At 33.1% G+C, this 144,179-nt stretch overlaps 2 protein-coding genes and 1 long non-coding RNA gene across 5 annotated transcripts; 2 read left to right on the top strand and 1 right to left on the bottom strand.

Moving 5' to 3' along the window:
• Positions 1 to 35,051: 35,051 nt before the first annotated feature.
• On the bottom strand, positions 35,052 to 53,418 carry LOC120354632. Its single transcript, XM_039441999.1, has 3 exons — positions 53,378 to 53,418; positions 50,970 to 52,591; positions 35,052 to 35,065 (listed from the first exon to the last, which is right to left on the bottom strand). The coding sequence occupies exons 2-3, from the start codon at positions 52,570 to 52,572 to the stop codon at positions 35,052 to 35,054; spliced, it is 1,617 nt and encodes a 538-aa protein (XP_039297933.1). The 5' UTR covers positions 52,573 to 52,591; positions 53,378 to 53,418.
• A 9,170-nt stretch (positions 53,419 to 62,588) lies between these two features.
• On the top strand, positions 62,589 to 125,101 carry LOC120355083. Of its 3 annotated transcripts, XM_039443382.1 has the most exons (5): positions 62,589 to 62,666; positions 68,983 to 69,120; positions 100,844 to 100,975; positions 118,198 to 118,356; positions 121,351 to 125,100. In XM_039443382.1, exons 2-5 carry the CDS (start codon positions 69,054 to 69,056, stop codon positions 122,802 to 122,804), a joined length of 1,812 nt encoding a protein of 603 aa, XP_039299316.1. In that variant the 5' UTR covers positions 62,589 to 62,666; positions 68,983 to 69,053; the 3' UTR covers positions 122,805 to 125,100. The 3 variants fall into 3 exon arrangements, with proteins under 3 accessions (XP_039299316.1, XP_039299318.1, XP_039299317.1); XM_039443384.1 differs by lacking the exon at positions 118,198 to 118,356 and having other exon boundaries at positions 121,351 to 125,101; XM_039443383.1 differs by lacking the exon at positions 68,983 to 69,120 and having other exon boundaries at positions 62,595 to 62,666.
• A 2,259-nt stretch (positions 125,102 to 127,360) lies between these two features.
• LOC120355082 lies at positions 127,361 to 131,102 on the top strand. Its single transcript, XR_005573423.1, has 3 exons — positions 127,361 to 127,457; positions 128,552 to 128,656; positions 130,917 to 131,102. It is a non-coding gene; the product is annotated as an uncharacterized LOC120355082 (long non-coding RNA).
• Positions 131,103 to 144,179: the final 13,077 nt, after the last annotated feature.

The following is a 144,179-nucleotide window of genomic DNA, read 5'->3' as shown; positions in this document are numbered from 1 at the left end:
GGTGTAGCGTTGCTGTGGTTTAGTTCGTTTTTAAAGGATAGAACCCAATGTACGATAGTAAATAATACACATAGCCCTTTTCTAACAGTTAACACAGGATTACCACAGGGCTCAGTGCTCTCAGCCTTACTATTTATTATCTTTGTGAATGATGCTAAATTGAATGGAAAAATTTTTTGCTATGCAGATGATACAGTACTAGTTAGTTCGGGCAATTCATGGGAGGATTTGTTCAGCAAAATAAATGAGGATTGTAAGCTCCTCCAGAACTGGTATCTCAGAAACAGATTGGCAATAAATGTTGAAAAAACTAAATTCATCAATTTCTCTCTACATACACCTAAAATTCCACCTCAACCAATAATTTTTCATTTAAATAGTTGTAGATATGATTTTCCATGCCAATGTCCCCTAATAGAGCAAGTAGATGTCATTAAATATCTTGGAATCTTTATCAATTCATCTCTTAAATGGAACACCCACATAGCAACCTTGCAGAAAAATATTAATAGAGACCTATGTAAATTTTATCACTTAAGAGACCTGTGTAACACAAAAATCCTCCGCACCGTATATTTTGCTCTAATAAATTCTAAATTAGAATATGGCAGTGTATGCTGGGGTGGAGCAGCGAAAGTACATTTCAGTCCACTACAAAAATTACAGAAGCACTTTATTAGGATAATACTTTTCAAAAATCGAAGAGAGCCTTCGTTTCCTTTGTTCCAATCACTGGGTATTTTCCTACTCCGGCATTCATTTGCTTTTAAAGTATTAAGAACTCTCTTTTTGCGTAGTGGTAATGATGGGTTTTTTAGACCCTGCTTTTCTGAAAGACGAAGAGAGGATTCCATCTCACGACTACCTAGAATAAACTTCAGTTTTTTTGCGAAATCATTTGTTTATCTAGGTCCGAAACTGTATAACATTATACCCAATGATGGCAGGAGGAAAACCTCCCTTACAAATTTCACGAAAATTATAAAACCTTGGTTGTTTCAACAACATGATTTAGACTGTTTACTTCAAGTTTTATCTTAACATGTCATATTGTAGTTTTAACACCATTGTAATCTCTTCATGAATATATTAGTGCTTTATAAAACTTCTGAATTGTATTTTGAACTGTTTCTATGTTTCTGAATTTTTTAGTTTTGTTATTCGACATTAAATTTTTAACTCTAAATTTTGACTCTAAGTTTCGTTCTCTGTAAACAGTATTTTTCTTATAAAATTATTATCATTATACCGCAATGGCCGCAGATAATAATTGTTATTTATTTTATTTAGCAACTCTTACCTCTATATTATGAAATTTATATATAGAATGAATGTAAACTGGCAGCGTCTATAAAAAATTGCTGCTAGTATAATTCTGAAACTATTAGTGTTTTAAATGTTGTATTACTTGAATGCAGAATAAAGTTCATTTTCATTTTCATTTTCATTTCATTCATTTTATGTACATGCATAATCCATCACATTTATTCTGTTTAGTGTACTTATTTATTGCCGTATATCCAGGAATGTTGAAAATTAACGGCATATCTGCAGTCAACCAGGTCTCCGCTAATATTATAATGTGAATATCAGTTTTCAATTCATTGAGGCAGCAAATAAACTGATCGAAATTAGCATTCAAACTACGTATATTCATAGACATAATATTGAAACACTCAGCATCTTTATTTCTGTCCTCGAGAAAGTATAGTTCAAATAATCGTCGATTACATCTGTTTCATTTTCTGTTTCTAAAATATTCAGAACTTCTTCAGTGTCACCCATAACTTATATCATGAGGTCCACTTCTCTTTTCCTTGTTCCATTTAACAAGCCCCTCACTATCTATGAATCTAAGTTTCTTAATCAGTTTGTCCACAGCATCATCTACTAGACTGGTTGTTAAATACCTGAAAGTTTCAGTGTGTCTAGACAAAGCGACAATCGCATGGGGCATGCTGTTATAGATTTCATTCTCCTTGTACTTAATTCTGATTAGAATGACATTTTTATGAGTTAGCCCTTGAGCTTCATGGATTGTGTGAAGTGCAACATCCTCTCTCCACTTTATAGTATAAGTTTTTCCTCCTGGGTGAATGTTAATATCAAAGTGTCGGGTTGTATCAGATGGTATTCCCCATTTCTGTAAGTAGGCAGAATTGAGATAGCTCTTTCATTAAGCGTCGCAATATTTTCATAGATAGTGGAAAGGACAAAACAAACATCGATAGGACATCTACGAGTTACCGTTTGCCTTGTAAAAGGTTCGCAGAATTCTGAAATTTTATGCCATCTTGGGGCATAATTACTTCTCTCAATATAGGGTATTTGGTTTGCGTCACCAACTACAATTATTTCTGAGGCCTTACTCAAGTTAGCAATAAAACCGCATGCATAAGTAGAGCTTATTATATATATGATATATATAATATATATGAGCCAACTGTCCTGTAATCAAGCTTAAGACAATTACAATGTTTTCGACCATACCTTTCAAAGACAGTTTCACGGATTGCTTTAATACCTGCCCGTGTTTGAGTGAGTACTAGATCCTTGCCAGGCTCATGATGCGAGACTATAAAGTAAGATTTACCACAGCCGGGAACACCGTCATACCACTTTATTTTAGGAAGTTTACACTCATGAAGAGTTATTCTATTCATAGTTTTTATTAATTCGCTATTCAGCATAAGTGTAGTATTACGTGTGACTAAAACATATCGTTCTTTAGTAGAGAATTTTAAAGTATCCTCTTGAAATTCTACGTAACTTCCACCCTGCTCCAAGCAAAATCCCATTCGGTATTTAGAGTTTGTTTTGAATAGGAATCTTTTCAAATTATTATCATAGATGTTCATATTGTTATTCAGGACGCTTATTAGTTCATCACCTGATATTGACATGTTTCTATGCGTGATCCTAAGAAGAATATTTTTATATATTATAACATTTCGTTATCAGTGTTTTGAAGTGGGGTCCGTAATTCAATCATAGAGTTCATGAATGCTTCACGTTTATTATTACCTTCAAAGAATCCTACAGGGTACTCAACTCCCGGACTATCAGATTGCTCAGGTATATTAAGAAAATTAATTTCACAATAGCCTCGATAATAAAAAATAAACTTCAAATCTCTAGCTCCTATGACAGTACTCAAGAGTTCAGTGGCAGGAATATCAAAATAAGTTTCACCAAGATTGTTAAAAGAATCAATTCCTATAATCAAAGGGTAATTGAATTTACTCCAATCATTTATTCTATTCAAAAGATCAATTTCTGGTACCCCATTTTCACCATCATTTAATATGAAAATAGGAATGTTTTTATCAGAAAACAAAACTCTTATACAATTAGAATCTCGTAACACATTCAGGTGATTCCATTCTTCAAGAGAGAAATATTTTTTATTTCTAAGCAGAGAGAGTCCTTTGGATGTTTTAATACTATTTCCTATTTTTTTAAAAGATATCATAACATCAACCCTCTCACCAAAATTATAAACCAGACTTATCTTACTTTCATCAGTATTACTTGTTACGTAGAAACTATCAATTTTGTTAAGGATGGAATTTAAAGTAATCATTTTGTGTTGGGTTGATTGCTTGATTTTACTATCACTATTATTTTTATTTATCCTCAATATATTGGATATTTTTCTTTCAGATTCCATAATCAGTTCTATCAATTATTTGTTGTAACGCTTTTTGATAGGAAGGGCACTCTCTGTCACCTACTTTGTGATCGAAAGCTTTTTTATCATTGCAGCAATTTAGACATGAGTTCTCTATTTGGGCACTCTTTAACATCATGTCCTGTAGTGGAACAGTGAGCACAGGTGTTTTGGGCGACAGCTTCTTGGTCCGAGGCGGAGACTCCCTGGCTGCAGCAGTGGAGGCGGCACTCGATAATGTAGAAGATGCGGTCCTCTTCTTTGGCAGTTGCACGGCCTCAGCAAATTAGATCGGCTTGTTGTGGCTTTTTGCAACTTCACTTGCTAGTTTATTCACACTCTGCTCCAGAGTGTGAATTTTTCCAAACATTTCCGCGTTGTTATCTTGTATATTTTGCTTAACGTCTATTCTTTCGATACTTATGTTAAGTTCATTGCACACATTTAAAAACGAATCATAGTCCTCTCTGGATACTTTTTTCATGATATTTTCACTCCTCCATTTTTGAAATTTCTCTTGTATATTTCTAAGAGAACGTACCTCGTAACGTATTCCGCTATCGTTTTTACTTTTCGGTGGCAATTCGGGAGGCATATTCATTTTATCCTTCTCTTCCTCGTATAATAGCTGCGCGGATGGTGGTAGTTTTATTGGCGAATGGATCATCTTAAGGCTGATAGATCCAAAACACCATAATCTATTGATAGTTTGATAATTGTTTTTAAAGAAACAGAACCTAATTTTTAAAGAGAGCAATGTTCAAACGAAAAATTTGGTGACACACTTTTCACTCAGAAAAAAAACATTGAGTAGTTTTCACTGTGAAAAACTGCTGAGTAGACTGCTGGTTGTTGGTGTTGACACAACTTGTTCCACTTTCACTACTAATACTACTCTACACTAATTATTCGCTACGATCTGCACTCTACGGAGGTCTGATTACGACTGAGATAATATACTAAAGTGAAGAACGTTTTTAATACTTCATTGTTGTAATCGCATAACAATGAATTTGAACCTTTCTGATTATCAAGAATATAGTAAGCCTGCTAAGCTATCCGTAATATTTCGGCATGATGCAGATGAACAATAATATTAGCGACCTCGCCTTTTGAAATGGGCTCCTTTTAGTCTTTTATATGGCCCTCAGAAAAATTTTAAAACTATTGTTGATTTTTTTGGACATTCATACTTATGCAAGTCTATTTTATTAATTCTTGATTATTGTTTATTGTTTTGAAGGGACGGATTCAAGGATCCGAAGGTTCAAAGAACTCCACACGTCAACCAAAGCTTATTGTGTTTCCAAGTAGTATGTTAGTTAGGCAAACCAATACCTGTGTTCCTTACAAGAACAACGAGTTTTTCCCTATACTAACATCCCATTCATCACCCGGTTGCTTGTTGCAATCCAGTGTGATATGCTTGGCAGTCTCTTCAGACTGATTAGTCCTCGTGACCTACGTGAGTTCCACTCCTGGCCTTCTTTGAAGGTTCTACCGCTGAGGAAGGGATGGCCAAGTGGCCTCCAGGGCGCCCGGCTACCCTTGACTCAGCCTCTTGACCCACATTTGTGCCTTGAGTTTCACCAATCTCTGGTCTCTTGGGGTTTTTTCTTTTTGCCCCTCCGAAACTTCGCAGGGTCAGAAGCCTCACCTCTCCCAAGAAGTTTTGCCTAAATGGCCATCCTTTTTTGAGCAGTAGTGAGGTTTGGTCACTCCACCCAAAACTCGTGACCTACGTGAGTTCCACTCTTGGCTTCTTTGTAGGTCCTTCTGCTGAAGGAGGGGTCGCCAAATTGCCTCTAGGGCACCTGGCCACCCTCGACTTAGCCTCTTGACCTACATTTGTGCCTGGAGTTTTGCCCATCTCTGGTCTCTTGGGTTTTTCTTTTTGCCCCTCCGAAACTGCCCTGATGGGGCAGATCCCGTGGGTTTGAAGGCAAGGCAACTTCTGGAGTTGCCTTAAGGTCCATTTTAGTCGCCTCCCACGACAAGCATGGGTACTGTGGGTGAATTCTGGTTTTCAACACATTCTTGAGTACGATGATCGACTCAAAGCTCCCCCAACCCACAGGGGGCAATTCCTAATTAAGTTGGAATATGAAAATTTGTTCATCCGATTTTTTGAATTTGTCATGAAATGTTCACAAATCACAGCGAAGGAAAAACGGGCCAATAGGGCCCTCAACCTTCGGAAATTTTTTTGATTTACAGATACCTCGAAATTGAAAAGACATTTTTTTTCAAATAAATAATTGAAAAGTTATAAACTGATGAATCAACAAAGATCAAGGAGACTGCCTTTTTTGGAGATTTGACTAGACTTCTTTTTTAGTTAGACTAGACTTTTTTTTAGTTAGACTAGGCTTTTTTTTAGTTATAGACTATTGTTCACAGTGTCATTCAAATCAATAAATACAAGCTTCAGCGTAGCAAAATTAATCCATTTTTTCTCATATTTTGTCATGGAAATGAAGTTTCAAGTCAATGAAAGTCTACAGTAGGCTCACTTTCAGCTCTGTGCTTTCATAAAAAATATGATACTGAAAATAGGAATAGTTGGTCACAGTTTTGTAGGTACCATTCCACGAATGAAATATTACGATGTTGTTTGAATTAATGTTTGCCATTAATTGCCATGATATAAAGTATAGATGAGATAAAGACCGCACAAGATGATTTATCTTGATACTGAGGCACTTGCATCAGTATTAATTATTCTTCATAGTTTTTCTATGTAATCCACTGCAGAGCTTCCAAGAATGAAAAAATGAAACCTATGGCTTTGATCGGGGCCCATCAGTGCCCCGGGTCGGAGGGATAGTGGTTCCCTCCCCATATTCCCTCTCCCCATTCATGTGGAGTCCATGCCTTTTCACATCTTCAAAATAATGATTTTTCACCAGAAAGATCACGTTGCTATCAATGTAACAAAGCATTCCCTCGATGCATGTTATGCATATTTTTTCTGTATTATTTTCATCAGTACAGCATGAAGTAGGCCTATTAACTCTAACCCTAACTCCATATGCAACACACTCTATATTAAAAAATATATAAAATTATAGTTTTTACTGTTTGCTGAATATGATAGATGTAATAAGGTTGTAGGCTGAATCGTGATCTGGAGATCATTTCCTAGTTATATACAAACAATTATAGTTTTGGTTATATTGATTATTCACTCCTTTTCCAGATTTCAGCTCATACTGAGCTAGCTTTTGAGACGTTAATGTACGCTACCTGAAAAATGGCTTATCATGGTGGAAAGCAGATGCCGCTTATATCTTGTGTGGTAAGCTCTAAATTTCAGTCTCTATTAATAAAAGAAAGTTGGCTCATGCATGCACGTGGTGGGAAATACAAGTTTGACACTTCATCACTTTTGAACTCGAAATTATGAATAAGTAAGTGATGGGCCAAGAAGGCTTTAACGAATTTATTTCTGGTTCTAATATGATCTGATTAGTGGACTGATCTTCCAATGGACGTTTTGGGCCAGAACATAATAGAACCAGCCCCCTGGAACAGGCCCGGCCCCAGGGGTGGGCGGACCGGGCGGCCGCACAGGGCGGCAGATTTTTAGGGGCGGCAAATTTTAAGGAACGGAACATTTTTTAATGCAAATAAATAATAAATTTCATGTGAATAGTAAAATTTTATAAGAAGCTTTTCCAAACTCAAGCTAATAAAGACATAAATATCTAAGACCAACAATGTCCCAGGAACGTCTGAGTGGTCTAGCGAACATAAAATATCTCAGTCCCTAGATCTTGAAGAACTAGAGAAGGAAATTTTCTATGCAAAGGTCAGACGAGTTCTACTTTATTAAACAAGTGTGATGAACAAACTCGTGTTGTAGCAATTGTAGTTTTGATTACTTAGCAAGTTAAATCGGCCCAACACTCTGTTGCAGTCTCTTGATTTAGAACAACCGTCTTAATTATGTTTTCTTATTGTGTACCATATCTGTTCCTAACATAAAAATCTGGTGTGGTACACTCACACAACTTTCCTTGCTCATTGAACTGTAAGCCTCATTCTTAAACGAGAATAGTTTAGGGGAATAACATAATGACGATTGGCGGCAACATATTTGAAACTACGATCAGACTACTGTATATGTGTGTATATATAATTGTTTTCAGAGTACTTTTTCTTTGTGTAAATTATGAAATTCGATGATTTTTTAGAAGTCGTCAAAACAGCTGTTCTACAGATGAAATATCTCGACTATGTGTTATTTTAATAAACTGCTCTAACTTTACCTACCTCATGCACGAGAGGGAGTTTACAAAGTCCATTTCTCAAGGATGGGGTGGACCCTATCAAATTCTCAGGAAAAAGACTCATGCCAGTTGATAGAGCTGATAAATAAGTATATAGGGTATGAATTAAATCAGTCAAGTCATTTTTGATAAAATCGTGAAAAACATGGTTTTTTAGTAACTATCCGCCATTTTTCTCAAGAATATTACGGAGCTCCTACAATTTTCCCAGAAATGAGACTCATGTCAGTTGATTGGGCTTATAAATAGCTATCCATGGTATAAATTTGAAGAAAATTGTTAGAGCAGTTTTCGAGAAAACCGTGAAAAACATGTTTTTTTTTAGAAATCATCCGCCATTTTTTCCGCCATCCTGAATTGAATTTTATTGAATTTCTTACTGTCGGGTCCTCATGGTATAAGGACCTTAAGTTTAAAATTTCAAGTCAATCGGTTAATTAAGAATGGAGTTATCGTGTTCACAAACATACACACATACACACACACAGACCAACACCCAAACATCATGTTTTTGGACTCAGGGGACCTTGAAACGTATAGAAAACTTGAAATTGGGGTACATTAATTTTTTTTTGTAAAGCAATACTTTCCTTACCTATGGTAGTAGGGCAAGGAAAGTAAAAATAGTTTAATCAGATATTTTGTGTTACTGTTCTAGTCCAGTCAATTTAAGATTATAGAGTGAAATGTTTGGAACACAATTTTCAACTCAAGAGCTCTTTTAAGGATAGTAAGAGGATAACATATTAAAAGTCCTCACCCCTACCTCATGTGCTAAAGGAGTGGAGGTGGTTTGAAAGTACCATTTTTTAATTTTTTAAAATGAAAAAAATGTAGAGAACAAAACTTGTTGGTAATTTTGTGAGCTTCAATTTTGTACAGTGTACAAATGTTCATAAGATGCATAGTTTTCGAGATATATGAGAAAAATGAAAAAATGGTACTTTCAAACTACCCCCACCCCTTTAGTACATGGGGTAAGGGTGAGGATTTTTGATATATTAATCCTCTTAACATCCTTAAAAGAGCTGTAGAGTTGAAAATTGTGTTCCAAAATTTTCCCTCCATACCTTTATTTGAGCATTCGTTGCCTGCACTTATTCCTCAATATTTATATTTGTCAAATATTTGTTTAAATGTCATTTTTAACTTGAACAGCTGATAACCTTCCGGCAAATTTTTAAGTAAACAATTATTGGACGGGATACCTGCCGTTTGGGGGGGGGGCGGCGTTTGCTGATTTCGCCCAGGGCGGCAAAGTCCCTAGGGAGCCTGCTTTGGAATATGCTGTTTGCGGACAACATAGTCCTGATTGAGGTATAAAGGAAACTAGATGCATGGAGGAAGGAAATGGAGGACAGGGGGTAATGGGGGCTAAAGATCAGCCGTAAGAAAACGGTGAACATGGTTTTCAATTGAGATATACATAGATATTGATATAATATGTATTGATAATTGTTACAAGGCTGTTGCCTATGGCAATCAGTATTAAGTATGGCAATCTAGCATTACTTTCGACACTGCATTGAAGTCCAGTTGATTGTACAGTCTGCCATTAGCAACAATAATACTTTTGCATTTCCTGGAATTGAGACTCAAGCAATGCGCCTTTGCCCATACAATCAAAGATGCTATATCATCATTCATGACAGCCACAGCATCATCAGCATGAGAAGAGTAACCAGAAGGAAAGCGACTGTAGCAAACAAGATCATCAGCATAAATATGATAAGACAAATCACGAAAAATCAGAGGAAGGTTATTTACATAGATAGAGATTAAAAGAGGACCAAGGATTGTGCCCTGTGGGTCCCCTGCAACAACTGGCAGCCACCTGGACATTTTCTCCTCAGCCACTCTGACACACTGTTACCCATCAGTAAAGTAGGACTTGAACCAGGAAACACAAGAAGATGATAGACCACACTGGAAAAAGAGTTTATGCAGTAAGATTGAATGACAGACACTATCGAAAGCTTTTGTGAAATCAAATGACACAAGAAGAGTGAAAGAACGATGATTCATTGAATTTCGAATGTCATTTTCAATAGTGCTGTAGTTGTGCTGTGAAAAGGGCGGTAACCAGACTGATTTTTATCAAAGAAGTTGAATGATTTCAGGTACAGTGACAACTGTTCATGTACTATTCTCTTCAGTGCCTTGGAAATACTACAAACTATGTTTATAGGTCGGAAGTCTTGTGGAGTAGTAGGATTATTATTTTTTGGAACTGGACATATCAATGATTGCTTCCACAGAGAGGGGATAACTCCCATTTGAAGAGAGAAATTGAATATATGTGTGATAGCAGGAATGATATTTGGTAAAAGAATCTTACAAGATAAAATAAGTATATTATCAATACCTTTATTATACTTTTTAATTGAGAGTATAGCGGAGGAGACTGTCTCAGGAAAGACATATGAGAAGAAAAAATTATCCTGCGGAAGTGTGTGAGTGAATTGATTAATCATGATTGAGTTCAGTGAATGGTGAGCAAATGAAGAAGGTGGAGATGGAGTAGAAAAGAATTTATTAAGCTGTCCAAGAGGAACATAACCAGCAGTGGACTTGGACTTGGGTGGTATCACCTCGACTTTTCGAATGTTCCTCCACAGCTCTGAAGTGGACTGCCTTCCCTCAAAAAGTTGACCATGGTATTCTATCTTAGCTCTACGACAGACAGACCTCAACCTGTTTCTCAAACTGATGTCTAGTGCTTTCGATTATCTTCGTGCACGAGAGCCTTTCTCGATAGTGGTGGTGATGAAGGGGAAGTTGTTGTAGTAGAGAGGGGATGCTTCGTGCATGAGAGCCTTTCTCGATAGTGGTGATGATGAAGGGGAAGTTGTTGTAGTGGAGAGGGGAAACTGCAAAAGTGGATCAACGACAAACTGGGTTGAAACACATTCCACTCCAACAACAAACTGGGTAGAAACACATTTCACCCCAACAACTAACTGGGCTAACGACAAACAGCTGTCGTAATGTTCAATGTTTTGTCCAGAAAATATGTACCTCACGTATAGCCCTTAAACAAAACTTATAGGGGCTATATTACTGTAGCTATCTACTGGGCTATATTACTGTGCCCTTAATCAGTTTTCTACTGTGTGTGACGTCTATAAGGAGTCCAAAGGGTGGACTATGCAGACTATCAATGCCAATTATAAATAATTATTATTAATAAAGGAAACAGAAAAAAACGATATTGTGAATGTTGATCTCATCACATGAGTTGTACAAGAAAAAATGTGACTCAACCACTAATATCAAGTGTTGAATATTTATTTTTCCATAACGAGCTTCGAGATATTATCAATGTTTCAACACTATAACCGACTGCAGAACATTGTTTTTAAGTTAAATATATGAATATTCAACTCACCGACTGTAGCATGCTTTCAGATCACATGCTCTCATTATCAACATGACTTGAATTTCACCTAAAAACTATTAAATTATTAAGGATGATGATGAGAAATTACTACATTTTAGGTAGTCGGGACTGACGGTTTATCATCTCCTCCGAAAGATGGGGTGACGGATATTTTTTATTTTGCTGTGGTCAAAAACTTTTGCCCCGGTCAAGATTCCAACTCAGGTTCTCTTGATTATTCTATTTATTCATATTTTTTACAAAGAAACACTGATTGGGAAAGAAAAACTAAGGATACTCCTTGTACTATTTCTCTCGCAATTTTAGATAGGTAACATTTTAAAAGTCCAAAATGAGGAATGAATTAAGATGGGTTCTGAGCATACTATTGAGTAGTTTCTATTATATTTATATATTTTTGGGGAGAAAATACTACTTGTAATAATTACTGTAGTTGAAAGTATGAAAGCCAATGAAATTCATAATGCATTGCATTAACTATGCATTCATTCATAACTCTACCTTCATTGTATTATCATTTATCCCATCATCATCTCATAGGCTTAAAATACTTCTAGAAAGTCGCCTTTGTAAAATAATAAATAAATAATTTCTTAGTTGTAATCTAGACACAGTGTTTCCGGTCAAGATTCCAACTCAGGTCCTCTTGATTATTCTATTTATTTTTATTTTTTACAAAGAAGCACTGATTGGGAGAAAAAAACTAAGGATACTCCTTGTACTATTTCTCTCGCAAATTTAGATAGGTAACATTTTAAAAGTCCAAAATAGGGTTATGATTTCACTTTACTAAAATTTAGTCCATTTTCACTCAAAAACAACGGAAACTAAGATTTTTAAATTTTGACGGTTGAAAACAGAATAAAAAACAAAAATATCACACTCAAATCACCATTAATTGGAAAATTTTTGAGTAATTTTTGAATTAAATTTATTGGATCGGCTTGTTATCACTTACTCCAATTAGCCACCCAATTTTGTTCCCCAATTATGATAATTACTATAATTATGAACAGTATTGTAATCAAAAACTTCTTGAAATATATACCCGGTTAAAAGGATAATATGGCCCTTGGAAGAGGTTTTTAGAAAGCACAACACAGAAGTCTAGAATGTTCTATTTAATTCAATGACAATCATTGTAATTATCATAATGAATGGTTATTGAACAAGAAGAATATTGAGACAACAATGGTGAATCTGTAACCTATTGCTGATGTTGTGAGGTAAATGGGGTGAGACGCATTGCACAATACGAATAGCTGAGTAGAGTAATGAAAACAAAAATATAAATATAGGACTACATACTGGTATTATATAAAATAAGATTATGACTGTCTTGTTTGTACATTTATTATAATCTAATTTCTGTGAAGAACAATCGGCCTAGCTCTGATAAAAATTCCAATGTACATTCTTATAATACTAGACATAAAGATAATACAACGAAGCCTAGTGTTAGCTGTCTGAATCCTTGAAAGGATTGAAGGAAGGACTGCACATTTATTATAATCTGATTTCTGTGAAAAAAAAAATCTGCCTTACTTTGATAAAAATTCCAATGGAGGTACATTCCTAATACTAGATAATACAAATAAGCCTACTGTTAGTTATCTGAATCCTAAAAAACGGTTGAAGGAAGGACTGAACATTTATTATAATTTAATTTCTGTGAAAAACAATCTGCCTAACTCTGATGAGAATTCCAATGTACATTCCTAATACTAGACATAAAGATAATACAACTAAGCCTACTGTTAGTTATCTAAATCCTAAAAAAACGATTGAAGGGAGGACTGCAGATTTATTATAATTTAATTTCTGTGAAGAACAATCGGCCTAACTCTGATGAGAATTCCAATGTACAATCTTATAATACCAGACATAAAGATAATACAACGAAGCCTACTGTTAGTTGTCTAAATCCTTGAAAGAATTGAAGGAAGGACTGCTTTATTCTAACCTCAGAGACAAACTCTATCTTTATTTAACCTATTATTTATTTAGTCTATTATTCAACCTATAGAGACAGACTCTAGCTTTATTTTAACCTCACTTTATTAAAACACAATCCTACACTGACCACATGACAAATCGATATAGACCGATCGATATATATATATCGATAAGTTCGACTTATCGACTATCATACAGTTCCAACGCCATCCCCACCACTATCGGGAAAGGCTCTCGTGCACGAGGATAATCGAAAGCACTAGACATCAGTGTTTCACAAAGCTTTGTAACGCACAAAGTCTGCATTGCAACCAGTCCTGAGATAGTTACGCTTAGCTTTATCTCTCTCTCATCTGGATACCTACTGGATACCTACTTGCTATAGCCTATCTCCACTTGGACTTGATCTCCCACTACCAGTTTTTCCTCAATCTTCATTTTATTCACCATTAGGATTATTCATCACCGGAACTCCACAGATCACAACATCTACATCTTATTGTGTTTAGTGAATTTTTCAAACTAGTGTTTTTAAATAGTGATGGGAGCCGAACTGTCAAGGCATATAGAATGCACTCGAATCAATAGACTTTTTCATTTAGGTTAAGTTTTATCAGTTTCATCCCTATTTTCCCCGTCATGTGTCATTCTGAGGTCGGTTCACTGTTGGTCTGCTGCTTCCATGATGCCTCTCACTGACACGTCAGCTTGCTCGCCTTCAAGTAGGTATGATTATTTCAATAATAGTAATAATGACGCAGGTATGTTTCTAGCAAATAAGCTCCACTCTTTCAAAAAACTTTCAAGGCTGCTCACCTAAACGTCCAATCCCTCAGCTGCCACATTGATGAACTCAGAGCAATCTTCCATTTTCAGGACTTCAGGACGACCAGAAAAAGTAATTGATTTCGAAAATGCCTTGCTTTCTCTTATGCCTTGTTATAACCGTATACTAGTTATGGGGGATATGAACACCGACTTGAACATGACAAATCGTAACTTTGACTACTTTCAACTGACTACTATTTTCCAATGCATGAACATGACTATTTTACTTCTCAATCAAACTCATCATACTAATGAATCAGACACATTCATTGACCTTCTCATTGTTAGTGATCCCAACGAGGTTGTTCAAGCAGGCCAAATCCCAGTCCCAGCTATTTCTGGACATGATTTGATCTACTGTGTACTTTACCATAAGAAACCTAAGCCAGAACAGAAAATTATCACTTATAGAGACTTCAAAAACTTTGATGAAGCCGCCTTCCTGACTGATGTGGCTCAGACTCCATGGCATCAAATAGAAGCGTTACCCTCAGTTGATGACATGGTCAAGACTTTCGAGAATTTGACTTTGACTTTGTATGACAAACATGCACCTTATGTGACAAATAGGATTAATAGGAAACGACGAGTACTGTGGATGACTGAAGACATACTTAAGATGATGGGACGTAGAGACAAAGCACATAGAAAATATAAAAAACAAATGACTTGGACAGTTTGATAGAGTATAGGAGCCTTAGAAATAGAGTTAAACAGGAATTACGGAACTCCAAGATTAGGTACTTGAATTCGTTCATGACAAACAATAGACAAGACTCTAAATCTCTTTAGGCAGGGAATAAAGAATTCGGGCTTGACAAACAAAAATTGAATCACCAAATTGACTCACCATTGAACAATATAAATGACCATTTCGTTTCACACTCTAGCCAACGCGACGAAGCTGTCATTGCCAATCATATCAATGATCTTGAAGAGCAGGTTACAAACTTAGATTTATCAATTACTGATCAATTTCATTTCCATCCAATCTCAGAAGAAGAGACTTTCAAAGCAATTCAATGTATTCATAGTAATGCTATGGGTGTAGACAAAATTCCTATTAAATTTATCAAGAAGATGTTATTTGCTGTTTTACCAACCATCACATACATTTTCAACAAGTCACTTGAAGAAGGCAATTTCACTGAAAACTGGAAGTTTGCTCTGGTTCGCCCTCTAAATAAAGTTCCATCACCCAATAAAGTTGAGGATTTTAGACGAATCAGTATTCCACCTGCATTGTCCAAAGTGCTAGAAAGACTCATTCATGCTCAAGTTGTAAAATTTCTAGACAACAATAGTAAGCTTCATAACTTTCAGGCTTTAGGAAATTCCATTCAACTGAGACAGCTCTGCTTCGTGTCACTGATGATATAAAGTTAGCTATGGACCAAAGAAAATGCACCATCCTCACCCTTTTTGATTTTTCTAAAGCATTCGATACTGTTGATCATACAGTCCTTTTGAATTAGTTGGCTATTTCTGGTTCCAGTCACAACTCGTTAGTTTGGTTCAAATCCTTTCTATTAGGTAGGAAACAATGTGTATCTGTCGATTTTAATTTTAAATGTTCAATTTTAGGCCCTCTCCTCTTCACGTTGTATGCTAATGACCTTTCTTTCATTATCAAATTCTCCAGTTACCATACTTATGCAGATGACCTTCAAATCTATTCAAGCTGTCCGATAACATAAATTAATGAAACAGTTGGAATAATAAATCAGGATATCAATTCGATAGTGGAATGGACAAAGAAAAATGGCCTTAAGCTTAATCCCATCAAAACACAACCCATTATAATTGGATATTTTCGTCTTTTAAACAATATTGACCTTGAATCGATTCACAAAATTAGTGTAGACGGTGATGACATCCCTTACTGTAGCTCAGTGAAAAATGTATGCATTATTATGAATAATACTCTTGACTGGTCAGAAAAAGTGAACAAAACTTGTAAAAAGGTATTCTCAGCCAAGCATGCATTGAAGAAAATGCATGACATACTCCCTAGAAACATAAAATTATTATTGGTTCAATCTCTCATCTTCCCACATTTAATGTATTGTAATTCTGTTCTTAACGATATGCAAGTCACTCTGAATGATAAACTACAGCATTGTCAAAATTATTGTTTACGTTTTGTCTACTCTCTCCAACGCCATGATCATATCACCCCAGCCCACTTTGCTAAAGTGCAAGATAAATTACTTTTAACACACCTCACGGAGAGGAGAGGTCTGATGCTCTATCCTCCACTAATCACTCCCACTACCTAGCAGCATTCTCCTTCTTTTGTGTCTGAGTGAGAGAGCTTTGTAACACGACGCGGCAACACTCCCCTCCATCTATTGCTGGCAATGTTTCAAGTAGTGTACTGGTCAGCAGGTATATTGGTTTGTGTATGTTACCAAGATGTTTCAATCACAAGAACATGAAGCAAAATGACACAGCGCATCCAATTGTGTGCAGGATGTCCATCTGTGTCTATGCTACAAACTGTGAAGGGGGAAATGGTTTTCTCCTCTTCATGTTAAAAGTAATTTATCTCACACTTTAGTTCAACATTAAAGCTTCCCGATCAAAGGCTTTTTTGAATAGTCAAGCTTGTTAGAGATATCTTGGAATACGGTAATCCGAACTATTTCAAAGATGATTTCAAATTTGTCTCTGAAGGTAGGAGGATAGATGCTTCACATACTAGAACCGGAAAAGTAATTTAAGGATACCCAATCATCAAACTACTATTTCCACAAAATCCTTCTTAGTCAGTGCCTGTGGAATACACTTCCTGTTTCTATCGGGCTCATCGAGAGCCAAACAAACTTCATCCTGACTTTGGAAAAACATCTTTTGGAACAAATGAGTTAAACTGTCCGGCCCTAGAACGATCACACAAAAACCATCCCTCACCCATCCCACAAATATAAACCTTTAAACCTGTTATAGGATGAATTATATATATATATATATATATATATATATATATATATATATATATATATATATATATATATATATATATATAGAATATTATATAGAATATTATATAAACTCATGTTATTTCAATCATCCACTGCATACTGATGTATATTACTGAAAGTTGATAACCCTGATCTACTTTTAGCCTACTTCATTTTATTAATCAATAATTTGATGTTATCTACCTATATAATTATTTTACTTTATCAATTTTCTGTTTTTTTTCTCTAGAATATTCATATTAATTGAAACTTTTACAATATCCATTAATAAATAAATCCTTAGTTTAATTAATGAAATTAACGTTTTGGTGGAGACTTAGTGGGGAGGATATTTTTAATATTCTCTCCGAAGAATGGACATTGATATGTCCAAAGCTCCGCCAATTTATGTAGATGCATAACAATAGAATTATTTATAGTTATATTACAAATTGCTTTTTCATATCATATACAGTTCAATGATTATTTTCTCAGTCTATATTATGTAAATTCATCTTTAATTTTGCTGTATTGTAAGCTATTGTGTATTAGCGTATAAGCCAGTATATATTGTAATCTACATAAATAAAGTACTCAATCAATCAATCAATCGTCTCAGAAGAGATATTTCACTGTTAAACCAGGGACATGGCCTGCGGTGAACCTTCACATCCTGTACTGGTGCATGTTCGTCAAAGATTGAAAAATCATTGAATTAAAGGCCTCTACCTTGTCATGAATATTATCCATATTCACAATATCATGCCAAGGCTTCTCCACAGCATCAGCCAGACAGTGATCTAAATCAATGGTTTTTAGGTTCCTGCCCCTAATTTTTGGTGTGTATCTTACTTCATGCTTAAGACTAAATATAACATAAATCAGATCATGACCCGACATACAGAATGGTATTTGTCCATCAGCCATAACAAAATCTGGATCACTCACAATAGTAAGATCGAGTAGGGAATGATAAGTGTCATTGTGAAAAGTGGGTGAAGTTCTATTGAGTATTTCCATATTCAACGACTCAAAGAGTGTTCTTACTTGTCTGCTCTCAAAGGTATTCTTCATCTGGTCAGCATTGAAATCACCAATAGCAATTATATGCTGATACTGGTGCATTACATCTAGTAGCGCATCCTCTAGAATAGACAATCTACCAGCCTTGGGTGGACGATATATAGGAGCAATTAGCAAAGTATCTTGTCCAATATTGACCTCAATAATGAGAAATTCGGGTGAACATGAGTAGATAGTAACATGAGGATTCTACCCCACTTATGGATCAATCATATTTCAACAAAATTATATGTTATTTTCAATCAAATTTCATCAAATTTAGTCTAATTTTAATGAAATTTAATAAAATAATTGATAAATTAATAAAATTCAAGTATAAAATTAATAAATTTTTCAATCATAAAAAATACTGTTAAGTATCAGAAAAATTTTTTGGAGTGACTTATTTTTCAACAAAAATTGGAAAATATCATTCAATTTAATTTATTAAATAAATCAAGAAAATTGAATTTTACTTAGAGATCAAAAGTCTTCATTTTATTGAATTATTTTGTTTTTTTTTAATAAAAAAAACAAAATATGATCATATTTTCCTTTCATCTCCTATCCTTACTTCATCATCTGTATGCATGGCCTTTTACGTGATCACTATGATAATCACACGATGATTTCATCAATGATGAAATTTTTGCATACAGATCATGAAGTAAGGATATAGGAGATGAAAGGAATTTTGGGGGTTATTTTTTTTTTAACCCCCATGAGGAACGACTCCTAGGTAGTCTCATAGATTTTTAGTGAAAATACCTACTTAAGATATCAGTTGGGCCCATTGGATAACAGTTCAGTAATTTCACAACATTTACTATGTCCTCAATAATTAATGGGAGACATCTGGATTTGAACCAGAGTCTCCCATTTATTAGTCAAGCATTCTAACCACTAGACCACTTGATCATTTTATAAATTTGAATTTAATTCTTAATGTTAAGTTTCAAATAATTTTCATTGATCAGAAAAATTTGGTCCATTCCGAGATTTGAACCCAGAGTCTTATGCGTGACAAGCAGACATGCTACCCACTACACCACAGAGACTTATAGTAACAATGCTATTTGATTCTTGATCTTAGCTTACTTTATTATGAATTAATTAAGATTTATGAATAAGGTTGATCTTATTAAATCTAATTTAAATAAATCTAATTTATTTAACTTAAAATATATTTATATTAAAATATTTTAATAATATAATTCTTTCATTAATTAAGATTCATGAATAAATTATTATTAATTAATTAATTAAGATTCATGAAAAAGGTTGATCTTATTAAATCTAATTTAAATAAATCTAATTTATTTAACTTAAAAATAGGATCTAATTCATGAACTCAATTAATCTAATAATATTCTTAAGATTTATCATTTTTAAAGAATATTTATCAAGAAATTATAACAGAATAATTTTTTCAAATACCTTGAATTTTTCTCTTATAAATAGTAATTGAAAATCATGAGTGATCAAAATAAAACCTATTGTAAAATTTGTGATGCTAATTTTACAAATAATTCTAATTTTAATAGACATTTAAAATCTAAAAAGCATCAAGTTAATTCATCTATAAAATATAAAAAAGTCTTAGAATTAAAGAAATGGGCTGAAATGAATCATATTCATCATTATGATAGATTAAATGAAAAAGCATTATTAAAAATTAAAGAGGATTTTAAAATCAATGAAGATAATGATCAAATATTAAATTTTGAAAAACTTAAAGATATTGGAAAGAAATATGATGTTAATAATTTGAATAATTTAAGTAGAGAACAACTAATTAATAGATTGGAAAAAATTAAAAAATATCCAAAAATTTTAAGGTTAAGAAATATAAATTATATTAAATAATTAGCTGAAGAAAATAATATTGAAACAAATAATAAATCAAAGAAATATTTAATAAAAGAATTAGCTAAAAATATAAATGAATCATCAAATAATTATATAGTGGATATTAAAAATATAAATTCTAAGAATGATTTATTCAATAAATATATACTTAAAGTTTCTCCTGAAAGTAATAATATTAAAAATTATTTAGAAATTTGTAGAAAAGATTCAACATCAATAATTGAAGAAAAACTTAAAATTCATAAAAGTATGAAAGGTCAATTGAATCTAGGTTGCACTTATGAAAGAAATTCTCCAACAGATAATACAATTCAAAAAACCATAAAATTTTTTCCAGTAATAACAGATCATATTTTAGATATAAATGAATTTATTGATAAACAATTTGAAAAACTATTTTAAGAGAATCACAACATCAACCTAATGCAGGATCTGGATGGTCATTAGTTAGTTGTGATAGTTTAATTTTAAAATTAAATAAAAACAATTCATTAAATGCAGGATCATATATTGATTTACCAGAAAAAATAAAAAATAAAAAAGCATGTATTAATTTTATAAATAAGGATAATTATTGTTTTATTTATTCAATTAGATGTGCAATTGATATTTTTAATGAAAATAAATCACATCATCCAGATAGAACTACACAGTATATGAAATACATTCATGATGATATTTTTAAAGGATTAGAAGTTCTAATATCATTAAAAGATATTAGAGTTTTTGAAAAAAGAACTTTTAATAATTATCAAAATTATCCAAAAATGTCAATTAATGTTCATACTATTGATACAGATAATGAAAAAATTATACCATTACAAATTTCTGAAATTTATAAATATGAATTGGAAATTAATTTATTATATTTTAAAAAAGATGAGAATTCTCATTATTGTTGATAACTGATATGAGTAGATTAATAAGTAAACAAATATCAAATCATAAAAATAAAAAAATTATTTGTAGAAGATGTTTAACACATTTTCATTCAAAAATTAGATTAGATGAACATTTAGAAATTTGTAAAAACTTTGAAGCAGTTAAACCTATAATGCCAAAAATAGGATTTACTGTTTATTTTAAAAATTATAATGAAAAAATTGAACATCCATTTGTAATTTATTTAGATTTTGAAAGTATATTACAAAAAATTGATCATTGTAAAAATAATCCAAATAATTCTTCTACAACTAAAATTCAAAAACATATTCCATATTGTTTTACAATTTATTTAGTTAATAGAGCAAAAAATATATTTTATAAACCAATTTGTTATAGAGCTAAAAATGAAGATGAATTAGAAAAAATTCCAGAATATTTATTTGAAAATTTAGAAAAAATTGCTAAAAAAATAGCATACAAATATAATTCTGAAAATCAAATTCCAATGGAATTAACTAAATATGAAGAAATAGAATTTCAAAAACCTAAAATTTGTCATATTTGTGAAAAACCTTTTAATGATAATATAAATTATGAAAAAGTAAGAGATCATTGTCATTTAAGTGGAAAATATATAGGTGCAGCTCATTCAATTTGTAATTTGAATTTTAAACTTCCACAAACTATACCTATTTATTGTCATAATATGAGTGGATATGATACTCATTTATATATAAGAGAGTTATCTAAAAAATACAAAAAGGTAGATCTTATAGCTAATACTGATGAAAAATATATTAATTATTCAGTCAAATCAGGATATTGTTATGAATTTGGTGAAGATAATAAACCAAGGAAAAATATAAAATTTTCATTTGTTGATACATTCAGATTTATGACTTCATCAATTGAAAAATTAGCAAAATCACTAAAAAAAGAAGATTGTAAGCATATAAATAATTTTATAAAAAATGGAAAAGTTTTAAATGAGATTATTAAAAGAGAAGATAATGATGAAGATCAAATTTTTAATATTTTAAGTGGTAAAGGAATATTTCCATATGAGTTTATTGATGATTTTGGAAAATTAGAATATAATAAAATTTTGGAACAAGATAAGTTTTATAGTTGTTTAAATCATGAAGGTATAAATACAAAAGATTATTTACATTATAAAATGGTATGGAATAAATTAAAAAATAAAAATTTAGGAAATTATTCTGATTTATATAATATACAAGATGTATTATTATAAGCTGATATATTTGAAAATTTTAGAGATTGTTGTATAAATAATTATAAATTAGATCCTGCTCATTATCTAACAGCTCCATCATTAGCATGGGATGCAATGTTAAAACTTACAAAAATAGAACTAGATTTAATACATGATTATAACATGTATTCAATGATTGAAAAAGGAATTAGAGGTGGTATCTCACAATGTATAACTAGATATTCTAAAGCAAATAATAAATATATAAAAAATTATAATCCAAATAAAAAACAAAATTATTTATTTTATATCGATGCGAACAATTTATATGGTTGGGCCTTATCACAAAAATTACCATATAAAGATTCACAATTTATAAATTCAGATATTAGAAATTTGGATGGATGGGAAGATATAATTAAAAATTATGATGAAAATGATGATGTTGGATATATTTTTGAAGTAGATTTAAAATATCCAGAAGAATTGCATGATAATCATAAAGATTTACCTTTAGCTCCTGAATATTATAATAAAAGATTATGTACAACTCTTTATGATAAAAATAATTATGTTGTTCACATTAGAAATTTAAAATATTATTTAGAGAAAGGTATGATTTTAGAAAATATTAATAGAGTTATAGAATTTAAACAAAGTAATTTTATGGAAGAATATATAAATTTTAATACAAATATGAGAGCTAAAAGTAAAAGTGATTTTGAAAAGGACTTTTATAAACTTATGTGTAACAGTGTATTTGGAAAGACGATGGAGAATGTAAGAAATAGATTAGAAATAAAATTAGGTGATGAAGAATCGTCATACAAATTTTCTAAAAAATCTAATTTTAAAGGATTCAAAATATTTGATGATGATTGTATTGCTACACATTTCCATAAACAAAAGGTTAAATTTGATAAACCAATTTATATTGGATTTTCAGTTTTAGATTCATCTAAATTATTAAAGTATCAAATTTATTATGATAAAATTAAAAAATATGATCCAGATGCTAATTTATTATACATGGATACAGATAGTTTCTTTTCAGAAATGAGTAAAGATCCTTATGAAATAATAAAAAATAATCAAAAAGAATTTGATACAAGTGATTATGATAAGAATCATGAATGTTATAATGATAAAAATAAGAAAGTAATTGGAAAATTTAAAGATGAATTGAATGGTATACCTTTAGAAGAGTTCTGTGGATTAAGATCTAAATGCTATAGTTATATGTTTTCAAATAATAAAAATGAAGTAAAATGTAAAGGTATTAAAAAATGTTTATTAATGAACAAAAATATAAAATTAGATGAATTAGATGAAAATACTAAAAATAGATACATAAAATGGAAAATTTTAAGAAATGTTTATTTGAAGATAAAGAAGAGTATAGAGAAATTAATTGTATTAGAAGTTATAAACATGAATTATACACAATAAGTTTGAATAAATTAGCTTAAAGTTCAAAAGATGAAACAAGATACATATCAAAAGATAAAATAAATACTTTACCATGGGGTCATAAAAATATAAAATAATAAATAATTTTAAAAAAAAATTTGGAGAAATAAATTTTAAAAAAATAATTTTTTAATAAAATGATTTTTTTCAAAAAATTTAATATTTCATTCATTAGAATATATTAATGGAGAGCTATTTAAACCAAATCCTAATTTTTTTTTAGCCCACATTGTAGGAGCAATAACTAAATCCATAGCTCTTTCATTTAAAGTAGCATCTTTTGAAAAAAAAACGATTTAAAGCTTGATCTTCTAATTTTTTATCAGCTATCCATCTTTGTTCTGGAGTTCTTTTATTTGAATAAAATATATCATGTTCCTTACAAAATTCATCAGTTGGATTAATTCCTTTATCACCTCTTTCTAATCTTTCTTTAAGTTTTGTTCCTGGACCACAGAAATTTGCACCTCGATAATATAACTCTAAAGGTAAATTATTTATAATATCATTAACTAAACCAGATCCTATAACATTCTCAGGTAATAAAGACATACATCTAATTAAATATTTAGTACTATTTGGTGTATCAATTATTTCTGTAAGTCTATCATTCATAAATTTAACAAGAGACATTTTTTCATTATGAAAACTATTATTACCAGCATTTTCTTGAGCTGAAATATAATTAAGTCTTTTTACTAATTCATTTAAATTATTTACATATCTATATTCAATTGGTTGATGATTAAATTCTAATACTCCAGATCCTTTCTGATTAATAAGTTCTTCCCAAATAGTTTTAACTAATTTCCATTTTCTACCTTTACTTGATTTTGGTTTTCTACTTTTTGGATCATTATTTTGAAATAGAGAATAAGTTTTTATCATGATGTTCTTATAATTATTCCAATCATCATTTGTAAACATTTCATGTTCTAAATAATCATTTCTAGTTAAAAGTCTCCATAAACCTTCTGTACCTTTATATTTTTCTTCATTTTCATTATATTTTATTATAATATCATCTATATCAACAGTCATAGGATAATTACCAATTTTCCATTCTTCAATATCTTCATCATACCAAATACCAAATTGTTTATCATGTGCTCTTGGTAAAAATTTTGAAGCAATTGATCCAATATTAATAATAGATGATTCCATAATTTTTTTCAAAGATTTATTAGTTTTAAAAGTTTCTTTTTCAGGTGTTATTGGATCTTCAATTGTAGATGTAGATTTATTATAACAAAAATCATTTTCATCTTCATCTTCAAATTGAATTTTTCGAAATGGAGTACTAACTATGTTTGGATTAAAAATTTGAATATCTTTTGAATTTTCAACTTTTCTATCATCATCATTAATTCTATTTTCTTTTAAAGCATTAATAATAGGTTCATATTTCTTTTCTCTTTCTTTTAATTCTAGTCCTTCACGAATATGATTAGATTTAAACTCATCTTTAAGTTTTTTTTCTAAATCATAAACATATTCAGCTTTAAATAATGATATTTCATCATTTTTTGGATTTAATAATAATTCATCAAATTCTGGTCCATTATATAGATCTTTTTTAATAAGCTTACTCTTCTGTTCAATTTTATCTCTTTCTTTTATTTGTTCTTTTTCACCTTCTTTGAATCTTTGTAATAAATCTTTTTCAATTTGATTTAACTTTTTCAAATCTTCATTTTTCAGATCCTTCATTTATAAATAAAAAAATTTATTATTATTATTTGAAAAAAGTTAAATAAACATTTTTAAACTTTTTTAAACATTGATTTTTTATAACGTTAAATGTATGTTTTTGAATGTTAATTTTTTAAACGTTAAATGTATGTTTTTGAACGTTGAATGTATGTTTTTGAACGTTAATTTTTTAAACATTAAATGTATGTTTTTGAACGTTAATTTTTTAAACGTTAAATGTATGTTTTTGAACGTTAATTTTTTATAATGTTAAATGTACGTTTTCTATTTAATATATCATTTTTCAACATTAGTTTATACTTTCCATCATTTGATTTTCTAGTCATATCTATTGTAATAAATCCATAAGGTTCATCCCAACATTTTTTACATAAAATTTGAAATTCATTAAAACTCATTTCTGATCCTACATGATCATCATAAATTCGTTTAGTATAATATTTATTTTGTCCAAAAATAAATAATAAATTAACATTATTTCTAATTACTCTTAAATCTAGATGACAATAACTTTGACTTAGATAGATATATGAAATATTTTTATGTCTTCCTCTTATAAAATATTCTATAATTTTTGTTTGTTCTTCCATTAAACAATCATCAAATACAACTGATGAATTTTCATAACATTCATCTATTGAAATTAAATCATCACAAGAATTATAGAAAAAAGCTATTTTATTATTAATTTTATTTTCAATTTTTTGATAATGTTTTTGTAAATCTATATATGATCTTTGTTCTAGTGATTTACTAAAAACATAAAGATATAAAAATTTTAAACCACTTTCTTTTTTATAAATTAAATTTAATAATAAATTAGTTTTTCCACTACCAGAACTACCAATAATAATAGCTCTCAATGGATGTGGTAATAATGAATTATTAATTTTTCCTTCATAAAAATTTGTTATATCCATTATTTATTTAAAATTATTTTATTATAAATGAAATTATTAAAAATAAGTGGTTCAAATTCTAAATTGAGATTGCATCTAGAGCATCCAATATATATCAATGAAGAAGATAATTATAAATTAACATTATTAGGATTTTATTCTGATAACAATATTTATAATTTAAGAGAAGATGGTCAAATATATTATAAAGAAAAGAAAGAAAAAAATTATAAAACTATTAATTTTCCAAAAAATTACTATACTTTAGAAAGAGTACAAACACTCATAAATATTCATATGGAAAATGAAGATTATAATGTTATTATTAGTAGAGATGATAATAAAATTCAATTTATTACATCTCATTATCTATTTGGATTTTCAGAATCAATGAAAAATTTATTAGGATTAACAAAAAATGATATAATTTATCGTGATACATTCTATAATGAAAAAATTCAAAATTTAAGATCAGTTGATGTAATTGAAATACATTGTAATTTAGTAGAAAAGAGTCTTAGTTATCATGAAAATCATTCACATAAACATAATAAGAAAGAGTTACTATATCAATTTTTTCATAATACGATTCGTGGATCTAAAATTTCAATTCAACCAAATCATAAAATATTTGTTCCATTGAAAAAAAATTTACATAGAATTCAATAAATAGTAATTTCAATTACTGATCAAAATAATAATTTAATAGTAAATCCTGATGTAAATAATATTATTTATTCAGGTCTTAAAAAATAAAATATATAAATTTTTTTATAATAAATGAATAAGATATTTGATGAGTTTTTTGGTGATATAATTAAAAGTGAATACAGGACTATAAATCCTGTTGGTGAATTAAATTTTTATTCACCAAATAATTATACAATTTTTAAAATAGATCATGGAGACTCATTTTATAATTCTAAATTTCAAATTCATGTAACTGGTAAATTAATTAAAAAAGTTGGAGGAGGTGATTATGAAGATAATTCAACAATTAAATTGATTGATAATTTTTCACCATATCTATTTTCAAGAATTGAATTGAAAAAACATAATACATTAATTGATTTTGTTGATTTTCCAGGAATTACAAGTACTGTTAAAGGATTAGTAAGTTATCATAATTCTCAAAAACAAACAATTAGTAATACAGGATTTGTTTCTAAATTTACTAGTGGAAAATTTGAAATATTATGTACATTAAGTCAATTAGGTTTAGGATTTTTTGATCATCTTAGATATCCAATGTTCAAAGGAGGATTTGAAATAATATTTACCAGATCTGAAGATAATGATGCTATCTTTAGATGGAAAGATACAACACAAGGAGCAATTGAACCACAAGAAGGAAAGATAGTTATTGAAACTTTTACATTGAGAGTCTCGATTGTAGAATTCTCAAGCACAGCTAAAATCCAATTGATTAATAATTTTAAATCATTGAGTGATGAAAAAAAATTAAAATATGATTATTTTCAATGGCAAACCATTGATAAAAAAGGAGTTTTTGAATCTTCTCTTAATTTTGAAATAACTAATTCTTTTAGAAATGTTTACAATCCTAAATTTATATTCATATGTCTACAAACTGATAAATTGAATGATCAAAAAAAGAATCCTTCAACATTTGATCAAGTTAAATTGAAAAATGCTATAGTTAAAATAAATGGTGAAAGATATCCAAATGAATTAGAAAATATAGATTTTCAAAATAAAAATACATCTATTCTCTATGACATCTACCAAAACTTTAGAAGAGTCATGTTTAGAGATGATTATGTATATCTTGGATATGAAGAATTTATAAATACATATCCAATAGTTGTAATTGATACACATTTACATCCAACAATAATGTAGGAAATACTAAAAATGATATATTGATTGAACTTGATTTTGCATCTCCTGTAACTGCTCCAAGTAATAATAATGGAACAATAGCTTATGTAATTGTATTTTCAGAAATGCATTTTATATATGATATTAATAGAAATACTGTTAATATGATTTTAATTTTTTTATAATAAATGGATTTAATAAAACATAAAGTCAATTTATCAGAAAGACAAAAAAATAATTTTAGAATAGCACAAAAGAAACATAAAACTATAACAATAGGATTAAAATATGATCAATTATCATCAGGTGAAAATGAAATTTTATTAACTAATGTACAATATAAAGAATTAAATAAAGCTTTAAAAAATAGAAAAGGTATAAGATTATCCTTATTATATAATCAAATTGGTAATGGTCTATTAAATGATTTAATAACAAAAGCTGAAAATAATATTCCTCTAGTTAAAACTGTAACACCTTATTTAAGAAATGATTTAGCTCCTCTAATTAAAGAAAAACTTGTTCCTTGGTTACATAATCTCATAGATAGAGAACTTGATGATATTATTAAAAATGATCAAACAGGTAAAGGACTTAAATCTTTTATAAACAAAAAAATTGATTCAATTTGTTCTAATTTACTTAAAAAAAACAAAAAATAACTCCATTATCTATTAGTGATTTAGAAAATTATTCAAGAAAATTAAAATATTTTAAAGGAATTTTTATGAGAGATAATCTCCCAATTGATAACCATATGATATTGAATGTGGAATTATTAATTTAGATAGTATGTTTTCTACAGGAACACATTGGACTTGTTATATGAAAAAAAATAATAATGTACTTTATTTTGATAGTTATGGAAATGCTAATCCACCATTAGAATTACAAAAATATTTATTGAATAATAAAATTTTTATTTCAACAGATGAAATACAAAACGATTATGATCCACCAATATGTGGACATCTTTGTTTATATGCTTTGAAATTATTTTCAGAAGGATGTAATTTAAAAATAATTTCACAAAAAATTTTTAATAATAAATATGGTTTCTTATCATTCATTGATATTTAATCAATTTGGTGATGATATAAAATCAGAACAAAAATTTGAAATTGATGAATTACAAAATATTATAAAAAAATGTAAACATAAAATTGATAATATAATGAAAGAGTCTATAACATTGGATTATTTTGAAAATTCTATAAAAAATTTAGATGAAAAACTTAATGAAGAGTTTATAACAATGGATTATTTTAAAACTTTTATGAAAAATTTAGATGAAAAACTTAATAAAGCTATTCATATCTTATTTGAAAAACTTGATAAAAGTAGTATAGATAGAAATCAGGATACATATAATAATCTTAAAAATGAAATAAATGATAAATTAAAAGATTTTGAATCTAAAATTGAACATATAAATTCACTTTGAAATAAAACTTAAAATATTTTTTTTAGATTTGAAATATGACTTTCCATTTCTTGATGTTTTTTCATATATGTTTTAGTAATGAATTTATCACATACATCACATCTAACTTTTTCTAAAATTTTATCTTTATTTTTATAATAGTAATTTCTAACTTTCTTAATATCACATTCTTTATACCAACTTGATATATTATTTTTACAAGTTTTACTTTTATAAAAGTTATCATGAGTTTTATCTATTGCACATTTTGAACATGTTTTCATGTATTCATTATTTATTTTACATCTTGAACATATATGATTTTTATTTTCCATTTATATATAAAAAATTATATATCTTATAATAATGTTTTCCTCAATTCATCTTCATAAAAACTACCAATTATATCTTCATTATTTGAATCTTTCAATTTATATGTTATAGGATCTGTATAGATAATTTTAGTGATAATAAAAATTTCTCTAGTCCAATTATTTCTATATTTATTCTCAAATGATTTTTTAAATGATGGAATTCTAACTCTATCATCTATTTCAAATTTTGGTTTAATAATATTATTCGAAGTTTTGAAATTATAAACTGTATTCAATAATATATTTTCTTATTCTCATCAACATCTATAGGATTCATTTTTATAGTACTATGTTTAGTATTATTATATTTTTCAATAATGTTTTGTAATTCATCAATCCATCTAAAATTTTTATTTATTTCAAAAATAATTTTCAATTTAGTATTAAATGTTCTATTAAATCTTTCAATTATTGCACTTTTTTCTTCATTTTCAGTATGATATAATTTTATTTTATATTTTTTTAATAATTGATTAAATTCTTTATTTCTAAATTCAAGACCTTTATCAGAATGTATAAGATTTGGAGACTTATGATTGACTTTTTTGGTATATTTGAGATTTTTTTCAAATGCTTTAGTTACTTCTAATCCATTCTTCTTTTTTAATGGTTGAACCCATACAAATTTTGAAAATGTATCAATAACATTCAAAATATATTTATATCCATAATTTTGTTCATGATACTTATCAAATATCATAAGATCTATAGCCCATAAATCATCAATTCCTAATGTTAAAATTTTTCTTCTTTTAAATTTTTTTATAACTGGTTTATGTATTTCAATAGCTTCAATTTTTCCTTCTTCCTTAGTTAAATTATTTTCAATAATTTCTTTAGTTACTGATGATTTTATGAATTTACTTTTATTAGTTTTACATACCAAACATTTAGCTGCTATTCTATATAATCCATTACTAGTTTGAACTATTTCTGAATTCTTATTTTTAGTTTTCTTTTTACATTTTTGACAATGAATAAGCTTATCCATTTATTTAATAAGAAAAATACATCCATCATCTTGAAAAATTACTTCATAATTTTTAAGATAATGGATGTATGTTTTTTATTAAATAAATTTTTTAATAAATGGAACAAATTAAAACATTCAATTTAACAGAATCATTTCAAGTATTTATAAAAGGAGTTAGAGAAAAAACTGAAATAGTTTTACAAAATGGAAATGATAAAATTATTCTTGATACAGATAGATGGACTGAACTTTTCAAACATATATCTTCAATAAATAATGAATATTATAATAGATTCAAGTATCAATATAATGATTTATAAAAATATAAAATATCTTGAAATTTTTTCCATATAAATAGAAATATAAAAATGTCTTCATTAATAAAACAATTCAATAATTATGGAAAATTAAGATAACTAAAAAAATAAAAGAGTTAGAAATTAATAAAGAATATGAAATTTTAAATATTAGAAAAATCAAAACAAAAAATAATGTATGTTTCATATCAGTTGAATTAGAAGAATTTATAACATATTTACCAAAAAAGTATTAGAAATGTTTGATGAAAAATCTATTAAAGAATTTAATAAACTTAAAATAAAATTAGTTTTATTAGGTTTAGAAGATGATGATAAATATCCTATATTGGAAATGAGAGAATTTTCATAATTTTTTGAAATTTAAAATTCTAATGAAAAATTAAAAAATTAAAAATTAAATTCCAAATCAAATTAAAATGGAGACTTTTGATCTCCAAGTAAAATTCAATTTTCTTGATTTATTTAATAAATTAAATTGAATGATATTTTCCAATTTTTCTTGAAAAATAAGTCCAAAAAATTTTTCTGATACTTAACAGTATTTTTTATGATTGAAAAATTTATTAATTTTATACTTGAATTTTATTAATTTTATACTTGAATTTTATCAATTATTTTATTAAATTTCATTAAAATTAGACTAAATTTGATGAAATTTGATTGAAAATAACATATAATTTTGTTGAAATATGATTGATCCATAAGTGGGGTAGAATCCTCATGTTACTATCTACTAACATGTGTACAATTGAGGAGATGATGCAATTACCTTGGCAGCAAATTGAGACCGAATATATACGGCAACACCTCCTCCACCCTTGCCGATCCTGTCATTTCTAAATAAGGTATAGCCAGGAACATTGAAGTATTCCGTAGAGAGGCTTGGTTTCAAGAATGTCTCACTAATAGCAATAATATCCACCGAGACCGTAGAGAACATTAACCTGAACTCGTCAAAATGAGCTGGCAGGGATTGGGCGGCGTTGATATGACATAATTTAAGTAGGTTTGAATGATCATCAAAAACTGATTCCAGCTCATTAATGAAGTCGGACATCTGTTGGAATTTATATCTTCAAGAAAATAATATTGAATGGAAATAGAAACTGGGATAGAAGAATTAAGAGATAGTTGAATGATATGGAATTAATTATATTATTAAAATAATATGGAATTAATTAATTATTGATATGGAGTTAAGAGATAGTTGAGTGAAATTTGGATACTGGTGATCAGTCTACTGAAATTAAGATGGATAGGATTGAAAAGTCTCACAGCAAGTTATATATTGGCTACTCTCTATGTACTTCAACAAACATATTCTAATAATATATAATAAAAACAGCAACCACTGAATGCAAAAGTTTATTTCTGAAATAAATAATTTTATATTATTGAGGGGGGTCACGTTTAACAACCACGAAATGCAGAAAGCTCTATAAGGCTATTATGGAGTACAGTTGTGAGGTCATTTCTACCGGAAAGCCAACCTACTGGCCCTCAGATATGCAAAAAATTCCAGACCTAATAGATTTCTTCTCAATTAAAAATTTGAGTTTCAACTACTTGAGTATTGAGGAAAGTTTCGACCTTGATTCTGACCATTCTCCAATTCTTCTACAGCTGAGTGAAACTATAATACAAAAACAAAATGAACGGCCAGGGCTTGTTAATACCCGTACAGACTGGGAAGGATTTCAACAGATGCTGGAAGAAAAAATAATCCTTGATGTACCATTGAGAAGCATGGAACAGCTTGATGGAGAACTGGAAAAATTTGTCATTGATGTGCAACAGGCAGCCTGGTGGAACACCCCACAAGTAAGAAGAAGAACTGCAGGAAATAGCTACTCAACAGAAGTAAGGGAAATGATTGCTGAAAAAATGAGAGCAAGGAAAAAATGGCAACAAACAAGAACTTCACAAGATAAAAGGCAACTTAATCATTCAACTTAACAGCTCAGAAGAGAAATCCAACAAATTAAGAATGAATCAATGAATCATTATCTGAGAAATCTTACAGGAGATGAAAGCACCGACTACTCTCTCTGGAAGGCAGCCAGGAAATTTAAAAAACTCATTCAGCATGCAGCAGCAATTAGGGAACGGGATGGCTCATGGACTAGAAGCAATACAGAAAAAGCTCAAGCATTTGCTGATCATCTGGTAAACACATTTCAACCACACAATCATGATGAGCTAGAAATTGAAGAGGATTTTATTCAGGAGAGCGAAGAGTTTAGACATGTTACACTGGATGAAGTAGAGAAAGAAATAAAAAAATTAAATACAAAAAAGCACCAGGATTTGATTTAATAACAGGAGTAGTATTGAAGAATCTACCAAGGAAAGCTATAGTGAAATTAACTAATATTATAAATGCCGTTTTTATACTCAAATATGTTCCTTGCATGTGGAAGGTAGCTGAGGTGGTAATGATCCCAAAACCTGGAAAAGAGCCTCACAACATCTCATCATACCGGCCAATATCTCTGCTTCCAGTTATGTCAAAACTTTTTGAAAGAATATTGTTGAAAAGGCTGACTCCCATTATTGAAAGGGAAAAATTGATACCAGATCATCAATTCGGCTTCAGGAAAAAACATTCAACAATTGATCAGGTACACAGGATTGTAAATATAATAGAAAGGTCGTTGGAAGAGAAAAAAGTTTGTTCTGCAGCATTTCTGGATGTGAGTCAAGCTTTTGATAGAATCTGGCATGAAGGACTAATCAATAAGTTGAAAAAGTTACTTCCAAAGCAATTCACAGACATCTTACATTCTTATTTAACTGGACGATACTTCAGAGTGAACCATGAAGATGCTTATTCTGGACTAGAAGAAATAAAAGCAGGAGTACCACAAGAGAGTGTTCTGGGGCCGATTCTCTATCAACATTTGCCGACAACACAGCAATATTAGCTATAGACGACAAGATTGAAAGTGCCACAGCAAAACTTCAAAGATCTCTCAGAAAAATTGGAGACTGGACAACAAAATGGAAGATTGTACTCAATGAAGCAAAATCAGTTCATATCAATTTCACCAACAAGAGGGCTCAACCCATACCAATAATCATCAACAATCAAATAGTACCATTTTCCAATGATGCCAGGTACCTAGGTATGACTTTAGATGCAAAGCTTCGCTGGAAGGTCCATGTTAAGAAGAAGAGAGAAGAGCTGGGAATAAAATACAAGAGACTCTGGTGGCTGATTGGAAGGAACTCCATCCTGTCGATTCCAAACAAAATACTCCTGTATAAGCAGATTCTAAAGCCAGTATGGATGTATGGTATACAACTTTGGGGGTGTACCAAAGACAGTAACATCAAAGTCATACAACGCTCCCAAAACAAGGTGATGAGAAACATTGCTGATGCTCCTTGGTACGTCAGAAACAGCGACCTTCACAGAGACCTGCAAGTCGACCTGGTATGCAGCGAAATCCTGAGGCATGCAGAGAAACACGAGGCTCGACTCCACCAACACCACAACATCGAAGCCTTCCAGCTGCTGGAAAATGAAGGATTGGTGAGGAGGCTAAAAAGGAAGTAGCCATTTGAACTGGTCTAGTGCTGATTCAAGTGTCTTGTGTCCAGTGAAAAGCAGAGCAGTGGAAATGAGTGAAACCCACCTGTGTAGTACAGTCATAAGCAGTGTATTAATAATATTAGAATTTGAATAGGAGACCCTATGGAGGATTCTCTTGTATGGAGCATTAATTAGTATTATAGGACAGAAAAATGATTGCTCATTAGTCCCTAGACTAGATAGCAATGTATCGTTGAATAAAAAAAAAATTATTGAGAGCTCAATATAATTGATCCGATTATTTATTGGTTGATCAATAGTGATAGAAGAATAGAATTGGATAGGCTGGTTAAATGAGTGACTATTTTAAAGTCACTGAAAAAAAAGTTAAATAAAGTAAAAAAACAAAACAAAAAAATGGAGGGTAGGACATTGGAGAAATTGCTTTATTAGATGAAGGAGTAAAAAAGGTGAATAGCTTCAAATATCTTGGTTCACATTTAACATCTGACGGAAATCTCGATGTCAAAATAGACTATAGAATAAAATCTGGGTGGAAAATTTGAAGAGACGTTCAGGAGTGTTATCTGACAGGAAAATCAGCATAAGAGTGAAGGGTGTGGCGAATCATCTGCTATTTTCAACACGTGTGGAACATGTGTTCAGCAACTAGTAATCAACTTGTGTTAGTTTGTTATCAATATTTCAGTTTATAATTTGTCATTATTTCAAGCCAACTTATTCATCTCATACTCATGTATTTTGTATTATTGGAAATATGCAATGAAATGCCTATATTGGTGACCCCCGTGATCAACAGCAAGCATTTTTACAGGTATTTCATGTGAGTAAGAATTACCTAGATAATTACCTAATTACTCAAGTTATCCACAACGATGGATGAAGAACAAATTTCTGTTCAATGTGAACAGTTCACATTATTACAGCATCAATTGGATAACTTTTGCCGAGAATTTAAAATTCTAAAAAAAATGTATTTCTAAAACTCTTTTCAACCTATAAAAAGATTAAATTTTGCATTGAACACTTTCAAGTTTCAATTTTCACAAAAATGAAAATTACACTTCTGAAGAATGAATCTAGTAGTAAACATAATAAAAAAAAACACTTTTTGAATACCGCTAAACATGTGGACTGGGAGAGAGCAATATTTCGTGATGAAGCATGCATAAATGACAGTACTATGTAATTCAGGAATGGGAAAGAAGAGTGAAAATTCATGGATGAAACACTCGGTTAAACCGAGTGTTTCATCCATGAATTTTATTTATTGATGCTTCTAAGCATCACTCAGTTAGAGAATGCTTACAACAACTGGTTGAAGGTACATGCAACCTCTTGCTTTCTTTTCAAAAATATTATCTTTGAAAGGAAGTTGCTGGCCAGTATACTATGAGAACCTCTTGCTTCCTTAAAAAAAATTACCATATGGCAGATTAGGAAGGGAGGAAAACACAGACTATGCTTCAACTCGGCTTGGCCCTTCTACTTCCACCAGCTCACCGCAAGTCAGAGGGAGCAAACAACTTTTGGGTACCTCCACTCTAAACCTAGCGCCGTAGTGCAGGATGGTTTCTTACAGCTTGGCTTTGTTGTCATTCGTAATGGGTGTCTGGCTTGGAAGTGTTTCGGCCGCATTGCAGGATGACTGCTAACGGTTGCCGGAAGGTCAACAGCTGGATTTTTTTCGTTATTTTTCGTGATAGAGAAATTCTAATTGCAGATTCGTTCTCAGCGACCCCAAGTTTAGCCTAAAGGCTCAGAATGTCAACAATGTTTTTAAATAATTAAAAATCATCATGAAAAGTCATTAATATGGTAGTACACCACGTTTCTGGAAACTTTTTACTGGTGACTGGAGTTTATAGGCAACACAAAAATAAAAATAATCGTGAGAAAGAAAACTGCTGATGAACGCGAATAAGACCGCCACTCCATTGTTCTATTGTCTCGGCTGCTTGGCTGAGCCTGGCTGGAGGGATCAAATAACCGACTGGTTTGATCTTTCGTCTGTCCGCTAGGCGGAAATACGCCGACCATTGCTGGGTGGAAGATGTTACTGCGGCCGCTCACATTCCCACCAACGCTGCTATTACTTGCTGTCTCAGCGCCTAGACCGATTCAGCCAAGCAATCAGCCTGCACTGCGGAGCTAGGTTAAGGTCCAACTGGTTTACCAGCAGGGGAAGAACTAATTTGTCTCACTGGAGGAGCCTGCTTATAATAGCAGGGTAGTCCCTTCCAGTGGGCAAGAGTTAGCTACCAGTGTAAGTGTTGCGCGCTGGGGATGCGTGCCAGCAGTAACGGGACTCTTAACAGCCTAGGCGAATGTTCTGTGCTCAGGTAGTGAGCGGTTGGCGTGATCTAGTGGTTTCGCGATGAAGCGAGGGTATCAACACAGACCACAAGCCTCTAGTCTATGCTTTCCAACTAATCCACTCCACAAACTCAACCAAATCAACAATCAAAAATCAACCAATAAACTTCCATCAATTCAACTCTATCAATTATCATTCATCTCGGAGTATTTGACAGATATACAATATGTCAAAGGTACTCAACTTCAAAAGACAAGACCAGAGAATTCTCCTCTTTCATTGGAGCTTGTACCCATTCCTGGATCACTACTTACTGTGCTCTGTGATGTATCTACAGGGACACCTTGACCGTTTATTACACAATCTATTAGATGACAAGTATCTGACAGCCTCCACAATCTGAGTTATCCTGGCCCCAATGCTTCACTCAAGTTGGTCAGCAATTGATTAAAGTTGGCCAAATCGTCTGCCCGGTGGTGTGATGTGGCGATCCATCTGCTATTCCTCACACGTGTAGAACATGTGTTTAGCAACTTGCATTCAACTTGTATTAGTTATTTTATTAGTTGTTATCAATATTTCAGTTCAAAATTTGTCATCATTCCATTAAAGCCAACTTATTCATCTTGTCCAATGTAGCCTATTTTGTATTATAGGAAATATGCAACGAAATTCCCGTGAGGTAAGGTCCATAAAACAGCAATGATTCATGGTGCAGAGGGATGGCCTATTGAAAAGCCATGGGAAAGGAAACTGGATGTGGCCAATAAACAATAACAACTGACTAGACCAATTAAGTAATGGATTGCAAATAAGATATCAGTACGATATATAAGATATCAGATATCAGTACCATAGAGAAACAATAGCATTACACTATTGCTTCTCTATGCTTTTACTTAGATACTTGTGTGGAGTGACTAGACTGGATAGGATTGGGAAGGAAAGGATTAAAGGGATAACTAGAGCTAGATTATAACTTTCTATATACTCAGTTCAATGATTAATCATCATATAAAGCTAAATTGGTCTAATGAGTTGTTATTGTTTATTGTGTAATGTCTAATCTAGCTTTCCCCAATATTATCTTTCTATGTACTTAGTCCAATCCATTACTGATATCTTATTTGCAATCCATTACTAAATTGGTCTAATCAGTTGGTATTGTTTATTGTGTAATGTCTAATCTAGCTTTCCCTAATATTATCTTTCTATGTACTTAGTCCAATCCATTACTGATATCTTATTTACAATCCATTACTAAATTGGTCTAATCAGTTGTTATTGTTTATTGTGTAATTTCTAATCTAGCTTCCCTCAATGTTATCAATGTAACTGTTTCATATAAATACGGTATTAGAATCAATGTAAAGTAGTCTTAAGCAATATTCTGTATTATGTAGTTGTAGTGTACAGGCTCGGCCTGAATAAAGTCTTTTTAAAAACGCACAGTGTGTTCCTGCACCCTTAACTGGCGCCCGAACTTCTGTAGATCTTCCTTGTGAAATTGTTCGTGTTCTTTGAACTCTCCCAGGCCGATTTTTTTTTCTCAGCACTCCGCCGAATTTTCATAAGAGAACTATGAAACCCTACAGCAGGACACCGTGCAAAGAATCAGTAGCCAGCCACGAAAAGCAACAACCAGAACTGCAAGACTCCAATACTCACACAGATTGTAACCCGCAGACGTTATCATCTCAATCATCTGCTATCCACCATTGTGGGCCAACACCTGAATAGATTTTCACCAATTCCTACACGAGTTCCATCCAGCAAGGAGATTCCTGGACGAACCTCTCGAAAAAATCTCAAGTGGCCTCAAACCACAACAGTCGACATCTGATGTGCCGAACCAACTAGTTCCAGTGACCCACAATATCAGTGCTCCACGTCCGGACCCTCCACATCACCTGCAACCTCAACTTCAAGAACTTCACGGATCTCACCAACTTGGAAAAGGTACAATGGCTTCAAAAATCCTTTCAGCCAGCACTACTAATTTAGTACCATCATTTAATGGCGACCTTCTAGAACTACTCTATTTTTTAAGAATTTGTCAAGAAATATATGATGAATTCTGTAGCCAAAATGTGCAAGCACGAGAGACTAACCACTGGCTTTTATTCCACCACACTTACAGTCATCTCTCAGGGAAAGCCCGTACGGCTGCCCGAGGTTGAAGAACTATTCCTGACTTATTGACTGCAATTAAAAATAATTTTTGCGAAAAAAGACCTATAGCTGACTTAGTAACACAAGCCATGATGCTCAAACCATTCAGTAACGAGTCAACCAATGATTTTCTTGATAGGTTTAAGTACAAAAAGAGTGTTATAATCGATCGCTATAGCATGGAGAAACTCTCTGATGACACAATCACTTACTTGACTAGTCAACTTGATCGCACATTGATGACCACTCTCATTCGAAATGTACCAGCAGACTCTGCTGCTTTCCTTAGGGTACACAAAATTCTATCAATTGAAGATGCTCAAAACAGCTCATTGCATGATTTCGATGAGTCATTTGATTCCAAACCCTCAATTCGTAACTCCCGTAACAATAACTATCGTAACTTTGAAGACAATCGTGATAATCGCTTCAATCACTTTAATGACAGTTGTAATAGTCCCAACAGAAACAATCACTACAATAATCAGCAACGAAACGTTCATCCTGGCTTCACCAGACACAACACCCCAAATTTTGAAAATCCTCCTAAATTCCAAAATGGCAGACAATTCAGCAACAATCACAATGGTAGTGCTTTTGCAAATCGGCATCATTCTGATTCCAACACCGTGTCAATGTGCACTGTTTCAAACAGAGCATATCAAAATCATCACATTGTAGAAGAGTCTGATGAAAACTCTTCAGTTGAAGATCAGCTCTCCACATTAACCAAACATATGAACCTTTTGACTGAAAAAATTACCTCACTTACTGATCATTTTTTCAGAAACAGGCAAGGACTCGAAGAATTTAACTTAAATAATTGTACAAACCTTCCGAGTCTACCCTATTTTATTGACCACAAAAACCGCAAATGGCTAATAGATATTGGCTCCGAAAAAAACTATATTCATCCGAGCATTCTTACCAAAGATGACCAACTAATTGAGAAAGATTTTATAGTTAAGACCGCCACATGGGCAAAAATGGGTCACAATTTTATAAAATTTGACACTTTCGAAACATTTGCACTCGACTCATAGTTCCTTTGCAAGTATTTCCTTTTTCCAATGGCTATGATGCATTATTGGGTTGCGAAACATTGGAACAACTTAAAGCCTCCGTTAATTTGTCAAAAATGCAACTTGAATTCGAAAATGGTATCTTTATTCCCCTAAAACGTGAAAAAACTAAAGTTGACCTGAAACGAGGATTGCATAAATTCAAACTTCCCGTAAAAGGTAACCTCAAATATGGAGTCGTTCAAAAAATCGAAAATAATGATTTAACAATTGAAGATTCCCTCGTGCAATTCGATGAACAATTTACATATTGTCTGATTCATGCCAACCAGGACAAGACTGTTCATCTTGATCCCCTTGACATTGAAGAAGTGCATCGTGTAGTCAATCATGGAATAATACCTGATACAAAAAATATCTCAGTCTCTAGCCTCGATATGCAGGAATTGTTCCACTCTTTTAGTGAAAATACATTGGATGAAATACGCAATGAAATACCCTCTCTAATTTGTACATCTCACATGAACGAAGAAGAAAGAGAATTTATCATGGAATTGTTATCAGAGTTCCCTGAAATGATTAAGTGTGAACACAACTCTCTAACAAGCACTAATCTTCTCCAAAATAGAATTAAAACCAAGATTGACGATTATATCTATACCAAGAACCATCGCTAGCCCGAATGCTATAGAGAAGATGTTAAAATTGAAATTGAAAAACTCTTGAAGAACAAGGTCATTCAACATAGTAATTCCCCGTACAATTCCCCAATTTGGGTTGTCCCAAAGAAAAAAGATGTGTCCGGTAAGCGTAAAATCCACATAGTAATTGACTATCGTAAGCTTAATGACATCACTGTAAGTGATAGGTTCCCACTCCCTAACATAGAAGATTTATTCGGAAAAATCAGAAAAGCTACATACTTTTCAGCGATAGATTTGTCATCAGGTTTTCACCAAATTGAAATGGATCCTGAATCTATCCCAAAAACCGCTTTCTCCACAGGAAATGGTCATTTTGAATTTCTGCGCATGCCTTTCGGTTTAAAAAATGCCCCTCTGACTTTTCAAAGAGCAATGAATCTGATTTTCTCAGACACACCCAACGTCCTTGTCTACTTGGACGACATAATTATTTTTTCAGACAGCCTTTCCGAACACAAAAAGCATCTTCGGACGGTATTATAAAAATTGAAAAATCACAACCTTCAAATTCAATTGGATAAAACCGAATTCTTCAAACGAGAACTATTGTATTTAGGGCACATAATTTCGAGTGATGGCCTACACTCGAAATACATACATACATGACTACATACATACCACATACATACTACATACATACTACGTACATACAATACTACATACAATACTACATACATACTCGAAAAACTCATACATGGGGATGGAATCCAGAAAAATTAAACGCTGTAAAGAACTTTCCAATACCTAAAACACCTAAAGCAATTAATCAATTCTTAGGTCTCACTGGCTACTACCGTAAAATTATCTATAACTACGCGAAAATTGCTAAACCTCTTACGCATTGTCTTCACAAAGATGCAAAAGTCGATCCCACAAACAAGGAATTTTTAAATGCTTTCGAAACTTAAAAAATCTGCATTGCAAAACGAACCAATTCTCAGACTTCCAGAATTCTCAAAAAGCTTCACACTCACCACAGATGCAAGCTAATTTGCGATTGGAGCAGTCCTGTCGCAAAATTTTGAGAAAAACGATCTCCCTATTGCCTATGTCTCTCGCACTTTAAATAGGTCAGAAGAAAATCTCTACAATTGAAAAAGAACTTCTTGTAATCGTATGGGCATGTAAACATTTCAGACCATACCTATACGGCCAACGTTTTGTATTGAAAACTGATCACAAACCTCTTGTTTGGTTGAAGAGTCTGAAAGAACCCAATTCAAAACTATTACGATGGCGACTCCTATTAGAGGAATTTGATTTCGAAATTCAATTTTTAAAGGGTGAAACCAATTTTGTGGCCGAAAGTTTGTCTAGAATAAAACTTGACACGCACGATCTTTTAAATACTCTGTCAACCTTGCCTCAGTTCTTCAGGATTTCATTGATGACTACTGCCCACCTGCAATTCCCAATAATGACAATGTAAGTACTCAAACGGTACACAGTCAACTTAGTTCAGATAATAATCATATTGCAATCATGGATGAGGACAAGATCATTAATGTTGAACACAATCAAATAATCATCAAACGAGGTACAGACGATCCCACATTCCAAAAAATATTTAATAAGAATCGGCTAACCATTTATTTCGACGCCTTTTTCGATCTAGATTGTATGCTTGCTATTTGCCGTGAATATCTAAGACCGAACACAACTTATGGACTTTTTTGTAAAGGAACAGGTATACTAGAACGCTCATTTACAGACTTTCAAAGACGGTTCACTTCCTTGATTCGCGAACACTTTGTGACCATTACCATTAAAATATATTCTAAGTTTGTTATTGATGTAACTAAAACTGATGAGCAACAAGAGATTATTGCACAACACCATGTAGGAAAAACATGCCATCGAGGTATTAATGAAAATCTCGCAAAACTTAAACAGAAATACTACTGGCCATGTATGATTGATGATGTTAAACTTTTCATAAACCAATGTACTACCTGTGCACAAACTGAATACGAACGCCACCCAATTAAAGAGAAGTATCAAATAACACCTACACCATCTAAACCATTTGAAAAGCTTCAAGTCGATACGTATACCTTCAAACAAATGAAAATCTTAACTATAGTCGATTGCTTTTCAAAGAAACTAACGACATTCCCCCTAGAAACTCTCAACTCACATGAAATAAATGAGACCTTCATTCAATATCTCTCCTTTTTCCCATGCCCCTCCGAGGTTCAATCAGACAATGGACGAGAATTTGATAATCACAGTTTCAAACAGCTTCTTCATCTTTATGATATTGAACTCCATCTTACAACACCCGGTCACCCAGACTCTCAAGGCCTAATTGAACGCACTCATTCTACCCTAGGAGAAATACTCAACACAGTACTCCTTGAGAAACCTAATATTAAAACAGACGAAGCGTTAATGATTACAGTGACAGCCTATAATAATTCTCTCAATTCCACCCATAGTATGACACCTTTCGAAATGACGTTTGGTCACGTAAAACCAGCGCCAACCCCTATTGCAAATGACATACTCGAAGAACAAGTCTACTCTCATTTTGACAAATTGAAAACACTCCACAAATTGACTAGAGATAAAGTAGTTTCGGGAAAAAACAAATAGAACTAATAGATTAAATGAATCCAGAGAAGAAACAACCGATTTGCCAACCACTGTCTTCATCAAGTCAATTCATAATAGAAAAGAAAAACCGAAATATTTCGAAGCTAAGGTGACAGGCCCAAGACAGGCGACATCTCAGAATAAACGCGAACCTTTCAGAATCCACCCTAAACGTCTTAAAAGACCTCGAAAGATCATTAAGAAATCTACTGTTACAGATGCTGACCAGAATGATGCTGATAGGCCTACTGCTGGCCCTAGTAATCAAACTCAGAGTCCACGGATATGAGCTCACGGACTCAACAAATACAGCCGGAGCAATCCCAATTAAAACAAGTAGCGATGTTTTTTCTAACACATCTCATGCACATATTCACACTATAAATATACCAGCTCTAGGTTACGAAATTGACATAAGTAGATGCATAACCCGGATTCAAACGCTTTTTTTTATTACTTTTCCCCCCCCTCCCCCCTCCCCCCGCACCCATCCTACCTTCCCCGCACCTCCCCCGCTCCTGCCGCACCTCTCCCGCCCCCGCCCCCCTTAGAAGAACCTCTCTCTCTCTCTCTAGAAGAAGAGGAAGAAGAAGGAGAAGAAGAAGAGAAGAAGAAGGAGAAGAAGAAGAGAAGAAGAAGGAGAAGAAGAAGAGAAGAAGAAGGAGAAGAAGAAGGAGAGGAAGATGATACTCTCTCTCTCTCTTGTCATGCTCTAGTTAGAAGGAGAGAGAGAGTATCATCTTCCTCTCCTTCTTCTTCTCCTTCTTCTTCCTCTTCTTCTTCTCCTTCTTCTTCCTCTTCTTCTTCTCCTTCTTCTTCCTCTTCTTCTTCTCCTTCTTCTTCCTCTTCTTCTAGAGAGAGAGAGAGAGGTTCTTCTAAGGGGGGCGGGGGCGGGAGAGGTGCGGCAGGAGCGGGGGAGGTGCGGGGAAGGTAGGATGGGTGCGGGGGGAGGGGGGAGGGGGGGAAAAGTAATAAAAAAAAGCGTTTGAATCCGGGTTATGCATCTACTTACGTCAATTTCGTAACCTAGAGCTGGTATATTTATAGTGTGAATATGTGCATGAGATGTGTTAGAAAAAACATCGCTACTTGTTTTAATTGGGATTGCTCCGGCTGTATTTGTTGAGTCCGTGAGCTCATATCCGTGGACTCTGAGTTTGATTACTAGGGCCAGCAGTAGGCCTATCAGCATCATTCTGGTCAGCATCTGTAACAGTAGATTTCTTAATGATCTTTCGAGGTCTTTTAAGACGTTTAGGGTGGATTCTGAAAGGTTCGCGTTTATTCTGAGATGTCGCCTGTCTTGGGCCTGTCACCTTAGCTTCGAAATATTTCGGTTTTTCTTTTCTATTATGAATTGACTTGATGAAGACAGTGGTTGGCAAATCGGTTGTTTCTTCTCTGGATTCATTTAATCTATTAGTTCTATTTGTTTTTTCCCGAAACTACTTTATCTCTAGTCAATTTGTGGAGTGTTTTCAATTTGTCAAAATGAGAGTAGACTTGTTCTTCGAGTATGTCATTTGCAATAGGGGTTGGCGCTGGTTTTACGTGACCAAACATCATTTCGAAAGGTGTCATACTATGGGTGGAATTGAGAGAATTATTATAGGCTGTCACTGCAATCAGTAACGCTTCGTCTGTTTTAATATTAGGTTTCTCAAGGAGTACTGTGTTGAGTATTTCTCCTAGGGTAGAATGAGTGCGTTCAATTAGGCCTTGAGAGTCTGGGTGACCGGGTGTTGTAAGATGGAGTTCAATATCATAAAGATGAAGAAGCTGTTTGAAACTGTGATTATCAAATTCTCGTCCATTGTCTGATTGAACCTCGGAGGGGCATGGGAAAAAGGAGAGATATTGAATGAAGGTCTCATTTATTTCATGTGAGTTGAGAGTTTCTAGGGGGAATGTCGTTAGTTTCTTTGAAAAGCAATCGACTATAGTTAAGATTTTCATTTGTTTGAAGGTATACGTATCGACTTGAAGCTTTTCAAATGGTTTAGATGGCGTAGGTGTTATTTGATACTTCTCTTTAATTGGGTGGCGTTCGTATTCAGTTTGTGCACAGGTAGTACATTGGTTTATGAAAAGTTTAACATCATCAATCATACATGGCCAGTAGTATTTCTGTTTAAGTTTTGCGAGATTTTCATTAATACCTCGATGGCATGTTTTTCCTACATGGTGTTGTGCAATAATCTCTTGTTGCTCATCAGTTTTAGTTACATCAATAACAAACTTAGAATATATTTTAATGGTAATGGTCGCAAAGTGTTCGCAAATCAAGGAAGTTAACCGTCTTTGAAAGTCTGTAAATGAGCGTTCTAGTATACCTGTTCCTTTACAAAAAAGTCCATAAGTTGTGTTCGGTCTTAGATATTCACGGCAAATAGCAAGCATACAATCTAGATCGAAAAAGGCGTCGAAATAAATGGTTAGCCGATTCTTATTAAATATTTTTTGGAATGTGGGATCGTCTGTACCTCGTTTGATGATTATTTGATTGTGTTCAACATTAATGATCTTGTCCTCATCCATGATTGCAATATGATTATTATCTGAACTAAGTTGACTGTGTACCGTTTGAGTACTTACATTGTCATTATTGGGAATTGCAGGTGGGCAGTAGTCATCAATGAAATCCTGAAGAACTGAGGCAAGGTTGACAGAGTATTTAAAAGATCGTGCGTGTCAAGTTTTATTCTAGACAAACTTTCGGCCACAAAATTGGTTTCACCCTTTAAAAATTGAATTTCGAAATCAAATTCCTCTAATAGGAGTCGCCATCGTAATAGTTTTGAATTGGGTTCTTTCAGACTCTTCAACCAAACAAGAGGTTTGTGATCAGTTTTCAATACAAAACGTTGGCCGTATAGGTATGGTCTGAAATGTTTACATGCCCATACGATTACAAGAAGTTCTTTTTCAATTGTAGAGATTTTCCTCTGACCTATTTAAAGTGCGAGAGACATAGGCAATAGGGAGATCGTTTTTCTCAAAATTTTGCGACAGGACTGCTCCAATCGCAAATTAGCTTGCATCTGTGGTGAGTGTGAAGCTTTTTGAGAATTCTGGAAGTCTGAGAATTGGTTCGTTTTGCAATGCAGATTTTTTAAGTTTCGAAAGCATTTAAAAATTCCTTGTTTGTGGGATCGACTTTTGCATCTTTGTGAAGACAATGCGTAAGAGGTTTAGCAATTTTCGCGTAGTTATAGATAATTTTACGGTAGTAGCCAGTGAGACCTGAGAATTGATTAATTGCTTTAGGTGTTTTAGGTATTGGAAAGTTCTTTACAGCGTTTAATTTTTCTGGATTCCATCCCCATGTATGAGTTTTTCGAGTATGTATGTAGTATTGTATGTAGTATTGTATGTACGTAGTATGTATGTAGTATGTATGTGGTATGTATGTAGTCATGTATGTATGTATTTCGAGTGTAGGCCATCACTCGAAATTATGTGCCCTAAATACAATAGTTCTCGTTTGAAGAATTCGGTTTTATCCAATTGAATTTGAAGGTTGTGATTTTTCAATTTTTATAATACCGTCCGAAGATGCTTTTTGTGTTCGGAAAGGCTGTCTGAAAAAATAATTATGTCGTCCAAGTAGACAAGGACGTTGGGTGTGTCTGAGAAAATCAGATTCATTGCTCTTTGAAAAGTCGGAGGGGCATTTTTTAAACCGAAAGGCATGCGCAGAAATTCAAAATGACCATTTCCTGTGGAGAAAGCGGTTTTTGGGATAGATTCAGGATCCATTTCAATTTGGTGAAAACCTGATGACAAATCTATCGCTGAAAAGTATGTAGCTTTTCTGATTTTTCCGAATAAATCTTCTATGTTAGGGAGTGGGAACCTATCACTTACAGTGATGTCATTAAGCTTACGATAGTCAATTACTATGTGGATTTTACGCTTACCGGACACATCTTTTTTCTTTGGGACAACCCAAATTGGGGAATTGTACGGGGAATTACTATGTTGAATGACCTTGTTCTTCAAGAGTTTTTCAATTTCAATTTTAACATCTTCTCTATAGCATTCGGGCTAGCGATGGTTCTTGGTATAGATATAATCGTCAATCTTGGTTTTAATTCTATTTTGGAGAAGATTAGTGCTTGTTAGAGAGTTGTGTTCACACTTAATCATTTCAGGGAACTCTGATAACAATTCCATGATAAATTCTCTTTCTTCTTCGTTCATGTGAGATGTACGAATTAGAGAGGGTATTTCATTGCGTATTTCATCCAATGTATTTTCACTAAAAGAGTGGAACAATTCCTGCATATCGAGGCTAGAGACTGAGATATTTTTTGTATCAGGTATTATTCCATGATTGACTACACGATGCACTTCTTCAATGTCAAGGGGATCAAGATGAACAGTCTTGTCCTGGTTGGCATGAATCAGACAATATGTAAATTGTTCATCGAATTGCACGAGGGAATCTTCAATTGTTAAATCATTATTTTCGATTTTTTGAACGACTCCATATTTGAGGTTACCTTTTACGGGAAGTTTGAATTTATGCCATCCTCGTTTCAGGTCAACTTTAGTTTTTTCACGTTTTAGGGGAATAAAGATACCATTTTCGAATTCAAGTTGCATTTTTGACAAATTAACGGAGGCTTTAAGTTGTTCCAATGTTTCGCAACCCAATAATGCATCATAGCCATTGGAAAAAGGAAATACTTGCAAAGGAACTATGAGTCGAGTGCAAATGTTTCGAAAGTGTCAAATTTTATAAAATTGTGACCCATTTTTGCCCATGTGGCGGTCTTAACTATAAAATCTTTCTCAATTAGTTGGTCATCTTTGGTAAGAATGCTTGGATGAATATAGTTTTTTTCGGAGCCTATATCTATTAGCCATTTGCGGTTTTTGTGGTCAATAAAATAGGGTAGACTCGGAAGGTTTGTACAATTATTTAAGTTAAATTCTTCGAGTCCTTGCCTGTTTCTGAAAAAATGATCAGTAAGTGAGGTAATTTTTTCAGTCAATTGTACGATTAAATCTCTCAGCGATACTAGCTTTCTTATCAGTAAAAACAGAATAATGCTTGATATTATACTTATCTAACAAATCTTTCACATGCTTATTAAAATACTCCTTCCCTCCATCTGTCTGGAAAAAACGCATATGTCTATTCTTACAAATAATGGGTTCGAGTGCATTATAAACACTTTGTGCAGTCTTATTCTTTAAAGGTATACAATAAGCGTACTTAGTAAAACAATTAATAACAACTAAAATATAACGATATCCTTTATTGAATTTAGATAAGCTACCCATCTCAATCAGATCTGATTGATATAAATCGTTCTCATTCTTCAACTCATATCTGCGTGTGGGGTAATTTACACGTGCAGCAGAGTGAAGCTCTGCTGCTAATTTTGCTCTAATATTACTCATTCTTCTTATTCTTTGTGTGAAGACACGCTTGAAACAGAATTCGATGTGTTGGTCACTAGCTCGTTACACACACACTGATCTGTGCCATCAGTTTGCTATTTTGTAGTGACCGAATGGTAATGTATCGATTCCGTTCTCTGCAATAAAGCGCTTGTCATCGAATGGGCTTAAACAAACCTTTGCGTATTCAATTTGATGCATGTTATGATTGAAGGATCTCAACATATTACATTTTTCTATATGTTGACATCGTTCAATCAAACATTTCTTATACAAGTCAAAACTAAGTTTTCTATTTTTCACATGTGTCTTCACACCTTTTGCTACACACTCATTTACAGTTTCCTCCTTCTCATTATTTACAAGATATGAATATAATTTCGCCCGTAATCCCAGAAAAGATTTTAAAGGAAATGAAGCTGCCTCATCCTTAAATTTCCCTACAACTTTATTCCTCTCATTGGAGAAGCATTCGTGCTCAGCTGGGTAATTTGAAGTGTCAAACAATTCTAGATTTTCTCTTATCAGTTGGTAGACGTCGGGTGTCTCCAATGATAAGAGGAAGCCATCTGTATCAGTCATACAGAGCTGGATGCGTTGCCATGGTATGATTTTTTGCAATTTACAATAGAAAAAATCATACATGTGCAGTTTACTCAAATCCAGAATGCAGAAACCTGAATAGATTGGCTTATTCATTTTTAGTTCCAACTTTCGCGAGAAAACCGCAATCACATCCGAACTTATTATTTGCCAGCGTTTACATAGGGGATTTGAAATGTACTTATCTAGACGCTTGGCGTCTGTGATAATTTGAACATTACATTGATGCCGATTTCCCTGTATCGATTTTCCATAGCATAAGTTACTCATCTGTTTAAAGAAGGACACTTCAAATTTATTTTTCGCGGCTTGCCTATTACAGGTATTGAACTCAATGTAGTTCTTCAACCAAGGCGATTGGGAAAAGCTAATGACTCGATGTACCTTTGTTAATTGCAATCCGAGTTGAAGGTACAGTTTCAAATTCATGTAATGAACAATGTACCTCTCTCGATCAAAAAGCGTGTTCATGAGTTTTTTAGTCAGAGTTTGACCGTTCTCATTGGTTTGGTACTCGGAGAACAATTCGCTAGGAGGAATTTGATGAAGTGGAGCGAGAGGGAAATTGGCATGCATATCATGTAACTCCTGTGGGTACTTGAGATCACATTCAATTACATAACCAGTTTCTGATTCACTCTCCAAATTTGTAAAGTCAAGAGCATGGATTTCTTCCTCTGAGAGGAACTTGAAAATTCCATAAGGTAAGAATTGATTCATAGAGTGCGCATACAAAGAATTACAATCTATATAAAGCAAATAGTTACTTGGTTTTGTGGGATCGTATGTGTCAGGGATGTGTTTGTTATTGGCTTCGCAATAACGCTTGCCAATAAACGAAACACCACCGCGCATTCCTGATTCAAACAATAGATGTATATCAGGATTGCTAATCAATTGGAGTTCAACCCGGGTGAACTTTAACATACAATTCCAAGTGTAATGAGCAAGCGAAAGAAAATGAGTCACATCGAGGCCATATGACCTAAAAAGCGTTGACCTCATTTCTTCGAAAACCTCAACTAATAGCATGACGTCTAGGCACAGATAGAAATCATGATACTTGCCGAGAGATTTCAACTTGAATGTTGAGAACACTCTTTGTGCATGCTCATATTCTTTGGGGGAGAGGGGTGTATCGTTAAGATCATTATAAAAACATTCTATCGGAGGGAGAGAAGTCTCAGCGAATTTTTCAGGGCAAGATATGTACGAATAGGGATATACTCCTTTTTTCAACAATAGTTGCCTTTGTTCGAGATCGGGGTCATTAAATACTGAAAACAGTCGTTTGAACTTCGATTCCATATCTGTACTATCTACCAAGTTGCGCACTAATACTTCTAAAGATTCATTCATAAATTTATATGAATCTAAAAACTTGATTTTTCCCACTGTCAATGTCAAAAATCTTTCTGATGTATTGGCAATACAGGAAATTTCTTTTTTACATTTTGCGAGAGCTTTTAGAATAAAATGACTGTCAAATCCCCTAAAATTATGGAAGTAATAGCTAATCGTATCGTCAGTTCGAGTATTTAAATTACACGACACATGAGCAGCACACAAAAACTTTCCATTTTCATGTGCATGATGGCGAACCTTTGTGTCTGTTTCGGTAAAAACTTCATCGCAAAGGCCGCACTTATCAGCGTTTTGAAATTCGCGTTGCTGACGATCACTTAAATGCTCCATCGGAATTTCACATTTTATATCTGCACTCAATAAATCACCCACTTCGACTATTTCCTTGAGAAATTTCTCCATGATCTTTTCATTGATATTACTCGATCTATAGAGTACTGGCCCGTACGCGATATCCCCATTCACATCAATTACAACGAAACAATACCCGCATGGAATATGACGCACCGTTTTCTTGGTGTAACTTCTGGTAATAGGTACATCCTCAGATTCATTATCATCCATATTCACAACAAATGTTTCCAAATCCGTGTAGATTGTATACTTTTTCTTCAAAGTCGAACCGAGTTTTCTAAATTTGATTGTCTCACCACATTTTGGGTATGAAGTTCTCTGAGACTGGAACTTTGAACAAAGCTCTAGATGTCTCATCAAATTTGCTTTCCCATCCCGGTTTACTCTTTTGTCTGATGTAAATCTGTGAAAACAGAAATTACAAACAGCTACTTGTTCTTTAGCTTTCGAAAGGTGAGAAAGAAGACGCGACAATCCATTTTTCCCGTTCGCGGTGTTAATTAAACAAAAATGAGTTTTTCCTGCATCGCCTTTCAACATTAAAAGATTAATTTGGTATTTACGCGTACGGAATATGCTTGTTCGATAGGGGAAAAACTTTTTGTTGTCATACGCGATAACATGAATTGCGATGTCTGTATTGAGAATTTCAAATTTCTTTATGTTGCGATTGGTGGTTGGGAAATTAACTCCGCGAGTGTTCAGCCTGTGAGCAAATTTGCTCAAATATTTCACCGTTAAGCGACTGTTATTCGGTTTCTGGTGAAAATAGGCTAGAACACTCCACAGAAAACACTTTTTATCAGAAAGATTTTTGATATTGATAACACATTTCTTATTGTTGATGAACTGGGGTGTTTGAATATAACTGCTTGTGTACATTGGATTATATCTAATCACATTTACATCAAGCGAGTCAATCTTCTTCAACACCCACCCACTCCCAAATCGAACAAAGTTATCGAATGAACTTAAAATTTTCCTAACTGCTAACATAAATTGTTCATTCAATTCGTCATAACTCTCCAAGACATTCATGCCTATGGCCGAGTAGCTATGAAGATTCACAATGGATGAAACAGCTTCGGATTCCTCTGATTCTAAAACTACCATCTTATACAATAATACATTTAATACTAAAAACCATTTGACATTTCCTTCGAAACGTGCAGCGTGTTCTCTTATTATCTCGAAAACACGAGTTTTCGAGTTTTGAAGCACATTTTCAATGTCAGGTGCTACGTTTTCGAAGGAAATGCGATGGCGAATTGCTCGCGAACTCACCCCTCCAACTCTGTGTTCTCTGCTATGCTCCATCTCTGCTACTAGCGGGTTACTGAAAACAAACAAAGAATATATTACTATGGCACAGAATTAGATATAAAAACAAGTAAACATTAATCTAAAAATCAGTTGTGATTTAACAAGCTGCAAGTACAGTGCAAAAAATGCTCTCACAGGATCAGATTTTCATGCACGAACGATTGAGGTTATTAACATTTGATAATCGTTGGAAATTAGAATCGAGTCTGTTGTCACCTCAAAATATGGCTAAACAAGGTTTTAAATTTGTGCGAGCACCTGACATTGTTCAATGCGTGTTTTGTTCAGTATATTTAGAAAATTGGTTGCCAACAGATGATCCTAGTAAGGAACATGAGCGATGTAGTCCAAATTGTGGATGGCGCAAAGAAGATAATATTTCATGTGAAGAGGAGAATTTCAATAATAATATTCTACGGCAATATGAAGAGCGAGTTTTAACTTTCCATCGTCCAGAACCATTCAAGCTCTCGGTATTTATTAATAGAGCAGACTATTTTGCAATAAATGGATACTTTTTACATGAGAAATCATATCTGCAATGTGTATATTGCAAATATATTATTGAAAATCCTTATGAAAAAGTGATACATGTTCCATTTTGTATATATAAAAAGATGAGCTATAATGGAAAAGAAACGACAAATGATGAAAAAGAAGATGCTGTGGGAAAACAAGCTGGATATTGTACAATATGCACTCTGTTGTAATCGAGATATTAGTGATTCCTAAGTAATCAGGAAACAAGTAACTTCTGAAAAATCATGATTAGAAAAATAAAGAATTGTATCATACTTACATGCAATGAATGATGTGCTGTACTGTCTCTCTCTCTCTCTCTCTCTCTCTCTCTCTCTCTCTCTGCTTACACTAGTTCTTCACACGTCTTTCCTCCTCGAAGACTGGAGTGATTATGCAGTCTCGAACTCTGTGAAATCAACGAACATAATGAAAATCACAATAATAATATTGAGAAGAAATTTAGCAAGTCAACATGTGATGTTAATTATGAAAATTAATGAGGAGATTACATTCGAAATATTGTTATTCGAGATATCTGGAAGTGAGAATTTGAGTGAATTGTGAGAATTTGATATTTTTTCTCTGAATGCACCTTGCTGCATGTGTAAGCATGCATTTGTATGTCAAGGATGTGACAAGTGGGAAAATGCACTATCTCTCACTCATCCTAAAACAGAGAGAGAGGATCGAATGAGTATATAAGTGGCGGTTATTGGATTTGCCAGCTTCATTCGACCACTAGTCACGTTTCACACATATCCTCACTATCATCATCATGGAGTCCACACGTGAGCAGTACATCCTTCCGGATACACCTCCTCAACAAGAACCATCATTCCCATCTTACTGGGCAGCGCAAGCTGCGCGGAAGAAGAAGATTCCTTCTACCAGTGGTGCTCCCCCTGCTGCATCCGAGCCCGTGGAGTTGCCCCTGAAGAGACGTGGAGTCTTCGTGGAGAGAGGGATGAGCGGCGATGAGCTCATTATACCAAACACACCACCATCTCATCTAGGATGGGCACCGAAGCGAGTGCCGCTAACAACAATTACCACCAACAGACAGCAGGGGAAGAGAAAACTGCAATTTCTGGAGGAGGAGGAGGAAGAAACCAACTTCGTACCCTCACAGGTTAGTTATTTCAAATATTATTATTAACATGTAATGTGAACAGATAATTTTAAATAATGTTGTCATCCAAAAGCTTGCTAGTATCTGATAAATTTCTTACTGAGAAAAACTAATTTCCAATGTTCACATTACATGTACTCACATTGGAGTTATTGATGAATCTGATTTGAAAGACAATTTCTTGATAACGAATATAGGAACTTAATTCAACTTTAGAGTTCAGTTAAGATGTATATTCGACTACATGAATATGATATATTCATTTGAATTGAGCATAAATTGTTTTATGAAATCAAGAAATATAATTATTTGAAGTGATTAGGTTGAATGCATGCTACTATCTAATAAGTGAGAAAAACTAATTTCCAATAGATGTCTTTGTACAATGCACAATGTGATATTAAATGATTAGAGTTCAGTTAAGATGTGTATAATTTTATTTTTGAACTGATCAAGCTTACTAGTAGTTCAGTCAAAAAATTGAATAAGATGAATATTTTGATTTCATTATTATGATGCTTACATATTATTTGCTATAATATTGAAGTGATAAGAAAATTACTGATTTAGTTGATAGTTATATTGTGATATTAAATGATTAGAGTTCAGTTAAGATGTGTATAATTTTATTTTTGAACTGATCAACCTTACTAGTAGTTCAGTCAAAAATTGAATAAGATGAATATTTTGATTTCATTATTATGATGCATTTTTTGCTATAATATTGAAGTGATAAGAAAATTACTGATTCAGTTGATAGTTATTTGTTGCAATGAAAGAGTTTGCTTATTAATTTGATTCACTATTGGATTCTGCAAGAAATATTATTTCAATAACTGATATTACTCACTTTGTGTAGAGAATGTCTTGTCAATCCGATGATATCAAGTTGAGATTATGACAATAATCTGTTGATCACAAGTAGAGAATGTCTTGTCAATCTGATGATATCAAGTTGAGATTATGACAATAATCTGTTGATCACAAGTAGTTGATAATCTGAAACAAATTATAATAAAGTTACTAATCATAGATTTTCATTTTAACAGAAACGTATGTCTGAGAACACCTCCATGGCTCCGCTACTGGAGGAGGCAGCGGCGCGGGATGATGATGAGGACTTCATCGCACTCATCAATAACCCATCACCAAAACCGTGGATGCCTCTCCGCGAGCTGGCGGAGGATGTTCCACATGCTATAATCTCAGTGCGGGAGGAAACGAACCATCATGGTAGAAGAATTATTTTGAAAATTAATATTGCATCTACGAAGAAAATCTCTGAGGTATACCTGCCTCAGAGATTTTCTTCAATAATTTCACCTGCTAAAGTTGTTAAATTTAATTCGAAGTGTAAAAATTTAGGAATAGTAGTGAAGCATATAACCGCTACATGGAGCGATATTAAGATTGTTAAAATGTAACAATCTTATTCTCATAGCATGTAGCGGTTATATGCTTCACAAGTAGTATATAATGTAAATATTGTAGTGTTTGATAATAAATTGTAATATTGTTTTTAAAAAATTGTTCTTAATTCTCACCTGTTTGTTGTGTCAAAGAAGAAGAAGAAGATGTAGAATAGTTCACGCAAGAATAGATCCTCTTGTAACTGAACACTCAATGAATGTAGAATAGTAATGCTCTTGTACAGTCAATGAGTGTTCGCTCACAAGAGAAGCTATTTTATAGTTGCTGCTGCGCGCGCACGCGCATGCCAGTCTTGACCTTGTTGCGAGATTCTCCTCCATCTGTTTGCGCTATACACTCACTATAGATATAGCAATCTATTTTTATCAGTATGCTTACAACACTTGAATGGAGAAGTTGTGCAATGAAGATAATCGTATGGAGAGTTTTATTTGTTCTTCTCTTTATAATATGTTGTGTGAATATGCTATTACTTTTCCATATTGCTTTGAAAAAATATGATTCAATGCAAAATGATAGTAAGAGAATATTGGAATCTATACAAAATGTACGAAATAAGATTAGGGATTTGGAAACACCTCAATTGATGCAGGAATCACTGCTAGTAAGAAATCATACATTATCTTATATCAAATCATGTGTCAATTCATCAGATGCTTCTCTCGATGTTAGTCTAAGACATTGGTATAGATTTATGATTGATGAACGTTCAATTCTTTGCAATTTCTACAAAACTTACAACATACTTAACAAGTGTGTTAATAAGACACATCATGATGATAGAAAATTGTATTCCCTATTGATTAAAACATACCAACTTTGTAGTAATATATAAAGCACATAGTGAGACAATTTCTTTGTCTCTCGATTGAGGTTAAGTGTTTGATTAATTAACCTCAGTCGGTGTTCAACTATTGAGTTGAAAGGTAATGAAAAATGGTATGTAGAAGAAAGTTATCTTCTAGGAAACGAGGTAAAGGAATCTTGAGTTCGGCTAGCAAAATTGTCAAAGGTATAGCGGGTACTGCGGGGGACATTACATCAACTATTATAAATAAATTAATAAACGCATCACCTGAAATTCACCTCCCGGGGGGGTACCAGTGGTGCGGCCCTGGCACTAAGGTTAATGAAAGGTTAAAGAGGGGGGATGAAGGCATAAATTCATTAGATAGAGCCTGTAAGGTACATGATATAGCATACACTCAAAATAGTGATAATAAGTCGCGTGCGATTGCAGACAGAGCTCTTGCAAACACAGCGTGGGAAATATTCAAGAATCCAAAATCATCTCTAAGTGAAAGAGCACTTAGTTATCTTGTAACAAACGTGATGAAAGCTAAAGCAGCGTTTGGCGGTGGATTGAGAAAGAAGAAGAAGAAGAAGAGCACAAGTGTTGGGAAAACTCATAGCAGCTCGATAAGGAAAAAAGCTATTGCTCAGTTGAAACAGCATATTGCAGGTAGAGGTTACTATTTGAAACCGTACCCTCCAATCTCGAGAGGTGGTCGTATTTTGATTGGGCCCAACCCCACATCCTCCTCACCATATGGTGTAAGTTTATTCCCAAAGAAAAAAGAGTTAAAAAACGTAGAACGACAAAGAAGGTGAAAAAATGAATATCGATGGTGAATTGTCCAATCACGATCTAATAAAATGGTGTAAATTATTACAAATTCCCCTACGAGGTGTATACATGATAGATACATTACCTAATAAAATTCTAAAAAATGAGAATTGTATTGTTAATTTAGACACTCAATCCGGACATGGTACACACTGGGTTGGTTATAAGAAACGAGGATCAAATGTTTACTATTTTGATCCAATTGGTAATTTACAACCGCCTTATGAATTGAATAAATATTGGAAAAAAGAAACAGGTGTAAATATTTTTTACAATGTTGAGCACATGCAACCATTACATACAAATATATGTGGACACCTTATGCTCTTGTTTTTTGCGAACCAGTTGTAATCCAGTATTTGTACCGAAAACATATAAGATGGTTGTTATTACATTACGATCCAGATCAAGTGATCTCTATGAACATTTACAAGAAATTCTCGATTTGGATAAAAATAAGAAAATGGGAAATTGGATTGATTAATTTCTGTACTTACAATAGCATTGCAAATGTTATAAAAGGTAAAAATTCTAGCTTCAAATATGGTGATAAATTAATTGATCTTGATACGGGTGCATATGAAGTTGATGACATTATATTAGCTTTAAAGAGTAAATTGAATAGTGACGAAAAGAAACTTAATATAAGAGCTAACACGAATACTATGAAGCTCGAAATTCGTTCTGATAAGCCTATTGACTTTACATCATCTACTTCAATAGGAAAAATGCTTGGTTTTGATAATGTTATATTACAACCGAATAAATGGTATTATTCTCAGCATTTAGTTAGCATAACAAATATTAACTCTATTGTAGTTGAGTGCAATATAGCCTGTGGGAGTTACTCCGATGGCAAACAGAAACATATTATATACGAGTTCTCACCTAGAGTACCTAGCGGGTATTTGATAAATGAAACGCCTAATCCGATAATCTATATGCCTTTAAACACACATAGAATTCAAAGCATTAATGTAAAGGTAACCGATCAAGAAGGATCGTTTATTGATTTCCGAGGAGATATAATTACAATTAGACTTCACATTCGTGAAAAACAAAGAACTTGAAATGGGATTCCTCGTTTTCAAACCTCGCACTAGCATTTGCTCACAGAAGCTCATTAGAGACTCGAACGTGATAGAGTCAACACCTAAAAAGCTACGTGCTATATCGGCGAAAAGCGCGAGAATATTGGAAAAGTTGGGATTTATAGTAGATTGGCGTCATGTACGGCGCATCAATTAGTGAAATTCTCGATGTTGAATCTCAACTCGAGTTCTATAATGATATTACTAAATTTCAGTTCCATACTCATACAGTATATTCGGGACAAGAAATTAAACCCTCAGATGAAGCTCGCATCCATGTGGCTTCTATGGATCAGTACAGCCTTCCATGCAAATCATTTATATTTATTGAGGGGGAGGTGAAGTGTACAAAACCAGCTGCGAAGGCTGGGGATGCTCCGATAGAAGCTAAGTATATATTATCCAGTAACCTCATTGGAAATCTCTTTGATGAAATTCGATATGAATTGGCTGGTCAACAAATTTCTAAATCAAGACTAATTGGATTAACATCAACAATTAAAGCTATACTAGTGAAAAATATGTTTGATAAGAACACATATCACTTGGCCGGGTTTGACAGAGCAGGATATACACTGAAAGATAATAAGTTTACATTCTGTGTACCTCTTAAATTAGTTTTACCATTTTTTGAAGACTTTCAAAGAATAATTTTAAACTTGAAACAAGAACTTGTATTATTAAGATCGCCAACAGATCTCAATTGCATCGAGTCTACAGAAGCAACAAACGTTAATATAAAAATAACGAAGCTTCAATGGAGAATTCCCTATATTACTTTAGAAGATCATGTGAGGTTGAAATTTTTGAGATTGCTCGATGCTGATACACCGCTGAAGCTGAGCTTTCGTCATTGGGAGATTTCAGAATTACCAAATTTACAAAATAGCACTGTTCATTCTTGGGCAGTAAAAACCGCATCCCATCTCGACACACCAAAGTATGTTGTTTTAGCATTTCAAACAGATCGTAAGAATAAAATTAATAAATCAATCTCGGAATTTGATAGTTGTAATCTTCAAAATGCAAAGGTCTACTTGAACTCTGACTATTTTCCTTATGAAAACCTCCTTGGTAAACAAGAATACCGTATGTTTTTGGATTTTCCCTCGGCGTACTATAACCATAGTATCAATACTGAGCTTGGAACAGAGATTGATTTTGACACATTTTGTACTAAAACACCCCTGATTGTAATTGACTGTTCACATCAATCTTCTCATTTGAAATCCTCCACAGATATTAGAATAGATATGGAATTTAAGGAAGCTGTACCTCCAAATACTTCCGCTTATTGCATTTTAATCAGTGATCGTATCATGGAGTACACTCCCCTTACTTCCATGGTGAAGGAAGTTCAGTAATTTCTCGATAGAGTACAAGCTATATAAGTATTGCATTTTTCAAATTTTACTCATTTGAGGTTTTAGCTTTGATCGGTTAACATCTAGAATGTCTTCTAATTCTGAGAAGAAAACACGCTCTATCGGGATACAGTGCGATCTTGATAAAGAAGACAGCATCTACTATGACTCAAGATGTAGTACGCCTATAATGTGTTATAATTCTGAGAAGAAAACACAATCTATTGACACGCAGTGTGATCTTGACACCGAACAAGACTTCTTCTACTATCACTCAAGATGTAGTACACCTAAACCACAGGAGGAGAATGGAGGAGGAGGAGGAGGAGGAGGAGGAGGAGGAGGAGGAGAAAGGAGGACAAAGGAGGAGGACAAAACAGCACAAGAGGAGGAGGAATCCTCCTGTAAAAAATTTGCAACAGTCGACATGCATTGGTTCAAGGGAACTTCTAATCAAATTATCGTGAAAGAAATCGGAATCGTAGATCAGCTAAATAGCTTTGTTGTGTTACATTTCAAGTCGCCATTTGCAAAGTCGGAATTGAATGCTAAATTGCGTAAGCAAGTAACATGGGCTGAGAACAATTATCACAAAATACGCTGGGAAGATGGTAATTTTATTTATACAGACGAATTATTGATATCTTATCTTGAAGGATATGATAAAATCTACACAAAAGGTACAGAGAAAGCTAAGTTTCTTAGAAGGTTACACAAAAACGTATGTTGTTTACCGGATGAAATTGAGAAACCAAATTTTAACTACTTTACAAGTTCTTGGTGTTATAATGCCTGTGAAATTCATCATCGCAATCCGCACGGTCGATGTGCGTTATTCGCAGCGGTTCATTACAATACTTTGATAATGAAAAATATGGACTCATCTCCAAATTTCATGTGTGAAAACAATAGAATGCTTAGCATGAAAAAATGTCAATTCTATTCAAATACAGAAAAGAAAAACTTTGCAAGATATGGCTTTTTCTATAACGGAGAAGAAATTCAATGTGTTTATTGTAAGCAAGCATTGAAATATCATACTGCTCGTGTATGTTGCATTGGAGGGAAGGCACAGGAACCGTTTAATTTCTCTATATTAGTACCGACATATGTATAGTTTCTTCATTTGCTCATCATGGACCCGTGCAAGTGGATGCAAGCTGATAGTGAATTGGAAATGAGGTTAGAAGAGTGTATTGATTGGTATGATGCCTGTGAAATTGCAATTAAACATTCAACTCATGAAAATCATCATTTGGTGAAACAACTAAAAGACATTTTCTTAAACACAGTGAATTTGAACGATATAAATGATTATCTATGCTATTACAGACCTCATAAACTGTCTGTTAGTAAACTAATAAAAATTGAAGAGGAAGTGATGAACAATTGTAGTGAATTGTGTAAATAGAATATTCTACATTCCAGTATTTTATCTCGCTCAGAAATATCTCCAATAATTTTAAATACTCCCGATAATTTGGCATCACGAGACGCTTCCGTGCTATGGCAGATCTCAAACGTGCATTGCGCACTTGGTAATGATTTATTGAATTACTTCATTCAAATTCCTATTGAAACCTTGTTATTGGATTCTTATTTTATTATTTCGTATCCAATTACGCCCAACGCAAAACTGACAGATTACAGAGAGTATACAATGAAAATCAACAAATGTATTGTATCCTATTGTAAAGGCGAATTGTATGTTCTAGACGATTGTGTTTTAATCTCTAATACTAGGTATTGTAATAAGCTTGATAGGTTAGATGATCCATGTATTTTAGATTTATTTAGTAATAATGAATTGAAAAATTGTGAATTAATCTCTTTGCAAGCGACTTGTGGTTTTGTAAAATATATTGATAGCATTAGTAGTTACTTAATCTATAAGAACAATATTGTACGATTGTGTGTTAATGGTAGTGAACGATTGATTAATTTGCATAGTACTTCACTCTTACATGTTACGTTAAATGAAAAAATGTGTGGCTTCAATACTCCAACAGTTTGCAAGGACACTTCACCACTTGTTATTTCAAAATTTCCGGCTCACCTGAAACAACTTGATGTTAAATTCGATACAGTTCATTTAGCGAACCTAGGAGATAAACATTTAGACATACTTGAACCAATCATGATTGATGATTCAAATAAATTTTATGTTGTTGTAGGATTAATCTTATCTGTAACAATTGTAATAGTTTCAATGCTTCTCTATTTGAAGAAGTCCAGAAATCATAGTAATATAATTGTACAATCTGTTCCACTTGAAAATTTGCCAAGTCGATTAGTCATACCAACTGGACTTCAATACCTTTCCGGGACGTAAAGGACTTGTGGAGGGAGGAGTTAGATTATAACTTTCTATATACTCAGTTCAATGATTAATCAACATATAAAGCTAAATTGGTCTAATCAGTTGTTATTGTTTATTGTGTAATGTCTAATCTAGCTTTCCCCAATATTATCTTTCTATGTACTTAGTCCAATCCATTACTGATATCTTATTTGCAATCCATTACTAAATTGGTCTAATCAGTTGGTATTTATTATTGTGTAATGTCTAATCTAGCTTTCCCTAATATTATCTTTATATGTACTTAGTCCAATCCATTACTGATATCTTATTTACAATCCATTACTAAATTGGTCTAATCAGTTGTTATTGTTTATTGTGTAATTTCTAATCTAGCTTCCCCCAATGTTATCAATGTAACTGTTTCATATAAATACGGTATTAGAATCAATGTAAAGTAGTCTTAAGCAATATTCTGTATTATGTAGTTGTAGTGTACAGGCTCGGCCTGAATAAAGTCTTTTTAAAAACGCACAGTATGTTACCGCACCCTTAACTTAAGCCGGTATTGCTGAGGGAAGATCAGCTTTGTTCATTAGGAATGAGGACAACTCTGAAAGTAATGGTAAGAAATAGTTTGCAAATTTCACTTCATCCATATTACGGTAGGTACTCTTGTACCGTGACTGATTGAAATACCTGTTTAGTATCAATGCCTCAATTCTATATTTGGTTATTCCTTGTTACCTATCAAGTTGAGAATTGATTGTCAATTATTATTTACCTTCTTCAATCTTACATATCTTTGATTTTTTTTAACTTACTGCCGGCAAACAAGTTTATTTTTTTCGTTAGTGCCGTATCAAAAGTGTTGGAAGATAAGATAAGATAATCTTTTCATTCAACACAGTACACTCTATAATATACAGTTTAATAAAGTCAGGTGTAATAAGTAACAATAATAAGTAGGGTACACAATAAAAAGCACACATGGAAGACTAGAGTAGGCCTACCTACAAACTTTGCTAGCTTCTATCTCTAAAATCCTTCACACTGTGGTAGGCTTGTAAAACCAGGAATTTATACACTTCACTCTTGAAAATTTTTATATCAGACAAGGACTGCAGCTCGGTAGGTGAGTCGCTTAGCTCCAATATATGAGGGCATTTTCTCGTACAGCTGCATTCAGTGCTGTCTCAAAGACAGTTTATTCCTTACTATGGTATTATAAGTGTGGATATCAGCAATTGTATTCAGATCAGATAAATGCTTGTGAGTGAAAATTAACAGTTTGAAGATATAAATTGATGGTAGCGTAAGTATATTTAAGTCAACTAAAGCCTGTTTACAAGACTCATTGGACTTCAGCCAACCCAAGTAGCGGATTGCTCTTTTTTGTAGTCTAAATATTTAAAAAAAGTGTAACTCTGCAGTGCTTCCCCACAATTCTATGCCATAAGCCACATTTGAATAGAACAGTGAAAAATATACCATTCTTGAAACTGACATTGGAACAATTCTCACAATGTTTCTGATAACAAATAAGCCTTTACTGACCTTGTCGATAATAAAATTTACATGCTCATTCCATGCAAGTTTTGAATCAAACCTCAAACCAAGTAGTTTTACATAGTCTGTATTGCTAATAACATCGTCCCCTATGTACAACTGAGGTTCAAAAGCGTTATGTCTTCGGCTGAAGTCAATGAGACTACGCCTCTTTGAGTTAACTGTGAGGGAAAGTGAGTTGAAAAATTGAACGACTCTATTGCATATTAAGTTACAATTAATCTCCATCTCATTCAAGTTTTCATGTGAAAAAATCAAAGATTTGTCATCTGCATATAAGTTAAGAGATTTCCATCATGGATATTATATGTATGCTAAGGCTGGAAACTATTTGGAAAGTAGTTTTCATAGTGAAGCGTACAAGAGAACATCACGTAGGGCTATACTGAATTAGGCTGGTTACTATATTACAGTATGATTAATTATGCCAAGGTACTTGTTGGAAGAAAAACGCGCAGAGCATTCCAAATAGAGCAAGGGGTTAGACAGGGTGATGCATTGTCAGCACTACTTTTCAACTTAGCTCTGCACAAAGTAGTCCAAGAACTAGAACTCACAGGAAACATCCTATTCAAATCCAAGCAAGGTGTAGCCTATGCTGATGACATTGCGTTGGTGGCTCGAAATTCAGCAGCTCTGAGGGAAGTTTTATTGACTCTGGAAAAAGAAGGACACACTATAGGTCTTGAAGTTAATACTAACAAGACCAAGTATATGAAGATGACCTCATCGCTGGCAAGACGAGCAGCACAAGATTTTGAAGTTGAGGGATTTGAATTTGAAAGTGTGGAGAGTTTTTCTTACCTTGGAACTGAACTGAATGTAAGCAATAACCTGAGTCAGGAAATTAAAAAGAGAATTGATCAGGGTAACAGAGCTTACTTTGCAAATAGAAGTTTAATGAAGTCTAGACTAATATCAAGATGCACGAAAGTGGAACTATATCAAACACTTATAAGACCGGTAGTGACATACGGCTGTGTAACTTGGGTTCTCAACTCCCAAAATATGAACGCATTGAGGATTTTCGAAAGAAAAGTAATGAGAAGAATTCATGGCCCCATATGCGAAAATGGAGAGTGGAGAATCAGAAGCAATGCAAAGATAAGTAACTTTCTGCGTGGAAATGACATAGTACGATTTATAAAGTCTAGAAGAATCAGCTGGCTGGGACATGTCCAAAGAATGGAGAATAATAGGTTGCAGAGGCAGATGCTCGTTGGAAGAATGGAAGGAACGAGGAAAAGAGGTCGCCCGAGAACACGTTGGCTGCAGGATGTGGAAAAAGATCTAGCATGCCTAGGAGTGAGGAACTGGAGGAGACTGGCTAATCAGAGAGATGAATGGAGGCGAATTGTTGAGGAGGCCAAGGTCCACGCAGGGCTGTAGTGCTTCGTAGATAAGTAAGTAAGTATATTACAGTATACTATTCTTTCGTTTTTTCCAAACTCTTGGCTTTGCTTGAAAGCCAATGTTATAGAAATTCTTGGAAAAATCTTTTCATATATTTCTAGAATCTATTCTTTTGAACTTGATTGTGGAGGAATAAAAAATTATTAAAACAAAACACAAGCTCAATTCTTACATTACTGGACCGTACCCTTGAAAAGGAGAAGATTCAATTTTGGAGTACGGTAGATTAGGAGAAGATTCAAACAAAGAAATAAAGTATCCTACTGTTCCCACAAAAAAATCACCAATAGGTACCCTTCTACTTCCTTTGATGCTACAATGTAGAGTGTCAATGAAGCTAGTATAAAGTGTCAATATGAGCTATACGGAAATAAACTAAGGTTTACTAAGGTAATGTAGGTTTACTAGGGTAATCAAGGTTTACTTTCTAATACTAATAATTCATTTTGACACTTGATTAGCCGAAAACGGCAAAAAAATAAAAGTGTGCTAGTGATTCAATGTAATAATAATTATTAGATCAAGCTAATTATTATTTAATAAAGCTATCAAGTAACTCTGTAGAAGTAAAAGAAAAGTCTTATAATTATATATAGGATCATTTTTATAGTTTTGTTGATTTCTTGATCCATTCTCGAACAATAACAATAATTAACAATCATCCACGGTACATATATATATTACTATGGATGATTGTTAATTATTGTTATTGTTCTGCACACTACACACCATACACTCTCAATCCTCTCATACTCTAAGACGAATGCCGTCCGGACAACCTCATACCTTGCCCACTCAAACATCACATGAGCACCGGACTCATTGACACCACATTCAGGGCAGAGTGGACTCTCCCGCCTCCCCCACCAGTACAGAATATCGGCGAAGTTCCCATGCCCGGTCAAATACTGCACGGTATAATGTGTCCAGTCATAAAACCGGACACGGACCCTCCAACACACATCCGGGAAGAAGGCAAAGGTCTGCCACTCAAACTGCCCATTCTCCCAGTCATGCTGCCAACAGTCCAACGCTTCATGGTATGCTTCATACTTTGCAGCCCTTCAATCCATACCACCCATACGAAGGCCACATTCACGCACTCTCATTCTGCACAAAACACTCAAGGGAAAAACACAAGCAATCACACACAACGAGGGGCCACTTGCAGTCCTATACACCCTGGTCACACTCTTCAAACATTTCCTCTGCACACCATTCAGTCAACATAGAACTCGATCACTCAAACCATTCGCCCATACCTGGCAGCCATACATACACATCGATTCAATCACACCCCTATAAACAACTCAAAGAGCATCACCCTTGTAGCCCCAATCACGCCTCGCAACCACTCCACAGTGTGAGAAAACCCGAAGACACCTCTCCTCCAGTCTGGCAATGTTGCCCTCCATTCATAGGTCCCCAAGGGTGATTCCCAGATAAACACATTCACTCACATACCTAACAGGTACACCATTCATACAAACATTCCTCCTGCGAGACAGGCTATGCAGGCCTCTCATACTCATGCACAGAACTTTTCCAGTGCGAACTCCAACTTAACACTGACGCTCCATTCAAACAGACGGTCCAACACAGCAGTCGCTCGCTCCTCCACCTCAGCCCGCCAATCACCGCCCACCAGCAGCACCAGGTCGTCAGCATAGGCAACACATTCAACATCCACACCCAGATCCATACAAAGCCACTCATCCAACAGAAGGTTCTAGAAAAGGGGACCCAGAACAGATCCCTGGGGACACCCACGCTCCATCACATGCTCCACAAACACCGAGCCACAACCCATACTCACAACTCTACCAGTGAGGTACGCTCGAACCAACCTAACGACATCCAAGGGACACTGGAACCGCCTCAGCTGCCGCATTATGGCTGGCCACCAAGCCGAGTCATATGCCCCCCGGATGTCAAGAAACACAGCCAACACAAACCTATAGCCACACCCACCGACCCACTCAATCACATGCCTGACAGCATCAACAGTACTCTTTCCACCAACAAAGCCATACTGCTTCCTGCTCATGCCTCCAGCGGCCCCGATAGCACTTCGCAGGCTCGTCTCAATGAGGCATTCCAATAACTTGCCCCACACACTCAGCAAGGTTATAGGTTGGAATGACTTCACCAGGGATAAGTCCCTATCACCCGCTTTGGGTATAAGAACCACCTCACCGATCCTCCAGGCCGCTGGATACACTCCCTGGCTCAGGCATCGATTTAATAGATCCAAACACACATCTTCCACTCTCCCTCAAGCACGCCAGACCAGGTCAGGCGAGATTTCATCCAGTCCCGGAGCCGTCCCGCGTTTCATCTTTGAAACGGCAACGGCCAGGGTCTCAGGACTCCACTCACCCACGCAAGGCCCACATCCATCCTCAGACACAAAGCCAGCACGAACAACAGGCTGTGCTCCCACATCAACCCGAGCGTCATCACCAGGCAGAAGCTCACACAGAAACGTATTCAAAGTCTCATTCACACCAGCTGTTACCCTCCCTTCCCTACGGACAGTGACAAGCACGCGATTCCAACACCATAAAGTCGTAAAAGAAAATTTGTGCGGGCGAAGCCCGCATTCCAGCCGGAGACTATACAATCATAGAAGACGATTGGGCGGGCGAAGCCCGCCTCACAGCCGGAGCGCCAAGCGCGGAGGCTGCTAACTTATCCTACTGGTGGTGCAGGGGGCGCGGAGGCTGCTACCCAACACTATACATTCATAAAAGACGATTGGGCGGGCGCAGCCCGCCTCCCAGCCGGAGCGCGAAGCGCGGAGGCTGCTAACCCATCCTACTGGGGGTGCAGGGGGCTAAACCCCTACCGAGCGCTAAGCGCGAGTATTATTTTATTCTCACTCATGAAAACACAAATAAAAGTGCACAAATATTCATAGCTCAAATATGAACAAATAAACTTAAGTAAATATTTACTAAAAATAATATGCATGATACTGAAAGAGCTAGCCATTTGTATAATATGCCAGTGCAGTATATAAATTAACAAACATCAATAATGGTCATCTTCCAGTATGATACCTTTCAAATAATTAAATGAGAAAATCCATGAAGATATATAATTTCAAAATGAAAGATCTACGACATAACATATATCCAAAATCATAATAACTGAGTTGAAAAAACTGATATTTGAGAATCTAAATTAAGATCTATTCAATATAAATTCATAAAATAAAAATATCCTAATGGTTTTTAATATGAGGCTTGGAAAGTGGGGAATGCGTTATTTTGACACACCTACATATACTGTAGAGGTGTAGAGAACCCATTTTGAATTGAAAAAGATTAAAGAATATTTTTATCTTGATTGCAAAAAAAGCATTACACTTGAAGTTTGCGTTCTTCCTTTGATTAATGCTAGTTTTATCAACTAATAGTATATTAGTTGGAATTACTCGATAAAATAATCAATAATTCTATCAAGATAGACTACAGATGGAAATAACTGAAATATTGCTATTATTCAAATGCTAATGAATTAATTATTATTATAAAACGGAAATCCAAATTGAATGTTGTACAAATGCTTCCCGGTCTGTCTAATAGTTTTTGAATAGTAGCGCTCATCGAATTTCCATGTAGCTGTTTACCCTATCAGTTGTCAATATTTGCAGTAGCAGAAGTCTTTGGGGTGAATTACAGCATTCAATTTGGATTTTCGTTTAATAGTAATAATAATCATAAAATCTATCAAGCTTCAACAATATCTAGTGAGAAATGAGGTCCCAGGTTTTAGCAGATTTCTTCATTTCATCAACAATGCTTTAACGGCAATCTATTGAAACAGCTAAATTTGTATGATTTTTTTGTGAAAACACTGGGAAGTTTTCAAAAATATCACTTATTTATTGAAAAATTACAAACATGTTTTAACATTCATGGTGTCATTTTTGTTTTGTTATACTGTTGTAATAGGTCATCGCACAACAAGACATGGATTGCTGTCTCAAAGTACTCTCACTACTGATTCGTTTGCATCACCATCAATGGAACATACTGTCCATAACATACTACAATGGCTTCAGGGAAAATACACTCAGAATAACAGGATAGGTATGTCATAAAAAGCAATTGAATAGTAAGAACCGAAGTAAGTGTATGTGAGCCTATAATATTAATTTGGTAAATTAAAAGGAATTCAGTTCACGTTGAATGTTGTCCATCTTATTGGAACCAAATGGAAATATAATTCATGTTAATGTTAGGTATCTATAAGGAAACCCTCATTATTACTAATTCGTTCAGCATTTACCCTAATACGATTTAGCATCGCTACTATTCGTATTAAAATTAATAATCAGCCTTAATTGATAATAAATTCAGCTAAACATTATCCAGAAGGACCATGCCATGATGTTTTTTAATTGTAGAATCATAATATGCATGATGAATTCATCCCATTTCATTTGTAATATACTAGTTTAATGCTTTGATTTTTGGAAAAGACATTATTCAAATGTTTAAATGTTTAAATGTTTAAATGTTTAAATGTTTAAATGTTTAAATGTTCAAATGTTTAAATGTTTAAATGTTTAAATGTTTAAATGTTTAATGTTTAAATGTTTAAATGTTTAAATGTTTAAATGTTTAAATGTTAAATGTTTAAATGTTTAAATGTTTAAATGTTTAAATGTTTAAATGTTTAATGTTTAAATGTTAAATGTTTAAATGTTTAAATGTTTAAATGTTTAAATGTTTAATGTTTAAATGTTAAATGTTTAATGTTTAAATGTTTAAATGTTTAAATGTTTAAATGTTTAAATGTTTAAATGTTTAAATGTTTAAATGTTTAAATGTTTAAATGTTTAAATGTTTAAATGTTTAAATGTTTAAATGTTAAATGTTTAAATGTTTAAATGTTTAAATGTTTGAATGTTTAAATGTTTAAATGTTTAAATGTTTAAATGTTTAAATGTTAAATGTTTAAATGTTTAAATGTTTAAATGTTTAAATGTTTAAATGTTTAAATGTTAAATGTTTAAATGTTTAAATGTTTAATGTTTAAATGTTTAAATGTTTAAATGTTTAAATGTTTAAATGTTTAAATGTTTAAATGTTTAAATGTTTAAATGTTTAAATGTTTAAATGTTTAAATGTTTAAATGTTTAAATGTTAAATGTTTAAATGTTTAAATGTTTAAATGTTTAAATGTTTAAATGTTTAAATGTTTAAATGTTTAAATGTTAAATGTTTAAATGTTTAAATGTTTAAATGTTTGAATGTTTAAATGTTTAAATGTTTAAATGTTTAAATGTTTAAATGTTTAAATGTTTAAATGTTTAAATGTTTAAATGTTTAAATGTTTAAATGTTAAATGTTTAAATGTTTAAATGTTTAAATGTTTAAATGTTTAAATGTTTAAATGTTCAAATGTTTATATTTATACGTTATTTAAATGTTTTTATGTTTATATGTTTGAATGTTTTTATGTTTATATGTTGCACATTTACGGCGAAACGCGGCGTATAATATATTATATATTAATATATTATACGCGGCGTATAATATATAATAGATTTTCATGAAATTTGATAGGTATGTTCCTTTTTAAATTGCGCGTCGACGTATATACAAGGTTTTTGAAAATTTTGCATTTCAAGGATAATATAAAAGGAAAAAGGAGCCTCCTTCATACGTCAATATTAGAGTAAAAATCAGACTATAGAGTTATTCATCATAAATCAGCTGTCGGGTTGACTATAAATTGCATGCTATGACGCATGCAATTCAATATCTCAATGTAAATTGGTAAAAAATTAACAGCGGTGTAGACTATAAATTGCATGCCTCATTGAATGCAATTTTTATGCACTATTGAATAGGATGCAAAGAGCTTATAACTGCTCGTCTGGGCGCCTATAGTGTGGTCCACGTTATAATGACAGTGGATAAAGATAGAAGAATAGCGATGCCGATTCTCTGCATTAATTAATTATATTTCTACACTTTCAAAAACATAATTGACATCGTTGTGGACCTAGAAAAGGATAATACAACCGGCTTTGTCGAATGATAGACAAGGATAGCAAAACCAAAGTTGATCAAATTCTGTCATTATAACGTGGACCTCACTATAGGTGTCTTCTGGTTTTCTCGCGCAATATTCCGGAAAGCATTATATGATAATTGAATCTTGTGTAAGCATGATCTGATCAAATAAATAGTTAGTGTATCAGTGTGGATGTGCTTATGGTTTGGGACGACGTTATAACTGCGCGAGGTCTACTGTTCACAGAACTACTAGTAAGCCAGCTTCTGATTAGGCCTAATCATAACAGGCTGTAAACGACAAATGAGAGCAAATGTTTGCAGAGTTGCCTGAAAAATAAAAGAGTTAGGCCCTTTTTGGACTTTTTGATTGAAGGATAGTGAATGGCAAGATGAATATATATGTCATTTCATTAGTACGATAATCTACCAGTTCATGAATTCATCAAATCATTTTAGAACGTGGCAGCAAAGAACCTGTTATCAGAAGAGTTTTTACAGAAAAACAGATTGACTCTATACTTTCAAAGTTCATCCACTCCTGAAGAAATAAATGATGTGTGTATACAAGACTTGAAACCCAACACATTTTATGGGATACTTTGCTCTAGGACAGGTGTATTGGAAAAAGAATATGAAATGATTTTCGAAAATCTTAAGAATGTTATCATTGCTTATTTTAATTCTGTGAAACTTAGGAGATATAAGAAACTGAATTTGGATATAACTGATTAAGAGGGAAAAAAAGAAGTTGTAACCAATTATCATGTAGGAAAAACGTATCACCGTGGAATTAATGGAAGCTATAACCACATTCGAAGGGAATACTATTGGCCTACCATGCTTGAAGACTTTACAGAATACATAAAGTCCAGTCAATATAGACATGAAAAAGGGAGTGTGCTTGCAATTTATATTGTAGTTTTGATTTTCAAATATATTATTTGGGTACATAAGAGAAGTGCGGAACCAATTTCTTCATGCAAAATTTCCTTGTGCTAGATACAGGTTGGCCCAAAAACCTCTTATTTTCGGCTCCTTTTCCAGTTTACAGCTATTTCTGCCAACGTTTCAATGAAGGGTATAGAAAACGAATTGGGTGAAATTAAAAAAAAAAAAAAATAAGGAGCTACGTGAAAGAAATCTTCGACTTGAGGAAACTGTGAATGAACTACAAGAAAAAGTGAGATCCCTCGAACAGTACTCGCGACGAAATAATGTGGAAATTAGTGCTTTTCCCATCACACCTAATGAGGACATTCAATGTGAGGTGAAACACGTGGGAGCTGTACTGGGAGTCGACGTTAGCAGCAGCTGCATCACTGCAGCCCACAGGATTCCATCGTTCAAGAGAGAGAGAGGGTGCCGTCCATTTGTAGTCCAATTCTCAAACAAATTCGAGAGAGATGTGTGGATCAACAAATTCAGGGAGTAGGGAGGAAAATTTACTGCTAAGAAGGTTAATCCCTTATTCTCAGGAAGCAGAGTGTTCATCAACGAACATCTATCACCGGACAATAAGCAATTTCTCCCACAGTTGAAAAGAAGATGTCAGGGAATTGGATTTCAATATGCATGGTGTAGGGATGGTAAGTTTTTTGTGAAAAAGGCGAGCGGAGAAAAATGTATCAGAGTTGATAGATCAAATGAATTGAATAAATTTAAAAATCAGTGATTCCGTTAAGTCCAAATAGTAATCCTGCATTTAATGGTTAGGTAATGTAAATTAATTGAAAAAAAGAATCAGGTAATCTAAATATTATAATTATAGTTCATATGACTGAAAATATTACGAAAAAATTCATGAGTTTGGATAAATCATTTTTTAATTCTACCGAAAATAACAATATTGAAATTGCTCGCCTTTATGCAAATATTAGAAGCATTAGAAATAACTTCGATAGCTTTTTGTTAGAATTTTCACAAATGAAAAATAAAGTGCACTTTATTATTATTATATTTAGCGAAATATGGATAGGTGCAGACGAACTGAGTTTCTATAATATACCAGGATACAATAAATTTGCTTTATGGAATGAGAATTACAGATCTGGAGGAGTGTTGGGTTTTTGTTTCAGATGAAATAACAGCACAACAAAGTATAGTTAATAGTATGAGAACTGCCGATTCTTTACTGTTAAGTGTAAGATTGAACAACTCATATTTTAAAATTGGCTGTTTGTACAGGCTACAGCACTTCAGTGAGAATGAATTCATATAGGAATTATCGGATTATACTCAGTTCTTGAATACGAATACAATTCAGATGGGTAATATGAACATAAATATATTAAATAGGAACTCACAAGCTTCTAAGTATGTAAATTTACTGAACGATAACGGGTTTCTATCATTAATTAATTAATGAACCTACAAGAAAAACAGAATTTACCAGTACCTGCATAGATCATATTTTTATTAAGGATCGAAGATTTGACAGATATGAAACAGCAATATTTGAGTCCTTCCAGGCGATGAAAAGTACCTGCTCTGTTGAAGATTTGAGTTCATTTGCATTTATGTATTGATCCGATGAACACTAGATTTCTGGTGTATTTGCCATGTTGTTGGTATCCATGCTCACCTTAGCGGCTTCCTTTTCTTCTTGCTCTGATGCAGGAAAACTAGATGGCTTCACTAAGTCGGACATAGTGCGATTTCGCTACCATACATTTCAAACAGCACTCGTAATCAACACTCACGCACACGGAAACGCGAACGGAGCTATATTAACGCCGCGAAAAAAGGTCGCTTTGCTTGCATAAAATACCGCGGTTGACGACCGATACTCGATGCAATATTTTTGTTCCACTTTTAATCGCGAACAAACTGCTGACTCACTACTTCTACACTACACTATTACTACTCCATTATACGTCCGTTCTCTACGAGATCTAGCGCAATACTGATGAGTGAGTCAGTGAGTGAGTGCTATTTCGCTTTTATATATATATATATTGTAGTGCTGTATCCAAATGCCTCACGTTGGGCCGGCAAATCATGTGGTGCGTTTTTTAACGGCTTCACACATGTAGGGTGAATCTTGTACTGAGTCAATGGTGTAGAGGCTATAAATTTTGCAATGCGTGTGTGGACGCTGAGTGAACACCAGACTGATTGATTCACTACAAGATTCATACAATTGTCGGAATCGCGGGAGGCCTAAACGCTCGCTCACCCTTGATTCTTCTAATGACAGATTGTATAATGATGAAATTTTTATAAGTAGTGTAGCGGACGCTAAACACTGAATACGGATACCTTAAAATTATTACCTGTGAAGAATGAGCATACAAAATCATACAGGTCGAGCAAAAATCCCGATGTAGCTAATTTACGGGACTGCGTCTCTAATAAGTTCTGAAGGATTGAAAATACGGTATTTGAACCAAGTATCGTTCAGAATATATTTCGAGAACAGAGTCTTGTCGGGTTTTAAGCTCTATTGTAGGAATTTATATGATCTATGGCTGCCACTGCTGTACAATTGATGTGTTCGCTCCAAAGTCGAGGTAGGTAACAGATAAAAGCTGATGTATGAGCAGGTAAGGACAAAGAATAAATATCTCGATCTGACCCCACTCGCTACATCCACTTAGACCTGTTCCAATATCCAGCTTGATTCAATTATTCTAATGATCGTATTCGATCGGTTCTTGATGATATAGAACGTATCAGACACAATAATTGACAGGCTTAAGAAATAATCGAACTCAGAAAGCGAATTAACAAAACTGAAATATATTACAATAAAATATGTAATCATACAGTGCAGGTTCAGAATTTGATTTACAGGTTGATAATAATTTAGCATTAACAAAAGGAGTTAAAAATGTTCTTGTGCTTGCATGATACCATGCGTGATTCGACAGAATTTTACAATTGATAAAATTGAACAGTTTTGAAAAAATAGTGAAAAAATGAATTATAAAAAATATTTTTTAAAAATGCTCGGGGTCGTGGTTCAGGCAGCGGAGGATAGTTAATCAACTACAAATTCTTAGAAATTAAATATGAATAAATTTTAGGCTCTTAATAACTAAAAGCGCTTGTCGGCGTGGCCAATAATTTAACGAAGAAAAAATTTATGTTTTTCTGCACTGAAATATTTTCGAAGCGTAGATTGGGGCCCCTTTTAAAACTTATAACTCACGTGAATTTCCTTGGCGGTCGTGGTTTTCTTCTTTAGATCAAAAATCGTTTGATCGGCGGCAATCCAGGCTTCGGTTTCAGCACGTGGGGAATTTTAATTTAAATATCTCCTTCACCGAATTAATTAAGGGATAATTTACTTTAAACTTTTAAATTTATCGATTGATGAAAACAGAAATTTACAAATAACAAATAGAACAGCAAACAGCCTAAAATATCGGCTCACAAATAGAACATTTAAAATCGAACAAGAAATTTTCACAAATAGGCCTTTGGTAACTATAAAAAGAGATCTGCACGGTGAGGATTTCAAAAGGGAAGTGCTGTCTTTTCTCTAAGCTTCTAGGCTAGACCTTGCTTCTCAGAATCTCGATGTAATAATTTGCATAAAAATTTGCCATTGGTAGAACGCTTGTGACGTAGACATGACGTCAGTGGCAAGCAGTAGAATACAATTCCTTTAATTACAATAATAATTTAATTTATGTAATTCTTAAAACTGCTTAATCTTATAGACATAGTTCCTCTCATACAATGTACATGTGCTAGTGTAACTGATAAGGCAGGGTTGTTGTCTGATAATAGATTAACATGTGTTGCTTTCAAACGATCACCTTCTTGGTGCTATTTCTATGCACTATGATTGGCTTAGACCTGCCAAAGAGATTTAATCACCATGTGGTTCAGTTGAATTAAATCATTAATAAATTAATATTCTTATACAATTTTTATTAGGTTTGAGATTGTTATAATTAATTTCTGCCATTTTATCAATAATATAATTTCATGCTATGACCTATTTAGTTACAATAAGACCTGACATATAATATAATTTCTTAAATAATAAATAATTTCAACGATAACACATACGTTTTATTTTTTTATTTGAAATTCTTGATCCTTTTATGGATAGTTTTGATTTTTAGAGATGGTATTATATCTTACGTGAAACCAGCGTGACATTTGACAATACTTTGAATCAGTCAGCTGCGTTCGAACTGTTTTAAAAACATCTGATCGATAGTAAACAAAGTGTAACCTCAAAATCAGTGAGCGATTCATAAATAATTTGTGCTTTATTTGCAAAATAATTATAATTTTATTGAATAATTTTCCTAGAAAAATATTCAGTACAGAACGGTACTCTTATCAAATATACAGTTACTGATAAGTAAGCTTTATCGCTCGGTCGCTAACTATTCCTTTAGCAAATTCTTTCATTTTAAAAGGTAATCACAATTTTTCTCTCTTTTCATGAGATCTATTTGAAAGATTCATCACAATATATATATATATATATATATATATATATATATATATTATATATATATATATATATATAAACGAGATTTATATTATAAAACTTTAAAGTGTCTTCTGTTAGGTGCTATATATATATATATATATATACAGAGTGATTCATAATTATGGTAAAATAATTTAATACGTGATAGTAGAGGTAAAAATGAGAAAAAAAGTTCATATAAACATACATCAATAAACGCTACATTAGCGAGCTATACTTACAGAGTGAAAGATTTTGCCCGGAATTCAGCTCCTCTGGTGAAATACGAAGATGCTGAATTGTTTGGGGACTAGTTTTTGAAAAACTTATGCTGGATTCATATAGAAAAATATCTGAAAAATTGAATAAAACTAGTCTGGAAGCTGCAGTGTGAGTAGTTTATGAGAAAAAAGTTGAAATATGCAAAAAATCCAAGTAGAAAAACACAGACTTCTTACGTTTGATGTCCAATAACTTTCTTTAATGACCAGTAAACAAATAATTCTTTGCAATAAGAATTGTAAAGAATTTAATTCTGAATAGAATTATGTAAGCTGTGTAATCTGAATTTAAATAAAATTTATTATGCAATCAGCTACAACTTATGAGTTATTAGTTCTCTCCTCATAAAACAGCAAATTTTTGTGGTGTAATGTACTACATAAGAATACATTTTATTCAACTTTTATTAAAATTCAGTTTACACAGCTTACATAATTCTTTTCAGAATTAAATTCTCTACAATTTTTATTGCGAAAAATTATTTGTTTACAGGTCATTAAAGAAAGTTATTGGGCATCAAAAGTAGAAGTCTGTGTTTTTCTACTTAGATTTTTTGCATATTTCAACTTTTTTCTCAAATACTACTCACACTTCAGCTTCCAGACTAGTTTTATTAAATTTTTCAGATATTTTTCCATATGAATCCAGCATAAGTTTTTCAAAAAATTATCCCCAAACAATTCAGCATCGGTGTATTTCACCAGAGGAACTGAATTCCGGGCAAAATCTTTCACTCTGTATAGCTTGCTAATGAAGCGTTTATTGATATTTATGTTTATAGGTACTTTTTTCTTATTTTTACCTCAACTATCACATATTTAATTATTCTACCATAATATTATGAATCACCCTGTATATGTATATATGTTGTATATGTATATATACATATATAGACAGGGTGATTCATAATTATGGTAAAATAATTTATTACGTGATAGTTGAGGTAAAAATAAGAAAAAAAGTTCATATAAACATACATCAATAAACGCTACATTAGCGAGCTATACTTACAGAGTGGAAGATTTTGCCCGGAATTCAGCTCCTCTGGTGAAATACGAAGATGCTGAATTGTTTGGGGACTAGTTTTTGAAAAACTTATGCTGGATTCATATAGAAAAATATCTGAAAAATTGAATAAAACTAGTCTGGAAGCTGCAGTGTGAGTAGTTTATGAGAAAAAAGTTAAAATATGCAAAAAATCCAAGTAGAAAAACACAGACTTCTTACGTTTGATGCCCAATAACTTTCTTTAATGACCAGTAAACAAATAATTCTTTGCAATAAGAATTGTAAAGAATTTAATTCTGAATAGAATTATGTAAGCTGTGTAATCTGAATTTAAATAAAATTTATTATGCAATCAGCTACAACTTATGAGTTATTAGTTCTCTCCTCATAAAACAGCAAATTTTTGTGGTGTAATGTACTACATAAGAATACATTTTATTCAACTTTTATTAAAATTCAGTTTACACAGCTTACATAATTCTTTTCAGAATTAAATTCTCTACAATTTTTATTGCGAAAAATTATTTGTTTACAGGTCATTAAAGAAAGTTATTGGGCATCAAAAGTAGAAGTCTGTGTTTTTCTACTTAGATTTTTTGCATATTTCAACTTTTTTCTCAAATACTACTCACACTTCAGCTTCCAGACTAGTTTTATTAAATTTTTCAGATATTTTTCCATATGAATCCAGCATAAGTTTTTCAAAAAATTATCCCCAAACAATTCAGCATCGGTGTATTTCACCAGAGGAACTGAATTCCGGGCAAAATCTTTCACTCTGTATAGCTTGCTAATGAAGCGTTTATTGATATTTATGTTTATAGGTACTTTTTTCTTATTTTTACCTCAACTATCACATATTTAATTATTCTACCATAATATTATGAATCACCCTGTATATGTATATATGTTGTATATGTATATATACATATATAGACAGGGTGATTCATAATTATGGTAAAATAATTTATTACGTGATAGTTGAGGTAAAAATAAGAAAAAAAGTTCATATAAACATACATCAATAAACGCTACATTAGCGAGCTATACTTACAGAGTGGAAGATTTTGCCCGGAATTCAGCTCCTCTGGTGAAATACGAAGATGCTGAATTGTTTGGGGACTAGTTTTTGAAAAACTTATGCTGGATTCATATAGAAAAATATCTGAAAAATTGAATAAAACTAGTCTGGAAGCTGCAGTGTGAGTAGTTTATGAGAAAAAAGTTAAAATATGCAAAAAATCCAAGTAGAAAAACACAGACTTCTTACGTTTGATGCCCAATAACTTTCTTTAATGACCAGTAAACAAATATTTTTTCGCAATAAGAATTGTAAAGAATTTAATTCTGAAAAGAATTATGTAAGCTGTGTAAACTCAATTTAAATAAAAGTTGAATAAAATGTATTCTTATGTAGTACGTTACACCACAAAAATTTGCTGTTTTATGAGGAGAGAACTAATAACACATAGGTAGTAGCTGATTGCAAATAAAACATGGATTTTAATAACAGCTGTTCCAAAACAGCTGATTTATTATGTTTTAAATGGGAAAATATTAAAAAGAAATTATCAGCTGAAAATTATTTAGCTGAAATCTATTATCAATATATTATTTGAAGGATACTGAAATGGTAACAATTACAGCCATACCACCTCCAGAAAGTTCATACTCTATTGCCACGAGACTGTATTGCCCGTGCTGGTATTTGCCGATGGTTTTTAGTAATACTTGTTTACCCAGACTTTTTAACAACCGTTTTATTTACCAATGAGGCACACTTTACAAGAACAGCTATCGTTAACGTCCACAACCAACATATTTGGGCAGCTGAGAATCCTCATGGCATCAATCCTGATCTTCCACAACATCAGTTTTTAGTAAACATTAGGGCAGGAATAATAGGAGATAATCTACTTCTGTTCGAGCTTCCTCCCAGGCTTAATGGCATAATCTACTAGTCTTTTGGTATAAGTTCAATGTCATCTAGATTTGCTACTTTCATATAAAAAAAAAACTTCCCATAAAAAACCGAATATTTTATTTGCAATCAGCTACAACTTATGAGTTATTAGTTCTCTCCTCATAAAACAGCAAATTTTTGTGGTGTAATGTACTACATAAGAATACATTTTATTCAACTTTTATTAAAATTCAGTTTACACAGCTTACATAATTCTTTTCAGAATTAAATTCTCTACAATTTTTATTGCGAAAAATTATTTGTTTACAGGTCATTAGAGAAAGTTATTGGGCATCAAAAGTAGAAGTCTGTGTTTTTCTACTTAGATTTTTTGCATATGTCAACTTTTTTCTCAAATACTACTCACACTTCAGCTTCCAGACTAGTTTTATTAAATTTTTCAGATATTTTTCCATATGAATCCAGCATAAGTTTTTCAAAAAATTATCCCCAAACAATTCAGCATCGGTGTATTTCACCAGAGGAACTGAATTCCGGGCAAAATCTTTCACTCTGTATAGCTTGCTAATGAAGCGTTTATTGATATTTATGTTTATAGGTACTTTTTTCTTATTTTTACCTCAACTATCACGTATTTAATTATTCTACCATAATATTATGAATCACCCTGTATATGTATATATGTTGTATATGTATATATACATATATAGACAGGGTGATTCATAATTATGGTAAAATAATTTATTACGTGATAGTTGAGGTAAAAATAAGAAAAAAAGTTTATATAAACATACATCAATAAACGCTACATTAGCGAGCTATACTTACAGAGTGAAAGATTTTGCCCGGAATTCAGCTCCTCTGGTGAAATACGACGATGCTGAATTGTTTGGGGACTAGTTTTTGAAAAACTTATGCTGGATTCATATAGAAAAATATCTGAAAAATTGAATAAAACTAGTCTGGAAGCTGTAGTGTGAGTAGTTTATGAGAAAAAAGTTGAAATATGCAAAAAATCCAAGTAGAAAAACACAGACTTCTTACGTTTGATGCCCAATAACTTTCTTTAATGACCAGTAAACAAATATTTTTTCGCAATAAGAATTGTAAAGAATTTAATTCTGAAAAGAATTATGTAAGCTGTGTAAACTCAATTTAAATAAAAGTTGAATAAAATGTATTCTTATGTAGTACGTTACACCACAAAAATTTGCTGTTTTATGAGGAGAGAACTAATAACACATAGGTAGTAGCTGATTGCAAATAAAACATGGATTTTAATAACAGCTGTTCCAAAACAGCTGATTTATTATGTTTTAAATGGGAAAATATTAAAAAGAAATTATCAGCTGAAAATTATTTAGCTGAAATCTATTATCAATATATTATTTGAAGGATACTGAAATGGTAACAATTACAGCCATACCACCTCCAGAAAGTTCATACTCTATTGCCACGAGACTGTATTGCCCGTGCTGGTATTTGCCGATGGTTTTTAGTAATACTTGTTTACCCAGACTTTTTAACAACCGTTTTATTTACCAATGAGGCACACTTTACAAGAACAGCTATCGTTAACGTCCACAACCAACATATTTGGGCAGCTGAGAATCCTCATGGCATCAATCCTGATCTTCCACAACATCAGTTTTTAGTAAACATTAGGGCAGGAATAATAGGAGATAATCTACTTCTGTTCGAGCTTCCTCCCAGGCTTAATGGCATAATCTACTAGTCTTTTGGTATAAGTTCAATGTCATCTAGATTTGCTACTTTCATATAAAAAAAAACTTCCCATAAAAAACCGAATATTTTATTTGCAATCAGCTACAACTTATGAGTTATTAGTTCTCTCCTCATAAAACAGCAAATTTTTGTGGTGTAATGTACTACATAAGAATACATTTTATTCAACTTTTATTAAAATTCAGTTTACACAGCTTACATAATTCTTTTCAGAATTAAATTCTCTACAATTTTTATTGTGAAAAATTATTTGTTTACAGGTCATTAGAGAAAGTTATTGGGCATCAAAAGTAGAAGTCTGTGTTTTTCTACTTAGATTTTTTGCATATGTCAACTTTTTTCTCAAATACTACTCACACTTCAGCTTCCAGACTAGTTTTATTAAATTTTTCAGATATTTTTCCATATGAATCCAGCATAAGTTTTTCAAAAAATTATCCCCAAACAATTCAGCATCGGTGTATTTCACCAGAGGAACTGAATTCCGGGCGAAATCTTTCACTCTGTATAGCTTGCTAATGAAGCGTTTATTGATATTATGTTTATAGGTACTTTTTTCTTATTTTTACCTCTACTATCACGTATTAAATTAACGTTTGATGCCCAATAACTTTCTTTAATGACCAGTAAACAAATATTTTTTCGCAATAAGAATTGTAAAGAATTTAATTCTGAAAAGAATTATGTAAGCTGTGTAAACTGAATTTAAATAAAAGTTGAATAAAATGTATTCTTATGTAGTACGTTACACCACAAAAATTTGCTGTTTTATGAGGAGAGAACTAATAACACATAGGTAGTAGCTGATTGCAAATAAAACATGGATTTTAATAACAGCTGTTCCAAAACAGCTGATTTATCATGTTTTAAATGAGAAAATATTTAAAAGAAATTATCAGCTGAAAATTATTTAGCTGAAATCTATTATCAATATATTATTTGAAGGATACTAAAATGGTAACAATTACATCCATACCACCTCCAGAAAGTTCATACTCTATTGCCACGAGACTGTATTCCCTGTGCTGGTATTTGCCGATGGTTTTTAGTAATACTTGTTTACCCAGACTTTTTAACAACCGTTTTATTCACCAACGAGTATATATATACATATATAGACAGGGTGATTCATAATTATGGTAAAATAATTTATTATGTGATAGTTGAGGTAAAAATAAGAAAAAAAGTTCATATAAACATATATCCATAAACGCTATATACATATATATACAGGGTGATTCATAATTATGGTGAAATAATTTAATATGTGATACTAGAGGTAAAAATAGGAAAAAAGTACCTATAAACATATATCAATAAACGCTTCATTATCAAGCTATACAGGGTGAAAGATTTCGCCCGGAATTCAGTTCCTCTGGTGAAATACACCGATGCTGAATTGTTTGGGGACTAGTTTTTAAAAAACTTATACTGGATTCATATGGAAAAATATCTGGAAAATTTAATAAAACTAGTCTGGAAGCTGTAGTGTGAGTAGTTTTTGAGAAAAAAGTTGAAATATGCAAAAACTCTTAGTAGAAAAATACAGACTCCTACATTTGATGCCCAATAAATTTCTTTAATGATCAGTAAACAAATAATTTTTCGCAATAAAAATTGTAGTGAATTTGATTATGGAAAGAATTATGTAAGCTGTGTAAACTAAATCTGAATAAAACTTGAATGAAATGTATTCTTATGTAGTACATTACACAAAAATTTGCTGTTTTATGAGGAGAGAACTAATAACTAAAAGTTGTAGCTGATTGCAAATAAAATATTTGGTTTTTTACTAAAAGTTTTTTTTTATATGAAAGTAGCATATCTAAATGACATTAAACTTATACCAAAAGACTAGTAGATTATGCCATCAAGCCTGAAAGGAAGCTCGAACAGAAGTAGATGATCTACTATAATTCCTGCCCAAATGTTTACTGAAAACTGATGTTGTGGAAGATTAGGATTGATGGCATGAGGATTCTCAGCTGCCCAAATATGTTGGTTGTGGATGTTAACGATAGCTGTTCTTGTAAAGTGTGCTTCGTTGGTAAATAAAACAGTTGTTAAAAAGTTTAGGTAAATAAGTTCTATTAAAAACCATTGGCAAATACCACCCCGGGGATACAGTCTCGTGGCAATAGAGTATGATTTTTCTGGAGGTGGTATGGATGTAATTTCTGCTCTTTTAGTATCCTCCAAATAATAGATTGATTGACATTATGACATTAAACTGCACTGACAATTCTCTTGTGCTCTTCTCTGGATGTTCATAAATTTCATTAAGAACTTGTTCTTCCAACTCAACAGTCATAATATCGGGGTCTGCTTGCATAAAATGTGCTCTCTGGATATCAAAGAATCTGTTCTAGACAGACGTTGATGAATAGTGGCAAAAAACCTTGAACTTGGACATACTTGGTTAGGAAAGTTCTCTTGATACAAACGTTTTGCTTCAGTACTATTACAGTAGTGTCTCATTCCATACATTAAATGCATGTCAGCTAATTCGGAGTATGAATAATGTCTAAAATTACCTGTCATTTTTTTAAAGTTAACACTTAACATAAAAGCAAAGTGAAATGGTTACAAATAACTGGTTAATAGATTTAACAAAAAACACAGCGCAGCTACAGTAGGCCAAACTTACAGTTTATTTTTTGTTCAACAGTGAGCTAAGATATTTCTGAGAATAATTTCCAGCTAATGATTTCTTTTAAATATTTTCTTTTCTAAAACAAAATAAATCAGCTGTTTTGGGACAGCTGTTATTGAAATCCATGTTCTATTTGCAATCAGCTACAACCTATGAGTTATTAGTTCTCTCCTCATGAAACAGTAAATTTTTATGGTGTAATGTACTACATGAGAATACATTTTATCCAACATTCATTTGAATTTAGTTTACATAGCTCTCATAATTCTTTCCAGAATTAGATTCTCTACAATTTTTATTGCGAAAAAATATTTGTTTACTGGTCATTGAAGAAAGTTATTGGGCTTCGTAGATGTCTGTGTTTTTCTACTTGAATTTTTTGCATATTTCAACTCTATTCTCCACCCTGTATAGCTTGCTAATGAAGCGTTTATTGATATATGTTTATAGGAAATTTTTTTCTTATTTTTACCTCTACTATCACGTATTAAATTATTCTACCATAATTATGAATCACTCTGTATATACAGAGTGTTCCACCAAGGTCGTAACAGCCGTTGACCATGGGTTGTACACAACATTTCTGACAAAAAATGATCAGTAAATGTTTTTCCTATCGACCTTAGTTTTCGAGATATATCGATTTTTCGATTTTTTCAAAATATGCCCACTTCCAGTCATTAAATACTCAATAACTCAAACACTACTGATCGAATTTCAATTTCAAGGGTATTGTTGGAAAGAAAAGAACATTTCAAACGAGATTAATGTGATTTTATCTGTTGTTAGATATTTTGTAGTTTTTTATTGGGGTTTATACTTGAAAAAATGCTATTCTTCAAATTCATAGTAAAATTTCAAACAGATTTTTCTTGATTTTTCTCTAGGTAAATATAGTGGTTTCAATATTTCAAAAACTTATCCATTCCATAAGCTTTTGAATGAGTATAAATTTGGTAAGGTGAATTCCATGATAAAGTGTTGAAAACTGCTAATATCTGGGATGAACACCTTCAAAATGAGGAAATTTACAAACAGCATGCATCAAGTGGTGATCCAAAAAGGGTGAAATCACCTGATTTATCTTCGTCAATATTCACAAGTTTCAATCAACATTCAAACATTCTTCAATGATATGACTTTTCAATAACTTGCATTATTTCCTGTACCATAAATCCTGAATAAAATAACAAGACACTTCAGTCTATTCACAGTATTTTTTTTCAGTGTGCTTTCCAGTTAATTGGTATGATATGTACGGTATCAACTTTGTATAGCAGAGAAGTGTTCGCGTTCATTATCATGGAATTTACCTTGATTGAGTACTCGAACATGCCATTGGTGTATGGAGAGTGTGAATGCAATTCAAGAGAGACAGAGAGAGTATACAGGAGACGGTTCCCTGACCAAAAACACCCATCTCAAACACGTTTTTAAGATTGACAGATGTCAAGATGGTAAGGGTCTAGGATCAGTTACAAGGTACGAGAGGCCCGTCTTAATTTCTGGAGCCTTTGAGAATCTTATTCTTAAGTATTTCGAGCAGAATCCTCGATCCGGCATCCGGTGGGCAGCTGGAATGTTGGATGTTTCAAGAATAGTTCAAATAATGTCGAAGAAGAATAACTTTCGACCATTTCATGATACCCAGTTCAAGAGTTGTATGAACCTGATACTGTTTCAAGGATGCAATTTTGCCGTGGGATCTTAGCACAAGATTGTGTTTCAAACATTTTATTGATAGGATCACAGATAAAAGAACATTCACAAGAACTGGTGCTGTAAATTTCCACAATACACATACATGGACCTTCCATTTTCCCTGCAAGAATAAGTGGTGAAGTTTATATTGACTTTCTGTCCAGGAGCTTCACGAATTGATGGAAGATGTGTCTCTCATGGGAATATGTGACTCCAGTTGGATGGCTGCCTCCCTCATTCCCTCATTATGCTAGAAACGTCCGTGGGTGGCTTGATAACAATTATACTGAGCGGTGAATTGGCCGAGGTGGACCCGTAAGTTGGCCATCACGCTCACCTGATCCAATAGACTTCTACTTTTTGAGGGGTTGTGAAAAGTAAAGTTCACAGAGAACCTGTAGAGACCAGGGAGGAACTGATTCTCATAATTCGATTGCCGTTTGAAGTAATGAAGACACGGCCCAACGAAGTGAGACGGGCAACTCGAAGCTTGATGAAACGCAGCTTGGAATCACAGAAGCGGAGGCTATTTTGAATTCCTGTAAGCAGTGAGCATGATATGTAACTCGATTACCATCTGCATGATTGCCATCAGTATTTTTAATTCTATCATTCATCTACTTTGAATTATTATTCTATGAATACATTTTGTTGGATCTTTTAAAATTGTATGATTAATATTTTATATAGGATTTAGGCTACGTGCTACAGGAAATAATGCAATAATCAGGTGATTTCACCCTTTTAGAATCACCACTTGATGTATGCTGTTTGTGAATTTCCTCATTTTGAAGGTGTTCTTTTCAGATAATAGCAGTTTTCAACACTTTATCATGGAACTTACTTTTTCGAGTTTATACTCATTCAAAAGCTGATGAAATGGAGAAGTTTTTGAAATATTGAAACCACTATATTCACCTAGAGAAAAATAAAAAAAATCTGTTTGAAATTTTACTATGAATTTGAAGAATAACATTTTTTCAAGTTGAAGCCCTAATAAAAAACTACAAAATATGTAACAACATATAAAATTTCATTAATCTTGTTTTTAATGTTTTTCTCTTTCCAACAATACCCTTGAAATTGGAATTCGACAAATAGTTTACAAGTTATTGAGTATTCAATGACTTGAAGTAGGCATATTTTGAAAATATCGAAAAATCGATATATCTCGAAAACTAAAGTCGTTACGAAAAAAGTTTACTGGACATTTTCTGTCAGAAATTTTGTGTAGAATCTATGGTCAACGGCTGTTACAACCTTGGTGTGACACTCTGTATATGTTCAACATTGCATTCAGTCCAGAATAACAGAAGAAATGCCATGCACTTGACTTTTGTGGTTGATTATTCTAAAATTCCCCAAGAGGATGCCTATAACTGGTATTAAACTTTGAAATTTCTTCTCATGAAAACTGTGCTTGTACAAAATTCATTTGTGATCATGAATGATTCTATGTATGTTTATCATTGCATTCAGTCCATAATAACAGGAGAAATGAGATGCACTTGACTTTTATGATTGATTATTCAATAATTCCCAAGAGGATATTCTACCTATAACTGGTATTGAATTTTGAGATTTTTTTTCGTGAATACTGAGCTTGTACAAAATTCATTCGTGATCGGAAATGTTTCAATATATGATTACCATTGCATTCAGTCCATAATAACAGGAAAAATGCCATGCACTTGACTTTTGTGGTTGAGTTTTCAAGAATTCTCCATAGTATCACTATAACAAATATTGAACTTTGATATATTTTTTCGTGAAGACTGTGCTTGTACAAAATTCATTCGTGATCAGGAAAGATTCTATAAATGTTTAACATTGCATTCAGTCCAGAATAACAGAAGAAATGCCACGCTCTTGACTTTTGTGGTTGATTATTCAATAATTCCCAAGAGGATACCTATAACTGGTATTGAAATTTGAAATTTTTTTCGTGAAAACTGTGCTTGTACAAAATTCATTTGTAATCAGAAATGACTCTATACAGAGTCCAAGGTTGTAACAGCCGTTGACCATAGATTTTACTTAACATTTCTGACAAAAGATGTTCTGTAAACTTTTTCCTATCGACCTTGGTTTTCGAGATATATAGATTTTTCGATATTTTCAGAATATGCCTACTTCCGGTCATTAAATACTCAATAACTCGAAAACTACTGATCGAATTTCAATTTCAAGGGTATTGTTGGAAAGAAAAACACATTTGAAACAAAATTAATGTAATTTTATTTGTTGTTACATATTTTGTAGTTTTTTATTAGGGCTTCAACTTGAAAAAAATATATTCTTCAAATTCAAAGTCAAATTTCATACCATTTTTTCTCGATTTTTCTCCGGGTGATTATAGTGGTTTCAAAAACTTCTTCATTTCATAAGCTTTCTAATGAGTATAAATTCGAAAAGGTAAGATCCATGATAAAGTGTTCTAAACTGCTAATATCTGGAATGAACACCTTCAAAATGAGGAAATTCACAAACAGCATGCTTCAAGTGGTGATCCTAAGGGTGAAATCACCTGATTTCTCACTGACAATATTCACACGTTTTAATCAACATTTTAACATTCTACAATGAAATGATTTTCTCAATGACTTGCATTATTTCCTATACCATAAATCCTGAATAAAATAGCAAGAAGTGTATGTTTCAGCCTATTTCCAGTATAGTTTTCAGTGTGCTTTCCAGTTCATTGGCATGATATGTATCAACTCTGGCTAGTAACTAAGTGTTCGCGTTCATTATCATGGAATTTACCTTGATTGAGTACTTGAACATGTTATTGGTGTATGTAGAGTGTGTATGCAATTCAAGAGAGGCAGAGAGAGTATACAGGAGACGTTTTCCTGACCGAAGACACCCATCTCATAACACGTTTTCAAGATTGACAGATGTCAAGATGGTAAGGGTCTAGGATGAGTTTCAAGGTAGGAGAGGCCCTTCTTGATTTCTGAAGCCTTTGAGAATCTTATTCTAAAGTATTTCGAGCAGAATCCGGTGGGCAGCTGGGATGTTGGATGTTCCAAGAATAGTTGAAAGAATATTGAAGAAGAATAGCTTTCGACCATTTCATGATACCCCAGTTCAAGAGTTGAATGAAGCTGATTCTGTTCCAAGGATGCAGTCTTGCCATTGGATCTTAGCACAATATTGTGTTTCAAACATTTTATGGACAGACCACAGATAAAAGTACGTTCACAAGAACAGGTGCTGTAAATTCCCACAATACACATACATGGACCTTCCATTTTGCCTGTAAGAATAAATGGTGAAGTTTTTAGGAACTAGTGAATTTTCTCATTTTGAAGGTATTCATTCCAGATATTAGCAGTTTTGAACACTTTATCATGGATGGTCTGGCCAGAGAATTCAAACTGTAGTGCCAAATTGCCAGACTGCAGTTCTGCCAATAGCAGGCTTGTTTGCGCCAGCGCAGATCGTCCTGCTGTTTTGACCTTGTCGATGTAAAAGCCCCAGTCCATCTTGTCTTGTCAGCCCGTTGTCTTGTTGCAAGACCAAATTTGTATTTTGTCATGTAATTTCGATCGGAAATTTCTTGTAAATAATTGTTTGAGTGTCGTGTGTGTAAATTATGAATATAACAGCGTAAATAGTATTGAATTGAATTAATTTGGATCGGATTTGAATTTATAAAAATCCAGTTTGAGCTTTGTTCGAAACACAGTGTATGACCCGCAAGTTGAACACAGAATCAACGAGAAGACAGCCCAGAAGCCAGAACCTGTCTTATTCCCAGATTTTATCCCACCCTGAACCTGATCAAAACACCTAATAAAGGCTTCGAAGGGCAAGTAAACAAGATTGGATTAAATCTGGTGAGTTTTTGCTCTTTTTTATTGTTCATTAATGCAGAGTTTAACTGTACAAATAACCTGGCTCAAATTGAAGATTAAATTTTGCCCCTTGTTTGTATTTGATTATTAAAATAGTAAACTACAGTCCTCTGGTAGCTCTAGCCTGAGCTTTGTTCAGAACATTTCTTGGTCCTGCCGAACCGTGATGAATTTAAATTTGTAATTTGTTGATTAATTCACACACATTGGATTTAAGCAGTTTCGTATTTGTCCAATGTTGGCATGTTGAGAATGGTCTGATCTATGCTCAACTTAAGTTTTTTGTAGCCTTGTTCTAGAGCAAGGTTTCTTGTCAATTTGTATTTGTCTGAAATTAAATTTATTCCAGTTAAAATTGTAATTTTCCTGAAACTAGTCTCATTGTGCTCTTTTTCGGGAATTTGTTTGTTTGTTGGAATTTTGTATTGTCCATTTTGTTATACATGTTAGTGAAGGTCAATCACCAGCATGAATTTGTTTGTTCAATTCAACAAGTTATTGTTTGTTTGTGAGTTGTTGGAAGAACATTATCTAATCATATAGTTTTGTCTTCAGCAGTAACTTATCTTGTGAATTGATAATCAAAGTTTAACTTTGATAACTTACTAGTCGTGATTCTTCCTTTCATCTAGTTTTGAACTCATTCTTGTTTTATTGTCTGTTGTTTGTATTGTCGGGGCTGAATTGTTTTGTGTATGAGTTCAAGATGGAGGAAAAATTACAGAAACAAATCAGGGTGCATCGCGCTAAACTGGAACAATTGTATGCCAGATTGCAAAGAATTTATGAACTGTCTAAAAATGTCTCTGATCCAGAAGTTGCTGAGCAATTTTCAATCTTGTATCCTCGGGTGTCTCAGACCATTTCGGATTATGAAAGGACAGAATAAGTTGTTAATGAGTTGGAACTTGAGTTGAATAAAGATCATGTTGTAGCATTCAACGACTCACACCTAGATCTGTTTCAGTATATTGAAGTAGCGGCTAACACTCTTGAACAGGAAGAGGCGACTGATGCTATTGCTCAATCTTCAGCAGCTACAGCAGCTAGTGCACAGCCGGTCGTGTCTGAGTCGGTACTGCCTAAAATCAATCTTTCGAAATTTGATGGGAACCAGACTCAATGGTCGGTGTTTTATGAACTATTTAAGGCATTGGTACATGACAACAAGAGTTTGAACGATCAGCAGAAGGTCCAATATCTTGTAAGTAGACTTACTGGACAAGCAGCAAATATTTGTCGTCATTTGCCACCATTGGCTAACAATTATCGAATAATTTGGCAGGCATTATTGACCCACTATAATGATCCACGGGCACAAGTCGATGCCTATTTCAAACAAATTTTTGAATTTCGTCCAATAAAATCAGAATCAAAGGCAGGTTGTATTGCAATTTTGGATGGGTTTTGCAGTTCAATCAATGCAGTGAAGAGATTGTGACTCACTGATTTGTCAGACTCAATATTCCTCTATCATGGCTTGAGATTGCTGGATCCAAGTTCTCGTAGAAATTTTGAATCAGTCGTCTGTGACAAGGCTATGCCAACTTATACCGATTATGTCAAATTCATTGAAAAGCAAATTAAGACTCTTCCTTCTGATGAGAAACAGACTGAATCGTTTAATATGAGGCACAAAAAGGATAATAAATCAAAGGTGTTTGTGGTTCAATCTAATGATTCATCGTATGATGCATCTAGTGAATATCCCAATTGTCTGAAGTGCTCAAAACTGGGTCATCGGTTAGTAGATTGTGCAAGTTTCTTGAAAATTACTCCTTGGGATCGTTATTGTTTGATTAAAGGAGAGTTTTGTTGTTTTCGTTGTCTTGATGTGGATCATTTGAGTAGAGATTGTCGTAGTAAAACTCAGTGTGCTCAATGTCGAGAATCTCATCATTCTTTATTGCACTTTTCCAGATCAAGTTCCAATGAAGGTGTTGCGTCCTCGTTGAACTCCAAGGCAGGTGGCACATCACCTATTAGTTGTTGTTCTACATCCAACGATGTAGAAAATTGGACCATTGTGTTGTCGACCGTCACTGCACATGTTCGAGATTGTAATGATCAGCTTTGTGATGTTCGTTTCTTGGTTGACACCGGGAGTCAGTGTCATTTTGTTACAGCCAAATTGTGTCGGCGTTTGAGACTACCATTCCAGCCTATGAAAACCGTTGTTCGTGGATTCGGTGGTGGTACTAGTGAAGTTCGAGGTTGTACTTGTGTGTCGATTCAGTCGAAGTTGGATCCTACTGTCAAGTTTTCGATGGATGCCACAGTGGTAGATAGAATCATCGACAAGTTGCCTTCTTGTGAAATCGACAGATCCAAACTTCATCATCTTGAAAATCTCACACTGGCTGACGACAAATTCTACCTTCCTAGTAGAATAGATGGCATCATTGGTGCAGAGTTAGTTCTTCACTTGCTATGTGGGAGTCCTAGTAAAGGTGAATCGCACGAATTGATGACTGTTAATAGTGTCTTTGGTCACATTCTGATGGGGAGAGTGCCAATTCTCACTTCAACAACGAATGTGTCGAATTGTTTTACTGCTGTCTGTAGTCCATTCATTAATAGTCCATCGTTGGATAGTTTTGTGGAACGTTTTTGGGAGTTGGAATCGTGCCCTGCACCAAGCTGTCAACTGAAACCGGAGGAGTTGGAGTGTGAGGTAAATTTTCGGAAGTCTGTACATCGTGTGAATTCTGGTCGTTTTGTTGTTGCCTTGTCATTTGCGGAGCCGCCCAGCAGCTTGGGAGATTCGTATGCTGTCGCCGAACGCAGACTGCTGACTTTGGAGAGACAATTAGAGCTTGACAGCAATACTCGTATTTCATATCATGAAATATTGATCGATTACCTACGTCAGGGTCACATGTCGTTTGTAGCAGATCAAACAGACCGAGGTGGTTACTACATACCACATCACACCATCGTGAAAGCAAGCAGCACTACCACGCCCATCCGAATTGTATTTGATGCTGGTTCCAGAACATCATCGGGTTTGTCATTGAACCAGGTTCTTCATGCTGGTCCCAAATTGCAAACTGACATTTTTGTTTTGTTAGTTGATTTTCGTTTGTTTCCAATTGCACTAACTGCCGACATTAAACAAATGTATCGACAGATATTAGTGGAGGATTCCTGCCGTCGTTATCAGCATGTATTGTGGAGATTTTCGCCGGAGGATCCAATCGAAATTTATCAGCTCAATTGTGTTGTTTTTGGTGTTTCAAGCTCTCCATATTTGGTGCTTCGCACCGTCCACCAGCTTGTAGAGGAGGATGGAAATCGTTTTCCAGCAGCCAAGGCAAGAATACCAAGAGACATGTTCATGGACGACTTAGTCACATCTGTCACCACAGAGTCAGAGGCCGCGGAGCTGTATTGTCAGTCCAAGCAGCTGTTTGAGGGAGGAGGTTTCTCGCTCACAAAGTGGACTTCAAATTCACCATCAATGTTGGAGAAATTCTCGGAGGAAGAGAAATCGTTTCCGTACAAGGATTTTGAAGCAGACAACTCCTTGGCTATTTTGGGATTGAATTGGCAACCTAGTACTGATCTGTTTCAGTTTTCAGTCAAGAGTGGTGAGGTCGTCGCTACTAAGCATCCTATTCTGTCAGTGATGGCTCGTATCTATGATCCACTTGGTCTCTTGTCACCGTTTACATTATTTCTAAAATGTCTTGTCCAGAAACTGTGGGAATTAGGAGTGGATTGGGACAAGAAGCCGCCTAAGTCTATCTGCACTCTTTGGGAGAATTGTCAGAAAGAGTTGCCTCTAAAGTTGAAATTTGCTGTTCCACATCACGTTGGTTTGTTTCAGGATTCTCACATCAGTTTGATTGGTTTTTGTGACACATCATTGTCTGGTTATGGTGCAGTTATCTATGTGAAGTCACAGAAGGAGAGCGAGGAGCCAAGAGTTGTATTATTGTGTTCAAAGTCCAAGGTAGCACCATCTAAAGTTGTTTCAATACCTCATTTGGAGTTGTGTGCGGCACTCTTGTTGGCAGAACTCATGAATTCAGTAGTCACTATTATTAGTGAATGTTGTCATGTGTCTCGTATTGTCGCACTCTCTGATTCTACAGTCACCTTGTGTTGGATTAATGCTCCATCCGCGAAATGGCAAACTTTTGTTGGTAATCGTGTCGCAAAAATACAGGATTCTTGTATACAGGAGTGGATGCATGTTGCCGGAATTGAAAATCCCGCTGACTGTTTGTCTAGAGGTTTATCACCAGTTGAGCTTGTGAACTTTCCGTTGTGGCTCTCAACCTAGCTCCGCAGTGCAGGCTGGATGCTTGTCTGACTCGGACTAGGTGCTGAGACAGCAAGTAATAGCAGCGCTGGTGGGAATGCGAGCGGCCGCAGTAACATCTTCCACCCAGCAATGGTCGGCGTAGTTCTGCCTAGCGGACAGACGAAAGATCAATCCAGTCGGTTATTTGATCCCTCCAGCCAGGCTCAGCCAAGCAGCCGAGACAATAGAACAATGGAGTGACGGTCTTATTCGTGTTCATCAGCAATTTTCTTTCTCACGACTATTTTTATTTTTGTGTGTCAATAATAACTCCAGTCACCAGTAAAAAGTTTCCAGAAACGTGGTGTACTACCATATTAATGACTTTTCATGATGATTTTTAATTATTTAAAAATATTGTTGACATTCTGAGCCTTCAGGCTAAACTTGGGGTCGCTGAGAACGAATCTGCAATCAGAATTTCTCTATCACGAAAAATAACGAAAAAACCCAGCTGTTGATCTTCCGGCAACTATTAACATTCATCCTGCAATGCGGCCGAAACACTTCCAAGCCAGACTCCCATCTCAAATGACAACAACGCCAAGCTCTGAGAAACCATCCTGCACTGCGGCGCTAGGTTCAGGTCCATCATGGATAGCAGAGGACGAATGCGATTGGCCCGTCCGAACTAAAATGGAAGAGATAGTGGATCCACTGGAGGCGAAAAAACCGTCAGTATTGACAGTCACAAAATCTCCTGATTGTAACAGCAATGCAGTATATTCATTGATTGGTCGTTGTTCGGATTATGGTCGTCTTTTGAGAATTGTAATTCTTGTTCTCAAATTCTTACGAATCTTACCCCAATCAGAAGAATCAGATTTCGATGTTGCTGAGAGGTATCTATGTAAAGTGGTACAGAAGATACATTTTTCATCTGAATTTGTGCAATTAGAGAAGGGAGAGGATTGTTCTATGCGCCTACGTCGCCTGTCTCCATTCATTGATAGAGGTGTGATTCGCGTCGGCGGTCATTTGTCTCATGCTGGACTGGAATTTGAGACTTGTCATCAGATGATCTTACCAAAATCTGACGCTTTCGTATCGATGTTAATTGATTATCATCACAAGAAGAATTGTCATGCTGGACCTTCGTTATTGTTGTCCTTGATCAGACAGAAATTCTGGATACTGTCTGCTCGCTCTATTATTCGTATTTGTGTCTTTAAGTGTAATCGTTGTTTCCATGTTCGCCTAAAAACTGGTATTTATAGAAGACCAGTAACAAAATTATATCCACTCCCAACTCAATAGTTGTTGTGCTTGTTGCATTTTTTCTTTGCGTTGTTTTTTGGTGTTGGTGTTTTTTTGTTCTTTTTGGCATGTCTGGATTTTTTCCTTTCTGTGGTTTTTTCAGTTTTTGTAACTTGGCTGAAAAATAGTTTTTCAGAGGCGGGGGTATGGTCTGGCCAGAGAATTCAAACTGTAGCGCCAAATTGCCAGACTGCAGTTCTGCCAATAGCAGGCTTGTTTGCGCCAGCGCAGATTGTCCTGCTGTTTTGACCTTGTCGATGTAAAAGCCCCAGTCCATCTTGTCTTGAGCCCATTGTCTTGTTGCGAGACCGAATTTGTATTTTGTCATGTAATTTCGATCGGAAATTTCTTGTAAATAATTGTTTGAGTGTCGTGTGTGTGAATTATGAATATAACAGCGTAAATAGTATTGAATTGAATTAATTTGAATCGGATTTGAATTTATAAAGACTCCAGTTTGAGCTTTGTTCGAAACACAGTGTATGACCTGCAAGTTGAACACAGAATCAACGAGAAGACAGCCCAGAAGCCAGAACCTGTCTTATTCCCAGATTTCATCCCACCCTGAACCTGATCAAAACACCTAATAAAGGCTTCGAAGGGCAAGTAGACAAGATTGGATTGAATCTGGTGAGTTTTTGCTCTTTTTTATTGTTCATTAATGCAGAGTTTAACTGTACAAATAACCTAACTCAAATTGAAGATTAATTTTTGCCTCTTGTTTGTATTTGATTATTTAAATAGTAAACTACAGTCCTCTGGTAGCTCTAGCCTGAGCTTTGTTCAGAACAATGGAAATGAACCGAATTTCATGATAATGAACGCTATCACGTTTCTACTAGACAGAGTTGATACATATCATGCTAATGAACTGTAAAGCACACTGAAAACTATACTGAAAATAGGCTGAAACATACACTTCTTGTTATTTTATTCAGGATTAATGGTACAGGAAATAATGCAAGTTATTGAGAAAATCATTCCATTGTAGAATGTAAAAATGTTGATTGAAACGTGTGAATATTGTCAGAGAGAAATCAGATAGTTTCACCCTTAGGATCACCACTTGATGCATGCTGTTTGTGAATTTCCTCATTTTGAAGGTGTTCATTCCAGATATTAGCAGTTTTACATGGATATTAACACTTTATCATGGATCCTACCTTTTCGAATTTATACTCATTCGAAAGCTTATGAAATGAAGAAGTTTTTGAATTATTTAAATCACTATAATTACCCGGAGCAAAATCGAGATAAAACGGTTTTAAAATAATTTGACTTTGAATTTAAAGAATAGCATTTTTTCAAGTTTAAGCCCTAATAAAAACTACAAAATCTCAAACGACATTATACATTAATCTTGTTTGGATTTTTTTATATTTTCAACAAGAGACTTCGCACACCTTGAAATTGAAATTCGACTAGTTATTGAGTATTTAATGACCGGAAGTGGGCATATTCTGAAAATATCGAAAAATCGATACATCTCGAAAACTAGGGTCGATAGGAAAAAATGTTACTGAACCTTTTTTGTCAGAAATGTCGTGTAAAATCTATAGTCTACAACCTTGGTGGCACGTTCTCATATATATATATATATATATATATATATATATATATATATATATATATATATATATATATATATATATATATATATATATATATAGAGAGAGAGAGAGAGAGTATGAGAGATAGATGATGTAACTTCTTTACAAGATAATTGTAGGAATGTTAATATAGCAGCAACTTCGCAAGCCTCAACATTTGTTCTTGGTCCTTGCCTCCAAACCCAAAATTCTGATCGCTGAGGACAGCTTCAGTCTAGGGGTGGAGAAGTTAAATATCTATAGTAGTAGTATACAACCCTATTGTTATAGAATATAGCTGACTATGCATTGTCTTCTTTATGTCCCAATTAATAATTTTCACTTAGTTCTACTCAATCACTTGACGAGAGCACTCGGCTTCCGAAATTCTTTAATTCGGTATTTTCTGTAGTTGTAGTGTTAATAGGGTTTCAATTTTTAAAAAATCAGTCCTTTCGTCCAATCACTCAACCATTGACAAGAAGTAGGAATGGATCTTTTCAAGCTACAAGGGGATCTTTTATTTTCAAAAATATGTAGAAATAGGGTGAATAAGAGACTGAATCTGTGTGGAACAATAATGAAATCTATTTTGTCTAGACATGGAATACAAAAAATCTTGTGGATTGACAACGGTCCACAAATGAAGTTGAATAATGCTAAATTTTGTCAATGGATAGAAATTTGTAAACATCAAGTACTGAATACCCACAATCGAATGGTTTGGTCGAAAGACAGGTAGGAATTGTAAAAAATATGCTTAAAAAACAATGTATGATGGTAAAGATCCCTATCTAGCATAATTAGAATACAGATGCACACCATTGTCAGCCAATTTGTTATCACCAAACAATACGGTAGAATATTGGAGATCAAGTTTTTTAAAATAAAAATTCTTCCGAGGAATGGGAAAGGGATTAGCAGATAGACCAAGATCGTATATAGTTCAACTAGAGTTAGGACAAAAGGTAGATAGAAACAGAAAAAATAGAATTCTTTCAAATCAGAAACTACATTTTATTCCAAATCAAAGATAACAGTTTTGATTCAGGTGAAACTGTTAATGATGTAAGAATGAATTTAGGCTATCTGAAAAATGAGATTATTCCATTGGCATTTGATCATAAAGAGAAGAGAGTAAATGAAGCTGAATATTGCCTTGAAATGAGGGACTGCCCTAAAAGAAATGTACAGGCAGCCAAGTATCTGAAAGATTATGCTTTGTAAATATATTATATTGAATGATTTGGGTTTTGTTCGAAAGGAAATGTCATAATATTAAGTTCTTGTATATTGATAGGAACTAATGCCACACATACGTCAAAAATATGAGTTTTTCTGCGTTTTTTTGGCTTTCTTCAAGAACAAATTTACAGAAAACTTTGAAATTTGGTGCAGAGATTCAACTAGGGTCAACACATTTTATATTGAGATGATTCCAATATTTTGCCAAAGAAACGGTCGAAATAGGTGTTTTTTTTTAATGTTATCCATATTTTTGCAGCTTTTTCATTATTTCATGGACTGGTTTGCCTATATTGTTATAGGATGGGTATCATTCAGCTGTGCTGAATAGTAAGTAGTGTTTTCCTGGCTCTAAATTTTGTAGAATTACGTGAAAATTCAATTAATATTGATTCGAGTATAATATTTTTGTTTTCTATCCAGTTTCTCAACCGTCAAAATTCAAAACTCTTAGTTTCTGTTGTTTTTGGGTGAAAAAGGAAAAATTATTTTAGAAAAGTGGAATCTCAAACTCATTTCGAACTTTCAAAATATTATATAAATTTGGAGAAGAAATAGTACAAGAAATGTCCTTAGCTTTTCTCTTACGTTCAGTGCTTTCTTCTAAAAATAAATAGAGTATCCTGAAGTATGGTGTAGGCTAATTTTTTTAGTGATATTTTCTGGAACTTTTCGTGTTTTGCTCTCCTGTGAGTTCCCCAGCAATTGTCTCGTCTTCCATAAAGTACTATAGTCCATGAGATATTACTTTTAACACGGATCTTTCTCGATGATGGAGAGGTCTGATGCTCTATCCTCCACTAATCCCTCCCACTACCTAGCAGCATTCTCCTACTTTTGTGTCAGTACTGTCTGAGTGGTTCTGTATGAGAGAGCTTTGTAACGCGTCACGTCGACACTCCCCTCCAGCTATTGCCTGGCATTGTTCCAAAGTCGTTGTTTACTGGTCAGAAGGACGTATATTGGTCTGTGTATGTTATGGAGATGTGTTCATCACGAGAACGTGACGCGAAATGACATGGCGCGTCCAATTATGCCAGGATGACCGTCTGTTTCTATGCTACAAACTGTGGAATGAGAAATGGATTTCTCCTCTTCATGTTGAGGCTGTGCAAAAGCTAAAAATAAACTTTCTACTGATGATATTTTTCAAAGTTTTTCGATTTGCATATCATCAAGCTATCGAAATGAAAAAGTTTTCTCAGGAGAAAATTTTCATCCGATCATTACTTTTTGAGGTAAGAGCGACTATAGTTTGAATTTTTGGGACAGAACATTTCAAATTCGGTAAGAGATAAATCAATGAGATTCAGAGGATACATTCTTCATGGTATTGTTGATTAAATAAAACAAAAGTTTCTTTGGGAACATCAATTTTCAAAAAAGTTATTCAATTCACCATAAATGGCCAAAATTAATTAAACTAAAAGTTATTTTTGGTCATTTTTAGTAGCTTAAATTGAATAACTTTCTCAAAAATTGATATTTTCAGAAAATTTTTATTCTATTCAATCAACAATACCATGAAGAATTCATGCTCTGAATCTCATGGATTTATCTCTTACCGAATTTGAAATGTTCTGCCCCAAAAATTCTAACTTTAGGCGCTCATATCTCAAAAAGTAATGATCGGAAAAAAATGTTTTCCTGAGAAAACCTTTTTATTTTGATAGCTTGATTATATACAAATTGAAAAACTTTGAAAAATATCACCAGTAGAAAGTTTATTTTTATCCTTCACCCAGCCTTTATATATACTTTAGTAATTTCTCACGGACTAGTCTGTCCGTGACTAATATGTTAGTCAGTTTCCTCATGACAGTCTCCATGTCTTAACAGTTACTAATCCTCTTGTTAATCAGATTATTTTAGAGTTTCTATCCTCATATTCTAGAGATCTCAAAACATCCATACTCATAGTCTTGTCGGTTTTTTAACATAATACCTCCAAGTTTAGTACTTTCAATTTTCATTCTCAGGGGTCTATGATCACTTCCAGTAAGAGTATATATTTCATTTTCTACATCTACGTCTTAAACAGCAGGCTACTTTTTATCTACGATAAAAGAGTCTATTTCATTCTTCGTCTCTCTATTCGAGCTCATCCAAGTCCATTTTTGTGTATTATATTTCTGGAAGAATGAATTCATCAGGTCATCCTAAGGAATATTGCTCAGGATTGACTGTACTGTCTCATGATATGTGATATTTTCACCATTACTCAATAATACTCCAAAATGTATAGGGTAGAAGTAGTAGATTTGCAGAATTTAAACAAATCTTGAAAAACACTCCTATTTTGAGAATCTGAGCTCCATAATCAGCAATCGTAGATCCTGCGCGACCACGCAATTCATCAGGAATTTTATTTTCTTAGATTTTATAGCAAATGCTTCTTGTCAAAAAACCCGAGATTTTTGAGATAAAAAGAAAATTGAAAAAAGTAAAAAAATTTTGGGACTTTTGGGGTTCTTAGGAGTGAAGCCGCCCTCTGGAGTGTCAGCAAATATCAGATTCGAATTTAGCGCATTTAATACATATAGAACCGTCGATAAAAATTCCGTCTGGGCTGCTTTCTGAAAAATGAGCAATTCACTGGATCATGTACTCTGTCATTTCAAAATATAGAGTCACGGTACAAATGATGCAAATCAATGACGATATACATACCAATAATGATACTATTGAAAATGTTGAACACAAAAAGAAGAATCAGCAGATAAATAATAATTTAAATATAATTTAACAAACATATAATCTGTTTCCTTTTCTAGCTCGCCAACAGTATCCATCACGGCAATATTTGCCATCTCTATCAGAAGCCGAAATATCATCAACCCAAATGCCTCGACCATTCCAGACTCCCCAACCTCCCATCTATCAGGAGCAGTCCACGCCAAATCAAGGTGACTAAACAAACTTGTAGTAAGATCCGCTTTTAATTGTCAGCATTGGATAAATGGTTCGATAATATTTATAAGAAATCCTGCTGTTTAAAGTAAATGTCATTGTAGCACTGAATGCGGGCTCCAATCACATGAATAATTGGTCACAGCAACATTTTATTTAATAATTTTAATTTTCAGAAAATGCATGTGTTACAATACATGATTATTTTTCTATTCATTTTTGCTATTATAATCTGTTATAATATTTCAGCTATTGAATATACTGTAAGTTATTATAATGATATATTATATGATTCATGAAGTTCATCATGCACTATCAGAGTGTTAGTGGAGCTTGCGGTCACCCTCCAAACGGTAGTACTGAGAGATGCCATTATCTAATCCGAGATATAACTTGACTATGTTCGATTACTTCCACTTTTAAAATACGTAAAACTGATGAATTAAGGAATATCAGACAAATTATTCTATCTGTGATCGATTTTTTGGCTTACAAAACAATCCTACTCAATGCATATCAAAGTATTAACATAATGAAGCCAGAAACTATATACAGTTGAATACTTTAAAGTGAAAAAAATCATACAAACTGGATATATTGGAATAGAATAAATATTATTCTAATGGAAATAGTTGTGAAAAGTTCTTAATAGTAGGGTTGAAATTCACTTTTACAATAAAAAAACTGAACTACAAACAATGCAGTATTCATATTTATGCTGATGAATTATACCGGAATGCACGAGAAGACACATTTTACAATTGAAATTTTAAGCTTGGAAAAAATCTCTTTCCTTTCCAATGGAAGGAGGAATCATAACATCTGTAACATTATTCAAATATAAGCACGACATTTTCCAATTGAAGCACATTTTTTTAATTTATTATTCAATTTGATAAAAACTTTTAAAATTTTAAGTCAATTTAAGAAACTTTAAGTCAAATTTAAGTCAATTTGATAAAAACTTTCAATACAAAACACATAACACATTATTCTGCTAGCCTACCGCCATTCTTATACAATTTTCTCTCACCTTCATCCTTTTCCCTCTAAAAAACAGCTGTCTCCATTCCACATTTACAACCTAAACAATACTACCAACATTCCTCTCTCTCATTTTATACTATTGATTAAAAAAATATTTAATTATGATTATGTTATTTTATTAATTCATTTAAAATAAATAATGTAGCACTACAAATTCCTCCCCTTCCCAGTAAAATTTTACATTGAAAAATTTTCCAAGTGACATAATTGACAAAAAATAAATTCATAGTTTAGTATTCAATCAAAATTATTTTGAGATTTAAAATTTTTTCATGTTATAAAAATTTAAAAGTATCAAAGTTACAATTGATTTATGTTAAAATGGAATATGGAATGGATCAAAATAGTCTGAATATGAATAAGTTTGAATATATAATAGTCTGTTCATAGATAACATCTAAACCTATAACCTTTATTGTAATATTATTAACTAATAAATGATGTACCAAACTCACAGAATAATAAGATAATGCAATGGATAAATTGATATAATAAAAAATTGTGTCCTTTTAATATGCCCTCACTAAATCAAAGTATGTATCACTTTAATGATATCAATTTAAAGACTTTGTGGTCACGACCATTGGATTTCAAACTATATCACGCACTGCTCGGTTGAGGAAGGGAATTCAGTTCCCGAAAATTTCCGTTTCCAATGTAAGTTTTCAATCTTTCTATGTCTTGTGTCTCCTGCTTTAATTTATGTTATATATATATATATATATATATATATATAATGTAAGTTTTTAAGTGTTATTAATCTATCTGTGTCGTGTGTATCCTGTTTATATTTATATTATAGTTAATATATATATAGTATATATAGTATATATATATATATTATATATATATATATATAATATATATATATAATATATATATATATAATCATGACACGGATAGATTAAAAACACTTAAAAACTTCTCTTAAACACTTAAACACTCCCGAGAATTTTCGGGAGCTGGGCCCCCTTTGTCAATCATGACATCAATCATCAATCATGATTGACAAAGGGGGCCCAGCTCCCGAAAATTCTTGTTTAAATGTAAGTTTTTAATCTATCTGTGTCATGTGTATCCTGTTTATATTTATATTATGAAACTTTGAAGTGTTTTCTGTTAAGTGCTATATATATATATATATATATACACTATTTTTGTGTTTTTTTTCTGTTATTTTATATATATATATATATATATAATATATATATATATATATAATATATATATATATATATAAATCAAAGTCTGTTTGTTTGTTCCCTATAGACTTGAAAACTACTTGACATAATGGCATAAAACTTTGGGAATATGTTGTGTGGATATTGAGGATGGTTTCTTAACAGAGATTTTAATAGGGGTGCTTATAATAATTATTATTTATTGATCCATTTCACAGTACTATGTTTTCGAAATTTCCGGCCGAGCGGCTACCAAAGAACAGGAAAATGATCATGATTCAAGATCATATTTTTATAATGATTTAGCACCTAAAGTTACCAGCAGTATGATAAACACGTCACCTTGTGATAAATTATGTGCTGGTAATGAAACGGTAGTTTGGAGTTGAAGTTAGTGTAGTTGATTGGTACCAGCTGTGGATAATCATTCCTTAGAAGATCTATACAAATAATGTTATTACTCCTCTATCATTGAGAAACTGGAAAATGCTGGAAAAAATATTCACCTCATGAAAGAGAGTTTTTCATATTGCATTAATGACATACTAATTTATTTTTTTCTTTAATTTAGCTTGGCTAATATTCATCCTAAAATGGGAGATAGAAAGTATATGGAATTCTTTGTAATTCATCCTACATCACATATTTCCTGGACCATCTATTGACAATCAACAACTATGAAAACATTAAATTCATCCTTGAAACACTGATTCAACTTATCTAATTTTTTTTAATTCAACACTTTACTGATAGATATTACTAGCAATTGATTGAGATGAAATATGTTTTTGGAATAATGAAAGCTGCATGACTAAGCACATAGGAAGTCCATATTGAGATGTAAATAAAAATATCGATTATCAGATAAATTCCATGATTCACCAAATAGAGTCAAGTGTGACATGAGATACATTTACTTTTTGGTGGTACGAAGTTTGCGGGGTAAGCTAGTTGTAAATGAAGCTTTATTGTTAATAGTCAATGCTGAAAAAAGACAGGCTCAATCACCAGGAATACTTTAAATTCTATGAGGGACCAGTAAGCTATTACTTCAAGAAGTTCAATCACTTCCATTATGGACAATCAATATACTATGAAATTTATTAGCTACAGAATAAAAAACTTTTGATTGCAGTGACCCCAACTACTAAAATATGAATAACCATTTGGATCGAATATAAGGAATTACTCACATCTCTCATCAACTCATACTTTTTATTCACAAAAAATAACATAAGTTATATTGAATGAACTCATGGCTAGTACTCAAGTTTGTCTTTTTCTGGACATGCTACAAATGAATGATATCTGACAAAAAATAGGAAGAAAAATAGAAATCTCAGTACCCTTATTTAATTATTTAATCACAACATGTTTCAACATTGATGCCATTTTCAAGTGAAATGAAGTAAATAGATAAATAGTGCTAGAAGATTCTTATTTTGATCATATGTTAGTGTATTCATAATGATTTTATGAGCTAGGACTGTAAATTATAGATTGAAATTTGCATGATTCTATCAAAAATGGGGTTATTGGTGTCTAATTGGATTAAGTTTATTATTTTATCTCTGTTTAATTTTACCGCTTTATAAATATGAAATTCTTCTTTAACATTCAGTTTTCCACTTTTATTACCAAAATTAAGTATTTTCATATTGGAATTCATATCTGTAAAATTATGGCCTGGAACTATCAAGTGTTCAGCAAATGCCGACTTTTGTGTATAATTTTTAGATTTTAGTGCTTGGATATGTTCTCGAAACCTAATATGGTAATTTCTTCCCATTTGTCCAATATAGAATTTGTTGCAATCACTACATTTAAGTTCATAGATTCCAGATTTTTTAAACTTATCTTGCTGTACATTTCAATTTGATTTCTTTTTTATCAGTTTAAATGTATTATTTGTTGTCCTATAACCTAAAATGAATTTATTTTTTGTAAAGGTCTTTCTTATAGCTCTACGGTTTTAAATATTGTGTTATATGGAACACAAATATATTCTTCATTCCCTACATTTCCTTGATTATTTTGAGTTCTATTCTGTATTACTTTCTCTTTTTGTTTGTGAATCATTCTATCAATAGTTTTGGTATTATATCCATTTGTTACTGCCATATATTTTATTATTTTCTTCCCTTTTCAGTAATCATCCTTTGACATGGGAATATTCATTAGCCTGTATATTATTGAATTGAAAGTTGAAATTTTTTGTTGCCAAGGATGATTTGAATCTCTGGGAATTATACAATCTGTATGTGTAGGTTTTCTATAAATGCTTAAATCATGTTTATCTTTCATACTAATCATTAAATCAAGAGAATTTATTTCATGTTTTCAAGCTTCCATTGTGAATTTTACAGACGGTGATATTGAATTTAAATATAATTCAAAATCTTCATGTGTTTTATCTTCGTTATTATACAGACATATTATATTATCAACATATCTGTGCCTATAAATAATATTTTTCTTCAGAGGATTATTATCATCAATTATTTTGTATTTTTCCAAATTGTTCGTGTATATGTTAGCAAGATAACCTGATAAAGGGGAGCCCATTGCCAATCCTTCCTTTTGTTTGTAATTTTTCTCATTGAATTCGAAATAATTTTGATCTACACATACTGTTGTCAATGCTATTAGATCTTCTATTTCATCATTATTCATATTATTATCTATCAAATTTTGTTTCAGAATTCTAATTGTTTCATCTGTTGGAATACTAGTGTAGGCCTACATGTTGGTTACATCAAATGATAGGAAAATAGCATTAGTTGGAATTTTATATCTTTAATTTTTTGAACTAAATGATATGCATTTTTTATGCTATGGTTTTCACCCATTATTGTCTTTTGAGGTAGTATTTTATTCAAATATTTGCAAACTTTATATGCAGGAGCATTACGATAATTTACTACTGGCCTTATTGGTATTCCAACCTTATGTCCGGTTGTCAAAGGAGGTGACAGATGTGGTGAAGAAAATTATCATCCTGTAGCACTTATACTCACCCTATCAAAGATTCTTGAGAGGATTGTTCATTCCAGATTGCTATTTCATCCGAATTGTCAAAACTTTTTGTCAAGTCAGAAATTTGGATTTAGGCCAAAACGAAGCTCCACAGATGCCATTCTATAAATAATAAATTACCAGATAGCTTGAAGTCGATTAATAATGATGCTTTGTACAAAAAAAACCTTAAAAAGTTTGTTGTAGAAGGAGAGTTTTACTCGTTGAATGAGTTTTTGTCTGGCTGACTTTTTCCGACCTTTTATTATTTCAATTAAATCCAGAAAAAAACATGTTACCTATGTGTATATATTTGTACTTATGATGACTGCAATATACAGACATTTCTTGTTATTGTATCTCTCTCTCTTCTGCTTCAATCGTCCGATTGGTTGGCAGCTTTCCATCTTTGTCTGTCCAGAGCCAGCTGTTTTAGTTGGGTATAGCTCTGGACCCCAAGATCACGGGTTATCTGCTTCAAATATTGTAGCCGAGGTCTTCCACGAGCCCGTTGTCCACTGATTGCACCTTCCAGTATTGTTAGCGTGAATTCGCTGTGTCTTATAATATGTCCTATCCAAGAATGCCGTCTGTCCCTAAGAGATTTCAATAGAGTTTTTTGTGTCTCTTCAGCCCTTTGAAATACTTCTTCATTTGTTATTCTATCTGTCCATTTTATTTTCAGCATTCGCCTCCAACACCATACTTCAAATGCATTAATTGCCTTTTCTTCCGCCTTACCGATAGTCCATGTCTCTGAGCCATATAGTGCAATACTCCAGATACAACTCTTTATAAGTCTCTTTCTCAAAACCAAATTCAGACTTCTGGAGGAAAGCACATTCCGTTTATTGATGAAAATGGCCTTGGCTTCTCTTATACGGCGCTTTATGTCTTCTTTGTCTTTTCCATCCTCTGAAATATTGCTACCTAAGTATTTACATTTTTTTACTTGTTTGAGGGCGTTATTCTCTATCTTTACTATTTCAAAATCAGGATTCTTGGAGCAGATCATCACTTCTGTCTTAGCCTTATTTATCTCCATATAAAATTCATTTTTGAGAATGTCATGTATCTATGTATTGTAATCTAATTGTATCTAATGTTATTGTATCTATGCAGAGAATAAAGAATTTGAATTTGAATGTACTTTTGGTTGGCCTCTAAACATTGGAGATAAAGGATTTATCATTTCCATTTTGAATTGTTCTGCTCTGGAGATTGAATTACATTTAGATATGATATTATTAATATTTTTACTATATTCAAGAGTTGGATCTTTTGTTAAATTCTCGAATTTGTTATCTCTAATGAATTTCTCAACTTTATCATTATAATCTGTTTGTTTTATGATAACTGTAGTAATTCCTTTGTCTGTTTTTGTGACAATGGCATCCTATAATAATAATAATAATAATAATAATAATAATAATAATAATAATAATAAAGATAATAATAATAATAATAATAATAATAATAATAATAATAATAATAATAATAATAATAATAATAATAATAATAAATAATAATAATAATAACAATAATAATAATAATGATAATAATAATAATATAATAATAATAATAATAATAATAACTTTATCCTCGCAAAGAAAGCACAAACAATAATCACAAAAAATGCAAAAAAGAAAATGAAATAATGTGTTGGCAATAGTATTGAAAGTAAAAATAAAAATTGAATGTCTATATCGTACAGTACCTATTTCAAAATACAAACAGCCTCTATTGAAATAAACTAAAAAATTAACAGGATAGCAAAAGTAAAAGAAAATTAGTATAACAGATGAACAAAAATGAAAGAACAAATTAAGAGGCTGTCCATTCAATAATAGAAAACAACAATATATCCAATAATAAGAAAGAAAAACTGTATATAGACATAACAGAACATGCTATTGCACCAATAAATCTTAGCGAAAATAATTCTGTATGCAAATATAATTTCACGAGAAATAATGTCCGCATACAGGAGCATTAGAAATGAGTAAAATATATTTACAACAAATCAACAAATACAACATACTACCATATGTTTTGTAAATTGATTCTCAAAATAAAATAGAAACAACCCTCAAGAATATTTCTTTGAACAGGATCACAATATTAAAGTAATAGCATAAAGTTATTTAATAAAAACTAAAAACCGAATACAGGAGCATCAGAGCAGAAGAGAAAAATATCTTTACAACAAATACAAATGTTATGGAAACCATTTTCTAAATCAAAATAGAATAGAAAGAACCCTCAAGAATATTTTATCAATCAGATTCACAATAATTAGAGTAATAGCAGAAAGTTATTAAATGAGAACTGAAAAACCCTACAAGATTATAGAAACCACTAGCACAGGAGAACATGAGAATGAACACAGAAGCCCTCACCCACAGCATAAAACTGATATAGTATGGAAGTTGCAGAAGTAAGATCCTTGATGATAACTAATGCACAAACATCAGAGAGTAATAGACTACATGTTCTCTAATTCATCTCTATCCCTCAACAAAAGCCAATCCTTGAGATGGAAATTGACTTGCGATTTTTTTTCTTAATTTAAAAAAGTAGCTTCAACTGTAGTGGCATTGCATTGTAGAACTTTGGGGTTAGAGAAATGAACGTTTTCTTGAACAAAGTACAGTTCGGTCTAAAACCACAAATATTTATATTGTTGGTTTGTCTTGTAGAACGAGGCTCAACCACCATGTCATAGTAGTCAATCATGACACCGATTAAATAGTACACAGAAAGCACTTTATGCACATAGAGGTGCCTCAATGGAAGAATACCAAATTTATGGAACAAAGGGAAAGTACTATCACGATGGCCCACACCAGCCACTATTCTTATACATGATTTTTGCAGTTTCATGATAGGGCGAATTGTTGTGTAATAAGTACTTCCCCAACAACTTAAACAATAACTGATTCTTGAATGAACAAAAGCATGATAAATATCTTTCAAATTTTTGAGATTGCAAAATTCCTTCAACTGATACAAGACACGTAAATAAAAATGTAGGGATTTTTTTAATCTTAGTACATGATCTTTCCATGTCGAGTTTTGATCCAGTAAGACCCCCAGATATTTGAAGACTGGAACACTCTCAACAGCAGGACAATTACAGTTTTCATGGAGGCAATTGCAGGAGTGAACATGAACAGGGACATCCAATGTCTGACTACCCACCAAGCTACATATAATGTAGTTAGTTTTTTGTATGTTCATGGATAACTTATTACAAGAGAACCAAAGAGCCAGCCTATCCAAGTCATGCTGAATATCCATGCCTATCTGATTTATGGTGTTGGTATATGACAAGGCAGTATCATCTGCAAATGCTGTCCTTTAAAATTACCTCCAAATAAATCATCAGCATAAATTAGGAACAAAATAGGTCCGAGTACAGAACCCTGTGGTACTCCGTATTTGATCTCTAATAAACTACTGGTTTCACTTTTCATTTTAACTGCCTGCTTTCTTCCCTGCAGGAATGTGTTGAACCACCCAAGAGGTGTACCCCTGATGCCAGCTCTCCACAGTTTCCGCAAGAGAAGATCATGGTTGACAGTATCGAAAGCCTTACTGATATCAATAAACAATCCTGCCGCCCTTCTACCCTGCCCACTATTCAAACCATTATAGATATTGTGCATGAAATGTTGGAGAGCAATTTCAGTATTCAAATCCTTCCTGAATCCAAACTGACTTTTTGAAAAAAGTTATTTGCATCCAAAAAATGTAATAACCTCTTCTTCATTAGTTTTTCGAATACTTTTGATAATGTAGGTAGCAAAGAAATAGGCCGGTAATTACTCTTTATAAATCGTTCACCTCTCTTGAAAACTGGGATCACTGTTGCTATTTTAAGAATGTCAGGAAATTTACCAGAAGCATTGGAAAGATTGAATAAGTGTGTCAGAGGCCTTGCAAGAGACGGGAAATTCTCTTTTAAGATTCTGACAGTGATTATGTCATCACCAGAGCTTATGTTTATAGATAGTTCATTTACAATATCGAATAATTCAAACTCACTCACAGGATTAATGAAAATGCTTCTGTTAATATGATCACCCTTAAACTCTTCTGCATATTTCTGGATTACTGGCCCTGATACTAATGGACAGGACCGGGAGAGGGTCTCAGGTAGCTCAATAAAATATTTATTAAATATATCTGCAACCGATCTATCCTCTGTGATAATTAAGTCTCCCTCACTTAAACGTATGTCGTGTGTTACCTTACTTGCTCCAGGCAAAACCTCATGCAACACTTCCCATTCCTTCTTTGAATTTTTTCATGCAGATTCAATTGGTTTGCATAATAGTTACATTTTGCTTCTTTTACCCATTTTTTAATTTTGTCTCTCATCTTGATGAAGTAACCTCTAAGTATAATATAATTCGGATCTCTCCTACATAACTTATAAAGTTTATCACGAACAGCAATACTGTTGGTAAGGCCAGGACTCATCCATGGTTTTATCATCTTCAGCCTGCTCCTATATTTTATTCTCCTGTTAGCTGCACTCAAGATATCATTCATCACCTCATAGAACTTGTCGAAAGCCTCATTTACATCATTGAGTTCAAGAACACACCCCCAATCCTGCTCTCCTATGAAACTATTCACCAATGAATAATCAATCCTGTTAGCCTCATTTACATGAAATTTAAATAAATGCAATTCAACAATAACGTATCGCAATTAACTATATTACAAGTCTTTTCTGTGGCAGTAATAGATTTATGTACGAATCCGACAATGCCACTAGCTCTTGACAGGGGGTTAGTCGATGAGAAGCCTTCATAACCATCAATTTGGTACAGCAAGACATCACTCTCATCATTTAACCATGCCTCACTGAGCATTATTATATGTGGTTTTCGATTTAAACCATTGACATACAACAAAAATGAATCAAAATTGGCACGGCAGCTACGGATATTTTGATGGAGTATATATAGGCCAGAAAATTTCGTAAAATAATCATTAACCTCCTCAATTGAACTAAGTAGTTTAGCTCTAGTCATAATGCAGGCCAACAAAAGTGGAAAAAACATACATTTGAGAATGTATTATCCCTGATAGAGCAATATGACGGGCAGGAGTGCTGCACAGCACAAAGAAAACGATAAAGAAAAACTCATAACACATCAATAATTCATAGAACAGTACATGATTTAACAATATATCAAATTTGTTTCTCCCATAGTGAATAAAAAACAGGTATTCAATGAGCAAAGAAAAATGACAATAAAACATTATATACGGTATCTTAGTAGTTCGAATAGTTCGAACATCAATGATGAATTAAAATAATTTTTCAACTTTTTAACCAGCATTCAATCCCTTCCCAGAGGCCTATTTTCCTACAATGCGATCTAAGTTATTCTCATCATCAATGAACATTATTTTAGAGTTCCTGTCATCATCTTTTCTCACCTTAATTCTACCATTTCTGTCAGTCCACACATATTTATAGTTGCACTGTGCCTTCAATCTACGCGCCTCAGCAAAGAGTATTCTTCTCTCCTTGGACAGTGAAAGATTCATGTAGATTGGGTTGTCATCAGTGTATCCAGTCAAATGTCAAGTGGAAAAATCCCTCTTCACCTTTCTCCTCGCGAGCAGCCTATCCGGGTCCTCTCTCCGGAGAAACTTGACAATTATACCCGAGCCTGGGCGATTCATCTATTGCCTCTTCCACGAGTGGAACACCCAACGCTCTGCCGACTTCGATGACTGTCTTCTCGAGTGAAGAGTCACTCTCATCTGTAGACTCAGGAATTCCGAAAATCTCCAATGTGTTCTTTAGCGAGTACTGCTCGAGTTCACCGAGACGCTTTCCCAATTCACTCGTCACTCTTGGCTGTAGGCGTATATTCTCCCCCTGCAGCGATTCAATTGCCGATTGTTGTGTATTTATCATTTCCTGTTGCTTAGTTATTTGTTCGTAATTCTCTTTAATCAAACCAAAGCACATTTAAATGGATTCATTGAGCTCCTTCTCCAGATTGCTCTGCCCGTCCATTATGTCTCGCTTGAGCTTATCTAAGAGTGGCTTAAGTTCTGCCAGTGTGACTCCCATGCTTGTAGTAGAATGCAACGGCTTGGTATCAATTAAACAGGAGTCGGGATCACCCCTACTAAGCCTCCTCTTCTTTGTACACGCTTCACACGTCCACTGGTTGTTGCCAGATATAAATTCTATTTCGTTATCTGGGTGCTAAGAACAAGGACCATGAAAAAATATTCCGCACACCTTACAGACGACTTTACTTTTCTCTGACCGACTAACCTGTTTAGAACATTTTCCACAATCACTCATAGTAAAATAAGAGGTATTATTGATACAGCTTCATATTACTATTGTTAGTCTCTATTTCTGAGATTCTACAATAGGCTATTTGATGGAAAGATAATTATGTGAATGTGATATAGACGAGACAGGATAAATAGATAGGAAAAAGGAACGTCAAGAGGGCGACCGAGACGTATTTACGTGAAGGAAGCCCTTGAAAAAGAAAATTGAGAAGAGGAATATTTTTACCTAATAATTCAAATCGTTAAATTAATAATTAAGAACAGAATACAGAAGTAATAATTCATCAGTTTGCAGTTGTTTGAGATTATAAGCACTGTTGTTTCGAAAACAAGAATCACCGGCTTGAACAATCACCAGATAACAGTTGATAATCAGAGAATGAAAAACACAGCCCGTTCGGCGTCTCAACTGATACTGATTCTCCTCATTCTTTAATTTGTTTGAAATGGATTCCACTAGTTCCATATCTTCTTTGGATCTCTCAAAAACTTTATTTTTACTCGTATCATTTCCTTTTTCAATATTGCATTTATGAAATTTGTTCTTAATACGTTTTGATCCTCTCTTTCTTTCCTTCTTAGTTTCCACTTCCATCAGTTGTTCTTTCAAGACATGCACTTTGTGATCTAAATTTATATTATATTTTAATGCTTTAGAAAGTAAATTATTCTCGTTTTTAGTAAAGCCAATATTTGTCAGGTTCTTTACTTTATCATATGATTTATACTCTTTCATATCATTGTAGTAGTTATTATTAGTATTTTTCTTTTGTTTTTGGATCAACATGTTAATTTTCTTTGTTTGTGTGAGGTTTTTCTTTCCAAATAATTATTAATTATTTTTTTTTATCCACGTTTCAATATAGATTTTGAATTTTTCCATTGATTCGCTATGGAAATGATTCTCAATTTTCTCTTGTATTATCTGATTCTTTTCGTTTAATCTTTTCAATTTCGAATATAAATAATCTATCTCCTCTTCAATCCAAATTTGTTGTGCAGTTTTCATAGTTTTTGTAGCTGCTCTTGATTTAGCCTTTGTATAAATATGAACATAACTAGGAATAACACTATTTCTCAAACAAATTTTGTTGAATAAAATATCTTCTCTTTTACCTTTCTTTTTTTAAATTGTGTATATTTCCATTTATGGACTATATTATTTGGTTGATATGTCATCTTGTTTATCTCTTTTCTGTATAGGGCTACTTGTAATAAAACTAGAAAGAAGAATAAAAATCTCAGTACCCTTTTTGAATTATTTAATCACAACATGTTTCAACATTGTTGCCATTTTTAAGTGAAATGAAGTAAATAACTAAATACTGCTAGAAGATTCTTATTTTGATCATTTGTTAGTGTATTCATATCATTTTATGATCTAGGACTGTGAATTATGGATTTAAATTTGCTTGATTCTATCAAAAATGGGGTTATTGGTGTATAAATATACATGAATATATGATTATATTATCTTTTTTAGTGAATAAAGAATTTCAATTTCAATTTAAATTTTTTTCTACTTACATCGTTATGATCAAATCAAATCAATTTATTGCCTCAGACAAACACTTTACAAATTGTATTGGCCACGTCAATTTTACAAACTATATTAGAAATCATACATCATAAGCAATTACCTAAAAATCTAGATACACTCCATGTTGACATTGGAATATCCATCTACACTGTAAAAACAATTTCTAATAAAAAAATTCTTTGTTTGAATTCCCTGAGCGTCAAACCTCGAATATTTGATGGTAAATGGTTATAAAACTTTATTGAAAAATCCTCAAAACTCATATGGCTGGATTTGTAAGAGTAGTACTCATTCCTTAGATTCAATTTATTTCTTTGGTTATAATAATAAATGTTGTCATGATTTGGAATGTTCCTCCTCTTCTTCCTATTCTGGAATCACTCCATATGGTGGTTTTTTTGGTGATTGTATTTGTTGAAAAGACACCACACTATAATGTTGATGGTACTACACCATAAAGCTGATGTTAAACTAACACTATTCTATTAACCTACTTTTCACTATTATTGAGAGCTACTCTACCCGTTAATTTAGAAGTTTAATGTATGACTGCTCGACTACGACTCCAATATTCTTATCAATGGGAGCAAGGTGCTTATCGCTGTATGCTACAGACCCCCTGATACTGGATTTATGGAGGAGTTTGAAGTGGCCCACATTGAGAGTATGGCTGCCTAGAGACATAGTCACCTATCATAGTCATGGGTGAAGTTGATAGAAAGAAGTGAAACCTGTTCAAGAGACGAGTGAATTATCTGAGACATGTGGTTTCTGATGAAGGAGAGTCCATAGATCCTGAAAACGTATCAGCCATTAAAAACTGGCCTTTGTTAGAAGACAAATCAGAAGTACAGAGTTTCCCTGGACTTTGTGCATATTACCGGCGATTTGTGATGAGTTTCTCTGGGATAGCCAAGCCATTAACAAATTTGACAGAAGAGAAGCGCAGTTTTGCCTGGGAGAAAGACTGTCAGCAGGGATTTGACACACCAAAGGATGCACTCAGCCAAGCACCAATACTTGTTCATCCTAAATTGGAAGTCAAGTTCATTCTGGATACAGATGCCAGTAGCACAGCTATTGGTGGAATACTCTCACAGGAACAAGATGGGGAAGAAAAGGTAATCAGATATTCTAGTAAAGTGCTGTCAAAACCAGAGCTCAACTACTGTTTCACTAGAAGAGAACTGTTGGCAGTAGTGAAGTCAATTAGCCACTCCCATAAGAACTTATATGGATGTCACTTCCTGCTAAGGACTGATCATGCATCACTCACATGGCTTCTACAGTTTAAATCTATTGAAAGAAAGTTGCCAGATGGATTCAACACCTGCAAGAATATGACTTTGAATCTGTTCACCAATCTGGAAAAAGTCATCAAAATGCTGATGATCTCTCCTGGAGACCCTGTGACAAGGACTGCAAGCACTGCTCATGCCAGGCGGGAAAGGAAGCAGCTGAGAACAGGACAACTGTAGCTACAGATTACTGGGGAGGAGATGGAATGCTGAAGCACCAGGAGGAAGATCCTGATCCAATGCACCTGTGTTCTTGGAAACGTTCTACCCAATGAAGACACAGCTGGCAAGAAGTAGCTTCATTGTCACCACAGGTTAAAATGTGGTGACAATGAACCCTCTGGGCACATTGGGATTAGATTGTGGAAGATGAAGGGATCTTGAAGAGGGTGGTGGAAAATGCTGCAGGTAATCAGAGCCGACTACAAATCATTCTCCCAAGGAAGAGAATTCCAAAAGTATTGGGACAGCTACATGATGGAGTCTCTGGTGGGCATTTTAGAGTGCACAAAACCCTGGAAAAGGTACGAGAGAGGTTCTACTGGCCAAATTCAAAGTCAAGAACTGGTGCCGAAAATGTGCAGTATGTGCATTTGCCAATGGCCCTATGCCTAAGAAGATAGCCCCTATACAGAAATACAATGTGGGAGCTTCATTTGAGCAGATAGTCATTATGACATTGTTGGACCAATTACCGATGATGAAAACAAATACATCCTGGTTGCAATGGATTCACCAAGTGGGTAGAAGCCTATGCTCTGCCAAATCAGGAGGCGGTTACTGTAGCTGATGTATTGGTGGAAGACTTCTTTAGTTGTTTCGGTATTCAATCAGAGTTACATTCAGACCAAGGGAGAAACTTTGAATCTGCAGTGTTCTCTCGGATGTGTGACGTGTTGGGATTCGAAAAGACCAGGAAAACACAACTGCATCCCCAATCTGATGGAATGGTGGAGAGGATGAACAGGACCATGGGAAAATACCTGTCAAAGGTTGTATCCAGGCATCAATGAGTCGGGGATCAACACTTCGTGATGGCATACCGAAGTTCGATCAATGAGACTATAAGGATAGCACCAGCAAAGTTAGTGTTTGAGCTGGATATATGACTACCCTGTGACATGGAGTATGGATGCAAGCCTGGAGAGGACCTGGATCGGGAAGACTACATCACTAGGCTCTGGATAAAGATGGACGAAGTCCATGAGACCGTCTGCACAAACACTCAGGATGCCAGTGACATGATGAAGCAACTCTATGACATTAAAGCACACCATGTGGGATACCAGGCTGGTGACAAGGTGTGGTTGAGAACCCTCAACAATGCCGTGGATACTCTTCCAAGTTGCAAACTTCCTGGGATGGACCTTATGAAGTGGTCACAAGGATCAAAGATGTGATCTACAGGTAACTAAGAGGTACTCCAAGAATTGTCCACTTCACCCTATCATGGAAGGGAATATTAATATTAATACTGAATATTAATACTGCAAGGGAAGCTCAAGAAGTGCAGGTTCTTCAACCAGCCAGCCCTGACTTTGAAAAGTTCCTGGCCAATCTGGAGATGTCTCAAAAAGAAGGGAATGTCACCGACAGTCGCCAGCCAGGACTGTTGTGTTTACAATCCATGGGCAGCCACATCAGCAGATCCATTGAAACCAGCTTCTGCTTGTCACAGCTTCAGGATGGATCTTGACAGTTCTGGGAGAGAACAGTTTTAAGGAGGGGTAGTGTTATGGATGAGGCCTTTGGATGAGGGGCAGCAGAGGCAAGGGGTTTCTGGAATCTTCCAGTGTGTTCCAGTCGACAAATTTGTCAACCAATGGCAAACACTTCCTAGAATTTTCTGGTAAACAACATGGCGGTGGCAGGGGGCTTCTAGATCATTTCCGTGAGTTCACGTCTTGGTGCAGGGAGCCATCAACCGTTTTCTGGAACCTTCTGCTAATCAACAATCACTGATATTGGTCGGGCGTGTTCAACACCTCCAGAACCCTCTCGAAAGTTTTGTTGCATATGTAAATGGCGCGAGTTGTAGTCGGCAGTCCAGTTGACATACTACAGTCGTATTGTTCGCTTCTTCTAATCGTGTCAGACGTGATAAAGTGATAATGGACTTTTGTAGTTGTTGATACAGTTATTATTCTTGGTGACAGTTATTCTTAAACAGTTATTCATATTAGTTAAAGTAAACTTGTGATAATTCTGTGTAATTTAATAGGTAGTTATCAGCTGTTAATAGTTATTTCTAGTTTACCTCCGTGTGTTATTGTGTTATAAGTAATAAATCCTACAGTATAAATCGCCTCAAGTGTTTCATTAGTGCAGAAACCTGCAACATTATATAGTTGTTGTGTACTGTATTATATTTTGTGTACATTAGGTTCTATTTTTTCACTACAGTGATGAAGTATCACTACTGTTTTTCATCATTGTTATATATATTTTTTTCAAGTTTATTTATTTTCTTCTCTTTCCAATTATTTGAAATTTGTTATTATTTTGAATAAGTATATATTGTTTGTTTCTTCATATTGTTTGGAATATTTTTTCCTTGATCATATTATTTGTATCTTCTTATTGTTGTATTGTTATCTTGTGCAAGAGAGTCAAGTGTAAGAGAGGGACGACTGAACCCTAACTTCGCTCTCTAGGAAAAATGAAGGCAGTTATTCTATTCTATTCTATTCTATTCTATTCAACCGCGGGCCGAGTCGATGTATATGTCCGTGCGGAATCCATAACACTATGTGATGTGCTTATAGAAGATAAATTAATAAATTTATCGATCTATTCAGGTGAAGAGCAGTATCAGACTGGCAGACAGGGATTGGCGGTAGAGGAGGAGAAATCAGGATATCCTTATCAACAACAGCCAACTCCAGAATTCAATATTCCAACCAGAACAGACCAACCCCCTCAGTCTTCACCTTATCCTAAAGTATACCATACACAAGGTAATAACCTAGAATAATGTTAATAATGTCCCTAACTCCCTATACCTTCTTCTTCTTCTTCTTATTACTCTTCTTCTTCTTCTTCTTCTTCTTCTTCTTCTTCTTCTTCTTCTTCTTCTTCTTCTTCTTCTTCTTCTTCTCTCTTCTTCTTCTCTTCTTCTCTTCTTCTTCTTCTTCTTCTTCTTCTTCTTCTTCTTCTTCTTCTTCTTCTTCTTTCTTCTTCTTCTTCCTTCTTCTTCTTCTTCTCTTCTTCTTCTTCTTCTTCTTCTTCTCTTCTCTTCTTCTTCTTCTCTTCTTCTTCTTCTTCTTTTCTTCTCTTCTTCTCTTCTTCTTCTCTTCTCTTCTTCTTCTTCTTCTTCTTGTTGTCTGTTTGTTTGTACCGCAGTTACAGTCGCAGTTATGAACCGATTTCAAATTAATCCCCGTTTCAAGATGTTTTGAAGGCGGCCCTTTCTTCGGAGATTTTACCCTAAAAATCAACCTTTTCAATACGTTATCGGATCAGGTTCAAATTGGAATCATTCTTCTCAGCGCTTCAAAGCGGCATTATTTCATGTATCACGTGATCAAAATTTTTTTATCTTAGGAATTGGATTTTTTTTCAAAGTCCCAATCCAAGTTTCAGATTTTTAATCTTTTCAACCGCTTCCTAGCTCAAAAGTGGAGAAGACCTTTATTCTTCAGCGCTCCAAGGTGGTCTTATTTCATATATCGCATATTCAAAATTAAAAAAAAATTAGAATTTAATAAATAAGTCCCACATTTAAAGTTCCAGATTTTTTATCTCTTCAACCGTGCATTGTGGTTGAAAAGTGTAAGAGACTTTTATTTTCAAGCGTTCCAAGGCGGTTTTATTTCATACATCAGATGTTAAAAATTTCGATTTTTTTATAATTCGATGATTTCCAAGTCCCATATTTCAATCTCTTCGAGCGTGCATCCTAGCTCAAATGTGTAAATAACTTCTATTTCTCAGTGTCCTCCACCGATCCTATTGCATATATCATCATATTCTAAATGCAATTTGTATATGTGTTTGTCTGAGAATAGGCGGGCGTGTATGTGATTAGTGATGTTAGTGAGTGTAGATAGTTCTACTCTTCTCCGAACTACTAGTAAAATTTGTTTCAATTTTTTAATCAATTAATAATCATCGCCACCTTCTCCGTGGCTTGCCTATATATCTTTTTTGCCTACAGGCTGATACTTCAAAATTTTCAATGGAAGCTTTATCAGCTGTCATTCGTTCAACAACCATGCTCTTTCCATTATTGGTGATACGATGCAACTCTCTCATTCAAGCAGAAGATATTCGGCTCCTTCCTTATATCCTCATTCCTGATGTGCTCTCTTCTGTCACTTAGTTCTGCGGAGAAATCTCATCTCAGCTGCCCGCACTTTACTCTCAAGTAGTGGTTGTGATGTTACCCTAAATTCACTACCATTGAGTAGTAGTGGAGCTGCCATAGTCATAAAATTTCATGATTGTGCTTGTGGTAGCTTACTTCTCCAAAGTACTACTGATACTTTCACATATCATTATTTGGAACTTTAATATTTTCTTCTCCACATCCATTTCATCTTTATAACTTATTTCACAGCCCAGATATGTGTACCGTATGAGACACTTGCTCCAATACGGTACCTTGTTGTAATTTCCCTTGAAAACCATGATTTTTTATCTCCTTTGATATCTTGAAATTATATTCTTCACAAATTTCAAGGTTTTACCTAGTACTTCAGTTCCAGTTACAGGTTTTTCAATACAAAACTCATAATCTATATAATCTATATAATCTGAAGTTGAATCGGAAACATCAGATCAACACAATATAATTAAAACTATAACATTAATATCATCATTACGTACAATTCCAATAAAAAAACAGAATTACTTAAGAACGACTAGCAGTCAGATTTTTTACAATAAATGAATTAATCACTCACAATCTCACAGTTCCTCACAACCAGGAAGATTCGGACCTGCGAAAAGATCTCGTTTTCACAATGTGATTGATTCATTTATTGTAAAAAATCTGACTGCAGTCGTTCTTTTCAATAGCAAAAAGTGATGATTTGATAATAAAAAGTTCGTGATGGAAAAAACATTGGAGAATTACTTACATTAACAAATAATTATTCAAATAATATGGAATTTGATTCAAAGAACTCAGGATTGAGTATTTATGTTGGGTTCGCGTTGCCACGCAATAGTCTATGGCAAAAATATACATTTTTATAATTCAGTAGCCTATAAAATGTTCCAATTATCATCACTGAGATTACAATATATTATATAATAAGCGTTCGTTCTAATTATCAGAGACAAAATGTTCAAATAATGGAAATACAGAGCAATCTGAAACAAAGTGAAGGCCTATAAATCAGTCAACTTGGATAAAAATTCAAATCACTTACTAATGGAGAAATCAAATGAAATCAATATCTCGATTAGCCTAATATGTTATTCAGACTTGAAATAAAGTCAATTGGGTATGATAATAAACCATACATCAACATTAAAGTTACAATGTGAGTCATATTGTGGTATTATTTCTACATAATAAAGAAATAATATTGCCAACCACTTTTAAATCCAATTTAATTTTAGTTTTCAAATTAACTAATTTGAAAATCGGTTTTCAACATTTCTTTGTGTTCATACATTATAGACTAATGCAATATTTATAAAGCTTTTTCAGTTTGAAAACAATTCCATTGGTATTTGAAAGAAATCACTTTGGAGTGAAGATCTGATTTGCAGAAAGCATTCCAATTAACTTAAATCTAAATTCCTGAAATATTATTGCAGAGTACGGAAGTACATTAAAAAGCTTCATTAATATATTTGAGAAGGATTATTTGAAATTTCCTGAATCTAGTTTATTAGGTTGTCAATCACTTTTCAATTCAAATTAAGAATAGGTTGACAAAATTTCTTTGTGTTCATTTATTGTAATACAATTGGTAGATTTCATCCATGGTTATTTACAGGTTATCCAACTATTGACACACCGACTTCAACATTGGCTGCACAGACACCTAAAACAGTAGCTGGGTTACCATCAGTTGATGATGGCTTCCTCCAATCAGACAGGTCGACAACTTCAGCACCACCATATGATGCAGGCCAATCGGTGACAACTACTGGCAATGAAATCGACTCTGACGCATCACAATCACATCCTCCACACATCCACGACATTCGTGTTGAATGCAGCAAAGACAGTATGACAATACAAATTGAATTCAATCGTAGGTTTGACGGTGTTATATATTCGAAAGGTTATTACAACACACCAGCTTGCAGGCATGTCAGTCCAGATTCCGGACAGACAAAATACAATTTCACAGTCATGTTGAATTCTTGTGGAACACAGTTTGTGGATGAGTTTAGTCAGGGAAAACAAGCTTATTTGGAGAATGTGTTGGTGCTTCAGAATGAAATTGGTATACAGGAAGTATGGGACTCAGTTCGAAGTGTAAGATGCTTATGGGAAGGAAACCTGAACAAAGCTTTGAGTGTTGCTCTGAGTGTGGGAATGCTGAACCAAGAAGTGGTCACTTTCAGTGGTGATACTGCAACTGCAAGGTTGGATATTCAAATGGGCCGAGGTCCATTTGCTCCTTCAGCCAATGGCCTTGTTAAAATAGGAGAGCCCATGACATTGGTTGTCACTGTTGAAGGGGATCCCGCATTCAACGTTCTTGTTCGGGAATGTACTGCTAAAGATAATGATCCTGAATCTGGTAATTTGGTTAAATTGACCGATGATGATGGCTGTATTCTGAAACCAAAATTGATGGGTGCATTTCAAACGGCTAGGAATCCAGATACAAACTTAGTCATTGCATATGCTTTCTTCAATGCATTCAAATTTCCTGACATAATGGATCTCACAATTGAGTGTAATATAGAACTTTGCAAGACTGAATGCAAGCCTTGCTCAATTGCTGACCAGGGAACAGAACCAGGAAGAAGGAGAAGGAGAGATGCAGATCAAAATTCTGTAACATATGATCTTAGTAATAATTTAAAATTAATGTTAAGTGGATATCCAGTAATATTCAGTCATCATCCTTCAAACGAAACAAAACTCGGTCAGAACATCGTTGCATCAGTGAACAAACTTACACCTAAAAGTGAGATTCATTATCGGTTGCTGAATAGCAATGATGAATTGCTTTCAAAGGATTTCATCAATTTTGATCCTATAGTTGTGAATAGACAGTTCATGGTTTATGCTCCAGGAGATATACTGACTTCTGAGCACGTCCGTCAAGTTACTTCAATGCGAGTACAAAGTGATACTAACGAAAAAATTACAATTTGTCTGACACCATTGTCATATTTCTCCGTTGCAGTTGCTCTCATCACAACTTTGGCACTTAGTTGTGGGTCATGCATCATGCTTTGGCAAAGAAAAAGGGCGAAGACAGTTTTTTGAAAATTATCTCTACTGATAGTTGTTACTTAAATACACTACACTGAATTTATAGAAAGCTTTGAAATATCTTAAAGCTTCTTACATAATATATATCAAAGACAAATGTAGTATTCCAGTAATTTGAATTCAATACACAACACTAAATTTATAGAAAGTTTCGAAATATCTTAAAACTTCTTACATAATATCTACCAAATACAAGTGTAGTATTCCAGTAATTGGAATTCAATCAACAAAGCTAATATTATGAAAAATATAAACAACAACGAATGAAATTCCATGAATTTCAATGACTAAAGGCAAGACAGTAATGCAATAAGAGCGATATTGGGTATTGATAATAAATTCCCCAAATTGGTAGAATGCATAATGCCGCTAATAAAATATTATTGAATTGATAATGTTCACTATATATTCAATATTGGAGGCACAAATTATAAGAAAATCACTTCAAGTAGCTCCTCTTATTCTTGTCTTAAGCCCTTATTCACTTTCCATATAGTCAATAACAGTGAATCTACTAAAAAGACTAACTTCATTTTCGTTTGTGATGTAGGCCTACATACTTCCTAAACACGTCATGAACAGTCTTGAAAATAAAGATACGGTATTTTACAAGAATAAATTCGAATAACCTGCATATTCAGTTGATAGGATCATACTGTATCAATGCTTAGGATATCACTTCCAAATAGTCCAATTTTCCAAATGGTAGTGCAAATATTCCAACTTTATCCCGAAAGATGCCAGATGACGTAGTTAATTAAGGGCACTAATTATTCCCTGGAGCAGGAAATGAACTAGTGAGATTTACTTGAAACTGTCATCACTCCTCATATATATTGTACCGATTTTTATATAAATAAGACCAACACTCCCTATTCGACCAGTATGACAGTTTGAAGTGAATTTCACTATAGTCCTGTGCTTCCTATAGGCCTACATTAATTTCCCTTCACCCAAATTTATAATAATGTATCATTGAACTTCTTCAGTACAATTTTTTCCTCCAGAAGGCTCAAAAAGCTTACTTCAACATTAATCAGGCTTTCCATCTGCAATCGTAGACACTCACACTTTGGAATTTCTTGGAGAGTAAAGTAAGGAGGGAGGAGGATGGAAAAAAGTAGTACTTGAGTATTTTGTTGCAGAGAGTAAGATACAACTTAAGATAGTTGAAGGGGAAAATAATATGATTGGCAACTCTCATGAAAGTACACACAAATGTGAACAAATGTGTGAGTTATGTCATATTCAGAGTAAGGGATTATTGATTTATAAACAAATTAATTCATACAATGAAAAAATTGAATTGAATTGACAATTTTTATTCAATCAAAATTGTACATAATGATAACATTTCAACAGGTTTAACCAAGCATAATGCTTGCAGCACAAACATAAGAATGTTTGAATTAAATATTAGAACTAAAGACATCATAGCATCTAGACTAAAATAATACGATCATATAATATTTATGGAGTAGTAGTGAATTGTGTTGTTTTCTATAAGAAATTATACAAATTGATATATCCTAGAACTTGAGATGAACTTTTCATCTTGATATACCTTGAAGAAATTGTTATAAGCTATAGAATTCATTGCAGATGCTAATTGTTTTTCAAGTCAGAATGAGGTGGAGTACACTGATCATATTCATGAGCAGGCTTCATTATTGACAATGTCATAAATGGACATGAATTTTTTTTCAAATGTTGAAAATTTCGTGAATTGTAACTGGAATATGATGGGCGATAATATAATTTAATAATGATTATAATTTAGTGATAAATATACTAGTATAGTTATCAATATTAATGAATATTATGAATCCTCAAGAGGAGAAGGCATCCAAATTTATCGCTCTAGTTCATTATCGCAAATATGTAACAAACATATTAGTTGTAAAGTATGTATTTGAAAAATGAGTTTCTTGTCCCAGAGTCAGAAATTGTATTGGTATTGATATAGCACCCGAATAACTTATAATGAGTAAGTGATGATTCAACTCCTCATATTCATGCAATAATAAAACAATTGTTTCTTAATATTGGTTTCAAGTTTCTACTGATTCTGTACGAAATTGACACCATAAGATAATTTTATTTATTGTTTAGTTTATTTCTTATTTGAATTTTGAAATAAAACTGCTAGTAATTGTGGGTAAATGCATTTTTCAGTAATAGATTATTGTACCGCTTTATTTTCTAAAAAATGAAAACTTGTTCCAAGTGTTGATATTGAAGTAACAAATGCAACTAATAAAACACTTCATAGAATTTCAAATTGTTAATCTTTCAATGATATTTTCTGCTAAGGGTGATACCCACTTTCGAGCTTTAGTAGAATTGTGCATTGATTGATTGAATTATGCAGATTATTACAATATATATAGGCCTACTGGCTTATACGAAGATACCCTAGTGGAAGAGATCCATAGAAATCGATGGAAAAACTATATTGATATCAATATAGGCTCATGGATATCAATACATGTTCATGGAAATCAATAGGAGTTCATGGATATCAATACACATCACGGGAAATACAGTCAATGAACTTCTATTGATATCACTGTACGTTCAGTGATATCAATAGGTGCTCATGGATATCAATAGAAATAATGGTAAATACAGTCAATGAAAATCTATTGTTATCACTGAACTTTTAGTGATATCAATAAAAGTAAATGGGTACCATTAGAAGTAAATACGAACAAATAGACATCATGGCAAATACAGTCAATGAGCATCTATTGATTATATTGATATCAATAAGGACCTGTTTCTGAGCTCTCAGGATAATATTACCCATGTTAACACACAATGTGAAAATCATGTTTCTTCACGTGAATAAAATAAAAGTGAAAATCAAACATTTTTTCAACTCTCAATTTAGGCTTTCTGACCAACAGTTCGATGTAAAATTGAATTGCAACCCCTTTCTATCTGTTGCAAAATCGTTCACAACACACCGTTATCAAGATAAAAAAAAATTCACGCCAATTACATTTTCGATGGAAAATTTTTTGAATTTTCCGAAAAAGTCTGACTTAAAGCCTCCTGTTAATCAATTCGGATGCAGAAGTGAATTTCCAGCACTTTTTGTCTCTTGCAAAAATTGATTACAATGCACCATTAACAATATATAGAACTTTTGCGGTAATTTTAAATGCAGTTAAAAAGTTTGTAATAATTTTGGCAGATTTTCAATTTTCCCGAAACAACGTATTTTTGATGACTGATTCGGGTGTAGAAATGAATTTCCAGCACTTTTTGCTGATTGCAAAAATCATCTACAGCGCACCGTTAACAATATATAGACCTTTTGCGGTAATTTTAAATGCAGTTTAAAACTAATAATTTTGGCATTTTCAATTTTCTCGAAACAATGTATTTTTGATGACTGATTCGGGTGTAGAAGTGGATTCACAGCACTTTTTGTCTCTTGCAAAAATCGTCTACAACGCACCATTAACAATATATAGACCTTTTGCGGTAATTTTAAATGCAGTTCCTTGTACTTTGTAATACCATAATAAATTTTGGCAGATTTTTCAATTTTCCCGAAACAATGTATTTTTGATGACTGATTCGGGTGTAGAAGTGGATTTCCAGCACTTTTTGTCTCTTGCAAAAATCATCTACAACGTACCGTTAACTCGTGAATCATGCAGTATAGACATTTTGCGGTAATTTTAAATTCAGTTAACTTTGTAATAATTTTGGCAGATTTTCAATTTTCTCGAAACAATGTATTCTTGATGAGTGATTCGGGTGTAGAAGTGAATTTCCAGTACATTTTGTCCTTTGCGAAAATCCTGTCAGATCCTGTCCTGTTAATGTGCTACTGACGTTTAAATTTTAAAAAAAAAATGTAGTTGTTCATGGAAAATTCTAAAAAAAATCATGAACGTTTCTGTTCATATTATCAATCTTATCCTAGAATTTCAAATGATTTTATTCAAAATTGGAAAAGTTATACCACTTTTTCAAATTATATCAAAGTTTATGGGGAAAATCATGCAGTATCTGAACTACCGGTATACACACTATCTTGAACTTTGAATGATTTCAACTCAAATAATAGCTACTTCTACTATTTATCGATTCCAACATTATTCCAGTGTCAAACACAAATTTCCCCCCAAAAAAATCATTAACCCGCACCTGAAATATCAATTTTTTAATAAGATTGTCAATATCATTAATTTTGAAATTCCCAACATCCATAGGCGATACTATGGTACCGAATTAAAATATCAATATATTAATACTATGAGATGAACGTATCGAAGTTTCAACAATCGAACTATATTTCCAACTTTTTTCTGGGGCAAACTGGTGTTATTGCATTAAACAATGTAGAAATTAGGACAGTATTTCACTCTTATTTAAAATATGTAATTTGAATAATGCATTCCCAAACAAGTTTGAAAATATATTATTATAAATAATCGAATATCGATGATATATCAATATTTTCATAGTAGGTCTATCGATAGTGGGTTTATTGATGATGGGAAGGTGGTTGTTGGTCAATGACAATGGCGGGACCGGGAATGGCTTCTGGTTTGGCAATGCAACATTTAGATTGTAACAGTTTTTTTGGTGTCTGTTGTTTTGTGATTTTTGTGAAAGATCCAGTTTAAGGTCAGTCAAGTGATTTTGTTTTTATTGTTGTACTGTATAATGGAAGAATACATTTATTATAGTCTTAGATACTTAGACTATATTTATTTAAATGATAAACTTATTCAAAGACTAGGCACATAACCTCAAAGCCTCATAACATAGCCTAAATGAATTATTTATGGAATAATTTTAATAATAATAAAAGTAAGCCTCTTAAATCTATCAGTGCTGGAAATGAACGTTTATTATTCTAGGCAGACACATTCCAGGGGAATGCTAGCACATATTAATTGAAATGTGTAACAAAAATGTCTAACTTTGTTGTAGTTCAGTCACTGAATCATTGTATATATTTGAAAAAACACTCACTTTTCTTGGAGTATTGAGGAATGCATTCTACTCCTGAGGAGCAAAATATCAGCCTGATGAAGCTCCTCCTCAGGAGTGAAATGCATTCCTCAATACTCCAAGAAAAGTAAGTGTTTTTTCAATTATTATAAATAACACAGTGTCTGAACTACAACAAAGTTATTGTATAGAATATAGTGTCTCGTCATGGAAAGCAACATCAATTTCAAAAATATCTTTTTAGCCTAAATAATTCATGTCACCACATAGGTAGGCTACTAGCCTAATCTACACTCATCTTAATATAATGAACTTAATAGCAATATATGACTGTGGATAGATAGATTAGATGACTAATGGCTAGATTAATTTTAATGGAATAGTGAGCATTATTATAAGATATCTTTATTTCATACTTCAAATAATTTTGAATAGTTTATTTGAATTGAAGTAGCCTAGTAGATATCATTTAATTGCTTTCTATTAGAATTTATTCAGTTGTTTGCTGATGCGGCAGGCTTTATTTAGACTTTTTCAACAAGCAAGTGATTCATTTATTTATATTAATAGCACTATTTCATATTCCAATTTAGAAAAACTATAGTTGTAGTCCTCGCATTTTAGCAATATATATTTTATATAATAAGAGAGAGAGAGAGAGAGACTGTGTGTTTGCAACGTGTGTGTTTTTTCAATTTTCCAGTCAAGAAATATTGTTTGAAATATGTTTAATTATAAGTAAACTTTTGTTCCATTTCTGATAGGAGCTGTGGTGATAAAATTTTCCAACACAAAAGAAAAAGACATGGAAGCAATAATCAAAGACTGGCTGAAGTCTTCAAAAATTCGGTTTACCAGCAATAAGAAATGTAAGTAAGTCTCAATTTTTATTTTTTCAAAACAGAATATAAAGTCAAACAATTTTTTCCATGGGTGATGCCCACATGAGCTCTAGGCTTGTGCTAATCATTTACTGTTAGTAATTATACAGGGTGAGTCATATGTATGGGAATCTTTCAATAAATTAGAGACTGTTGTAGATATAATACTGTAACTTTCAGGATATGTTACTGGTCAAATACTCTAACTTCTGACGTACAACTGAATTTCAACCCCTTCATAAGGGGTTGACTAGGTTCAGAATGTATAATATGGTGACTTGAGAGTTGTAACTCGAACTTTTTTTATGTAAACGCCCATTGTGTGGTACATTATTTCAAAGGGCTTTTTAAAACAAGAAAGATAACATCAATTAAAATGTACTATGAAACTTGAACCCAAAACGGTGGCTGATTGAAGTTATAGTTTGTAAAGAAATGAGGGGCTGTGATTAGAATATTTTTAATGTAAACACCCATTGTGTGATACATAATTATAAAGGCCTTTTTAAAACTAGAATGATGACATCAATAAAAATCTTCTATGATACTTTTATCCAAAATGGCGGCTGATTGAATTTCATCAATTATTTCTTTAAAAACTAAAACTTCAATCAGCCGCCATTTTGGATAAAAGTATCATAGACGATTTTTATTGATGTCATCTTTCTCGTTTTGAGAAAGCTTTCAAGATGATGTATCACACAATGGGTATTCACATTCAAAATTTTTGAGTTACAACCCCCAAGTCACCCCCTTATGAGAGGTTGAAATTCAGTTGTATGTCAAAAGGTGGAGTATTCGACCAATAACTTATCCTAAAAGTTACAGTATTATATCTACAACAGTCTCCAACTTATTGAAGGGTTGAAGACTGTGATGTTTCGAAAATAAATTCAATTTTAATATAAATTATTGATGTTTCTTCATTTTATTAAAGCAAAAATTCCCCTATTGGCCATCCAGACATTTATGGTTTTTTCCCAATGGGTGATGCAAGGCTATAGTGAGGTCCACGTTATAATGGCAGTGTAGGAAAGATAGGGAAAAAGGGTTGCCAGATCTCAGCCTTGCCACCCAAACAGCTGATACTGGTATATCTAATGAATTTAACTGTTCATTATTGTTGAAAATAGTTTATCATATTTTATTTGTCAAGAAAATATATTTTTTAAAGATGTGATGATGAATTTTCATGATTGAGATTAAATAATTTGCTAATTAGTTGAATTTCTACATTGTTGATAAACGATGTGGCAGCATCGCAATGCGTGAAAGAGATAGCGCCATCTGCTTTGTTGAACGATAGACAAGGATAGCAACACCATTGCAAATCACACACTGCCATTATAACGTGGACCTCACTATAATACAAGCAAATGACTGAAAAAAGCTGAAAAAAGAAGCTTACATGAAAAATATTTGAAATTTGTCAGTTGTTGAATGATTACAAATTAATCAAAATGAGCTTTCTTTTTTGTAATTATAGTGTCCAGCTGTTAGATTGCATAAATATCACCTACTAGGAAAAATCCATTCGTCTGAATAGGACTTGATGGTTCAATTTAATTATTATTCAGTTTTGTGTAAAATTATTGTAAAGTTAGGGTAGAGAATTTACTCCACATTACATTGTGGTTATTCAAAAGTTTTATAAGATTTATAGATTTTTAATGTTAAAATAAAGAATTGAAAAGGTTATTTATTTAGAATTATAAAGGTAATCCTTCTGTATCTTTTCACAATAAAATATTGTAAAAATGTATTTCAAAAAACGTTATTTTCATGTGAATTTTTGGAAATTTTCATGCAAAAGAAATGACCAAATGTGAGACAAGAAATGTAAAAAAAAAACGTTTCATTCATGTTCTTTTCTGAGAGTTCTTACATGTTCAGTATAACGTAAAAATGTAAAAACAAAAAAAAACTTTATTTTCAAGTTTCAGTTCCATGTACTTTTCACGTTAAAAGTTGTAACATTTCCACCTTTTTTCACGTGAAAAAAATGGTGTTTTCTCGACTTTTCCACCAGAATATGTCGTTGTAATGTAAAACTGTGAGGACATAATTTTCACGTGAAAAAAACGCTCTTATGTTATCTTGGACTTTCCTTTCACGGGAGGGAGGGTCATGCATATTTGAATACATTTTCAGGTTATTAAATAAATTTGCTAGCAAATTAATTCAGGAAATAAAATCCTTATTTTCTAATTTTTCAAGATTTTATACTTTGAACTGTTATTTGTTCTAGAAATGTTCAAACACCGGATCCTGGAGGAAAATCTGAATGCTTCAAAAATTGTGATTGAATTGAGGTGCAGTAAGGGAATAAAGTAATCTGGAGCACCACAATAAGGACCTTTCTTCATAGATAAATGACATGCATATGAGTTATTTTAATAAACAACTTTTCACATTATTTATGTCTTATCTATTTACATTCCTTAATTTTTCATCAATATGTCAATAGACATCGATTCACTGAATCCAATTTACTTATATTGATTATAGGTAATTAAACAGGTATACTCCCTTGTCTGATGCTAGTCGCAGCTGGGTTAGAATATTATAATCCTTGCAAATGTTATCTTCATCCTAAGCTGCTCTCCTAGATTTAAAAGAGGATTTTTTCTATAAAGGGGGCAGGCTGCTTATAGATGGCTATTGATCTGTATTGATATCAATACAGCTGGTTATGTATTGATATCCATGGCTACCTATTGATGTGTATCGATATCATTAGGTATTTGGGCCAATACATATCCATGGGAATGTATTGATGTGTATGGATATCAATACAGCTGGTTATGCATTGATATCCATGGATATGTATTGATTTGTATTGATATCATTAGGTATTTGGGCCAATACACATCAATACATATCCATGGAAATGTATCGATGTGTATTGATATCAATACAGCTGGTTATGTATTGATATCCATGGATACCTATTGATGTGTATTGGCCCAAATACCTATTGATATCAATACATTTTTTTTGTTATTGATCACTTCCACTAGGGTAAATAGCTCACAACATAGCACACTTCTGATAAAATAAATAAAGTACATTATTAAAGTAAATTACTATTCCAGAAAAGAGTAAATAAGTGAGTATGAATTCGAGAATTCAAAACAATAGGCCTACAAGATAAAATGCAATTAAGAAGTATTATGATATAATATTGCTTGTATCAACATATATTGGAGGAGGTTTGAACTGCTTGAAGTGTTCAAGTTTCAAGTATACAATCTTGAATGCAACCCAATTGAGAACTTCTCATTAGAAAAGAACGGTATACTTGGAGCATCAACACAAATATAACCTTTAGAAAAAAATCTTCACCACAGTATTCCAATTTATCTTTAGTATTCTTCTTTTACTAAAGAGTTCTATCATAATATCAATATGAATATTAATGTTCTCTCATGATGAATAGAGTGGCTACAAATTTTCTTATTATGTAGCTGATTCACATGAAAAGTCTTACAAGTGAATTTGATTTTGGTTCAATTAAAATCATTGTTGAAATAAATTAAAGAAGCATCTTATACATTCTATTGGATATAAAACCAAAGAACCATTTTATACAACCTATCGAATGCAACCAAAGAAGCAATTATGAGGGCCATAATTCTATCCACCTCTGGCATCGGATCATCAATAGCCTTTCCAGAAAAGTAAAAATGTTGAGTCGTAGGCTGTACAAATTCTCAAAGATTTGAGAATTAGAATTGGATAGTATTCAGATTGAAGACTACGTTGAAAAGAGCGTGTGAAAATAAGCCTGAGTATATGTTTTTTTCTACCTTTGAATTAATTTTTGACAAGGAAAATATTGATAGGACTTGAACAGAATTATTAGACATGGATGCTTGTTTTGAACTTCGTAATAGCCTATTTCAAACTCATGCTTAATTTTTGAGATTATATTGGTTTGTGATTGAGAACTTCTTCACTACATAAAAATAAACTTCATATGTAATTTTATAGAATAGATTGCCCTATGGAGTGGTAGCTAGTGGAGATACCTATACTTGTTCATGAAAAATCCACTTACTGTTGAAAAAACATGTTATCAGAGAAGAATACTAAAAGTTCTTTGATGATGATTGTATTAAGATGCTAGAACCTGCCTAGCTCTTATGATTTTAAAATGCTGTTGAGATTAAAATTTATCAGCCCTCTTGTCTTTTTGAAAGAGACTTCTTCCAGTCCACTGTTGGAGTCCATTACAGAAGCCCGAAGGGAACTATATCATTGATTTTTTTGAGTATACTTTATTTTTCTTCATTATCACCAATGCAATCCTATGGAATAAATTGCTAATGAGTTTCACAGATTGAGAATTTATTAATTTGGTTTTCTAATTCCACATGACATGTTCATACTATTGCATAAACGGGCACGTAGGGCCAGCAAATTCCGAGTTCTGTGTTTTTTACAGTTCTTACATGTTCCTGTCAACGTCAGAGAATTACTGTTCATTAGGAATTCCTATTCATGAATACTCTTGGTAAACAAGAACTAAGGAGACGGCCTTTCTTGACGTTATGGATTCTCTCATGATCACGATCATTTGAGTGATTTGAATCATTCTTGACGTTATAGATTCTCTCATGATCACGATCATTTGAGTAATTTGAATCAATAAATACAAGCGTAGTGAATTTCACTCATTATTTTATAAGATTTTGTATTCATGAGAATAGAGTTTCAAGTTTCATAGTGTTGGAAGACGACTTCATCAGTCACTTCCATTCATAGAATTGTATATGATGTACTCTCCGTTATCTGCTCTCATAATGATATTCTAAAAATTATAATAAGCTACTCCGCTACTGCAGGATAGAGATCCATTCTATAAATCATGTTTGTTTGAAAATATGATAATGCTTCAATCAATAATCCTTGATTCAATTGCTATACACGAAATAAAAACTGCTCAAGATTACATTATCATTTGTATCTCCGGGCACTGGAGATAGGGGTTCCATATACCAACTCCATTTGGGGCCATGCCTTCACTAATTAGTTAGGATAGATTATTGGGATTGCTTTATATTAGGATGACACGATTTATTATTGTGATGAACTTATTTAAGTTTATTCGGCTTTTGAATTTAATTATGAGAATGTCCAAAAAATAGTAGAAAAATGATTGTGAGAAGTAGGCTGCATTCATCTGAATTCCAAACATTAACAAAAAAGAAGGCAGTGGCAGCTCCAGGGGGTCCATCCCCGAGAGCTCAGAAAATTTCATATTTCCAACAGGACTCTATAAAAAGTAATTAATGTTGATTCATACAATAAATACATTATCATTTTATAAGTATTCATAATTTGAATCTAATTTTTTGAATAATATAAAATTCAATCAATTAAATAATATTTGTTAACCTATTTATAAAAATATTATGACTGAGATATTAGTCAATTATTGAAATCCGTGCGTGAGCTAAAGAAAATGATTCCTACCACTTTTTTAGTAGGGTGCAAGAACATTAATGTTTCTCCTCGTGTTTTAACTCTATCAACTCCTCATGAGTTTATGATTATAAACTTAATTTTTTTCCGAAACATGATGGTCATGCCCCTCCTCACACAGATTTGTTGTTTTAATTCTAATACCAGATTCTATCCTTTACAGCCTCAACTGTTTGAAACAATTCAATCTATGATTTAAAAACATAATATAAGATTTGAGAAATATTTCCAGCTAGTATGGAACTTGTTTCTCTATATCAATATTGTTTGTTGCATTCATTTGTTCATTGTTTCACCTTGTGATTGGTCGAGGATGATCAAGAAATCATAAGTTTTTGGTTAGCATAATTTTTCAGTTTACTGCGACTCCCGTCCAATATAACTGACGGACAGATAAAATTATTCCTGTCCCATCCATTGAATTCCGAAAAGAGAAAGATATCTGTTGAATTCATCTCCCCCTGATGTTTCATACTTTCAAGAGTAATAAGTTATGATTTTTCACAAGAGTGTTAAATTTTCGGCAAGTTATCCAGTTTTTTTTAATTTTATCCAGTTGAATCTTTCGATTGTTATAAGTAATTTAAAAAATCATTCCGAAAGAAATTATTGCATTCTCCTTTAGGCGATTTCCTCTTCGAGTTTCTTTGCTATTCCTGTGAAAGACTTTTCGTAAGCCCAGTACTCAGAAGACATTTTGCGCGATGTTGGTCTCACAAACATGTTTTAGGTTGTTTACGAGACATAGAGACATGTCTATAGGCCAATCCTCGTTTATGGGCCGGTTGCGAGACCGAAAATTTCAGGTCTATGGTCCCCTAGCAGAAATGGGAGACTTTATGCAATGTTGGAAATTGCTGTGAAAAATGGTTTCCTTCAAATCTGTATGGACGTGTGGAAGCTAGACATTTGATACATGGTATCTCTGATTCCAGACGAATTGTAGACTGTGTTCTCTAGACTATAGACCGTCTTGCAACTTTGTCTCCTAGTAAGCCTTTGTAGAAGAGCCTTCTTTAAAGCTTCACATTGAAAATAAAACAATATTATTTTTACCATCCACAATTACCTCCAATTTCATAAATCAAAATCCCTACCTCCAATTGGACAAATCAAAATGAGGAGAGGTTGTGGAGAAATGTAGCCTATCCTCTCAGATTCACTCTAAACTATTACATGGATAAAATCACAATTTAAAAGTTATAAACAATTGTAAGATTCATTTTTTCATGATTATTTAACACAATCAACAGCCTCTGAATAATGATTCATACAAGATGAAAAGATGTCTTTGAATTTAAAACTTGAACAATTCAATTTTATAGAAAAAGCTTGGTTGTTTTATGTCGTTCTTCTTCAACTTTTTTCCAGTTATAAATTCAACAGTATTTAATCAGGCGAGTTTAGATTAGACAAATTATTTTACATTAATCAGATTAATGAAGTTTCTGGTACATCAAATTCATTTGTTCAACAGTAATTGAACATTGAGCAATAATTTGAATAATTCAGATTTTGAATTTCTGAAAATGAACCTCAACTTAATAATGAGCTAGAATTCAGTTTGTTTCAAGATGAGATAAATATATTTAGGCAATAGTGAAATATACAGAGTGGGTGAAATGTCCGAGAACGGATTAATATCTCATAGAAAAAAGGTAATGTGACGGTAGGTTTGACTGGGGACCCTACTCAAATTGAAAATACTACTTTATTACTATGACTTTAAAAATCTGGTCCACCATGTTGATTGCAACTTTATTTTTTTAAATAGGAAAGTGGTCATGCGATACATGATTTCAGTACAGAAGTTCAAGAAAAAATGAATGGCGTAAACCGCACATCCATATCTCAAACCGTTCAGAAGATATAAGCATTATTAATCAATACCACTCATGTATTTCATTTCTGATTTGCATAGTATTATTATCATTATTATTATTTATCATTATTTAGGTGGCACTGGATGCGTTTCAATCAAAACTTGCAATAGTCTGTTAAAAAAGTTTCGAAATAAGTTCAATAATCAACTAAAGTACGTGAAAAGTGTTTTGATAGAAATATAATGGAATGGGAAAAGTGCAAAATAGTTAGAAATTAACCAGTTGTGGATATATTACGAAATTCAACCTGAAGTGTAATGTTCTACAATTATAACCTCAAAGTTAGTTAACTGGCACTGACTGTAAGAAAATAAGGTAGGAGTATAAATATATTGAAAGTTTGAACTTTACAAACAATTATAACTATTTATCAAATACAAATAGAGAAGGTTACCGCATTATATACATAGATCATGAACATGAACAATTAAACTATTACATGGGCTAGTGTGTGCTGTTGATGAGACAGGTAGTATCAAATATTAAATCCAAAGAGTCATCAAAGTCATAGACATTATTGAAATACAGTTATTAACTACTGAACTGAAAAATGAAAAATTGTACTAAATGTGATGATGAACTCCCCAATGATGGAGAATCGGTCAAATGCAACGGATGCTAACAACGAATGCATTTTGAATGCTCCGGACTTCGAGAAACAACTTATAGAGGGATGTCCGGTCAGAAAAAAACAGATTGGCGTTGCACTGATTGCCGTGGAAAACCCAAATCGAGAAACGACTCTGCATCATCAATGGAAAACACTGAATTCAAGACTATACTGAACCAAATCTACGAGAGATTGGATATGATGCCAGAAATAAACAAAAAAAATGGAAAAACTCACAATATCTATCACCGGTATCACAAAAGAACTCGATCTATACAAATGAAAAGTGGATGAACTGGAAAAAGAAAACAAAGAGAAAGACGAAAAAATTAATTCGTTAGAAGGCAGACTACTAGATTTGGAACAACACTCCCGAAGAAGAAACATCGAAGTAATAGGACTAAAAAAGCTACCAAATGAGAACTTGAACACAATCTTCGATACTCTCACAATTAAGCTGAATATCGCTGATTTATCATCAAAAGATGTTGAATCTATCTACAGATTACCAAATTCAATGGAAAAACCAGAAAACACAAATATAATCATCACAATGAAAAATAAGAGGGAACGTGACACCATTCTACTACAAAAAAGAAAGATCCAACTCACAAATAAGGACATCCTGCAGATCGACAATGAGGAAAAAATTTACCTGGCAGAAAATCAATCCAAAGAATTCAAGAAACTATTCTGGGAAATCAAACAAGAAGCTACTCAACGTGGATTCCAATTCATATGGAGCAGAGAAGGAAAAATATTCATCAAACGTTCAACAGACGAAAAGAAAATAAGAGTGCAATCGAAGGAAGATATTATAGGACAATCAGTGAACAAAAAAGTGATAAATCACATAACAGAAGAACAATTAATGACTCTTTATTCCATACTAGAATAGAAAACATGGACAATACTTACCAAAAACTTATAAGGTTAAGGGATATAGGTGTGTTATATGTTTAATCTTTGATGTGATATTGACATTGAATCGCATGTGTAATGGTGTGCAATATACTAGAACATATTCAAAACAAGGACCTATAATATTAATTTATTACTAAATTGGAGAAGCATAAACCTAGAAAATATTCACATTTTGCTGATATCAATAACACAGTATCCAATATTAATTCACTAAAAATTGAAATGATTAACTCATAAATTCCACATATAAAACAATCTGTTTCGAACTCCAACAAATAATAAGTGATCAAAAGCAATAAAATGAGAATTAAATAAGGAGCACACCATTCCACAAGCAATAATATTCCATCTGGTTATGATCTCAACATAATACTAGGCCTACTTCAGTCGAACTGACAGAAACATTCAATAAATTGAACAGAAGGTCCATAGAGATGAGCACTATCTATCATTATCATAACAGATAACGCAGACTTGATAAATCACAACAAAATGGAAAGACGGTATCACACCTTTACTTTTCACTTATTAGTCTATTGAAATCGAAAATTGGAAAAATAAATAGTATAACGTACTTCATAACCTGAAATTCACGAATAATTTGATTATAAATTTAAAAATATTAGATTGAAAATATTTTACTCACATCAGCACACACAAATGCCCATAATCAAAACTAATTTCTATAAACCAAAATTCAAATTAGATTATAACATAAACCTGCATACATCATACATTCTCTTACAACCCACATTGACTAGAATACTCAAAGCTTGTTCAGCTCATCAATAAAGATGGAACAGTTTGATATCGAACAAATACACACAAAAACCTACATCAATAACACAGTATCCAATATTAATTCACTAAAAATTGAAATGATTAACTCATAAATTCCACATATAAAACAATCTGTTTCGAACTCCAACAAATAATAAGTGATCAAAAGCAATAAAATGAGAATTAAATAAGGAGCACACCATTCCACAAGCAATAATATTCCATCTGGTTATGATCTCAACATAATACTAGGCCTACTTCAGTCGAACTGACAGAAACATTCAATAAATTGAACAGAAGGTCCATAGAGATGAGCACTATCTATCATTATCATAACAGATAACGCAGACTTAATAAATCACAACAAAATGGAAAGACGGTATCACACCTTTACTTTTCACTTATTAGTCTATTGAAATCGAAAATTGGAAAAATAAATAGTATAACGTACTTCATAACCTGAAATTCACGAATAATTTGATTATAAATTTAAAAATATTAGATTGAAAATATTTTACTCACATCAGCACACACAAATGCCCATAATCAAAACTAATTTCTATAAACCAAAATTCAAATTAGATTATAACATAAACCTGCATACATCATACATTCTCTTACAACCCACATTGACTAGAATACTCAAAGCTTGTTCAGCTCATCAATAAAGATGGAACAGTTTGATATCGAACAAATACACACAAAAACCTACAATTCTATTCAAGACTTCAAAAACTCAATACCCGATACAAAATCATTTGAATGTATTATGCTGAATATTAGAAGTATTAAGAAGCACTGGAATAAAAATACTTGTCCTAATTGAAACAAACACAAAAGAAGATGAGATAGAGTCCTTTAATATCCCAGATTTTGACTATCTCAATTATAGTAGAGAGACGAGAGCGGGTGGTGGTATATTAGTCTAATACAGAAAAAAGTTGAGCATTAATTCCATACCTCATAGCTTTACAGTTAGTGAATCCATATTATTTGAAATTACAATGAATAAAAAAACAATATTTGATTGCTGTATTCTATAGACCACCATCTAATAGTGTATCCCAATTTAACACAGAACTAGAAGGATGGCTGAACAATCAACATATTGAAGATAAAAAAAATCTTCTTATCCTGGGAGATACGAATATTGATATACAGGAGCAAAATATCACTGTACAAGCACAAAATTATCTAAGCATACTGTATACAGCAGGAATACAAACTGGAATAAACGATCCAACCAGAGAAGAACTATATGGTGATCACATAACATCAACATGCATAGATCATATCAATACCAGAATGCGCCCAACTGAAATAGAAACTATAGTCATTAAATCAAAGATAGCAGATCACTACATGGTGGGATTTAACATTCAACATAATAAAGAAGAGACAAGAATAGATGAGAAAAAAATAGTTTCTGACCGAATAGTAGGAAGTATGATACATAATACAAACTGGAACGACCACTTGACATCAAACAACCCAACAAAAATATATGAGTCCATGGTCAACAAATTCAATAGCATTTATAAAAAAGCAACAATAACAGTCAAAAGTAGAAGCAATAAACACAAACAGCCATGGATTACAGAGATAATAAAAAACCATATGAACTTGAAAGACAAATTATGGAGCAAATTGAAAAGACAACCTAATAATAATTATCTGAAAGACAAATACAGAAGACATAGAAATAAGCTAACCGATATGATAAGGAAAGAGAAAAGAAAATATTATCACAATGAAATAAACAACTACATGGAAGATGCTGAAAAGACATGGAATACTGTTAATGAAATTCTAAATGTAAAGCAAAAATCAATACAGTCAACAATAATCGGAAACATCAAAGTCAGAGAAGGAGAAGAACTTGAAAAATTATGTGAAGACTTCAATGAACACTTTAAAAATAAAATAGAAGAAATGAATAAAAACATATGAACAGATATCCTGGATGTATCAATTTCAGAAACTGATGAAAACCATACAACTGAACCATACACAGCAATAGTCAAAACAATAAACATGGATAAATTACAAAGAATAGTAAAAAAAAAACTGAATACAACAGCATCACCCAGCATAGACAATATTAAACCAAAACACATGAAAGATCACTTTGAAAACTTAAAAGAAATCCTATTACACTTATACAACACCATAATTAAAACAGAAAAAATTCCATCAAAAATGAAGACAACTATCCTCAAACCTATCTATAAAAATGGACAGAAAAAAGATATACAAAACTATAGACCCATAGGTGCGATCTCCATTATAATGAAAATACTGGAGTTTATTATACACGAAGACCTACTCAACTATTCAACACAAAACAATCTGCTGAATGAAAACCAATATGGCTTTGTACCCGGCAAATCTACAACACAACTGCTAGAGAAAGTATCATACAAAATAAATAAGAATATAGATAAAAGAGTAACAACCCTCGCAGTACTACTGGACCTAAGCAAAGCATTTGATATTATCCAGCATGAAATACTGATAGAGAAGTTAAGCAAGATGGGAGTATTGGGAATGGATCTAGAGTTATTGAAGAATTATTTCAGTGACAGAGAAACAATGATGAAAATTGGAAACAATATTAGTAAACCAAAAACCCAAACATTTGGAGTCATTCAGGGTTCCCCTCTATCCCCACTACTCTTCAACTTATATATAAGTGATCTTAAAAACTGCAACTTCAAGGGAGAAGTATACAACTATGCGGATGATACCATTATGCTATTTGCAAGTAAAAGTTTAACAACTGCAGCTGAAAATTTACAAAAAGATTTGAATACAATAACAAAATACTTCCACAACAACTATATACATATCAACAGTACAAAGACAAAAACAAGAGTATTTAAAAACCCAAGAATGAATATAAACATCCTTGACCCAAACAATAGAGTTAAAAGTCATAACTATAAATGCTTCACCACTTTAAATCCATGCAACTGTAAGAAAATTAAACACTCAGATACAGTTAAATATCTTGGACTGAATTTTGACTCAAACATGAAGTGGCACACCCATTCCCAGATGCTGGCAAAAAAAACTGAGGTACATAGCACATAGGTGTTACCAAATGAGAGAATTACTGCCTCTGAAAGCAAAACGAACAGTCTACTTTAGCTTGGTTGAATCTCACATACGATATGGTATAACTATCTATGGACATGCACCCAATTATATATTGAACCCAGTAAGTCAGCTGATCAACAGAATCAAAAGGATATTTTTCCAAGGAGTGGATACAAACACTTTAAAATCGCTCTCATTCAGAAACCTGTACAATTATATAATACTGCTGAAACACTATTTTGAAAATGCTTATCGACATACCAATGAAAACAGATACAACACCAGACACACACAATATAGAACAACAGAATACTTCACTGAAATAGGAAAAGCTGTACCAGAATATTTTGTACCATGCATTCTCAATAGTCTACCGAATCATCTACAACATCTAGAAACTTACAGACAAGTAAAAATAGAAATAAAAAATTACTACTCAACAATTCAATAGATAAAAATATCATTTTTACATTATTATCTCGAAATAAACGAATCTACAAATTTGTATTTCCTAAAACATTTCCATCTATAAATTCAAATCTTGCAAAAATATGTCTGAGTATGTACAATGCCCCAATATAAGCTAAAATTAGCTTCATGGGGTAGCCACAAAATTATAATAGGAAATTTTAATAGATTCTCACTTCCTGTATGATAGATATAAGATGATATACATATAATGATTAATTCAATTTGTAAAACCTATCATACATGTAATGTGAGAGAAATTTGAATAAAAAAAAATTATTATTATTATTATTATTCTTATTCTTCTCTTTTTCACGCAGTTGCGGATAGCTTATGCGAAGAGGGGCAAAATTTATGCAACCTCTTGGCATTATTTTCTATTATTGATAAAGTATTTTACCAAGTATGTTGGAGCGTTTGGCGTACTATGCGAGCTGTATCAAGCAGAACAGACTTCTGCATTTTCCCTACCAGAGTTTCTGAGACATCAATAACCTTACAGCTCTCCACTGTTGAATTAAGAATCAGACCATTCACAGATATTATGATTGGGATTATTCTAACATTCTTGAGCCTATACATATCTTTGAGCTCGAATGCTAGCTCTTGATACTTCCTCAATTTCTCACCTCTTGTTCTTTGACAATTTTCATCTGCTGGTATCGCTACATCAATTATCAAGGCTTCTTTTTGATTCATGTTCAACATTAGGATATCAGGCTTGTTATGAATGACTTGCTTGTCAGTGATCATTTGAACATCCCAATGGATCTTAATCTGGTTTCTCTCTCAATAAATGCAGGAGGAGAGTAAGAATAGTATGGGGGCATTTCTTCAAAGAAGTCAAATTCCTGCTGCAATTCCAGGTGCACCATTTTTGCAACATTATTATGTCGCCTCAAATACTCTTTTGGTGCCAATATTGAGCAGCCTGAGACTATGTGCTGAATACTTTCTACTGCAGCATTACAAAGCCTGCATTTATCACTTATGCTCAGATCTCTGATGATATGTTATTATTATTATTATTATTATTATTATTATTATTATTATTATTATTATTATTATTATTATTATTATTATTATTATTATTATTATTATTATTATTATTATTATTATTATTATTATTCATGGCGCTTAGTTGTGTATATGTGAGCTTCATTGAAACTCACACAACATGCCACCTGTCAATTACATATATATGTTACATACAACATTGATTTTATTTGATAGATTTTTCAATATATTAATTTTTTTAAAAACCTATATGATGTCTAAACTACCAGACAAGGACCTCATTCCCTCTTCAACACTATAGGGACAACTCTTTGATATATCACTCAGTATATCACTTATTTTATTTTTGAAAACTTTCAAATTAGTCTCCGTTTTCAACTCGTTTTTCAAAGAGTTATAATTTTTTTGCCTGAATATAAGGCTCCCTTCTCATAGGCGGTAAGTCTGTGCTTTGGCAAATAAAGATTGTTGTTACGCTGAGGAAACCTGTGAATGGAATGGTTGTCAGCAATTATCTCACTAGGTATTTCTTTTCATGTACATTAATATGTCAACCATATATAAAGCTGGAAGGGTTAAAAAGTTAAGTCTGCGAAATATGGGCCTGCAAGAGTCTCTCCTCCCAGAGTGAGTTAAATTCCTAATCACCCTTTTTTGGATTTTAAAAATGTTTAATGCACCAGTGGAGGAGCCCCAAAACATTTTGCCATACCTTATAATCAAAAGGAAGTATCCATGGTATAATAAAAGCCCTGTCTTCAAATTTGTAATAGTTAAAACTGTATGAATGGCTTGAATAGCACGACAGAGTCTTTGCTGTAATTTCTGTAAGTAGCCTCCCTATTCCAAATTATGTTATTATGTTGCACAAGCAAGCTAAGAAACTTAGCTGAGTCTACATTTTCAACCCCATCATCCCCACCATCACATGGTGTGCACCATCGCTATGATTCCTTCTTATCCTAGATTGAACAATTTTTGTTTTCACAGGGTTCAAAACCAAACCATTATTTCTAAACCAAATATTTAATTTCTCTCTAATTCCTTGTAATGTGAGATGAGCATTGAAACAATTCTTCTCTCTGACAATAATTGTGACATCATCTGCATGGAGGATAGATTTCTCCTGTATGATTCTTGGTAGGTCATTAATAAATATATTGAACAGAAGCGGCCCAAGAACAGATCCCTGTGGCCCTCCGCAGTGAGGTGCTTTCTCCCAGTTCGAAAAATGCACACCAGT

The sequence above is a fragment of the Nilaparvata lugens genome, chromosome X, assembly GCF_014356525.2.
Source record: "Nilaparvata lugens isolate BPH chromosome X, ASM1435652v1, whole genome shotgun sequence".
Lineage (NCBI taxonomy): Eukaryota > Metazoa > Arthropoda > Insecta > Hemiptera > Delphacidae > Nilaparvata > Nilaparvata lugens.
The sequence above is the reverse complement of the archived record's forward strand: the minus strand, read 5'-3'. Positions and strand labels throughout refer to the sequence as shown.

What these genes read in the sequence shown, in the direction of transcription:
- LOC120354632 (XM_039441999.1), bottom strand. Translation starts at nt 52,572, where the DNA reads ATGGAGCATAGCAGAGAACACAGAGTTGGAGGGGTGAGTTCGCGAGCA.
- LOC120355083 (XM_039443382.1), top strand. Translation starts at nt 69,054, where the DNA reads ATGGAACATACTGTCCATAACATACTACAATGGCTTCAGGGAAAATAC. An exon ending in GCAGTCCACGCCAAATCAAG is followed by an intron (nt 100,976 to 118,197) that starts GTGACTAAACAA and finishes CGATCTATTCAG; the next exon opens with GTGAAGAGCAGTATCAGACT. An exon ending in TAAAGTATACCATACACAAG is followed by an intron (nt 118,357 to 121,350) that starts GTAATAACCTAG and finishes GGTTATTTACAG; the next exon opens with GTTATCCAACTATTGACACA.